The sequence below is a fragment of the Dromaius novaehollandiae genome, chromosome 1, assembly GCF_036370855.1.
Source record: "Dromaius novaehollandiae isolate bDroNov1 chromosome 1, bDroNov1.hap1, whole genome shotgun sequence".
In the NCBI taxonomy this organism is placed as follows: domain Eukaryota; kingdom Metazoa; phylum Chordata; class Aves; order Casuariiformes; family Dromaiidae; genus Dromaius; species Dromaius novaehollandiae.
Genome location: NC_088098.1, coordinates 123,633,961 through 123,778,139, shown reverse-complemented (window position 1 = coordinate 123,778,139; position 144,179 = coordinate 123,633,961). Strand labels below are relative to the sequence as shown.

General features: G+C 39.7%; 2 protein-coding genes across 7 annotated transcripts; both read right to left on the bottom strand.

The window, feature by feature from the left end:
* Positions 1-38,445: 38,445 nt before the first annotated feature.
* On the bottom strand, positions 38,446-99,589 carry EFHC2 (EF-hand domain containing 2). 5 transcript variants are annotated; one of them, XM_026098019.2, is made up of 15 exons: positions 99,358-99,589; positions 89,719-89,907; positions 86,653-86,803; positions 79,048-79,271; positions 76,609-76,860; positions 74,903-75,013; positions 74,441-74,579; positions 66,048-66,213; positions 64,944-65,086; positions 59,491-59,687; positions 55,210-55,343; positions 49,870-50,067; positions 49,203-49,295; positions 42,458-42,563; positions 38,446-39,964 (listed from the first exon to the last, which is right to left on the bottom strand). In XM_026098019.2, the coding sequence occupies exons 1-15, from the start codon at positions 99,397-99,399 to the stop codon at positions 39,869-39,871; spliced, it is 2,241 nt and encodes a 746-aa protein (XP_025953804.2). In that variant the 5' UTR covers positions 99,400-99,589; the 3' UTR covers positions 38,446-39,868. The 5 variants fall into 5 exon arrangements, with proteins under 5 accessions (XP_025953804.2, XP_064353401.1, XP_025953805.2 ...); XM_064497326.1 differs by lacking the exon at positions 38,446-39,964 and adding an exon at positions 40,948-41,119; XM_064497331.1 differs by lacking the exon at positions 42,458-42,563.
* A 30,662-nt stretch (positions 99,590-130,251) lies between these two features.
* Positions 130,252-143,919, bottom strand: FUNDC1 (FUN14 domain containing 1). 2 transcript variants are annotated; one of them, XM_026097992.2, is made up of 5 exons: positions 143,636-143,908; positions 141,608-141,764; positions 139,632-139,707; positions 132,797-132,925; positions 130,252-130,896 (listed from the first exon to the last, which is right to left on the bottom strand). In XM_026097992.2, exons 1-5 carry the CDS (start codon positions 143,664-143,666, stop codon positions 130,819-130,821), a joined length of 471 nt encoding a protein of 156 aa, XP_025953777.1. In that variant the 5' UTR covers positions 143,667-143,908; the 3' UTR covers positions 130,252-130,818. The 2 variants fall into 2 exon arrangements, with proteins under 2 accessions (XP_025953777.1, XP_064353384.1); XM_064497314.1 differs by lacking the exon at positions 130,252-130,896 and adding an exon at positions 131,924-132,035 and having other exon boundaries at positions 143,636-143,919.
* Positions 143,920-144,179: the final 260 nt, after the last annotated feature.

Below are 144,179 nucleotides of genomic sequence, written 5' to 3'. Positions count from 1 at the left end.
AAGTTATACAAAGCATCGTATTTTACCAATAACACATCCTTCTGGGCTTGTGCATCTCTCCAGATTTCTTTAAAGGGATTCCAGTCCTTCATGGAGGAGGGGAGAGAAGTCATATCCTCATTTAACTGAAAGACACTCCCTCCCAACTTTTTTTCATAGGGAAGAAATAGAATATGATACCAGGATTTCTCAGCATGGAAAAGAAGCGCATGATAGTGCTTTTAATGCCTGCTGCTTTTCCATGCCCTCCTCTGTGTTGTTTCCTGAGGCTGTACACATTCTCCAGCCAGGAAAAGATTTTGAGTAACCCTCTAAAAGTCCTTTTCCACTGTGTGCAGGGAGTGGGTCCTATGGGACAAAACCAAGAAACAAAAAGCACTGTGGGCCTCCTCGTCTAAGGAATACTGTCTAGCTTGAGCACATGTATTCATGGATGACACAGCTCAAAAGAAAAAGCAGACAAGCATCTCAGCTATTCTAATTAACACAAATGCTGACTCTCCTAAAGTCGTTATCTTCATTGACTGAGGTGCAATGTAAAACTCCCGGGAGGGTGGTGGGGATTGTTTCTGCACAGCTCCTTTGACTGTCCTGGCAACACCACTGTATTCATATGCTTGGTTACAAAACACTGTGGTTGCTCCAGGCTTAGTGGGTTTGCTTTGTTGTTGCATTACAACTATTGGACTCCACAGTATAACATACAAAGGAAACATACAGGGGCCCAATCTTCAGCAGGGCAACACTGAGGATTTCACCCTGGGAAGTGTGTTAATATGTCAGGAAGAAATATGAAGCTGACAGATATATACACACTGGCTTTTCGACAGTCATACACTTCACAGACTAAAAAAAAAGAAAAAGAAATGGTACAAAGGTCACCATATATTTTACCACAGGTCTTTACAGATAGGAAAACTTAGGATGTGCTATGCAGTAAAATATTGATATGCAAAATAACACATACTGTGCGTTTTCAATAGTTTTCTGCAATACCTCCAGATTGGATGGTAAAAGTCTGTTGTATAGCATATTTCAGAGAAGAGTCCATTCAGTGATGGAAGATTCCCTAGCATTAAAAATGCTAGTTGATTGCATTATTCAAGAACTTGTTATCTTGGGGTCTACAAACTTGTTCGTGCCATGTAGGTGTAGCAGATACCGCAATTTACGTAGCTTCATTGGGAGATTAAGTTAAAACTTTAGAGCAAAACCTTTCTGTTTCTTGAATACTCCAAAGAGAGAGTGGAGCCCATTATCTTCTTTCTTAATTCAGTAGAATATTATTCTAAAAGGATGAAAGACTTCTTCTGTAAGACTGAGAGTTCATGATTATTTCATAACAATTGCAGGCCAATAGTGAATCACACATATACAAATTAGAAACAGGTAACATATCATGGTTTCTGGCTTGAAAGAGGCTGTCATTTTTGGCCATAGTGTTCTCCTGAAAAATGCTGACATAAATTGATTAAAATAAGTGCTAATTTATGTCCAAAATTGCCTAAGTGGACTGGTCAGAAAAATAAGACCTTAAAAAACCCTGAGAAAGTAAAAAAAAAATAAAGTTTAATTCTCACATTTTTAAGATGAAATGCTCTGCTTTTGTGACTGAACAGAAGGTTTCAGCATTCACTTAAATATTTGAAATACTTGATTTCAGGCATAAAAAGCCATTTTTTTCAGTTTAAAATTATTTCACTCTTCTTTTTATCTAAAACACTTTGAAAATTCTCATTTTCAGGCAACTTGAAACAAATGGTGTTTTGATTCTTTCAGTGCTGCTAATGAACTCCAAAAAAAAAAAAGAACCCTTATTAGCCAAGCTCTATTTGCAGGTCCCATGTTCCATTTTAATCCTTCAAAGCCTCTCTATGTGTTTGACAATTATGGGTATTTCAGGCAGAGCATATGTGTATGTTTATCTGTAAAATAAAATCTGGCACAAAGCTTTCACATGATGACAAAGGCTTTTTGGTTTGTGAGACTGAAAACCTGCTTTGGTTCATTTTGCTTCTTCAGTATCTGTCTGATTGAAACGTGGTTAAGGCCAACTTAAAGATGGCTTAAGAAGGATATTTTATTTTAACTCAGCATTATAGATGCTTTAGCAAATGATCTATAAGATCAACATTTAAAGACACCTTTTCAGTTTCTGTCTAAAATGCAAAACAATATCAAATTTCATCCTTGTTCTTGAAGTCTTACTGATGTTACAGATTTTTTATTTGCCATTTCTTTTACCTGCCTTAAGGGTGTTGGAAGGTTTGCGTCTTTAATTGTTACTTTTGTTTATAGCTTTATGCAGTCATTGAATTATGGAGGAGCTAACAGAAACCAAAACCCAGACTGCCAGTTGCCATAATGGGAGACACTGTTAGTTAATACTGGGAGACCTGTTCAACAGAGGAGAAATCTTGGCCCAGAGAAGAGCAAACCATCTCACTCAGCATCTCTTCCCTGACCAGCAGCCCTGTGGTCACCCTCTGGCTTTTATCACATCACCACTTTCCTAGTGACTACAGATGACTGTAGCATCTTCCAGAAAAGTAAAACCCATGGAGATTTTGTTCCTCTTCACCCACCAGAGTGGCACAAGCATTGAGTCCATGCTGAGGTTAGGGGCCCCAAGCAGTTTGTTGGCACAGGTTGAAGACAGGCCAGGGCTTTAGTCTCCCTCCTGGTACACCCACAAGCTTTGGCAGGAGGTACATAAGGATCAGCTAAAACTTGTCTTTGCAGCTATGGCCAAGGGCAACAGCAGCAGGTGTGTGGCCAGTACAGCCACGTGCACTGGTACTGCAACACTGCAGCTCCGCTCTGCAGCCCTCCCTCAGTCGCCTGTGTCTGAGCTGGTACGCCAAAGAGGAAAAAAAGAAAAAACCCGACTTTGCCATAAGGTGCTGTAAAGCTTGCCGCACTGAAAGATGCCCCTTACAAACCAATGCAGGGCCTATGTTAAAGGTAGAGGCCAGGAGGAGGGATTTTTGCGAAAGGGGAAGGATAAAAGAGAAATTGAATATGATTACATGACCACTCAGGGCCATGTACTGTGTGTGCCGTATTTCGCATGCAGTAAGAGAAGGACACAAAAATGGAAGGCTAAGGATATGCAGCTTTAACTGCTGGTGACCGGCTACGTCTACAAGGAGCCTGTCTGTATGGGGTGTCTATCCCATCCGGACAGCTATCCCAGGAGCGCAGATTCATTCATTCATGCATCTGTTTCACTAGCAGAAAAAGAGAGCACTGAAAAACATGGTATCTTCTAAATGGTGATCCTCACATGGGAACTGCTGCACGTGTGTGTGAGATATTCCCAAACACACCTCATGTTCACTGAAATAACCAGCTAAAGTGAAGAAGCAGTTTAAAACATGATGGCTGAACAAGAAAACCATATATATCTTTCTTCCTCTATCTTTCTACAAATCTTTTCACAGAAATGATTTACTATAATACACTTCAAACTCCTACTGTATGTATACATGTTGTGGACAAACATTTTGCTTTCTCTTTTCTTTTATTTCTCCAATTTGAGCTTGAGTTTTATAGAGCTTTAATTCCCGTAGCTGTGTTCCAAATACTTCTGCCAGGCAACATAAACTGCCATATGACAGCGTAGGCTCCCAAGCAATAGATCGTTGTCTAAAAGTGGCTCTGAGTGGCTCTGTTTTTCAGATTCAGAATGTGTGTGAATAGTGAAGTCAGTGGAAAATGTATCAGATGCAAAATTTGTTTAATTTGTGCTAAAAAGTAGGATAGTTTAATCCTGGTCTTATGGAAGTCTGTCAGAAAGCTTACTGTCTTCTTAAAGGCCAAGCTTCCACTCACTGAGGTTTTCCTTATGAGCAGATATGTGACTTCACTCAAACAGAAATCTTCTGCCCTTACTAATTCCCCTCATACAAGAAGTTCTCTGAACATCCTCAAAGAGCTTGTCTCATATATGAAATTTCTTTACTATTTCTTTTGATGAGGCTGAAACTCAAATATATTCCATTTTACTGCCTCAGGATTGTACCGGCTGCTCAGGGACAGCAGGAGGAAAAGCCGTATTGTCACTCAGCTAAGCAAGCATGACTTTGAACTGACATGTGAAGCACATAGTCCTACATTATCACATAGCCAAATGAACGCATAAGATGGAAAAGTTGTTCTTGATTAAAAACAAATATCGAACATGGCAAGAAAATGAGTAAGAACAAACAGATTGTGTGATATGTCTGAAGGCTTCCCACAATATAAAAGCATACGTGGGAGGCATGAAGCCTAAAATTAAACTGCTAAGAGTGCAAGCTAAGGTTTTTAAAAGAGGCACCTGACACAATCAGAGGGGGAAAGTCTGAGTAATTGGCTCATTTAGAGAGGCTTTTGCTATTTTCCCATGATCTGCACCTTCTTTGCTCTGCTGTGTTCATCCGAACAGGAAAATACCATTCGAGGGCAGGACCAGACAAGCTGACTTACAGGGCCCTCCAGCCCCGCTTGTCTGAAAGAGTCCCCGTGCTGAGCTGAATCAGAGAAACAGCTGCGGGTGGCCCCAGCTAAGTCACAGCCGATCCAGTGCACTCCCAGGCCCACACAGACTGGAGCCGGTACGAACGCCAAAGTAAAATAAACCTATTAGCAGCCTCTCTTTGCTATGCTTCTCCAGCCAGAGCCCTGCACCAGAAGACAGGGCATAGGAATGGAAGAAATATGCTGTTTTCAAAACAGGCAACAGATTCTTTTCACCAGTCAATCACAGAGTAATTGTAACAAGCAATATCATGGGACCTTCCTCTCCAGCCATGTGCTACTGGTTAGCACCTCTGTTGTAGTCATTGCTGACTATAATCTTGATGCTATCACAAGTAGAAAGGAGGAGTGGAACATATCTAAGCAACATGAATCTTGTATTGATTTCATTTATTCCACCAAATGGTTGTTGTTTGAAGTTGCCACTTGTTTACTTAGTGATGCTGCATGCTTGGCATCTGTAATGAGCACACACTTCCAATTTAAACACAATTTTTTGTCATTTTTTGTCCACTGCAAGGTCCAGCTAGCATCCTTGGGGTTCTCATTGTCCTTCAGCACTTGCAGGCAACTCATTTGGTGTCATCTCAGCAGATTTGCCCACTGCCCATCCTCCACTAAGCTGAGGCTGGCCAAACTTTCCATTCCCAGCTCTGCCATATCCCCAAGCCCACATTCCCTCACATGTCCCTGGGGGCTCAGCGCTCACAAACAGATGTAAGAGAGCTTATAGTTACTGAGAATCCAGCATCTCCCAAGGCTTTACGACAAACCCCTTTACTGCCAGTGAAGCCACTCAAACCACATGTTTTCCAGTAACCACATAATCAAACAATCATTCAGCCAGACCAAACTCAATAGCTGTTTGTTACTTTAGCTTCTGAGCTGGTCAGCTCTACTGGTTTCTCTCTGATTTGCCTGCTTTATATATCCAGTCAACACCATCTCTTCTTTTCTTCACTGTGGAAGTAATAAACCAGATCCAGTCAAGGTGTGTTTATGTGTGACTGGGAAATCCTGAAGCTTCAGGCTTTCACCTTAGCCTTTCCCCTTTCCACCTCATTTCATGGCCAGGCCCCTGCAAAGGGAGCCCCACACAGCAGAGTGGGGGCTTTTACACTCCCTTTGGGTATGTGCAAGGATTTAGGCTGCAAACACTCCTCTGCCCCCACTTGCTGCTAAGAAGAGCTCCTGTGACTGCAGAAAAAACTCCTGCTGAAGCCAAGCAGGACCTGTGCATAAGTCTTTTTTGCAAAACAAAGGTTTAAATAAGTCCACTGAGTGAAAATCAGTAGGGAGACCACTCCTGAGGGGCAGTACTGCTCCCAGGATACGAACAAGACTTGCCAGCCTTCTGTCACTGAACTCTTTGCCAGTTGTATAACTTTTATGCTTTTTTTTGAGAGAGAGAGAGAGTCTGTCTATTTATTCATGCAGTGCACTTAGCCCATGCCTTGCTGCTGTTTTAATAGCCCCAGGGACCAAGCTCTGCCTTTGCCCCGGTGTTAAGCAGCACTTGGCATAGCCACTGGAAATGCACACAGCGCCTTGGCCCACGCTCCACTGTAAGATTTTACAGTTCAGCTCTGATAAGCAAATAAAATAAATGGATTTGTTATTTGAAGCTATTGGCCAACCCATGTCAGGCATGAAATTAATAAATGATTGGGAAGGGGAGCTTTTCCAGTTCTTTCTCTATGGAGGAGCTGTCTTCATCCAACTCTGCACTGCTCTAAGATGAAGTAATTTTGGTACTCTGTGTTTAACTATTTGATATAACAAACTCAAGTTCCCCAGCGATCTGAAGGTAAAGCTGTTTTCAGCTCTTTGCTGTTGTGATGGCTTTGTTTTCGCTGTAATCCTTGCTGTGGGCGCAAACAAGATGCATGCGCTGCTCCTTTAAGAGACAAGTTCTGTAAATGAGAATCCCTCCAGGTACGAAGTGGTCTGGAGCAGTGAGAAATTATCAGCGCAGCGATGCTGTAGAAGGGCAGGAGGTGAAATTCAGCCTTTGACAGTAACATTTCCATGCCATGCCTGCACACCTGTACATGGAGGAATACAATTATTGTAGGCAAGAGCTAAAAAGCCTAATGGAAAGGGACTAGGTTTTGTATTGTTGCTCACAGGTTTTCAGTTGGGTGCACTATAAACAGGGCTTGAAACACCATCTGCACCCATATTCCCTCCCAGGGGTTACATGAGCGTCAAACCTGAGGGTTCACTTGAAGGTTAGTAGCACAGCCAGGAGATAATCTTCTTCTCAAGAGTGCCCAGAGAACAAAGTAGTGTAGACACAGTTTTACCTACTAAGAAGTGAACCCCTTATGACATTTTGTTCATCCCTTTATATATGTAATATATATCTTTAATATTTATAATAATAATATATAACTGCATATGTGTTAGCATATATAAATATTATACTTATATTTATGTTTAATATATTGTATATAAATTTGATATATATTTATTATGTATTTATATTATAGCTATAATATTTATAAATATGTATGTATACATTTTATGTATGTGTGTGTATATGTACAAAATTTTTTTATATATACATATTTTATAAGGCAGGGCAAATCTTGCCTTCAAAAGCACCAGGTAGTCATGAAACAGATAAGAGTTGGCAGGTGTTTCTGACTGAACTGAAAGTTAGGGAAAAAAAACACTAGCCCAAAGCTGTAAAGTTGTAAAATGGCTATGCGAGGCATCAGCTGGAGCCTGTGGCCTTTTACAAGGGCTTCCTTTTAGGTTTCTGATTTGTGAGCACAATAAGATGTTAGGGACATGCATACAGGTCATCATGGAGGCAAAAGTTATTTCACCCACCTATCCTAACCATATTCTGTTTATAGAGAGTGGCTGCAGCAAGGACACTAAGGCAAGGAACTTCTCACAATTAAAATTTTTCTAGAAACAAGGAACCTTAATCATGTTCTAAAAGCCAGATGGGGGAGGTTTTTAGCATCTATTTTGCTCATAAAATCTTCCTGTAGAAGTGAGTGTACCTCACCTGAAAATGTTCTATGCTACATCATATAGGTAGATCATAGACATAGTTACCAGAAATCTGATTCTTCAAGTTGCCCTTATTTAGGCTGAGAGCAGAAGCATGCTAAATGTCTAAGTGTGCAACCAAAACATCTTAAATAACTATTATTCACTGTGAGCTGCTCCAGGCCAAGAGATTAAGAAATATTTTTCAAAAGTTATCCAGAAAGTATTTCTGATTAATGCATGCATTTGAAAGAATAGTGGTCTCTCAAAAACATATTAAAAACAAAAATAGAGATAAAATTCATTGCATCTTTTTTTTTTTTTTTTTTTTTTTTTTTTGTGACAAATATTAGCCCAGCTTTGCAAGTAGCAGTCTAACCAGAAAGGATTGTATGGTCTGCTTCCTTAAATTGTCTTAGCTAATACCTGTTGGCTTCCCAGTTGTATAGAGGACTTTTCATTCAAGCTTCCAATGATCCTTTTCCATCAAAAAAATGGGCTTGAGTTGTACCAGTTGGTTTTATGATGACTAATTTTCATCTACCTCACTCTTTTTGATCACAGTGGTCAGCTAAAATTTGGGGTCCATCAGATTCTGCCAAATTAAGAAGAGAATAAAGTGAGTTGATTTGTTGACGGCATCCTGTTTATCAAATTAAAAATAAAAAAATTGCAAAGAATTGTTTTCTTCAAGACAATAATAATCACAATCAGGAAGGAAGTTCCTTGTGGGTACCCCTCATATCCTTTCTGGCCAGCAGTTACTCCCAAAGCTCTTCTCAGAGCTTTGCTATCAGTGCTCACATCCCTGTGTCTGGTACATCCTTTACATCCTGACCATCCCCTTCTGTGGGGTCTCCTGATGGTCTCACAGACTTCTGTTCTCCTAAAAAAGTCTTTCTATCCTCAAAGTTCAGATTTGTGAGCTGCTGAGCCTCCACTGGGTGTCATGATTGGTTATACACTAAGGAAGTCATACCATACAAAATGTGTGTTGCGCTTCAGCCAAAAAGTTGGTAGGATTGGCTTTTGGACATCTACAAAGTTACTTGTCTAAGGTATCAGCAGAAACAGTGATGTAGTTAGATGTCACCTCAGGTAAGTGGAATTTACCCAGTTTTATTTTACCCATATAAACATGCACCAAACTGTATGTGTGTATCTACACAAATGCACACCCACAAAAATGAATACACTGAACCCTACGTATACGTATTTATAGGAACACACACAGCATAATTTCATACAGACACACCCATAGGTACCAAGCAGTTGAGTTTATCACTTTTTTATTTAATATTTTACCACCAGACAAAAGTTCATCGATGTTAAAAACCTACTAAACCCAGAAGGGAAGAAACTGATGGCCGTGTTGGACAGATTAAGATGCCTACAGTTGGTGAGGAAGCTGAAGGTTTGTGGAGTTGCTGCTGCTACTCAGTTTGCTTGGCAGAGCAGGGAGGAGATTGTACATAAAAGTGCCCCATCACGGGAATATTAGAAAAAACTGAAAGAGTTCCTTCTTCCAACAGGACAAGACAACCTCTTACTGATATGTTTTTAACTGCAGCTATCCTCTAGGGCAGGTTCTTCCTTAATTCCCCAGTCTGATGAGGTCTGTCGTTATGAGATAGCTACAGGATTTTTATGACCATTTAATATAGTCCAGGATGGTAAATGCCCATATTCCTCACTTTCCCACCACTTCATTTCTCTGTCCTAAGGAATCAGAGCATGGACAAATCCCATTGACGTAAATGCTGTGGGGTAGAAAGAATGTTTGCCACCAGGCCATGCTCTGGAATGACAAGTATGCAAGAATTAGCATCTATAACTCTCCATAAACATTGGGGTTAATCTCAAGGGTTTACAAGACTCTTTAAATGTGTTTTAATAGGACAATATGCTTTACACAGGACCCATCCAACACTTCACATATCAGCAAAGTTTACAAGAAGGTAAACTGAGCTGAGGTGATAGTTCATATTTTCAGCCAGGGCTCTAATGAGAATGCCAAAGTCAAAGTAATAAATGGATTTGCAAGTATAATACCTTCCCAAATGGCTGAGGAACATTCCAGTCAGGCAGGATATTCAGAAGGGAAGAGCTGCCAGGATTGTATTGTTCTCTCTCAAACTCTAAAATCTGAAGAAATGGATTGAATTACCGCACAGTCAGTGCAAAATGATGGGCCAGTTTAGGCATGTATTCTGCCAGCCTCACTCAGCTCAGATAAGACTTCACTGCTTGGGCAGTGTCGTTGAAGGAACTAGTGCTGCCCACCATGTTTGATGCTGCTGAGAAGGAGTAAATGTGGCTAATCAAAATTTAAGACTATACTGGGCCAAAGCAGCTTAGTGGTGGTTATGCAGTCCTTCATTCATCAGATAATGTGATGTTATTTTCTAGCATTCTTTGTCAGTGGGAGACTGTGGGAAAAGCAACACCAAGCCCCAAGCCCCAGCCCCGGCCCCAGCCCTGAGTCTGATCTCGATGGAGCAAATCAGGAGTAATTCTATGGAGTTACTGGAGCTCCAGCGCTGTGACACTGGTGTCCTCCCAGTGCCTCCTTCAGCTATGCTCTTGTCAAATGTGTCTGACATGGTAACCCTGGTCCCCATTTGACAAGAGCTTAATAATGATAAAAATTATCCATAAACTTTTAAAGGAGTTGAAATCGCGCCCTGGCAATCAACAGGACCATGGTGGCATATCACAGATACACTGAATGGATACACTTGCTCTACTGATACTGGAGACAAAAACTCAGACTGGCATGCATTTCACCTGGCCTTTGTCAGATGTCCCTATCTAAGCCAGTCAGCTCAATTCCCTGAACAGCCAAGAAAGAAAAACAGGCACTGACAGGGCACAGCCAATCTGGCCTATTTGAACACCTGCTTTAGAAGAGAAGATTGAGGCCTCATGCAAACCTGCTCTTCTCCAGTGATGACAAAAGCAGTGTGAATGCCTTGCCAATCTGTGGGCGTGCACCTTGTAGTAACGTAAACCCAGATGTGATGAATTCTGCCCTAGGTTTATGTTCCTCTGGGTGACCACTTACTCCAGGTAGTTTCCATACCTGCCATCAGGGTAAGCCATGAGCCTCAAGTGCAACTCGATTTTATGACAGAGAAAGATTTTCAGAATTGTTGGCCTCAGCCTCATCATCATCATCCAATAGACACATGCAACAAGCCTAACACTCCTTGTAGTTAAGATGATCAGTTTATTTCAAGTTAACTTATTCTTTCTGTGCTTTTTCACCCAAAACCAAATATCAACAAGGAAACAAACATGGGAAGTTCAAGAAGTATTTCTGTTAAATCAATATGAAAGCCAGACAGCCTATCCTGACAAGCCTAATGAATGAGACATTCAAAGAAGAATGGCCTCGTGTTTCACTTCTTTACCCTCATCCTAATTATCACTGAACATCTGCAGAACCTAGATCCTTTTTCCATGCCTCTGTAAAGACCTGAGGGGGCTTTATGGAGAGAGCCAGCTGATATCTTAGTTTCATTTGTTCTCTGTGTTTATCACTTGGCAGAACCCCATCAGGGTACAGTAGATTGGCAGTAAAAGAATGATTGCTTCATTATGATAATTCAATCTGCACTGAGACAGGCTGTCTCCTGTGCTACGTGACAAACAACTAGAAACTTTGTTCCATAAGCAAAATTACCACTGACTATTTAAAATGCCAAGAGGATCTATCATTAGATTGTGGTTCGGCTGGCTCTGCTCTGCAGGGAGGGGGCTGCAGTGGGCTGCAGAGCCTCCATCTCAGGAGGGAACTGGCCTTCCTGGGGCATGGTGGAGCAAAGGGATGGCAAACAAGAGAAGATCTGATCATTCATTTAGCACAAACTCAGAAGGTTCAGGAAAAACATGTTTATAGACCAAGAGAAGAAGTTTTGTAGTTGCTTCTGCAGTGAATTGAGAACAATTTTTCCTCCTTTAGAAACATAAACCTGACCTGGTCAGTATCACTGAAATCTGACAGGAAGATTATTAATCTTTATTGAGTGCTTCAGAAGGATCAGCTGAACAAAAGCTAAGGAGGAACTGTACTGTTTGTGAGAAGTGTTTTGGCCTGCTTGCAAATTATTAGCAACTCAGAATGAATGATCTCACTTGACTATGGAATAGTGTCCTCAGAAATGGTGTCTGAGATGGATACCACCAACATCAACTCTAGAGCCAACAGAGAGGAGTGAAATTAGTTCACTGGACTATGATGCATAGGGACTAAAAACTGCATTATCATGGGTGCTACAGTCTGCGTAGTGCAAGTGAGAGACCTCCCACTGCATGTACCAGAACATGTGTGAAATATCCAGATATACAGAAAACATTTCATAACTTTAAAAAAAAACGTGGTGTGTAACATAAGGGAAATATCTAATGGATTTTGTCTTTACAGATTACCAGCTGATTAGACAGTAAAAATTGGTGGCTGTGTAGATGCGAGCCATCATGGCTGGATAATGTTTGTCAGGGAACATCATCATCATCATATAGCCCCAGTCAGGAACAGACATTTTGAAAGGACTAATTTCAGAATGCTGAAAATATCACAAGCAAGAATTTAAACACAGAAACATGAATAATTGACTACTGCTTAACTGCAGCAGGTCAGTGACTACTAGGATTAATGAATCCTAGTTTCTAAGGGATATGTTTAACCATCAAGTGACTCTGGGTGTCTGACAAGGCATCGGCCTTGATCAAAGCTTTGCTGCCTGCTGGGTACTCATACAGGCTTTCTCTGGGGTGGGTCTTTTGATATTTAATAAGATGTGAACCTGTACTGAAGACTTTTGTCCAGTGAAATCACTAACAGAAGAGTAAATTGATGGTAATGAATAAGAATTAAAGGCTGAAAATTGTCACAGTACAATAAGAAAAGGATACAAGTAGAAAGCTATGGTCAGAAGGAGTTTTAAAAGTGTGGTAGGTACAAACGAGATCATCACAAAGGTACTACATTGCTAATAAATGGACATGCTAAGACCGCCAATAATAATTCCAAAGAAGTAAGAACTTTAAGTAAATATTCCCAACCTATATTTGGGGAAAAGCCAAGTAATGTATTGTATCTTATGGGGGGGAAAAAAAACCCTTCTTTTCCAACAATAATTTCTAAAGTTAGAAATTTTTAATTGGCAATTCCTGGATAATTTGCATCCAAGAGGCAAAGATGTTCACTGAACCCCTGCTGCTGATTTTGAATATGTCTTGGAACGCTAGAAAAGTTAGAGATGTGAAGAAAAGATAATGTTTTGCCAGCATTTAAAGAGAGTAACTAGGATGACATAAATAAATATAGGCCTGCCAGCCTGACATCAATCTGGACAAAAATATAAAATGATTACTTGGGGACTCGATTAAGAATTAAAGGAAAAAAACATAATTAAATTCAAATTACCAGGACCTTATTAAAAATGGATCATATCTAAATAATTTTATAATGTTGGAGCATTTACAAGTTTAACTGGTAAAGGTAATAGTGCTGATGTAAATAATACTGTTGATCTAAAGCCTGTGACTTTGAGTCATGCCAAGTCTGTTTAAAAAAAAGAAAAACAAAATTATTCAGACTTGAAATGGACCATTTGAAATGCGTTTTAAAGTACTAACTAGCAGGTCCTCAAATAAAAATGTCTTTGGGTAATCAGTCAATCTCATGAGCTGGGTTCTTGGCCCTTCACTCTTTTTAACATTTATTCTCTGGCCTACTGATGGAGTTGGTAGATAGCACAAACATTGGGGGAGTGGTGAGCAACAAAGATGTAACAGCTAATCTGAGAGCTGGAGCTAGAGTGCTCCATAACATTGACATAGCACAAGTAAAAGACAGGAAAGGAGGCCAGAATGAACAAACAAGGAGATAGTAATTTTGAAGAGACCTCCAAGTCCTGGTGGACAGTCAGCTGAACATGAGCTCCCCATACAACTCTGACTAAAGAGGCTAACACAGCCTTTGACTGCAAGCCAGAGTCCATTTAGGAGGAAGGTAGCTTCTGTGGTTTACACTGGCATGATGGCTGCTACACTTGTTTTGGTGTTCAGGAAAAGGATACTGAAAAAAAAAATGGAGAGGATTCAGAGAACAACCACTAACTTGATTACAGAGTAGGAAAGCATGCCTTTTTGTGAGAGACTCAAGGGGCTCAATTTATATGCCATGTCCAAAAGAAGACTAGAGGATGATTTGATCACAATATGGTTACACTCCCAAAGAGAGACCAGAGCTTTCACAAAGATGGGCTCCTCCATCTGTTGGACAAATGTGGAACAGATCCAATTAGATGTTGAAGTTAGATTCATTCTGACAAGAATAAGACACCATTTTTCAGAGGGGAGGATAATTAACTGCCAGAATTACTCACCAGTAGGTTCCTTGTTATTAATCAGTTTCAAATAAAGGTTGGAGGTTTTCCAAAAATAGTGCTGTAAAACTTTGAAAGCAGGAAGTTTCAAGCAGAGAGAAACCCAGGTAGGTTCCACAGGCTGTGTTATGATGAAGGTCTGTCTAGAAGACTCTCTGTTTCACTCTAATCTTAAATATCTGAGAAATATATTGTCAGTGATGGCATTTAATTTCAATCATTCTTTTCTCCAGCAGACCATCTCACTCTTGAGAAAACCAGAAAGACCTCTCTTTACACAACAGAGCACTCAAACATTCCCAGAGTTACTGTTTGCTTGTACCAGCTGGATGCTCTTACAGACATACAATAAAAGACCTCTTGGCTAGTCCAGTCACCACTTTTAGTCACTGTCAAGCTTTTCTGCAGTTGTTCTTTCAGCTCTCTTGAGCATATAGCAATTTCCCAGTCCTACCAGGAATTATAGATCTTGGAAATAAGTGAACATATAATAGCTATGAAGCCAGAGGTTCCAAACCATTTATCCCATTTCTGCACACTCCTCAGCTCCCTTTGTGGCATGGTAGAATTTCCTGCCCACTGATTTTATTTTGAAGCTGAATGTATCTCTTCCTGCTCATCAACTAAAAAGCTGATCGGACTGATAATATTTCTGTGTGCAGCTCTTCTATATTTGGTGGGAAAGTTTTCATTTGCTGGACTTGCTCTTTTGGTTCACATGGTCTTGCAGACAATCATTTTGACCAAGTCCAAAAACTTAAATCCAAGCTTAAGCAAAATCACAATGGTTTTCCTTTTTTCCCATTAAAAATTTGTGAAACTACCAAGTTTTCCATGGCTTCTGCCCAAAACCACAACCCGCTGCAAATTTGTTCAAAAGTAATTCCAAATTTATCCCCGATTAATAGCACTTTCAATTAGCATGGCCAAGTTTTGAGGTTTCACAGATTAAAAATTGTGAGGTTTCAAGTCTCTTTGTGAACATTTTGTTCTGCTCAAATCACAATCCCACAACAAATTATTATTGCCAAGCTAAAGCTATAAAAATCTACCTTTACATTTTGAAAATGCTGCGCTTTGGTGGAGTTCAGATCTGCAGTTTAATTTTGTCCTGTTGTATAAAGATGGGAGGAACCGGGTTCCAGATCCAGAAGGGTTTCCAAATTATAGCCCTGCCCAGATTGGGATATTTGGACCCATAAGCTTTTGTTTGGATCCCTCACTATTTTTTGCTTAAAATGAAGGGTGTGCACAGATCATTTGCAAATACTTCAAGTTAACCTGTTTTCAGATGTTGTCTCCCTTTAGCTGAGAATCATTGCCCCTTGGCTGAAGTGTAATACCTACCCACAGTTCTCTGACAGTGCAAAGGGAAACAGCTTTGCTGGCCCGTCTTCACGGGGAGGACACAGATGAGGAGGATGAACACCTACAGACATGCTAACTCAATTGTTTATGATCACATTAGCAACCCTTACATTATTGTGAGACTGGTTTCTTCCCCTGGCTTCTGCGTTCTTTTCGGTAGGTACAACATCTGGAGACAGACACATGAGCTGATGATGACTGAAACCACACTCCCTTGAACAGGGTGGCTCAGGCGCTTTCTGGAACAAAGTATTCCCTGGGACTGAAAAAAAGATTTATAGTTTTTAATCTCCTCATAAGGTATGACTGTTAAGTATGTTATAATATATATGACAGGAATTAATACAGAATTTATTTAGTGTTTTTTGTTATTTCATCTGTCAGAAGATTGTCATTTCAATTATTTATGAAGAAAGTGATGTTTTTCAAGGTAAATGCATTACTTTTGTTATCTGCTTTCAATTAGCTGGGAATTCACTGTGTTCAGCCAAATGTCCATTCATCAACAAATTCCAGATTCCTGGCAGTCTGAACAAATTCCCAATTTTCTTCTTTTATGGGTAAAATAAGTGAAGATATTCATGCATCATACTAAACTATGGCTGGGTTTAGACTAGCCTGAAGGGAAGGGAAAACAACTATGGAAGGTCTTGAAATACATTAATAGCTGTTTTGATAGAAACAGAGCAAAAATGTTTCACTGCTTTTTTTTCTCAGGTGCTTCCAGTTATGTTAACTGGATGCTCTCCGTCACTGGTAATTTACTGAACTGAGGTGTCCATCCTCCAAAATGCATGCAACAGGTTGATGAGGCAGTCTTTAGCTGCAGGGCACTGTATTCTGCACAGAAATGTGAGAATAAAATCCAGGTAAAATACAACCAGCCCCACATTGTCACATCATGTCCAACCTATCCACTTAGTAAATTGCCTTTTCAGCACAAGGCTGTGCAGAGTAGCTCCTGTGGTGCTACGAGCTGCCCCACAGCCATGTACGAGCCATGGCTCACCAAGGGAGCAATGGGCATGGATGAGTGTGGTGGCCAGCTGTGTGCTGTAGCAGAACAGGGGGCTGCCTCAGAAGTACTCCTCCTTTTCCTTCCCCAAAGCTGGGCTACCTTGTGCAGGGTCAGCACCATGCTGACTTAGCAGTGTGGCTTTTAACAGCCCAGTGGGTTTCTCAGCTCAGCATCACGCCATGACATGCAGTTTCATCTGCTGCAGCCAGCAAGGACTGTTGCCTTTCCAGCCAGGTGAGCACCTAGCTGGAAGGAGAAAACCCCACCCTCCAGCATGGGAGATGGGATACTTTGTATCTTTGCCAACAGGCTGGCCAATCTGGTAAGGACAGCTTTAAACTGGGAATGATAGGGAGAAGGAGAGAATGACCAATGATCCAGTGAGGAAGTGGTAGACAGGCTTGGCAACCAAAGGGTCTAGGGTGATGTGAATGGAAGGGACCTCTTAATCAAAAAAATGGGGCTGAAGTGGAATCATCCCAACTGTATGCATATAAAAAAGGAAATGCCTATCAGACCATTACAGGGAAAGCTCCCATGCCCCCTCTAGGAAGGCAGCACACTGGGTTGCCTGTCTGAAGTGTCTCTACACTAATGCACTCAGCGTGGGGAACAGACAAGAGGAATCAGAAGTCTCTGTGCAGTTACAGGGTTACAATCTCACTGGGATCATGGAGATGTGGTGGGATAGCTCAGACGACTAGATGGATGGTACATGCTCTTTAGGAAGGGCAGGCTGGGACAGCAAGGATGGAGAGGTGCCCTTTATGTGAGAGAGCATCTGGAACACATTGAGTTCTGCCTGGGGACAGGTCAGGGGCCAGCTGAGAGCTTGTGGGTCAGGATTAGCTACAGATTGCCTAACCAGGAAGAAGTAGTAGATGAGGCCCTCTTTAGACAACTTCACATTTCTCATGGGGAACATTAACCACCCTGATATCTTCAGGGACAATACAGCAGGGACAAGCAATCCAGGAGGTTTCTGGAGTGCATTAATGACAGCTTCCTGATGCAGGTAATTCAGGAGCCGAAAAGTGGAGGCGCTCTGCTGAACCTCATACTTACAAAGAAGGAAGAGTTGGTCCTGGATGTGAAAGTCAGGGGCAGCCTTGGCTGCAGCAACCACAAGATGGTGGAGTTCAGGATCCTGTGAGGAAGGAGCAAGACAAAAAGCAGGATCACAATCCTGGACTTCAGGAAAGCAGACTTCAGCCTGTTCAGGAACTGCATGGAAGCATCTCATGCGATATGGCACTGGAGGGAAGAGGGCTCCAAGAGAGCTGGTTGATATTTAAGGATCACTTCCTCCAAGCTCAAGAATGGTCCATTCCAAAAATCAGGAAAATCAAGCAAAGGCAGCAGGCAGCCTGAATAGATGAACAAGGAGCTCTGGACTAAACTGAAACACAAAAATGGAAGTGTACACAGGGTGGGAGCAGGCACAGGAGACCCAGGAGGAATACAGAAACACTGTCTGAGCATGCAGGGATGGGGTTAGGAGAGCTAAAGCCCACCTAGAGCTGAAACTGGCAAGGGACATGAAAAGGAAACAAGAAAGGCTTCTATAAATACATAAGCAGCAAAAGGAAGACAAGGGAAAATGTGTCCACTGCTAAAGGGGGCCAGGGCCCTAGTGACAAAGGACACAGAAAAGCCTGAGGAATGCCTTCCTCACCTCAGTCTTTACTGGTAAGACTGGCCCTCAGGAATCCCAGGAATCCCAGGTCCCTGAGATGAGAGAGGGAGTCTGGAGAAAGGAAGATGTAACCTGCATAGAGGAGGGTCAGGTTAGGGAGCACTTAAACAAGCTGGACATATATAAGTTCATGGGATGTGATGGGATTCACCCACGAGTGTTGACAAAGCTGTCCCATATTATTGAGAGGCGACTCTTGATTACCTTTGAAAGGTTGTGGTGCTTGGGTGAGGTTCCAGAGGACTAGAACAAAGCAAATGTCACTCCTATCTTCAAGAAGGGCAGGAAGGAGTATCCAGGGAACTACAGTCTAGTAGAAGCCTCTAATAGTCAGCCTCGCCTTGATTGCTGGGAAGGTGATGGAGCAACTAATTCTGGATACTATTTCCAGACACATGAAGGACAGGAAGGTGGTCAGGAGTAGTCAGCATGGATTTACTAAGGAGAAATCATGTTTAACCAATCTGATAGCCTTCTATGATGAGGTGACTGGCTCAGTGGAGAAGGGGAGAGCTGCGGATGTTGGTTACCTTGACTTTAGCAAAGCTTTTGACACTGTCTCCCATAACATGCCCACAGACAAGCTGATGAAGTGCAGGCTAGATAAATGAACAGTGAGAAACTGGTTGAACTGTCTCAGAGGGTTGTGATCAGTGGCACAAAGTTCAGCTGGAAGCCAGTAACTAAGTGTTGTCCCACAGGGGTTGATACTGGGGCTAGTACTGTTTAATATCTTCATTAATGACCTATATGATGAGATAAAATGCACCCTCAGCAAGCTTGCAGATGACACAAAACTGGGAGGAGTGGTTGATATACTGGATGATTGTGCTGCTATTCAGAGGGATCTCAACAGGCTGGAGAAATGGGCAGAGAGGAACCTCATGAAGCTCAGTGAAGGGAAGTGCAGAGTCCTGCACCTGAGGAGGAATAACCCCATGCACCAGTACAGGCTGGTGGCCCAGCAGCTGGAGAGCTGCTTTGCAGAGAAGGACCTGGGAGTTATTGATGCTCTCCAGGAGCTCAACTTTTTCCTTCCAAAATAATGCAGGTTTTCACTCTCTCAGTCTCTCAGGTCACTTTAACCATTCATTTTATCTCCTTCTGCTAATGAAACTTCTCTGGTTTCCTCAGCTGGCCTCAGTTATTGTCAAAGTTCTTTTGTTCAGATTATCTCCTTTGCCAATCTGCTTTTGTGCTGCCCTTTTGTTTCTCAGCTTAACCTTAGCTGAGTCTGATTACATTTGCCTGGTCACCTCTTCCTTCCTCTTTTTCACTCGTACTGGCTACTTTCTGCTCCTTCTATTTTTCTCTTTCTACTGAACTGTTGTCAGTAATGCTTTCCTTTTGCCGAGGAGCAGGACTGTTTAGCCTTTCTTGACATATTCAGATGTTCACACTTCTCTCTGTGTCTCTCTGTTCATACTCTGAAATTGAGGTCTCTCATGCACCATATATTTCAGCATGTGAGTAAAGAAATGGAGTCATCACTCTGCATCTCACTCCCCAGGTTGTGCAGGAAGCTAATAATCCTCACATGGTCTGACACTGACCAAACCAGAGGCAGCAAAGGCAAGAAGATAAGATTTTTCCCTTCTACCACTCGTGTGCATCTCAGTCAGACATTGCTCCCAGCAGTGATTAGGCTGAGGTTTTGGGGTAAAACCTATATTGCCTTCGCTCCTCAGTGACACAGAGCCCTGACACAGAGCCCGTTGTTCAGCAGCTTTGTCAGTGGTGCATTCTGTGGGAAGGGCCCCTCCAACAGGTGAAACCACCGCAATCTTGCCAACATCTGTCTAATGTCGTATAGCACAGACAATTGTGAACTCATGTGTTTATTTTACTAGTAGAATACACCTGCAACTTAAATATTGTATGATAAGCAGATGTTCACTTCTATAAATTGAACTATGCACAGAGATTTATAGACCCCAGAGATTCAGATCTAGTGGGTGAGAGCCAAGGTCACAATTGGACCTTCAGATTCAATAAATCTTGACATTATTGGAGCATTGGGGGAGGGGAGGAAGGCATCATTATAGACATATAACAATTTTAAAAGTATGCCAGTGATGATCTGTGAAGCAGATGTAAGTCAAGCTGATTTTCATATGTCAAACTGACCCTGCCAGACAGGAGAAGAAATAACTCAGGGTGTTATTTGGAGTCACATGTGGAATATAGGAGTGGAAATGATGATAATAAGCCCCTCTTCATATGAGGAGGGAAAAAAAAGGAAAGAAAAAAAGCTCCATTAAAGAGAATTAATGTTTTGTTCTCACGATATAATAAGGATGCTGTTTATGTTGCTTAGTGTGGAATTTATTCCAGTTAAGGTATTTTAAATGGTATAGCTTTGCAGTGTTTTTCTTTCATACAGTGTACTACTACTGGTTTAGCAATAGAGAAACCAGCATCCTGTGTGAGTAGAGTAGATACCAGCTGCACCCCACCAGGGGATACCCAGCTACAAGGCTGAGTCCAGCTTTACTGGGCAGAGTATGGGGTCTGGCAAAGAGGTGAGATTATTGAAAGTAATTCAGTCTCTAATGCCCCTTCAGCCCCCAGTCTCCTTGCCGGAACCTTAAACACAGAGAAGGAAGGTGAGGAAACATGGCCATCCTGTGCCAAATCACCATAGGAAAGAGATGCTGGAAGTCCACGAGGCAAGAGGTGGGGAGAGTAAGACAAAGGGAGTAAGGTTTTAAATGGGCTCAGAAACGTCCTGCCGCAGCTTTCTTTAAACAACTTCATATGGGCCACCGAGTAGCTGTTGCCTTGTGAGAGCTGCAATAGTATATTGTGGATATGAGTAGAAGGGGATAAAATCTGAAACACAGGAACAGCCTGGCTGTGTCAGGTCAGAGCTCAGCCCACACTGTGAAGCCCTCCAGAGAAGCAATGTAAGTTAGTCTCCTCCAAACCATACTTAGTGGTCCCTAAGCTAGCTGATTTAAAATAAACGTCTATCCATCTACACGACATCACCACCAGGGCAGGTAGCTATGCCCTAAGATGCTGCCAGCGTGAGGTGGATATATGTAACAGGCTGCTCCTGTGCTGGCTTGTCCCTGGGGGCAGCTGGTCCTAATATACACTTGCGGTTTTGCAATTGCCCCTATTGTTTTAAACAAACAGCCCAAACGGCCCATTGAGCAATTCACAGTTACAACAAAAACCCACGCAAAGGTTATGATGGTTTCCAAAAAGCAGTTAGAAATTACACTGGTATATCTGACTCTGTGTTTAGAGTAATTCATAGCTGTTTATAAGAATCATCTAACTAGCAATTTTTAGGGACTTCCAAAACACGTTGTTCAGCCGAACAGCAAAACAGAAAAAACACTACCAGTAAGGAAATCCCCTGTTACTGAATAATAACTACTGGTAAAATACCCATCACAGTAAAACAGATAGAAACAGATGAAAATGAACATAAAAATGTTGTAATGACTTTTTTCTCACTGAGGTAAATATCCATGTGAACATCCCCCCCCCCCCCCCCCCCCCCCAGACTCATACATCTGAAAGCAGAGCTCTCTGAAGCAGAAGCAGCAAGGAGGATGCAGGATTTGATGGCTTCTACAGCAACCAAAATGGAAATTTTGGTGCTGAAGTGGAGTTATTCCTAGTTGTCAGATACAACGTATGCAAACAGCAGTACTCGCAAATAAGACTGTGGGATACACCTTGGTTGACACCTATAATACAGATAAATAATCATATCATTCCAAAAGCATGGCAGGCTAAAGCACTGGTTCAATATTTTTGAAGTGCTTGCACAAGGTTTTTCCAAATGTCCAGGCACAGTGACCTGCATTCGTGGCTCAGCCTTTCCAGAGGGAAACCAAGTGGGAAAAGCTGGAAGTGCTCCCAAAAGTCAGGTAGGGGGAGTTGGGGCCCAGACCACTATTCTCTCTGCTCTTATTCTAGCCCCAATTCACCTCTGGAGAAAGGTCTCATTTTACTTCTCATATTGATGTATGCAGGATACAGGCATATTTTGCTTTGGAGAATGCAGTGAAGTTCACAATACATACATGCTTGGAAAAGGCTGTTGCAACAATCAAATTTATAATAAACCTTCAGCGAACTGTTCTTTCATGACAGACTGTGTGTTTTCTGTGTGGTCTGCCACTTTTCCCACCTCCCAGGTTACCCCAGAGATACACAGGGAACAATTTTGTCCCTCTGGGGCCACCGGGCAGCCACAGCCTGGGAATCCCCCACAATCATTCCAGTCACCAGATTCCCTCACTTGGAGATTTTCCACCATGACCACAAGCTCCAGGGTCATTCAAGAAAGGTTTCTCCATTGCTCCGTGCTCCAGTGAAAATCCTACACAACCAGGACAACCAGAAAGTGTTTACTTTATCTGGCCTTTCTTCCAGCATCTTTAAACACTGTGTCCAAAACACTTCTGATTTCCATACCAAATAAGCACATTGTGCTTCTTTACTGGTAAGGCACAGATAGTGAATTTCTCTACTCTGAAAGTCTCAAAAGACAGCTCTGATGTCAGCAACATCTTTTAAGGGACCCCCCCACTCATCCTCCTTAACGAAAAATTCATTTAGGGTAAATCAATATTCTGCTTTGTTGCCATCTTATATCAGACAGAGCTACAGGTGAATGAGTTTAGTGGTTCCTATTTATTCCTAGCCAACTACTAATCCCATTTCTCATTGCTGAAAAAAAGGCGTTAAAAATCAGAGTAATCTCTTGCTCAAAGGAAGACATTCCAAACAGCTCTTTCCTTCAAAGGCTTTAGCCTTTGCTTTCCCCTTACCATCTCCCTAGGTAGCCCTCAGGGACACACTGTTATGTGGAATGCCAACTGCTCACTATTCATCATGGCCTATTCTCCAAGGGCTCATTGACTTTGAATCATTTATCACTTGATGTTTTGTGTGTTGCTGCAGAAATAAATCAAAAGCAGGAGGACCAGATGCTCCCGCATCCCATCATTCTGTGTTAATTTATTAAAGAGGGAGTTTCTCAGCACAGCCAGGGGGGTGCAAGAATCTCCTCAGCAAGGAGCAGTGAGGATGGGGGTTTAGGTCCACTGAGCCAAGTGCAAAGAACATTGAGTGAGAGACTTAAATGTGGAAATACTCGAGCTCGGAAACCCTCGCAGGGTTAGCAGGCGGTCAGCTTTCCAAGTAGAGCTAGTGGTAGGAGCCCTCCAAGAAAAACATATTTAGTCCTTAAGTGTATAGCTTTTGTTCTGGGCCCACAGTATTTTTTTGTTTCTTGGACTAGGTCTCGCACCCGGATACAGCAAGTAAATATCAAGTTATAAATCACTGATTTGATGCTTGCTTTTCTTTCTTCAAGGCTGTATAATATAATGAAGAAGATTAAGAAAATGCAAAGCTATTTTACACTGAAGATGCACAGAGTGCAAAAGGCCCTGGGCCTCTTCCAATGATTCTTCAAGGATGATAGGCCTCCTGCTAACATGAAGATATATTTTTCCGAGGCATCACACAAATCCTTTCATGGATTGAAGGGTTTCTCTTGCTCTTGTTTTCTTTAGTGCTTTTGCAAAATAATTAATTTTACCTATAATGACCCTTCATTCAAGCTTTCTCCACGTATACATTATGGTAGTTTCATCAAATGTGCCTCTGGCAGAACAGGAAACTCAGATTTCCAATGTCCCTTTGAGAGTCTTGAATGCATGTCAACAGCTTTTTGGGTCTTTTCACCCTTGGTCATTTCTCATTTCCCCTTTAGAGCCCTAGAGCCAGTGCTGGTAACACATAATTTTGCCTCTACTGTTAACACTGGAGCACCTGGTCACCCCTACCTGGAGGAGGGCAGGGATCTGGGAAACCACACATGACTTTCTTTAAAGCTTGTCTCCTTCAAGGTTGCACATGCAGCCTCATTTCCTGCATTTCCTAACTCATCAGTGCCTGAAGTCACACTACTGGTGCTCTTATAAAAACAGTTGTTACTTATTCACAAGGAGAAGAGCCAAAACTAGAGTACATGGTTCCTCCTAGCTCCCAAAACATGGTTCAGGATAATGTCTCTTCTCTAGGATCATGCTCACTGTATAGGAAATGTGTAAGAGGAAAGAAGCATTTCCAATACTGCTGACACTCTCCAGAAGAAGCAGTCAGCAATATTAGCAGCATCTCTCTGCTAATCTCTGAGCATGTACGAATAAGACTTTAGAGTAATCATGTAACATAACTAACAATGCAAGGAAACATGCTTTCTTGACACCAGTTTCTTTGCCTCTGCACCTTCAGAGGGACTTAGCAACTTTTAAAGGAATGAGTCAGGAGGCGGGTTTTAAGCCTCCATTTCTCTCTCTTCAGAAGTTTCCATTTGCATAGAAATTTTCCCAAATTTATAAGCTAGCGAAAGATTTCCTATGTATGTGCAGAATTCTAGTCCAAACAGCTATTGCCAATGTTATAAGAAAGCATAAGCAACAGCTTATAATGAGAAGTGTTAGGCAATCCTGTCTTTACTGAAGGCAAAATTCCCCACTGAGCCTGCCACCAAGATTAATTCCAGATTTTCCTAGGTTTGTGACATGCACAGGACCTACGTGAGTAGCTCCTAAGTACTATTAAGTCTATCAAATCTCTCAGCTGTAATATCAAGAGCACTATTTTGAGGAGATTTTCCCTAAAATCTTCATGAGAAAACATTGTGAAATCTTGATTAACCTGCACAACTTTTATTTATTGTCCTGGTAGAACACAGTTTCTGCTAAATCAGAGCCATTCTCTCCTAAAGATAAGCAACTGTTAGCAAAACTACTGTAAATTGTGAGATTGCTGGTTAAGGTTGAAGCAAAACAGAATTTGCAACCTAACCCTGTTCTCTCTCACTTACAGCCTTCTTCAGATGTCTTCTTTGGAATTGAAAACATTTGTCTCAACCTAAATATGAACTTTTAGGGGGGAAGTCTGAATAAAACCCCTACAGCTGTTTTTGAATTATCCAGGAGGAAAAAAATGTGCATTTCCCAGCATAAACATTATCTTGTTTTTGGTTTTGGTTTTTTTTAGTACAAGAGGAACATTCAGTTTATTTAGAGTTATTTTATTTTATTTTATTTTATTTTATTTTATTAGGATGTCAGCATAGCACATCTGTAGTTCTCAGTGAGACAGACAAACATAAAAACCGCTCCACTAGGTCAGACCAAAGGTTCACGTAACCCTGTATCCTGCCTCTGACAGTGGCCAGTAGCAAATGCTTAGAACAAAGAACAAAAGAAATGGGGCGAGTGCCAAGAGGCCTTTCCCTGGTTTACCCCCTTGGTTCCCAGCACTCAGTAGTTCAAGGACTTCCTGAGCGGGGAGCTGCATTGGACCACTGTGTTTGATGGTGACCTCTTCGAATTCATGCAATCCCCATTGAATCCACTGATTCTTGTGGCCTTCAGAGCTTCCTGCAGCAAAGAGCTCCTCAATGGAGCCGTGCTTTGTGTGAAGTAATACTTCCTTGCCCTTGTCTTAAACCTGATAATGTCATTGGGAGGCTCTTAGCTCTTTATTATGAGAAACACTGAAAAGTCTTTCCCTGGTCCTCAGTCAGTGATGGTGTTTATACCTTTTTTTCACAAACTATTTTGTCATTCCTCTTGTACAAGGTTTGTCACAGCCCTTGTCATTCTTCTTCCTTCTCTCTGTACCTCTGTCTCTCTTGTATCCATTGTAGGAGAGGTGGATTGTTGGATCTGTGATTTGTAGGATGACTTCCTTCCCCTGTAGTATCTAGTATTTGATTTGGCCTTTTTGTTTTGGCCATTGCTGAGCAGCAGACCATTATTTTCAGAGAATTTTCCATATCATTCCAAATCTCTTTCTAAAAGGCAATAGTTTGCTGAGAGCCAATTGTTATGTAAGCTCTGGTAATATTGTTACCTCCCCTGTGTTTCATTACTTTGCACTTATCAGCACTGATTTTCTCCTGCCATTTTATCTCTCAGTCACTCAGTAGCGTGGGATCCTCCTGCAACTATTTGCTGTTGGCTGTTCTGAATAATTCTGCAGCATCTGCAAACTTGGATTACCTAACCATTTATCCCCCCTTGCAGATCTTTGATGAATATATAGGATTATACCACTTACGTCTACACTGTTTTCTAGATTAAAGCAGCTCTGTGAAAGGACTTCAGCCCTTTCCCTCTGCAGCTTGGTTTTCCAATGAGACTGGTGTGAAGTAGCATTTCTGGAAAGCCAGGTACACTTTCTCAATGATGCCATGCTTAGCTGCATAAGTAAATGAGTATATTTACTTCTCCGAAGGCCCCTGATAGATTTGTGAAGCATGACTTTCCACTACAGAAGCAACATTTCTTTCCTCCCATTATACCACACATATGGGATTCATCCATGTCTATCAATTCTTATCTTTGATATAATTTTTAATAGTTTACCTGGTACAGAAGGCAGACATATTAGTTTGTAGTTCTCACATTTATTCTGTAATTATTTATAAATATAGTCAATATATGTTGAATAAATGCTCTCTGTGAGATTTAATTAATAATGAAAATGCCAACAACATTCATTGTGGACAATTTCAATTGTTCTTGCTAGTTTTCCTGTTAAAAGCATAACTTCTTCCATAAACTGGGCCAAAGTATGCCCACAGTTAAAATACCTGAAATGTGCTTTTCCAATTTTTTCATATTCCCTAAATAAAATGCTGATTTATTTTTTGCATTGCAAAATGCATTGGCAGTTTTTTTCCCATGAACTCAAGTATTCTATTCATAGTTTTGCTCCTACAGTCTATTGTGGGTCAAACATAATAGAATGTATCAACTGAATTTTCAGAGGTTGTTGGACAGATTGGCATCTGCAATTATGCAGCAATCTGAGGCCACAATTAATTGGAGCCTTCCTACACTGGCAAATGCACTAGCATTATTTGACCTATATAATTCCAGTCATATTGGTACAGCTCTCCTTGTTCAGAGTCATCTTCTGGAATAACTGCGCATATTTTTTGTTGTTTTAGCATATTTTCATTCAGCATGATTACCTCCTGTTTTACAAAGTAGAAATATGTGTATCAAACCCTTTTAAAATGTAGTCAAATGTATGATATAGGGTGACTGTGCAAGTTTATATTTGAGTTATCTTATACATCTGAGTATGCGTACGTGCATGTGTATGCATAACACTGCATGCACATCCATGTAGATAGTAGACAAAGAAGGTAAATACATAAACAAAGATATGTATACAGGAATTGTCTTTTATTTCAAAAAATACTAAATAAAAAGCAAATAAGTATAAATTACATACAGCAGTGAAGGGATTACATCCAGTATTTTATGAGGAACATAATTATAAGCATGAAAGTAATATCTGTGAAATTAATACAGCCTTTCAGGTGCTTTAAAAATAGGCTCATGCTCAAACATTTTGCCTACCCAGGGCTTTAATGAGTATCATCATGGTAAGGATGGTAAACAGCATGGTAAACACATGCAGATTAATGGAAGGAGTATGGGTGTTTTCACCTCTCTGCCTCAAAATTAGCAGCAGTGCTACACTGCATTCCCACATCATGCTACATCAGGGCTGTGCAGCCTTGCACAGAGTCAGAGGGCTGTATTTGCCTCTGGGTAATGTTGAACTTGGGCCTTGCCTTTCAAGACTACTCATCTTCACTTAGCAGTTCTCTCAGCTGCAATATATCACTCACAAGCCAAAACCCTTAACCCACAGGGAGGTATCCCAAGTGGCATTTGCTAATTTATAAATGAGAATGACATCTACATGCGCCACATTTCGGTGAAGAAAAACAAACCTTATGGACTCTTTTAAGGCTGTGATAAATCAGAATGTGCATGGTATAAATATTTGTCTTGCACCCTTATTACAAGTATTTCCTTTTCACCAGTTAATTTAATTAAGAGGTGTCCCTTTGGATTAAAACTTTGTAAAATGGATATATTTTTTCCCAAGACATAGTTCATTTTGAACGAAGAGGCGAAAACTCATGCCTCCTGAACTTATTAATAAAGATCTGAATTAAAATACATTCCTTGCTTCCTTGAACACTTACATATGTTAGGGGATAGTTGGGAGGGGAGGCAACAGGGATTATTTTTGTTTTTGTGAGAAGGACCTGATCCCAGAAATACTGTCAAACACATACAATGAGGAGTTAGTCACAATGATTTCTTTGGCAAGGGAAAAAGAAGCAGAAACAAAAACAGTACTAACCCAACTTTCTGTCAAAGGTGGTGGGGGGGGGGGGAACAAGAGAGCCAGTGAGGGATCATTCTTCTCTCCTGACGCCCCCGATCCCATCTCACTCCAAAAAAACCTCCCTACACTTGGCAACTCATGACTTTGAAGGAGACTGAGGACACAGGAGGGAGAAGCAGTTGAGCCTGCCTGCAGCGGCTCGCAGCCCCACGGCAGTTGCCTCCCTGCGCAGCCCTGGAGGTTGCGGGGGCCCAAGGCCCTCAGAGGGTCTGCCAGGGACCTATAGCCCCGGGCTGTGGGGGGTCACTCCCAACCCCCTCTCTGTGTGACAAAAAACGCCACCCGCTGCAGGACGTCAGGCCCCACAGTAAAAGCAATAAGCCTTTAAACCAACAGAAGATGAAATCTCCCCCCTCCCCATTTTTGCACACAACATCTGAGCTAGGGCAGCCATTCCTTGAAGAAGTCACAAGAGCCATATATGTAAAAAAAAAAGGGGGGGGGGAAGGTGAAGCCCACTGGAGAAGGGGCTCAGGCGGCCAGGATTTTAGTCTTAGATCTGCTATGCTAATCTTGGATGCGTCACTTCACTTTACTTCTCTGGACCCCTTCCCAACTTTTTTCTGATCTACTTTGAGGGCAGTGGCTTTAGGTCATAAACTGGCTCCTGCTGTGTGTCTGTACAATGAGACAATGAGGCTTCACTCAAAACCTTGCTGATGTACAGGCATTACAGAGAGATGATGACAAAACTGCAATTGTCCTTCCAAAATATCTGCTTTGCTCTGCTCTCAGAGTAATTCTTCAAATTGTCCATTAGAAAATTAGGCCTCAGTTCAGTCAATAAAGAGGAGTGAGTGACTTTGTGCCTGATTATAACCCTCTCTTCAGGAGAGGGTTTGGGCATACACGTTTGGGAGGCACACCTATTTTGAGATGCCTCTTCTTCCACAAGTGTTTATAACTTTCATCATTGCTTCTGTTGCAAGCTGATAAGGGATGAGTTTAGTGATCTTCAAGGTCAAATGATAATAAAAAACTTGTCATTTCAGTTCCTCGTTAGATGAGAATTTTCTGATCAGTTTTGAATACTGTGTCTCACATTTTCTTTCTTTACAGAGCCTATTAATACGCTGCTATCAGACTTGTTGACAAAACAAGGGGCGTCACTGCAGGCAGAAAAGCTTACTCAAATGTAAATGAAACGTCTAGCAAGACATCTGAAGCATGTAAGATTGAACACATATCATCCCTGCAGGTATAATTGAGGGTATTTCTTAACACATTATTCAAATTCATATGATGCTGGTTAATATTCACAGCTCCAGCACCTGCAGAAACCTCTCTGCTGGCCTCAAAACCTTTCATAAGATTCAACCCAGAGTGTTTGGTCAATGCCAGATCTTACATCAGTGACTGGCATCTCTTCAGGGCTCATATGTCCCACTTTTAAAAAAACAATTATGACCATGCTGTGAGTTGAATGACAAAACTCAAAGGAAGTTGAACTTGAAGATGTTTCCATGGCAACTATATGCAACAGTGTTCCCTTCAGTCCAACATTACAGCACCACATTTTTAATCCAGAAAAATACCAGTCAAAATCTTCACCACTTAAATGGCAACTGCTGTATGGCTATGGAGACATAGCCTTCCCTGGAGCATATAGGTACCTAACCGATAATGTTAGCTTTCACCTTATGTGGAAGAGCCCAATTCTGTGGGCACTCTGGACAAAAAAACAATATAGACCATGAACAGAGGTTCAAGCAGCATATCAGCCTCAGGAGCTGGCCCTGGGAAAAAAAAAGAAGGAGGAAAAAAAAAAGCTTGATTTCAAGTATTGTTAAAAGAAAAGAAATGTTGATCTCCCTTTCTCTCCTCTCCCTCCCCTTTGTTTTGGTGCTTGAAAAGCTGAAAAAATATTGTCCTTTTTTCCTGATCCTTCTCCCTGAAGCACTAATATCATTCTTACATGTGCTGTTTAATTAATTCGTTCAGCCATTTGATATACATTGGCTTTCTTGAATCAAAAGCCCTAAGTTCCCAGTGGATACAGGAAAGTTTACTCACCATCTTTGTGTGGCAGGTCTTTCCCAGTCCTTCAGGCTTGTCCTCCCTAAAATGGCCTCACTCTCAGAAATGATGCATCCTGATGCAGCCCATCCCAGAGCATATACAGTGAGTGATGCTAAGAGGGTGAGGGAAGAGGCTACAGTCCCATTACTATCCTCATAAACCCAACTATCTTTTATTTGCATTACCTCCATTTTTTAACTGATGTAGTCCAGGCTCCAGAACAAGGCCAACTTCTTTTGCTGAATCCTGCATTACTATCCACCAGAACGACAATAACCATCTCCATCAAAGATGCAGTGCAGTATGTTTTAAACATCTCTATTTCACCTAGTTAGACGGCTGCACTTTTATGTTTTAAAATATCTCACTACTGCAACACTATCACAGTTAAAAAAAAGAAGAAGAAAGAAAGAAAAAGAAAAAAGCTGTTCTGGTTTGGATATTTAGGCATGCAGAAGAAAGGATGCCATGACATCTTAGTGTAAATCTGTTTGTTCTGATGTCTTACCTGATTCATTAGCTGTTCCACTAAGATAAAAGCAACAGCATACCACATCACTCAAGAATAACTTCTATTAACCTCCGTGTTGTGAACTCCCTGTTGTATAAACTTAGGTACCACCTTTTGAATCTGAAAATATTCCGAAACTGCTCCTCAGAGATGGCCGACTGATTACTTTCCTTAGTGATGCATATTCAATGTAACTAATGTGGATAATATTAGCAATATTAAATCCAAGAAATTATTTCTCACCATGTGATTTATGGTTTACCTCCTGCAATATGAGAGGCTTTTGGCACAGTGAGGCAGAGATACCTCAAATGCCACCAATGGGACATTTTTATAAGAAGAATGTGAGAGGAGGGAAGTATTCATCAGCAGCTACATATTAGTTGTGCAGCTCTTCCTCCTTTTGTTGGGTGTTAATATTCACACCATTCATTCTTTCTATAGCTCTCCACATACTGTCAATAAGTAAATCTCAGGCAGAGGGCTTTCCACAGCAGGGCTAAACCATCTCAAAATATCTGAAAGCCTTAGCTGATAAAGCAGGAGGAAGACTACATAATTGCCCTGATCCATGAGGAAGGGAATATTGCTTCTCACAAAGGGAAAGCTGTAGTTCTGTGCAATTGAGCTGGGCAATCCAGGAAGGAAAAGAACCATCAAAAAGTTCTAACCTCTCCTCACCGAGGAGCCCTTCCTGCAATTGCTGGACCTGCTCTGGGAAGACAGCTCCCCCACTGCCACCCAAGCTGCACTCAGCACACAAGATTCACTCTCACCCACAGACTTCAAATGAAGAGTTTCTAACCTGAGAGAAAGGTCTGATTGCACTCTCTCCAAATCAACAGGAATCTCTCAAGAGGCTTTGGAGCATTTCCTAACTGTATATAATTGAGTTCAAAACCTGAGAAGTCCAGTTTTCTTCTCTATAATTCTAGTAACAACCCACCTGCATACTTAGATTAAGGTGTACTTCAAGATAATGAATAGTCATCAATTCTCTTCTTATCAGAGGTTTGTATGAAGGTTTCTCTGTTACTTCATCAATCCCCTCTGTTTACACATCCAGGACTGTACAGATAAAAGAGGTCAAGCAGACAATATTACATGACTTTTTCCTTGATGCAGAATCTCAAATTCTGTCCTGCTCATTAACATATTTACGTGGCAATTAGGCATGTTATCTCATAACCAGGAATTATTGCTTTTCACATCCCTGTGCAGTCTTTCTAGAATTACTTGTAAAACCTTCCTCACCACAAACTGGAGCTGGCACTGGAACCACAATCCATCTTTTCCATTGCAGGCAGTTTCCAGCCAGCCTCTTTTCTTGCTAGGACACAGGGCACAGCTCCTCCTGCCTCCCCATCCCACCATGAGCTCAGAACCAGAGCCAGTAATGCTGCAGCCACAGAATAGGAAGTGCAACTCCCCTATAAACCTGCACAACTGCATTTTGAGCTGCTAGGATCTGATCTAGTCTTAGGATCTAGCTGCTGCAGCTGAGGCATGGAGTCTACCCTGAGGAGCTGATTTTGTGTGCAAAGTTAGGGAAGCAGCAAAACAATTTCCCTTTCCCATAAAGTAAAACCAAACCCTGTTCTCACAGAAACCAACAGTAAAACTGTCTTGACCTCAGCAGTGCTGTTTTAGGTCCTTCATGATTCTTTGCCTCTTACAAGGAATTTTGCTTCATTAAGATGCTGAGTCTTTCTAAGTAGAATATTTTATTTGCTTCAGGTATTGGGTTGTCTTAATAATGCGCTTGCCTACAGCAATCATATGGGGCACCTCTGAACCTGCTGAGAGGCCACAAAACACTACTGAGTGTTAAGTGTGGGGAGAGCTGAAATGCACAGGCATGTCCTGGAAGGAGTGCCTCCCTGTTTGATACAATTGTTATTGAAACTTGAAACTTCAGAATAAACCAGGAAGGCCAGTCAAATGCAAACAGCAGGAAGCCCAACAGAGATTGTATTTGCTCACTACTCATCACACTTCCGCAGAACAAAATGTCTGAGATTCTGCCTTTTGTGAAAATGAGCTTTCCTGAGGTCCTAAAGGCCAAACTCCCTCGTAGGCGTAAAGGTCATGAATACAACAGTGAAGAGGTCAAAGACATGAATCTCAACAGCCACTTGAGATGCTTACTCTGGAAACAAACTCTCACAGAAAAGTGGCAAAACAGAAGACATGATGCAACAATGAAACATTTAATCTTTAGTAGAGTGAGTTACTGGGAAAGGGAAGGAGAGGGCAGTTGCTCTATAGCGTACTTACAGTTTTTCATACCAGTTTGAACATGGCCAGCTGGAGAGGACAAAATCTTTATGCATTTTGACTAATTCAAACAACATGATCGTAAGAACAGAAGAAGAAATGGCCTTTGGAAGAAGAATAAGTGAAAAGAAAAATAAGTGAGGTGATTCATTGTGCAACAGATGGGTGCCCTACCACACTGCAATATAAAGTTCAATGCATTTGCTATCTCAGACAAAGGAAAAGGTTGATTTTTGTTGCAAATAGCTTAATTAATCACTTCCTTCAGCTCCAAACGGAAAGAGACTTGAGCTACAAAAGTTCTGCTTGTATTAACCTCCAGGCATACAGACGCTCTTCATTTAGCTGTCAAACTGGAAAAAAATGCCAGCAGCAAAGGGCTTCAAGAATTGTGAAGTCCAGGCGCTTTGATGATGTTTTTCCTTTAAATAATAATAATAATAATCATAGCAAAGTACACTGAATCCTAACTCTAGAGAAGATTTTTGTTCCCATTTCTCTAGAAGGGAGAGGCGGGGTGAGGATACCATTAGCACTTTTACATGCTATCCTTTCATGTAAATTATTTCAAATGAGAGCTTTTTCCCTTGCCTGCAGACAAAAGCAGAATGCATCACTGTTGCCAGACCACCTGGGACATGGGGAGGATAGGAAATTTCCAGATGGGTTTTAAGACAATTCATTTATATTTATATAGCCAGAATAAATGTTTTTCCTGAGATAGCATTTCCCTTTGCTCTATCTAGACCACCAAGAAAAGAGGGAGGCACAGAAATTCTGTTGCATTAATAGTCTTGGTGTTTACGGTTTTGGTTTTTATTAACTTGTGGGAGCTGTTTATTGAGTCATAAACTCTACTAATGGGGATATTATCTCTAAATTATATAAGTACTACAGTATTTGGGTTAGTTAAAAGAAAGGTTTAAAACAGTTACATACTTACGGTTTATCTCAATTACCAACATGATCCCATAATGGGAATTTAATTGCTAATTGCTAGCTTATATTGCAAAAGAACTACAATAACAACACACAATATATAGCCTGTGTAAACATGTCCGAACAATTCTACATTACTTCCTTTCACTGCTACCTTCTCATATGGTGGGTTTTTATTATGATGCTTGAATTCCTAAATGCCTCAAATTAGGAACCCCTCTTTGTCAGAAAGCATTTCAACCAGTGCTTCATTTCACTGATTTTAGCAAGCCTTTTGCACACACTTGAATAGCTTTGCATAAAAGGGACAGACTTATGCATACACTTAAATACTTTGCTAAATTAGATTTCTGAAGAGCACTAACAGGGAAAAGACTGGTTCCATTTAAGTCAACATGAGTTTTCCCACTTACATAACCGGAGCCAAATTTGACTCAGAGCCACTGGCCAGAGCCTGAGTCAAGCTCACTGGAGACAGCAAGGTCAGTCTGCTAAGCATTGGCCCTAAGTCTCTACTAAGAAACCATTTTGGCCTAAGCTCCAGAATACCCCAGGAGAAAGACTGCATGCACATTCAACAATTTAGCATGGATACAAGCTCCCCTCTGTGAGGTCTGGCCAGGTCAGTCACACCAAAACCCAAAGCACCCACAGGTGTCTGAGGCTCAGCCCTTCCTGCCCATAGCATGGCCACTGCAGTGCAGCAGCTCCTGCAGCAAAGGTGGGAAGCAGCCAAGCACTCACGGTGCTGCATCTCAGTGCTGATATACCCCAAGGATGGGATTCATCTTGCCCAATGGCAATGCAGACATCTACACATAGCTTGTTTAAAAACACTTCACAGACAGTGCAGAGAAAGTAGTGGATATCCACGGATATTTTTAAAAAGCTGGCCTAAAAGTGCCTGCGACCCTCCCATCGGCAAGCAAGGGGTCTGCAGAATGAGTGCCGGTGCAGACATCTGCACTGGAGACACTGGAAGACAAGGGAGGCAAGTCTCACCCGTAAACCTCACGCTCATTTAGAGAAGGCTGCATCTCACCCTGCCAAAGGAACTCTGTAAAATGTCCTCCTCTTGTCTTTTAAGACAATGACATTCTTTTGACAGATTTGCCTTTGAAAGAAGGAGCTTTCTGAAGTACTGTTAAGTGATACAATAAATTTATGCTGTTACCAGTCCTCCTACCATGTTGCTTGCCAGCGATCAGCATCAGGTTTCGGAGATGTTCGTGAATCAGCTCCTTTACTTTTCTTTGTTCGTAGTTCTTAATGTGAAACTAGTCTGATGAAAGAGGAGAGCAAAGAGGACAGATGGCTAGGCTGAAGGGCAGATGAGGATAGCTAGTTTATTTATGTATAATACATACCAGAAAAAACTTCCAAATGATTCAGAAATGCCCAGCTGTGCAGAGGAAGAGTTTATATAATCTATAATCTTAATATTTTTACCTGTGTTAGCTTACTTCCTCTTCATGGTTATGCTCCCTCACTGGTTTTAAACTTAACTTTGGGAACTGGTAGGGGCATGGACTTTCCCCTGCACCCTCCACCTCTCTGTTTGAACATTGCCTTAAACAAGAGTGCTGAATCTGACTGGGTCTTAGTCACCAATCTAAACAAACGAGAAGAAATTAATCCAGAGCAAATAGTAATTTAAAAAAAATCTTTCAAGATGGTTGTCTCTCAAATGTTATCTACATTACTCTCTAAAACCTAAAAATATTTTTTAAATCTGATTGAGCTCAGATTGTGGTATTTTTTTCCTCCTGATATTGTAACTTCTTCACAAACATGATAAAATAGCATCATTTTGTCTTCTCCCTCTCCTTCCCCCCAAGTTATTCTCATTGTGCTTGTCCTAACTGTACTCTTGGTCTGGTCAGAAAAGGAGGGCTAAGCTACCTCAAAAGAGAAAAAAATGTGCTATAAGTGAGTAGATATGTAATGGATGAGTTACTGAGAGTGCAGCACATTATTACTTAAAGAACTAATGTTACCCTCCATGTCAGTGAATAATCTATACAAGATTTAAATCACTGGAAATTTTTTCTAATGACTATAATCCCTTGTCTTGAATCAGGGGAACACGTAGAAGCATCTGGCAAGCAATAGGCTAGTGAATTATTGTAAGCGATATATGTACTACTGTTCTCCAAATGCTGTTAGGTGACTGAAAACTCCTATCTTCGTAACTGTGGCATGAGGATCCCTGCAGTTTATCAACGGAAAACTTGCTTTTTGGAAAGCAGAACTGTCTCCTGGGCTAAGAGGACAAGATAAGAGAGCAGACATGGGATTCAAATGGGCCCAGACTTTTTCTGTGAAGAGCTTTCCTGCCATGTAGTAGGATCAACTCCTATCAACACAGATAAAAATGCAGAAGGACTTCAACATCTTTTCATTTATGTAGATGAAAAAGAGCTAATCTGACATTGGCTCTGTCTGAAGAATACAGTAAGTACCGGTATGATGGGCAGGACACAGAAAAATATTTGCCTGGTAAGGAACTTTATTTTCATCCACAGTAAATTAGGTTGTCTATGGCTGTTTGTGGTCACCATGTCTGCGGGAGGCCCATCTGCTGGTGACCAGAGCAGGCACTCTTAGTTGCCCATGAGCGGAAGCTGATGCAGGTTGTGAGCTAAACAGTGCACTATCTGCACGCAAGGACAGGTCACCTTTGCTGCTTGTGGCCTGTCATTTGCTTGCAGCAGCAGCTATTCCAGAGAACATTAAGCCTTTTATTCTCAAATCCCAAGTTGAGAAAATAAAAATTAACATTGAACATACAACAGACCCCAGCAGAGAGATGGGGAGCCAGTACCGTAACGTGAATCTCTTCGCTTTAGCCATGGAGAGCACAGATACTTATGGAAAGAAGATATCTTTGGCTCTCCTACAGAGATCGAGAGCTGAGATTAATGGCAACTGTGAAGGCTGCCTTCTCCTTTATGCAATGCATGCTTTAAAGCTGTGGCCTCCTGCCATCTTGAAACATAATCTTGTGGTATTGTCTTCATTCAGGCCCCTCCTCAGCAATGTGAAAAGAGAGAAGAAGCTGGTGGCAGGATTAGAGGAGGGGTTGAAATATTCTGGGCAGCATATGCTTTAAGTCACATTATACAAAGAGTATTATGGGACTGCTGATTGGCTCAAGCTTTTCCTTTTGGAAGCATTGCTGCTTGTAAAAAAGAAAGGCTGGTGAAAATTGCTTATAACTCATCACGCCACAATGTATGACATACGAGCACTGTGACAAGCACTGAAAATATGTTTCAGACCCTGTCTGCCCTATTCCTAGGAGATCCTTTTGCGTTCATCGGAGTTATGTGAGATACATGGAAAAAGAGGAGAAAGAGAATTAGGAAGAAAAATTGAGAGGGTATTAATAAAAATATATGGATTGTCATTAGGAAGTATTCAAGCATCAGAAATCTGATAATTCCATATAATTCTTTTAAAAAGGAAAACAAAACAAAATGAAACAAGCCTCATTCCATCAGCTCAAATCAGCTCAAAGACACTAGATACAGTCCTCACTATTACAGGCATCACATCCTATAATTAATCTCATCAGATGAGCCATCTCAATCTTAAAACTAACTGGATACTTCGCTCTTGGAAGGCTGTTAGAGAACCTCATTGTTTTAGGATTTAGAAACTTTTTTTAATGCCAAGTTTAAATATTCATGACAATTTATATCCATTTGTTCTCCGGCCACCAATGTCCTTAACTGAAATAGATCTTTTCCTCACCTGGCATATACATCCATAATACATTTACATTGAGCACTCAGCCTTCATTTCATTGTGCTAAATAAGCTAAGTTCCTCCAATCTCTTTTCATATCTCCATTCTCTTGGTCACCTTTGCAGTTCTTCTCAGCATTGGTTTTAGTCTGAAATCACCTTTCTTGACCATGGCTGACCAGACCAGTACATAGTGTTCCACATGAAATGATGTGCCCTATTATATTCCATATACTGTTTTTCCTATTGAAAAGAGGCTCATCTTTGTTTTGTGCACATAAAGGAAAAAAGTAAAGTGAATTTCTTGTCTCTTCAAGCTACTTGGGAAGTTCTAAAAGTTCACAATCGATCTTCCTTGGAACCTCTAAGATGTACAAAATTTTCATTAATGAAACACATCCTTCTGAAATCTGAGAATATTAAACATTTACAAGGGCAACTGCATCCACTTAAAGTGTTGAGCTCAGTCTTGGTGGCATGTTTAAAAAAATCTTCAGCTTTCATCAAACTGATTTCAAACACCAGTTGTTTTTTTATTTGGCTCTCAATACTATCCCCATGGTCAGATTTTCTTGTCATAAAAGAAACTGTTTTCCTCCTTTGGATTAAAAAGCAGTATATGGTCTTGTCTACAATCTGGAGTGCTTCAACAAGTTTTCACAGCTTTCTTTTTGACCCTCTGGACAGATCATCACCCATTTTATTGCAAATATCTTCCTAAGTAGCAGCAACACACATGATTATGCCTTGCCTCAAGTCCTCTTTTGCTGACGGAAAAAGGTAAAAAGATGACTAAAGCTTTATATGTTGCCATATAGAGTGAAAGGAACTTGTTCTCAGGAGCTGGGGGCCTAGACAGATGACATAAAATCAGAAACTTAATTTACACTATCATACAGTGCAGTTTCTAAAATTAAATAATAAATCTAAAATTGATCTCCAACTTTTAGAAAAATACAGATTTGCTGAATTAATTTTCTGAACTTCTCTGAACTTGAGTATTTAAATACATTAAATTCTCATCCTTCTAAATCAGACACTTAATCGCTGAACTATAATTTCAGATTACAGAAAGTCCAAGGTTCTCATTCTAATGAATCTGTCAGTTCCCCAGCACCAGCCAGAGGCACAGACCTTTCTCACAAATCCTCCTCTTTACCTATGGAGTCATCGTGGATGAGTCAGGTCCCTGCTTCACCTCAGCTCTTCCCTTCTTTAAAATAGGATACTTGCCTCGATCACAAGGGCATGCAGTAAATTCAGATCTAACCATGGCTTTGAGCTGGCACAAGCTTAAGAAGATATAAAGATGCTAACAGAAACTCCGCTTTGGCATCACAATCTTGATCAAAGAGAAAGGTATCAATTAGTTTTCATAGGGCAAGCACAGTGTTACAGTAAGAAAGCTGCTCACTGAAACTGTACTGAAATACCATTTTTCCATACATGTCTCATCCAAGTAAATTTGGGTGGCGACTAATCTGGTTCATATTTAAAGCAAAAAGCAAGAACTGATAGGTTCCATACCATGCCTGGAACATTTACTTCTGTATTGGTAGGCTATAATTATCTATGATAACAAACAACTTTATACTGTGCTAAAATCCTGCTGTTGTTTCCTCTGTAAAATAACAAGCTTGGATATAAACAATGCTTAAGCATCAGCATAGGGATATGGCAGAAATACAGATATAAGCTAAAAAGCAAGAGAGAAAATTGGAACAGAATTACCTTACTGTGCTAATACAGTCTGACTTGAAATTGTAAGAGGTCATCCAACAACCTCTTTTGTCTGTGGAACAAAGCAGTGTCAGTCATGTTTTGCCGTGTTTGACTTAAAGATTTCTTAGTACTTGTACATTCTTCATGTGACCAAACACAAAGACTGGAGGGTAGAGTTTTAATTATGCTTGTATGAGTATGAAACAGTATTATGAAGGTGTTACAAAAACACATGAAGTATACATATATGCTGGAATAAGAAATTAAATGCAATAAAACCTACATCTTTGATTTTTTGTTTTATAAAGAATGTTTTCAGTATCTGCCCAAGCAAGCTTTGGAGCTGAAACTCTAATCCAAAAGTAGTGACTTGCATAGATCAGATTATTCTTCCTTGCCAAACAGATCCTCCAGCAGAGTTAAGTATTTGACCCTTTTCACAGGAAGAGATGGTAGCTGTCCACTCCAGTCATCTTCATACTGAAATTAGTAACCCAGAGGATAGCTTAGAACATAATGTTGAAAACAGCATTAATTAAAAGCTACACAATATATGATTGAATGAGCTGCCTTATTTCCGCATAGAAATCTTCTGTGAAATAGTGGGCCTTTATAAAGCATATCCTCTTAAAAGATTACCACATGCACATTTTTATCAATCTGGCAGAATATTTTATTAAAAAGTACTCTCTATCACTAGCAGTTTTGCAGAAATTTTCAAATTAAAGAATGTATTGTTTTTCTTAAGGCACATGTACTTGGAAGTCTTGGAAGTCTTGCAAGTTATCTATGTCTCAACTTTAAAAATCATTCAAAATAATGAGACAGAAAGAAAGAAGAAAAAAGTCTGTTAAACAAGCACAACTCTGCTGCTGAAATCTGTCAAATACAGATATTGCACCCCAAAATTATTACTAGCAATTCATGGCAGGTCATGAACAGAATGGCAATTGGATTCTAAAGTTGAAAGATTCAGCAGTATTTAAATTCCTTCCTTTCTCTGAACTTTTTCATTTCTTGTTGATGTCTTCATTAAAATATTCTTGTGTGGCACCTAAGATCTAGTCTAGGTTTTGCAGCTAACTAAAAAAACTACAAAGTGAATAAAACTGAATAAACAATACCGCCACTAATTTGGGCACAGTTTATTAAAAATCATCACTCTATGTCAGTATAACAGATATAGCAAGACTTTGGAGCCAATGAAGAACTGATTATCCCAGCTTGCAGATGAATGAGTATATTTCCTACTAATACTCTTTCCTCCTTGACTTCAGCTGTAACCTTCCTCACATAAATCTCATGTGCTGTCTTCACCTGGGGCTCTCAGCCATCAATCACTTTCTTAAAGTCCATCCATAAGCAAAGATAATGTCTCCTTCCTACCCAAGCACAACCTCATTCCTTATGCTGAACATTATTCCTTGTTCCTTATGTCAGAACATACATTGCACCAAGAATGTCAGCCCTGACCTCCTGCTTCTTTCATAAGCACTTTTTCCTCCATGCCTTCAACCTGTGAATGCTGCCCCTTTGTTCCATTGCCACTTGCACCCCTACCTTCACCTGGTGGGAGCCTCCTTCCCTCCCCTGCCAGAAATCAGGTCATGCTCGATAGCTAGACAAGCCATGCAGCTGAGGAGGAAAGAAAGCCAAATACATTAAATAGCAAATGAATCTGTGTGTCTGCTTCTTTCACTCTAACTTTTTGTTATGGAGCTCTTCTTTTTGTTATGGAGCTTCAGGGCAAAAATCCTCAGGGCACAGGCTCTGACTTTCTTCCTTTGTGCTGTTCCAAAGCCCATGTGGCCCCTTATCCTGACAGAATCTCCTGAGAGCAGGAGGCTATAGCTTAAGGACAGAATTCATCTGTAAAAATAAAGAACACCCACTGACCAAAACTTAACTGATACTTTGAAACACAAGACTACTGTATAAGACACATGGAAGGGCTTTGATTTTATTTCTACAAGAAAGAAAAATCTTTTCCATTACAAAGTGAAAAAGAAACCACTATGTAAAGCAGAGCAAACCAGCAAGATAGGGCCTTTACTAGACACCACAGACAGTTTGAGATGTTACAGAAGAAACAGCTCAGAAGTCAAGTAGGAGAGAGTAGTCAGGTTAATACCACAGTACTTGCAGAATGCTGGTTGAAATATGCTACTGCTGAACTTGAATGTAAGGGAATGCTATACTTCCGAACTGTCTGAATACAGTGAAAGATATTCTGTACAACCATAGCAACACATTGGCTAGGCCAAAACAGCAAAAGTACAAGTTGGCTGAAGAGCTTTGAATTTATCTGTTATGAGATTTTTAAAAATCAGCGTAATTGCCCTACACACAATCTGTTTTAAAATGTTCCACTCAGCACAAGATGGCAAGATTAGATTAATATATGCAATTTGTTGGAAAAGCATTTTTATTTACCCTAAGTAGCAAGCTGATGGAGACGTGCAAAGTTGATCTCTCAAAGCTGCTCCTGCTGTACACCTACCAAGGCTGTGGTATATTACATACAAGTTTCCACAGAGTTATAAAAAATATATAGCCTATTTTCTGTATTATCAGTGGAGTTTAAAGAATTTCCTGGCTATCCTAGCAACTGAACAGGTGATTTGTGTGACAACAATATTTGTGGGAGGAGCGGTATTCACGCCCGTTGTTCACAGAAAAATACACCTGTTTCCCCCTCTCTTCTTTTTTTCTTCTAGAAAAATGTTGCAGAGATGTGACACTTACGAGGCACAGGTGAGTTACAGGCCCCCCCCGGTGTCATGTCTCTGCTTGATTCTAAACCTCCCAGAAAAAATTAATTACTTAAAGAAAACAGGCACAAACATGCAAAGACCAAAAACTGTTGTAACCTCTGTTGGATAAATCACTCATGTTACTACATTTGGCCAGATTACATCAATATCCCAGGGGCCTGGTTATACTGTTCCTTTTATTGAAAAACATTGGTTTTACCTTGAGAGGAACTTTTATTGTCTGGAAAGCAGGGATTTGATTCTCTCTCCAGTTCAGCCCATACACAAACTTCTTGTACTCCACTTGCTCATGACTATCTTCAAATCTAAGTAGAATAGCCATATGATGACACAAATTTAAATGGAATTTTTAACACAGTTGTATCATGTTCTCTTACATCATACTAACATATCACTTTTTGGATAATAATTTTTACTCCTGTAGAACCAAACACTGGCAAGAGTACAAAGGGAAACACTGCAAAACTGACAAGACTTCTATATTGTACACTACATTTTCATATAAATACTTACTGCTCATTATTGTAACTCTTACTAAAATTACATTTCTTTAAGAAGTTTAGATTTCAACTAATTTCATTTTACTTTTCTACCACAGCCCAACCTTTTCTAACACTGGAATCTCACAATTGGTGACAACATTATAGAGTTGGGATGCTCAGTGTAGAACTCCTTTGTGTAGAAAGAAACTGGTGGAAAGATTCGAGAGAGCTACGCCTTAACACAGTTAACCTGGTTTATTTGGTTTCTACGCCTATTTCTTAAAAATAAGCAATCCTTCAAAAATGCTGTTTGCACAAACCTTGGGATCAATTTTCAGCTGACAAGTATACAGTTCTCTAAACTATCATTTAACAGCCAGATTTAAAAATCACAACCCTTGTCATTTGGTAGTTGTTTTATAGTATTGTTCTGTATTTCCATGGACTAATTATATATGTTTGGGTCAGTTATGAAAGTCCTCTGGAGTCTCTGTGCTTCCCTGGTGTCTATAGAGGGATATATATAACTGTTTAGACTCAATACCTATTTTTCTGGTGGAAGAAGTCAGGTGAAACCATTCTATCCTATATTCTGATGAGACAAATACTATTTCACATGTAAGAGGAAGTCACACTGTCGCTACACACTGTCGTCTTCAGGAAGCAAGTCTTTTAGAAAATTATTTTATGTTGTTCTAAAAGAAATAACATTGCATAGAACATGTACCTCAAAACCCATACGGTCACTGGGGAGGGTTCTGGTAAAAATTAAGCATAAAGGTACTTTAAGGGAGAATTTATAACACAAACTGGTAAAACAATACTGGAGAAAAAAATAAATAAATCTAATGACAAAATAAACTGCAATAAACTGCAACTCATCCTCTCCTTCCCCCCACACCTTTCATTTAACAGTCAGCAGGAGAGCTAATAATAAAATATACTGAGAGCAATAAACAGAGATGCTAGCAATAAACATAAAAGTTAAGTACAGTGAGTTATGCTGAAGAGGAGAACAAAGTCAGAACAAGAATGCTACTGTTACTAGTATTAAGTGGGAGTCTGAAACACTGCCATGAGAAACCTTGCTATTATAGCTTGCTTCTCTTTAATACCTCACATGCAATTTAACATTTTCATAAGAGCTGGGCTTTTGTGGAATACATCCAATACACACAAAAATTACCATTCCCACTTCTAAGTGGATTTTATTCATTTGTTTTTTTTGCAGAAGGCAAGGGCAGAGAGAAAGGAGTTTTGCATTAGAAGTAACAAGACAATGAGAAAGATGATACTTCTTGGAAGAAAGCTGTGGCACACAGATTTAGAATTTCAGAACTGTCGTGACAAATTTTTTAATACTATACACATAATAGAATTCAAATCTTTAGAGAAATGCTGGAGTATGACATTTTGTTTATATTTATGCTTTCATTAAATAGAATGTTTTAAACTGTTATGTTCATAGAATATAATTTATCTTTTGCTAGTTTTGAAAGGTCAAAAGAAAGTCCACTGCTGAGATGCACAGCTGTGAGTAGGATTTTTTAATAAGAAATAAGTGAAGGTAGGTAATTACTTAAACCTTCATGTTGAAGCAATGAAGACAAAGAAAGCACTGATACTGCTTTCAGCAAACATTAACATGAAGCAAAGTCCTTTGCTGTGACAGCACTAGCAAACTGAGACAACAACATAAACATGAAGTAGTATCATTAACTATAACCAAAGCTTTCAACATGGGCACCAGAAATGTGACTCCTACCTCTCATATTTAAATACCTACAGAAAGTATCGTAAAATATTATTGTACAACAATCCAGAAAAATTTACTATTCCTTAGATCTCTTTATTGCTGCCACTTGTACCAACCTACTAAATGCACATACTTCTAATTTGGCCCAGAGCACCGGAAAAAATGAGGAGATGTTATCAATTTCTGCTTTAGTAGGACAGAGATATCATACATTTCAATGGCTGGAGTTAATATGACTGAAAATGACAGTGCTGTTCACTAAAGGAAATTAGATTTGTCTTATCAAGAAGACACCGACAAAGATCTCTTGAAATTATTTCTCTCTTCAGTTTTGCCCTATGACTTCACCAATGCACGTGATATCAGACTATGAAAAAAAATCACTCCCCCATCCCTATCACAGTTTGCAGAGCCTTCTTTTCTCTTTGACATTACAGAAATTCTTCTTCTAAAAATAAACCACATAATATAACCACAATGAAATACTCCAGACATGAAAAATCTGCTTAAGTCACCTTATGACTGTTCCTGAGGATGCTTTGCTGAGTAAATCCTCCTTTTAAATATTTTTTCATTCCGTTCAAGAAATCTGCAACCCGAACATTTATGTCAAATGTTAATGTACATGTACAGATTTTGAAGTCCTTGGTTCTGATGAAAATTTATTAAAAAGTTAATCTGATAATGGTAGAGGAGAGACATTAAGCTGCTTTAACTTCAGAGAATATCTTAGGATGCTTCAGCCTGTTTGATAGCCCCTGTATAACAAAGGTATATGTCTAAGTGTTCACAAACTGGTCATACGAAAAGATTTAAGCACAGACCAGTGTATGCAGCTGATCAGTATCAGTTAAGTAATGGTTGCTGTCTTGTCTCTGTGTCTCTCTTGTCTCTCATGACCATTTCCAATCTTCCTGTCTGCTACCAGGACACTTCTAGCAGGAGAAAAGTGTTAGTTGCTTGAAAGAAACAGCTCAACCCTAAAAAGCATGGAATTACAGGAAGGCAATATGGTAAAAATCATTAAGGAACATCCAGCCACAAACAGGGGAAAAGCTGAGCAGATGGAAGTGTCCTGGTGTGACCTAGTAGTGACATGAGAAATGGGAAGAACGTGTAGCAGGCCCGTTGCTAGAGGGCACTGCTACCTGAGACGCACAGGATCAGCTTTTCAGTGCTTCTCCCCCACAGACTGGCCCCACAGCTTCAAAACTACAAGTCCTCCTTCAGAGCTCAATAGACTCAGCTCAGCACAGTGGAGATGAGAGGAACTAGTCAGGCATTTCTTATAGCAATTAAAAGACATATTTCAAAAAATAGGGATGTATACTTAACAACTAAACTAATGCACAAGCATTAACTTGTAACACTTGTATACTTGTGATCCAGTCTTTCTCCTTTCCTCCATTTTTTTCTTTCCGTATCTGCCAGCTGCTTGTATACCCTCTGGGGAACGGACTGCATCTTTTTAAGTCCTTGTTAGCATATACTTAGCTTTGCAGTAAATAAAAATAACAGCAAAAGAAAATGCTAAAATTCATTACTTAAGCACTTCAGTAACATTTGTTTATTAAACAAACTATAATTGTTCATTATGTCTGCATAAATTTAAACAAATGCTTATAATAACTATTGCAGTTTTCTGGCAGAAACAAATGTGTACCATCTGCATTGCCTGATACATTATGATGAAAAAACTGCATTGCACTGTAATTAAAAAACTCTAAGCGAGACAAGGCTGATGGAGATAGGAAATATCTTTTAATAGGCCAGCTCAGGTAAGTTGAAAAAATGGACACATTTTTTGGCACCTAAATCCTACTACTGCACCATCCCATAACAATTAAAAATATGTTTACTCTAGGCAGACAATCTGAAAGGGTCTTATGAAACCTTTCATTCTTTGTGCTAATTCCCCCCCTGCACTCTGTGGAAACTGAATGCTCACCGAGGAGGGTAAATGAGGAAAATCTTGGGTCATCTGGAGGTGACCACAAAATCAGACAGTAACTCCTAGTTCCATCCCATACTTTTTATAGGGGACTGATTATTGTGCTGTAATTTACAAATGTAAATAATAAATACTTTAAGGGTATTACCTTTTAAAATGGAAAAATAGAACCATTAAGTCCTACAGAAAGTCTTTGCCACCTAATCTTAGATAGTAAAGCTGAATAAACCTATAATTGCAGTCTTCAGTCAGTATTATCTGATCACATTGTCTAATACCATTTTATAGCTGAATAGGGTCCAGCTAGTGCATTAGCTATAGACACTGATTTTGTGGGAACTGATCCAACAACTTTTATTGCACCATTTTCCTCCTTCATAAATTCAGATTCATACACTAGAAACACCACCACTGTTTGCTTCAGAAACATCAATGGACACAAAATCACATGCTTCTTCCTCTAAAAATAAGGAAAGAATATTGTTGACAAGGAAGAATTTTGCACACACTGAACTCCCAAGGAGTGAGACTGTTCTTCATTAACAGTACCTGCCTGTTTCATGATTCTTCAGTCTCGAGGAGAATGAGAGAAAGCACGAGGGATGAAAGAGAAAAGTGCTAAATCTCATTCACCCAACTCTACTCTTTGGTTTCTAAATTAATGGAAACTAACTCCTATCAAACATACTTCAAGAAATCTTTCCCCGTCTGTGCACCCTCAGGAAAGAATGGCCTTACCAGGCAGTGCCAACTGCACACATTATTAAGGACACAACATTTTTCCCTATTATCTGCAGTACAGCAACTCATCACACACACTGCAATCTTTTAAAGCAGTTGATATTGCAACATAGAACTGGCATGATACATAATACTTCATCCTGTGGAGTACTTCTTCCACTGAACACTATGGCCCAGCTTCATCCCATTTAACTTTCTCATACCAAATGTGGAACACACGTTGCCCACAACCCCTTTAGAATCAAAGGAAAAAGAATGGTAATTTAGAAATCTAGCTCTTAGAACAGGCTGAGGAGACAATCCTCTCGCCTTCTCCATTGCCTATAGAAGGAACCTAGAGCAACTACATCGTAGTTCAGCTGTCATGGGTACTGCCCTAAAGCTGAGTGATATGTTGTGAATCCAGGCCTAAGTCCCTGCCTTGCCTTCTAAGCTTATCTCTGATTTTTATTATAGTGTACTGGGCTTTTTCTTTTTAACTAGCTACACTAAGACTTTTTAAGAGAGAAGAGATTCATCTCACAAAAGCTTTCCCTCATATAAATTCACAAACAATAAACATGTCTCTGGGGCCTATGATGTGTCAGGACTGTCTGTTTTTCGTCAGCACTGAGTTAATACATGAAGGAAAACCTCCAGACTTTCATCTGGTTGCATCTATTCAATTTCAGTCTTTATGAAGTAGAAACTATGAGAACTCTTGTTTAGTACTGTATGTCAATTGTCCTCCAGCACTTTTCGTGTTGCACAGCTCAGTGGGAGTTCTGAAAAATGAGTTTTAGACTAATGCTAAAATTCAGACATGCTTCTGATCACTAATGCTTATAACCCAACTGTCAGAAGTGATGTATGGCCAATGAATTGCCTAAGTCATCTGGCTACTGCAGGGAACTAAGTATTCTGAATGGTTTGGATCTGAGGGGAACAGGGCTTTGTAGAAAACAGACCCTTAGGCTTCTTAGAGCAGTCTTTTTGACACTGACTGAAGTAAGACGTCTTGCTTGCAGTATGTAAATGCTTTATGAAAAGCATTCCATATTTCTGCTTGACAAGAGTCTTTTCATTACTTGATAAATCCGGAAGCTTAGTTTGAAATTCCTCCTGAAATCAAGAAGCGTGTCCACCTGAAAGCATCTAAATGTGACAGATGATAAGACATGCTCCTGCATTTTACATAATCTGAAGGCACCAGCAATACATTTAATGATTTCCCATACAGGAAAGAAGAGACCAATGAGCATGTATTTAAGCCTATTACCAGGACACCAGGCCATGAAAGCAAAACTCACCATGATAGGAGCGTTCAAAACACTACAGGTTACTTGGAACTGTAGCCTTTGATACGAATGCATTGAATACCAATTCTTTTCACTTTTTCTCCCTCTAACACAGCTAGTCAAGCGTTTTGTCTCAAATATGTTAAATGTACTACAGAAAAATACTGAAATCATGCAAATACTGGAACTTACAAACTCCCTTTCCCTTTTAAAAAATTCAATAAAATATATGTTTCAGGTGAGATTAATAGGGCACACTCTCATTTCCTACTAATACTGCCTACTTGATTAAAGGACATTTTCATTGTATTCATCTTCTGTTTCTTAAAACTTGCATAATGTGCTTCCACAGGATTATTATTTTTACTTTACATATACAGGTACAACTAATGCAAAAATGTGAATCTCATTGATAAGGATAAATATCAGTAGCTAATTCCCATAAGAATTATTCCATAGAATTCAGGCAAAATCCAGATGATCTCTTAAGCCAGACAAAACTAAGTAACACTCCTAAGAAGGATGCACCTTAGTTAATTATAAATATTCTATAAATAAGAAAATCTGTACATGTATAGGGACAAAATCAGAATCATTTAATCATTAAAATTATATAAATGACAAATTCATAAGAAATATGTCCACAGTACATATTCAACAGCCTCCTCTCAGTAAGCATATGTTACATTATATTGATGCACTCATGCATGCAGGTCATACTATCACCTTTCACTTACATGGTCAGTAAAGCTTGCAGAAGATCATCCGCCAGTGGCAACCTGAAGGACTTGCAAATAGTCCTGCACATCTCATGGGGCAGCACTCCACGTCTAAACAAACATAAACAGAGGGGGAGAAGTCTACTTTATGTATTTTCCAGGTTTATTTCAAGTACGTGTTGCTGCAAATAAGAAAACATATCAAGAATATTGGGCTCGAGGTAACAAAAACATGTTTTATGAAATTTCAGTATTATAAAACATGAAGTTCTTATGGTAGTCACTCTCTCTCTCACTCAGAGATTCTGATTGATCATCTGAGATTCTTAATCTGTTCCATCAGAGAACAAAAAGGACAAATGATTCATATAAAGGATCAACTACAATTTTTTTTTTGTAAATCACTATTTTTCCTCTTTGATTTAAAATACTGTGATTTGCCTTCGATTTGCCTATGTCACAGGACGTTCAGTATAGCAGCTATAATGGAAAGTCCACAAACAAAATGAAAATGAGACAAAAGGCTATCCTTTTCTTGTCCACTTTCAAGTGCAGAGGGAGGCTAACATCAGAAATAATATTTTTTGACTGCAATATATCATTTGGTCAACAACAACCAGGAAGTAGGTAGTTTTCAAAGCAGACCTTTCCAAATCACAGCCTAAGTTTAATACAGGAAACTTACTTTTCACGGTCATTGTATACAAGCACAGCAGACAGTTGTCCAAAATTCTCAAAACTCTTTTTCTTTAGTTGTTCTTGAGCCACTGCAAGGAGGAAGTGGACATCCATTTCAGAGTCATCTCTCATGCTGTAATAGCGCCCAAGAGTCATAATTTCATGTTCTGACAGTGCTCCATCAGTGATATTCACTATCAAATTTCTGTTGACAAAAACAACAGCAATCTACGTTAGTGCTAAGTACAAGAGTTAAAAGCAGTTAACAGTCACTAAATATCTGTGGAAGCAACTAGAGCATAAGACGCTGTTTTTAAATGAATTCACTTAAATTTGAAATCCAGATCTGTTCAAAGAGGTGTTCTGGAAACTCATACTCTAAACTTTTGGAGGATGTTCATGTTTCCTCTGTAGTTGGTTTTACAGACAAAAATAAGTAATAGTCATGTTTGAAGCTCATTACCTGCAATTGTCTTACCAGCATCAAACATTAGCAGAGATTTATCTTGTCATTGCATATATCCAGTAAGACAGCCAATTATATAAGATATTATCCTGATTTGTTCCTAATTATATTTTGCATTCTGCAGTATATGATTAGTTATCCGTAAACATGAACCATGTACAATAACTGTTGCATAAAATACAGACAGAATTTCCTAAGGCAGAGGGGAAGTGGGCAGAAGATACCAACAAAGAACAGAATATTAATCAAGTGTCAAGCCACACTCCACAGAGCACTGTGAAAGCTCACCCTGTTGGGCAACTTTCAGGGGAAAATTGGGAGAGAGGAAACAGGAACTGGCCACAGAGAAAGGCAGAAAATTACATCTGACTTGTAATCACAAGCCCTCCTAGCAAGAAAGGAGGATAGGAGGCAGTAACAAGATCAGCTGATGCTTGAACACTGTCAGCGGACAACCTAATCTCATGCAGGGAACAGCCTGAGTACAAGCTCTCCTGAGACTGCCTGTGCTGCTCGGAGGATCAGCCCAACCCAAGGAAGAGGAAATGTTCCTGAGATTTATGTGAAGGGCCAGTGCTGACATTGAATGACTGCTCCTCTTGATATCAAGGACTTGTTGCTGGTAACAGCACTGGAGTGATTTGGGGGTAAGGTACCTGAGGGCATTTGTAGAGATATCAGCAAATGGATATACACACTGTGCAGTTTAAGAAACAGGACTAGTAATTATAATTCAGAACAATCTCTCTCTGTTTTGTAGAGGGGGAGAGGGAAGGAAGAGGACTGATTTTAAAGACAATATAATCTTTACAATAGGGAATGTGTCACTTTTGATGATTAGAGATGATTAGAGAGTTATCCTAGATGTTAAGACAACACGAGGAAAGAAAAGCACCATCAGTACGGCATGCAAGGAAATCTAGGAGGTGTCCAGTTCTCCTGGCAAAAATGACTTGAACTATAATTTACCCCAACTGTTACAAGGCCTCTTGTCAAATCTGTATTTATGTAATTATACCACGGCATTATGCTTCCAAATGTCTCTCTCTGGTGAATTCACATTTAACAGGATTTTTTTAACAGCAAGCATCAACATAGGCCTATGTGTCTTAGTCAAAATTAGGTTAACTCTCTCTGATACTTCTGGATAAACTGCACTAAAAATAAACTTCAACATAATCGCTGACACAATTAGAACTGTACCTTGTGGCACCCTGGAGGATAGTGCATCACTGTGATGATATAACAGTCTTTGAAAACAAATGCAATAGATTATTAGTGATGCACAAATATCTGACACAAGACTCAAACTGCTGGCTGGAGAATACTTAAAATCTTGAATGCTTCTGATAATGGATGCGAACTGAAAGCACAGAAACTTAGTACTCCTCCAAAACACAAAATTTTACCAACAAAAATATTTTTTCACTAGCTTCTTCTCAGAGGCTTGTGTGGTTCTGCTCAGACAAAGATATCTATTTGTAGCCCAGAGTATGATTGCACTCACGCAGCTATTCAACAAAGGATGCTAAACACTATATAGAGTCTACTTGGATTCAGCTGCTGCCATTTTCATATTAAAGAAGTTAGAAAGATCCTTTATTTCCAGCAAATAAATATAAGGAGAAGGTAAGTTGTTGACAGCAACAGAATAACTCTTATTTTGGGATTAGGCAAACTCAATGACCAAAACTTGGCCCATCTATTAACATTATTATTACTCTTATCACTATTATTATTTCAATTACTGAATATTATTATTTACATTGTAGTAGCATTCAGAGACCTAGTCAAAAATGGAGCCTCTGTGATGGATATTACTACAAATATAAAGTAGAAGACAATACTGCCTGATAAGACTGGCTTTCTAAATGCTCAGGCCTGCAAAGCTGAAAGCATGTAGATAGCTTTACCCATGTGAATACTTTCATGGACTGGATTTCCACACATGGCACGGAATTCTTGCAGAGTCAGGATTTTAAAATCTTACATCCTCTCAAGCCAGTCAGTGGCAATCAAGTTATCAAAACCCCAGATAAAATCATTGTCTTATTTGGGAATTAAGGATTTTTCTTGTGATTGCTAGAGACTGATGAGAAAGACCTAGAATTCATATACAGAATTACATCTAAATTCCTTCTGACAAAAAGAAGCAAGCTGCAACAATTTTCCCCACAGCTTATCTTTTGTTTTACTTTTTTATTTTAGAAGAATAAGACAGATTGCAATCTGAATTTGGTAGAGAAGAAAAGAAATAATAATTAATTGCTTAAGAGAGCTATTTCACAAGATCAATTAAAGATAGGCATCTTTGCTAAACCTACGTGGTTCTTTGTCTCTAGCAGCAAATGGCCTTGCCAGTAACTTATGAGAAAAAACATTCAGGGTAGGACCATCTGACATGCAGGCATCTATCTTTTACTTATTTTATCTTACTCTCTTTTTAACAAAGCTTTCAAAAGTTAATTATTGTTGAGAGGATAAAATCAGTATATGCCATGTGTTTATTTCCTGGATGATTGGCTGTAAATCTGGGTTCTCAGGATGGTCCAAGTAAATTGTATAATTACAATTACGCTTCTCTACATCATATTTATGGGTGTATCTGTAAAAACATAGCTCGTGTAAAATTATATAAGTAGAAAGGAAAAAATCTGAACAACAAAATTCAGATCATGGTACAGCTTTAGCTGAATTTAAGATAAGAAAAAAGCATTATTTTGCTGGTTGAAGCTGCCACATAGATATTTGCATGTACTAAAAATAATCATTTATAGTTTGTTATAATCATGAAATGCCACAACAGATTCAAAATAAACAGTAATGTATATAAGAAAATACAAAACCAAAAGAAAAATAGATCTGTGACTTTTCATAGAGGCAAGTAGTGTTCTCTTGCCTTTGTCATGAAAAAAAGGTTTCTATTGTTTAAAAATAAGGTATATGGATAAAAAACAAAAAGAAGCTTTAGATTATTAGATATAATATGAATGAACAGAATAAAATATATATTATCACTAGGAAGTGCAAAAGTGAAGTGTTCCTTAAAGGCTAATTTTTCCTCTGGCAGCACGGATGCTTCCTGTCACACCCCTTTAGGTCCCACTGCAGGAGGCATGTAGACCATTAGCAGGTGCTCAGACTTGTCAGTGTGAACAGTGGGACCAAAAACACATTATTATGTGGCTTCTCCTGTTTTCTCCCTGGCTCAGAGAGGGTTACTGCATCCTGTTTGCTGAAAGAGTAGCAAAGAAGAGCCTCAGTAGCACATAATAACACATACCTTATTCCATGCCTCTGAATATCTCTATGCTAAGCTGAGTTGCTAGGCTGCTCACAGCTGCAGAGAGTAAAAATAAAAATCTTTTCCTACAGTTTAAAAGCACAATCATCCCTTCTCAAATGTACTCCACCAATTTGATGATATAAATGTTCTGAAACTTTTTTTTGCACAATCTGTTTTAAAACCATGACTAAGTTATTTGATTTTAAATATTTATTTTATATACAAATAAAACCCCTTTCCCAAGTACTATAAATTGTCTCTAGATATACTTTGTCTTTCAATTGTCTCCCCTTTTTACTCTAGTAATAAGACTTTCCTTCTTAATACAGATAGCAATTCAAAATCTTGCTTCTGTTCGGTAAAGCACCTGACACCAATCTAGGAACATTTTCAACAAAAATTGCAAACAACTCTGGCCTATGTTGGTTTGAATCCTCCCTCTCCAATCACTTATTTTTCATTTCTGAATAGAGGCTGCTTTTCCTTTCTTATTACTTTTACTCTGAATTGCTGGAAGACCTTCTGCTGATCTGTATGTCCCCTGAGATATTTCATCAGTAATTTCTGCATTAGTTAACATTTCTTTAGGGATGACATTCCACACAATATACATCTACCTATATACTTTAGTTATTATGACAGCTCCTAAATATATAGTATATTACCACTACAAAAAAACAAAATGCTTCTATGTAAAAACTCCTCCTCTGTTCCACATCATTAACTTTACCAGTACCCAACACAGCTCATATGCTCCGTCCTTTCAGCTGTGGGTTAAACTGAAGTCAGCTTGCTCTTGAATTTCATCTCCTCTTTTATCTATCTATATGTTTGTCCATTGTCATATCTGGATCATTGCTAGAATCCAGATTTCTTCTCACTCTATCTCTGCTGAAACTACTATCCAGGCGTTAACTACTATTGCTCTCATTAGTGCTTTCCAATCTTTTTTAAAGATGGTTAATACTGTATCCTGTAATTTCAATGCTCCTTGCTTCTGGGTAAACCATCTTCTTTATCAGTGATTCAACCCTCAAATAAACAACTATTCTCAGGAGGCAACTCAAACATTTCCTCTTGAATTTCAAAACTCCTAATTAAACTCTGTCAGGATGAGTTTTCCTTTACCCTTTAGTGTATGCATTACTGCTTAATTGCCTTTCCTCACACTACCCTACTCTAGTGCCATAAAAAGTAGACAGATTTGAACACTGGAACAGATTGCCCAGAGATGTTGTGGAGTCTCCATCCTTGGAGATATTCAAAACCCAACTGGACATGGTCCTGGGCAACCTGCTTGAGTTGACCCCGCTTGAGCAGGGGTGCTGGACCACATGATCTCCAGAAGTGCCTTCCAGCCCCAACTATTCTGTGATTCTGTGATTTCAGTTGTGCTATTCAGCTTACTTGAAACCATCTCATCTCTCTTTCTCCTGGCCATGGATTCACTTTTTCATGTAATGTCCCCAAGCAAATGCAAAACAAATGCATGCACTTGTCAGTTAACACATGCAGAAGGTGAAACAGTCATGCCCTATGCATTTTTGGAGAATGTGCCTCCACTAAATATTAAAGAACAAAACCCACCATCTTACCTGAAAGGGTCATACTCAGTCACCTTGGTATGGTCAGGATCAGTGACTGCAAACATCTGCTTGATTTCTCGGGAACGAGGTTCTGCTATATCTTTCAGCTTCTTGAGGATGACACTGATATCAGCCATGGAGAACTTCACAGGAAAGCAAGAAATACAGATTAGACAGAAAGGCAATATTCAATTCATGTACCAGCAAGAGCTGTGGAGATGCAGGGCCATGCTGAACTGCTAAGTATTACTAGCTTCTTCATTGTCTCATTTCAAATGCAAAAATCCGCACTAAATTTGGAGGGAAGCCTGCTACCAATAAAAATTTCTTCCTAACTGAGAATATAAAAAACTAAACAAAAATCATCAGATCATGCACTCTCAGAAAGCTTATTCCAGATACATAAAAAGACATCCACTTTTGTTTCAAGCATTGTACTGTTAAAGCAGAAATGGAAACATTTCAGACACATCTAATAAACTGGTCCTAGTTTTATGCTGCTGCATCTCCCCTAACTCTCTATTAATAAATTTCACCAAGTTAAAACTAATCTTTTCACTCTTTGCTCCAATGAATGGTTCCAAAAGAAATGCTCATTCATATTAGTCTTGGTTTACTTACTCAGAATCAGCAGATTGGTATTTGTTAGAAACCAGATTTTCCTGCCATGTAAGAAGAATGCGTATTTCTTCCTAACTAGGCCATTAAAATAAAATTGAATGTAGACAAACAGAACTGTAGCACTGAAGCTTCTACTTTATATTCAGATTCTTGTGTTAGGGCTGTTCCAATGATTTATTTGCTATACTCCTTTTTAATATAAAACATCTATGTATTTAGTCATTAAATGGGGGTTGAGTCCAGCTTTGGATGTCAGATATGGTCTAACATTGTGTCATGCTCTACCGAGCTTGTGAAGTACAATGAACTGTCTGAAAATGGTTTTCTCCCATTTCTCCCATTTCTCCCAGTAAGTGATGCTGTTTGAATTAGCAATTATTTGAAATTAGGTATGACTGGTATTAAGGACCTAATCATAATAAAGATTAAGCCTCACTCCTAGTTATGCTAAAATCTGTCTATACCATTGCATCAGTTCAAAATGATCTTGAAAAAGGTGTTTAATGCCTCTATAACACTGCCAGAACAGTATCAACATCCTCAGATTCACAGGAGACAGTTGCTGCCCATGCCAAAACTGTTTCAGGTACAATGCTGGCATGCAATGATATGCAAAGCAGTGGTGTGGAGCAGCTTGACCAGCAACCAAAAAGTCATATAGACGGCAACTTTTTCAGTTCTCTTCCAAAGCTGTTACTCTCTGGGCTGTAAGCATACATCTTTTTGCTGAAAAAAAGTAAGGAACAGAGACTGAGAAAAGACTGGGCAGAAAGAAGCAACCAGCAGAGCATTTAAAGACGGACAAAGTGCTCTGTCTCTTCAAAAACCTGCCTTCTCTACAGTTTCAAAGCAGAAACTTTTACATCTTTTTCTAACCTGCTTATTCCAAAAGTCTGCATAGACATGTGTCTGAGCAGCACAAAGATAACTACCTACCCACTTTCACTCCTTCCCATGTAATGGCTGTCACTCTAGTAGTCACAATCTGGTTTTGTTTGTCTTGCTTATGCTTAGTCAGTGGTTATTATGTTGATTTCAATGGAAGCAAAATCAACTTCTATGACTGTACAACAGAAGACTACAAAGTTTGAACGATTGAGACTGTTTCAGAGATGATGAATTCATTTTCAAGGAGGCACAGTGATGCTTCTTTTGAAAGAATCCTCCTCAGACCTGGATAGTACTGGTAAAATTGTGCAGGACCCAAATGTTCTGTTTTGCAAGCAATTTTACACTTTCTAAATTTATCCTTTTTTCTCAAATTGGAAAAGAAACTAAGAACGCTGAAATGTTTTCAAAATTAGATATGTCATGTTATTTTCATATCAGGTCACAATTAAAATGAAAAGACTCATTGATTTCCCCCCTCCCCTTGATTTCCCCCCTCCCCTTAATTTAAATACAATAAAATAAAAACAAATTTGAAATGGAAAATTAAAACTTCCAAATATTTCATATGGTAAGTGTCAAAGAAATGTTTCAAGGATAGCAAAACCAATTCCCACCTCAACACATTTATCTAATCAAATTTTTGTCTAACTCAACATATGCCTAGAGAAGTGTGGGCAAAATGGCATTTTCCAGAAGAAAAACATTCCATCTGAATTTATTTCACCCGTTTTCAGAGGAGGTACTGCTGAAAGGAAAACTTGTCTACTCAATAGGAAAGGTAAAAGAATTGTTTTCTAATTTAAGAAATAAGTGTTAAATCGTCATCTTAGAATTACTTCTTCTTCTTCAAACCACCTTCCTCTTTTCATCTCTGCTTTTCTCTAACTTTTCCTGGAGTTCTTGTGATTTGAGCATGGAATCCCCGATGAACTGAGGAAAGCATGGTATGTCCTTACTTCTGGAACTCTATTCAAAGGATGTGAATGAATCGTCTATCATTAGGAGAATAAATCTGCTTTCTTTTCCATCAGCTGTTTTGAAATCTTAACTGTGTGAAGCACATCTCAAAATTCACTTCAAAGAACTATTTTTCAGTGCTGCTTCTTCACATTCTGCAGATCTTATTTTGATAATATACAATCACTCACTCTGAGAAAATGAGATCTCATCAATTTCCTTCGAGATTAATCAATGCAAACAGCAGTTCCAAAGAACACTTACAATTTAACTGTGCATTCTCCATTTTGGACAATACCTTCTATCTTGATCGTACTATGAGTACTAAGCGTTCAGCAGTAAAGAAATACAGCTTTGTATTTTATTGCTTAAAACATTAAGTTGTCACAGTTTTTTACATCAACAAGTATTTTGTAGCCCTTCCTCATTATTCCAGAGAAGGCAGGTGATGCTAGCCCCCACTATTTTACAAAGAAACAACACAGGACTGCTATTTTCTTTTGAGTGTGCACAGCACGTGTGGTCCAAAGGCAGTACAGACTCAGGCTGCATCCACTTCTATCTCAGCAGCACAATGGGATCAAGATTGACACTCTCAGTCCCCAAAGCTACTCTAGGCCTACTGGCATCCTGGAGGATTTGGTGAGGTGGCAGACAGGGAACAAGCAAAACCTGAACTCAGACCTTCTCCTTTCTCTACCCACAAAAGGTCTGCACAAAAAAAGCAGAGAAGAGTATCTTGTAGGTTGTTAAACCCTGTGGTTCTTCATCTCTGTATCCCTTCTTTTTCTGACTTCTGTGACAACTGCCGTAGGACAATGCATTTCTTCCTATTGAATACTTACATGTTTTTAGCTAACAAAGGCTATTTTACTAGCCATTTGTCTATTGACTGGTAACATAAAGTATATATCACCAAAGATACCCCAATTCTCTGTTAAATATTGCTCTCCCCTCCGAAGGCAAAAGCAAAAGACAGTGAAACACAGTACAAAGAGTAAACCTGAATTCCTGGCTGTGAAATGAATTTCCAATATCACAAATTATATGTTTTGACAGATAAATTATGTATGAACACACATAAACCGAGTCAAAAATGAAATAGCCTCATTAATAAGCAAGACTCTAAACTGGATATTCCCATATCTTGAGAACTGCACACAGTTCTGGTCTCTGCATCTCACAATTGCCTTGCAAAGACAGAGGCAAAGACTCTAATCTGGAAGGGATTAGGCTGAGGGGGGAGCATGACTGAAGTTTACAAAATCACAAAGGTGGTGCATAAACTGAATAGGGATCTTCACCAAATCCCACAACACTAGGACTGTCATTGAAACTAGTAGGAGGTGGGTTTGAAACAGATAAAAGATACTTATTTCATCAGATACTTCTTTACATAGTAGGCAGTGAACTTTTCAACTTGCTGCCAAAGAAAGCTGTGGAAGCAGACAGTATAGGTTCAAAGAGGGATTAGACCAGTTCAGGGACAATAGGTCCATAAACATTCTCTAGAGGAACAGGCAAGGATATACCTTCTAACAACCCCTAATACAAGAAGTGTGGAGGGAGTAGGAGGGAATGCACTATAAAAAGTCACCAGGCTTGCATGCTCTCCCTAGCTAGTATCTCCTAAATCCATTGCTAAAGACACAGCACTGGGCTCAATGGACCATTCATCTGATGCAGCATGGCATTTCCTGTGTTTTCAACATCAACTGGACTTTGGGGTGAAGAAACTAGTTATAATTGATTCTGAAAAAATATGATATAGATAAGATACAGCTCTGGAAGATAACAAAAAATTGCAAGAGACAGCTTCACCTCATTTGCATGCTTCTCCATATAGTTGAAAGCATACTCATCAGCATCCACCAAAAGAAAGTTGTGACCATGGAAACAAACTCTGGCTCCAACAAACAGATTCTGAGCCTTGAAGTATTCAGATGGCTGACTCTTAAAGAGCTCCTGCCCAGGCTTCTTAATGCGACCTCTTTCCAAGAACTTCCCACCAAGTATCCCTATGGGAATAGAATTGTAAATAATTAATTGTGGCTTTGCTTGGAAGAAAACAACTCACAAAATAAATCAATAAATAACCCCAAACCAGCTGGTTTGTATTTAAATATTAGTTTTCATCCTGAAGTTTCTTGTCTCTTAATATCCCTACTCTTCTCAACGCTACAAGAATTGTCTTTGCTAGTGTCCACAGCAACAGTTACATTGTGCAGATTCTGTGAAGTCTCATTTGAAAGCTCACCAAACACCTTCCTTTTTTGTCTTTTCTTTAAAATGTGACAGAAATCTGCCTCTCCAAATGGTTCCCACAACCCTGTCACCAGCTTTGGGACTGACGCTTGAGAAATGTAAGATGCAGGCAATTATCCTCCAACTGTTGAAGTAAAAAACAAAAACAAACCAAAAAAAACCCCCCAAAACCCAACGCCCCCTCCAATTTAGGATAATACAGTCCTACTATGAACCTGATTTCTGGTGCACCATAATTCTAACTGTAATTCTAACTTGTTTTTAAGGGCTTTTCAATATGAAAAATCAAGAGTGGCATGACATTAGCTTCCACATACTGTTTTGGCAATGCAAACTAATTGTCATCTGTTATTTCCTTTGTGAGTTTGATATGTCAGATTATTTCTTTTTATGTTATAATGATTTTATTCATGTCACTGGAAACAGCACACACTGCTCAAGGGCATATAAGATACTAAAAGGAACATTTTTCTTTCTATTAATAACTTATGGTGCACCACAGGATTGCATCACATTTACCAAGTTTTCCATAAAACAGTCTGTCAAGTGTTTTGTTTCATCAGGATATGTGCCCTACACCAACTCTGAAGTGCCTGGTGTTCGTTTCCTGTTTATATTTCAGCTTCCAAGCCAAAAGCCAAAATGCATACTTTAGTAATGTTTAATGATGTCTTACATATTAGTTAGTGATACGTCCCATAAATGGCTGATGAGCAGTGTAATAAAATGCCATTTATGGTCAAAATTATAAACGAATGTGAAATCTAAACTACTTATTAAACCAGAGTTTGGATCAGATGTCTTACTTAATTGCCTCACTAGCATCATAAAAGCAAAAGACAAAAAAATACAGTAAGGTAATGGTCAGGTCTAGATTAAATTCAAAAATGATTCAAATCACTAACGTAACTCTAATCTTAACACATTCCTTTTCACCTAGGTATTAAAGCAAATACAAAATTTTAGGTTATATAATCCTGGCAACTCTTTGTAATATTTAAACAAAACTGGTCTCTGTAAGACTGGCATTTCACTTTTGTCTCTGTATTTTCCTGCCCTTGTGCAATTTGATTGGAAACTTACCTTAATACCTTTGATAATTATTTTTAAATGTTTTCAGTTAGTACATTTCAAGTGTATTAACCAAACGTATCTCATTAGGTTAGAGAATTTACACTGAAATCTGATGAGAAATTTTGATGGAAATCTACAAGAGTCAGGCTCAAAGCACAAAATAAATACCCCAATCAAAGACCCGCTTCCATTAAGATCAGATCAGTCTTTGCACGTGTTTGTACAGCTGTTAGCTTGGTCTTACACAGAGCAAAAAAAGGGGTTAGGATCTCCTTCATGGGGAGCCAAAGTTCTTATGTGTTGACCCCCCATCTCAACAAGTGCTTCAAGATGTCCAACCCTGTGCACTTCAAATCCAGTTCTGCAGTGTTACTAAAAGCATAAAGAACTTCCCTGCAACCTTCAGGTTACTGTACCGAGAAAAGAACAACTTTAAAACTTTAAGTTTTAGGACTGGGACTTGAAACATTTTTACTTGCCAATTTGTATAAATTCATGAAAATAAAACAGGAAAAAATAGCCCTTTGAACCTGTGCACAAGATCGATATTGTTATTCTGGGAACCAGTTACTGTTTTAACTCATCCCCTCTCCAAGATCTGTTCAAAGTTACTTTTCTCCTGCCCCATCCTTTTCACACCACTTTCCTCCTCACACAAGGTTCTTCTCACTCCCATTCTGCGTGTCTTACCTATTTTTTCTAACCTCTCACATCTGACCTCTGCAAAGCCTTCTCATTCTTCACCCCAAAGAAACTCGGTCTCTTTTCCTTCAGACATGATTAAAAAGGAGAGAGGGCAGAAGGAGAGAAGAGAAAGGGAGGAGAAAGAAAAGAAGGAAATGAGAATAAAGAAACTTCTGCAATCCCAGGCCTCTTTCCAACTTCTGCTCTACCCCCCTCATTTCTACTTCTCATCCAGCCTCTTCAAGGCTGTTCTCACTGAGCTCCCCAATGGCCAGTTCTTAGCCACATCCAATGATCTCTTCACTCTTCTTCCACTTCACCTTTATATCATCTCTGAAAGCGTCAGCTAAACCAACAACTTTAACATCCCTGGAAACTTAAAGAGCCATTTATTGATACTTACCTTTTGTATATACTTTAAAACATTTATTACTGTTGGTGTGCAAACTTGCCCAGTTTATTGTTTCAGATTTTGGTGACTAGAAATACTTAATGGGATCCCAACTGCAATCCTACCATATATTCTCATTTCAAAATAAAAGGAAGCCAGGGAGTAATCTCTGGCCTCACATCCATGCTATTGAGGGCGTGACTGACTGACCACATCTGCACGGCACAGTGCTTGGCCCTGGGTCTGCTATGGGTGCTATGTGATAGTCCTGAGGTCTTAGGACACAGCTATTATTTTTGCATGTTCAAACTGCCTGATGGTATGTGAAGGCTGTGCTGTGGTCCCACAGAGAGGTGTTTTATAGCATGAAACTGAGGGTATGTATTGCAACCCCTGGGTCTGCAAATGATGTCTGAATGTGCAAAACCTGCTGGGATAGTGTTAGATGACTGATAAGGGCAAAGCAAGCCAAACCTAGTTAAGCATCCTCCAGAAGGGGCCCTGAACTCTCTGGAGCTTTGTCTAATTGGAATGATCCAAAGGAAAACCAGGAGTGAACTAACAGTTAGGCAATACAGATGACACGGGTCCAAGATTCAAACTGTTTCCTGGACATCTTTAATTTAGCAGTGTAGATGTACCCTTAGCATCCTTCATGTGTCCAGAAGCAAAGAAAGCCAGTCAAACATTGAGTCATTCACTAATGCAGAATTCAGCTGTTCTTGAGGCTCACAGCAGCATTTTATAATAAAACCACACATATGCATATTTATCTTTATCTATATACACATACACCATATATCCATGTATCTGCACCTATATATATGTACAAACACACACATACACCATATACATCAAAACAACATACACCTTTGCGTAAGCAACTATTCTTTGAATGCTTGTCGATATATGAGCGTACAGCTGTTGGTCATTCAAAAGAAGCTGCACAAATTACTAACCACTGGATAGCAAGAAACTAATTAAATAATGGTGACAGGACACTGCTGCCCTAAACAGTGTTAAATCTTTATGTTGCAGTGGAGCAGGGCTAATGGAGAATGCTCATGGAAGCCAAGGCAGATGCTCTACACATTTTCAAAACATTTCTCAGAGAACTGCTTGTATTCAAGTTAAGGGTGGGGTCCATATTTATGCATTCATAATATACTTTGATACAAACACAGATGCCATTAGGAATTCTTTGCATTGAAAAAGTTCAAGCCTTCCTATAAATCTATTGCACTCGAAATGACTTAGCAGCATCACTGGCACAGAAAGAGTTCTTTAAGAATACATAAGGTGTAGACATTCATCACACCTTCAGTTTTTATGAATGTGATGTTCATCACAGGTCTGACATGGACTAATATCAGAAAACATTTTCATTAAAAACTTAGAATATGGTTGCAAGAATACCCTGTCCTTAACTCGAAGCTGAGTGTGACTCAGAAAGTCAACTGCTGCCACCAGCTGAAGGTATTCAGAGTCTGAACCAGGGAAGAATGAGCAGTCCTCCCTAAGATAGTCATTGTTCCAGACAGTGCGCTGGGAGTACCAAATAGATCAATACTGAGCGCTGTGAGCTGGTCACCATCATACCTGAATTACCATACTAAGGCTCTTTGTACCAAAAAGCTGGTATAGGGCAATTCAAGCAGTATCAAAGGAACTAGTCAGGAAGTTCTACAAGAGCACGACAACATAACTGAGGAAAACTTCTGTTACTCTTTTTCTCCTGTCTTTGAGAGACTGTGATTTTCTAATTTTTTCTCCTTAGGATTTTATCAGAGACTGACAGCAGATTTTGTAAGAGTCTCTCCTTCACAAAAGTTGAGTGGTGCCAGAGCAGTTCTGGATGTGAACCGCTCTGAAGCTTTTGCCACAGATGTTTTGTGGTCTTCAGAGAAATACACTAATCTCTCCAATAGGAACATGTTTAACCAAGGCTCCCCTATCTCTTGAGTTACTTGAGTTAAATGGCTTTCTGCTATTCTTCCCAGTGCTGTATCCTTCCATCCATGCACATGACACTGTGAGGAAATAAAAGATGCTTGGAAATCACAGAACCCTTCATATCCTCAGTTGGAGGCAGCCTACAACAGACAACACTCACTGAAAGAATTTAACCACGACAGCATTCGGGGACCATGCTCCAGCAATAGGATAAATGTGATGAACAACTGAGGAGCAATAAAGTATTTGCCACTAAAACACTGGCAATCTGGCTCCTGAAATTCAGATCAGTGTTATACACACATGCACACACACGCATAGACACACATAAACATGTACAGACACTAGCACAGAACAATCTCCACTCTTTACAAGCCCAACAGTACATTATTAATGATATTGTATATTAAAAAAAAATCACAGCTCTTTTGCTTTCATGAGATGCTTCTATACAAGGGTTGTTATATAGGTACCATAACACCATAAGACAATCTTGCAAAACAAAGGACTTACTCTTTCATTCTTAATGTCTTAAATTGCCTGTCCCTATTTAACACCCATTACAATTCCTGTACTTAACCTACAAAAAAAGCAATTGTTAAAAGGTCAAATTTGCAAATTAAAGAGTAATAAAAATTCTAATATATTAAACTTCCACTTCCCAAAGGATGTTGTGAAGTGCTATCATAGAATAAAAAGCTTTATGGTGAGTGATGAAGATTATGAATTATTATGACAAGCAACCATGCAAGCTAACACAGTAGACCTGCTGATGTCACTCCCATCGCACTTAAAAGGCCACATCCCTGCTTCTATTAGTGCTGAGTCTGGCCACAATGTTTACTGTAATTTGTAAGCAAATGAGCAGGACAACTGGGACTGACTGCAAAATATTGCTACCTCTTACCTGTGTTTCGCTGTATAGGTTCAAAAACTGAAATGGTGTCATCACTCAGAAAATAGGAAATAATGAATTTCCGCTCCTTGTCAATAGGGCTATCAGTAATAAGTTTTGCAAGAAAGCGCAGTATGTTACTTTCCAGACCGTTTCTAGAAAAGCAAAAGAAGAGCTAAGGAATTAAAAACAGTGTGAGGAAAGTTTCCATTACTTAGAGATACATTCTCCTGAGTTTTGTAAAATACATTAATTATGTTATTCCTGGACTAAGAAGGGAAATGGGATAAGGTTCCTACTTTGTCAAAAATTATTCTGAGCTTAAATTAACAGAACCAACCAGGCTCAGCCAGATAGAAAGGAACTATTTTCAGGGGAAAATTACTTCTCTGCTACAGGTCTGGAATGAATTTGTATTCAAATTCAGTTACAAATCAAACTCTCAAGTTTAATTCCAGAAAATTTGTAAAGGAAAAACATATTTAGATGTGTGCATTTTCAAATCAAATTCTGAATAACAATATATATATAATAGGATCACCTCCATGAAATCAGGTCCATCAGACGATCTCGCTAGCTGGATATTTGCCAAGTGATTGTGTTTAAAATGATTTACAGTACCACTATATACACTAGCAATACATTGCCAAGTCTTTTTCTAATACCTTTCTTCTTTTATGGAGATTCTACATCTGACAAGGCATGTCATAATGGAAATTAAAGGGTTAATGTTTTAATATTGCTACAGTAAACTCTGCATGAAAATCAGCAGACAAAAAAGTAAATGCCAGAAAGTCAACAAATCAGTGATGGACAGTTGGAGTATTCAGAATTACTGTTGGACTAAGACTTCCATCCAGCTTCCACTGAAGACGGCAGAAGGGAAGGAGCCAGAGCAATGGGGAGTCAAAATATTTGCGTTCTGAGAAGATAAATTTTGCCAAGATCAGAGAAAAGTGGAATATCACGTCACTAAACCAGTCCTTATATACCTGTCCCTTGTAAGTCCAGCAAGAGTCACACCTTGCTGAAAAATTACATCCCTACTTAACACCCATCTCCTTCACCAAAAGGAATAATAATACAAAAGGCTGGAATTATTTTTCACTGAAATACCTGTCTTTCTCCATGAATTTCTTGAAATCTTTTTGGGGAGGCTTGGGAAGCAGACCCAGGCAAGAGCATAGAGAATCCTCTTCAGAACCAAATCCAGTATATGGTGGAAACTTCTTTTCTATCTTTGGAGGCGGTGGAGCCTTACATGGAATGGGGGTGAAATCCACTATAACAAAGACAGCAAGACTTATTTATTGTTGTTCCAATTATGTCATTCCACTAAGGATCTCCCTTTCCAATATGAATACTTATTGGCTTATTTTGGTAACATAGCATGACTGATCAAAGTCAAACTAGGCCCCCTCCTGCAGCTACAGGGTAGAAAAAAGGCTCCAAAGCAGCCAACACCAAAATTATTGTCACTTCAAGGGTTTGGAAATTTCAACTATAAACTTAAAATGTTCAACAAAAACCATTAAACAAGACACACAGGCAAAAAAGACAAATACAGTTTCAAAATAGGAAAAAACTATAAATTAACCATTCTAAAATAATGTTTCAGTTTTATCCTTTGAGATAACATCATTATGTAAATACCCGGCTTGTGAGTTTCCTGTCCTTTAATTTTTGCCAGAGGAAAGCAAATACATAAATAAATAAAACTGCATTCATTATATAAATCATACACAGAAGAATTCTAAAAGTTTATGTAAATCTTGATAAGGTGCTAATCGCTTCAATCCAAATCCCAACTATATCCAGAGTTTTGGAAGATTTCTTTTTACGCTTTTTCCTGCCCTCAAATCTTTCCTCACAGTGCTGAATGGTTTTGACATATCCCAGATATAGAGCAGGAGTTCTCCTGTCTCAGCAGGAACATGATCAGCCAGGTCCCTGTGCTCATTTCCAATATGTGTTGCTCCCAAAAGTCCCACTGCCCCAAGGTCCTTCTTTATTCCTCTGTTGGTGAAAAACTTGCTGGCCCCTTGTGGCTTCCCTGAACTGCTGTTTCACAGCAACACAACTTCCAACTGCCAGTGAGGCTCACAAAAAACTTCACCAGAGAGATACAATCTTCTGGTTAAATAAGGTCCATGAAAAATGGAAAAGGTGAGAGGAGAAAAGTGATCTATATAATGGGAAAAATGGATAGGTAGAACTGAAGCAAGTTAAGTGATAAATCACAAGATCACAGGATAATTCAGTTTGCATGGGACCTAGGGAGGTCTCTAGTCCAACCTCCAACTCAGTGCAGGGTCAGGTCTAGCTCAGACCAGGCTGCTCAGGGCTGTGTCCAGCCTGACCTTGAAAACCGTCAGGGATGGAGCCTGCGTGGCCTCATTGGCCAACCTGCTACAGCGCCGCACTGACCTCACAGGGAAAAGGTTTTCCCCATATTCAGCCTGAACCTCTCCTGTTCACATTTATGCTCATTGTCCCTCACCCTCCCACCAGGCAGCCCTGCGCAGAGCTAGCCCCCCTTGTCTCAGTGCCTTCTCCATTGAGGCAGCCCCACCGCTGTCCTCCCCAGGCCAAGTGGCCCCATGCTCCAGCCTCTCCTCACAGGGCCACTGCTCTGGCCCTGCTGTTTCAGGGTCTCCCCTGAACTCACTCCGTGAGTGTCTTTCCCATCCTGGAGGCCTAAAACTGGATGTGGCACCCAAGCAAGGTCTAATGAGGGCCGAGCAGAGGGGGACAGTCACCTCCCTAGTTCTCCTGACTGTGTCCCTGGTCTGGTAAGCAAAAGACACATGAGGCAAATTGGACAAAAGGATGGATCACACACCACAGCGCAGGAGACAAGGAGAGGCAAAGCAGGCAGTGTATAAAACTGGACCCCACAGAATAATGGTCTTTTCTTTCAAAAACTTAACTTTTCTACCCAGAAGAGAGAGATATGAATAACCACTAACCTACACTGTAGCTTGGGTTTCAGTACAAATAGAAGAGAATGATAGAATTGGTGTCACTTCAAACTTTTTCTGAATTGGTTTGTTATTGAAATGTTTTAAACACAGGGATATCGATCGCAGCAACCTACTCACTTAAAATCTGACTTGCCTAACAGCAATATGAGGTTGAAAAATTTAGAAAGAATTCAGATGTCAGAGTTTCTTTTTAACTTAAAAACATAACGCAATTTTCTTCAGCATTTACTTCTTATGAGAATATTGTTTTATTAGAAAAGTTAATACCTCCACTTGAATCAGTCAAGAGGGGTTTCTGCAAAATCACACCAATATTTTTTTCCAAAAAAACTGCACGTACCCTTTCTATAATTCAGAAGAAGCACCAAACCCAAGCCCACATCCAAAAGATAGTCCACTGGGAAATTTTCAAGGTAATCTTCACAGAGTCACAGAATAAGCTGATAAGTAAACATGCACCAAAATATTACTTTCTAAATACTGTCTGCAACAAAATTACCTCCCAAGACATTTTCTGTGTGCTGTGCTATAACTTATATGCGTAATTCCTGTTACAATAAACACTGCATACATAAATCCACATCTATTGAGACAGAAAAAAAGAAAACAGGTATGCACAGGTATTGATGATGTATGGTGTATGCTGAGCTACTACATGACTACTCCTGTATTTGCCAATAGAGAAAGAAATGTTCTTTTCCTAATACAGTTCTTCTCCAGCAATGAGGAAAATACATACAAATCAGCAAACATAAAAGACGAAATCTTGACTAACAGCCTTCTTGCACTCCAACAGTGCCACCTAGTGCATATATGGTAGATTAGACAAAAATAACTGCAGTTTCACTTCATTCTCTTGATTATCAGGCGTTAACAGGTATTTTTAAGACAGTAGTAAAACCTGTGATCAAGAGGCCATACACTCAGCCTCTGAACTTCAAAACAGTGTAATAAGTTATGATGCAAACCAAATGCATGGCTTTCAATTGTTATAGAATGTAGTTGTCCACTTTTTCACTTCTTATATCTCATAACACAGAGTCAGCATAGGAAGTAACAGCATATGCTTTCCCAAGTGATCTATAACTTAGGTTCTTGTAATTAACGTCTTAATGTTATCTATTAATCTTATCATTAATTTTTAATGACATTATTAATCTGCACTAGTATTTTCTCTCTCAAAGTCCAGAGGTTTGTAACAACGCCTTTTAGCAGAAAAAAAACTTTTCTCTTTGCACATTTGTAAATACTATGCCTCCTGACAAAACAGTTTGGAAGGGAGGACATTCAGTTGCAATGCTAAACTCGAAAGACAACCTAACACATTTACATGCATGTCACGCTATATGCACATTAACACTTATGCATAAGGCATTCATTAAGAAATGCTGAAGTGTTTCCCTTTATATATACTTTAGCACATATGGATGAAAACTAACCTTAAAAACTGAAAGGAACCTATAATTTAAGATGATGATTGTGTTAATTCTGGACAGTAAGCTAAATACCTCACAACCCAAGAGTGAGGTAAATTAAGCCCAATGAGCAGTTCAGTGCTTTTGTTCCCATCCTTTCCCCAAAATAAAATGATCTTGCTTCTTCCAGATTCACTAAAGAGCACAATGCAAACATCCAGTCTTGTGCAACCTAGAGTTTCCATGATTTTAAAGGATTATATATTCAGATTCTTTCCTATAAATAAGGAAGCTCTGGAAGAATTTGATACAGAAAAATACAGCGTACTAAACTAGTTAAAAACTTATTTCTTCAAGTTTTGAGCAGCCATCCCAGTGCATTAGACTAATGACCATGCCTGAGTTCAAAACTCTTCATTTTTGCTTTGCCATGTGCTCTTAGGGTAGTATCAAACAGACAACTTGCACTTACATGTAAAACACACCCCTGTCAAGGATAGCACTCTTTCTTAAGCAAATTACCTCTGTGCATTCTGGAAAAGGAAGCAATGCTCTCTTTTTATGCTGTCTCATTTTCAATGTGAATTTACAGTGGGGAGATGGTAAATTGAAAGTCCTGGATTACAAAATTCCACTTCCATAAAGGACAGTACAGATATTTTCCCCAGGTGCAGTTTTCCCCCTATTACTGCATCGATTGGTGCCCAGCAGGAGACTAGCTGATACTGTGAAATTTATTTCACCTAATATGCCAAACATTTATTACATTCCAGTAACTTTCTCTCATGACAGCAAAGCCCAAGTGAGATTTGAACAAGCACTAGGAAAAGCAAGAAACAAAACTCAACTACAGTCCCAGCCACTTCTCCTTCAGTATACAAACAATTTGAATATGATACAGCCTCCTCAGTATTGAAAACTAAATTTCTCAAAAACAATTTGTTGCCACAGAGGCAGCATTAAACTAGTTTCAATGAGGTTTTGTCTGCTTCCAGTTTGAATATCCATTTTAAGATTACAAAGAGATACTCTCTCTGTACAGTGTATCAATGATAATAGCTACTTCCTGTCCTATCTTACCTTTTGCCCTCAAAGAACTGTAGTAAAACACTCGTGTCAAAGAAAAACACTTTTTTTTGGTTTTTTTTTTTAGTATTTCAAGGAAGAGGCAAGTGACACATATCCTGGGTTACAGCAATAATCATGTCGAGTATCAGTGTATATTAAGCAGGCAGGAAATTCAATCTTCAGAGGCACAGGATGGACACCACTGAGCACTGAAGCTAATAACAGGAAAGAGGAATCCCACTAGCCTTGGGCAACATAGGATGTAGATTTAGCTTGCAGGCATGACATTCTTAACATGTCATTCCCTATACATAAGGGGAGATGAATAAGAAACAGCTAAGAAATGGATATAAAACCAACATGGCCTCATGTTCAACTTTATTTTTAGTGACAGTCAGTTTCACCATTTTGATAAAAGGTAAAATAAGAAGGCAATACCATTATCTTCACAACTTTCACAAGCAGTACTAAAGGAAATCTAGTCCTGACAAAATTGTAGCTAAAACATGGCAATGTTTATTTTGATTCATAGAAAAAAAATCTCCTTTTACGCAGTCCCACTTCATGCTTCTTCTGGTTACCTAAGGAAAAAAGGCCTCTGTAGATGCACGTAGCCCTTCCCGTACATATTCAGAACCCTCTACTCAGTTTCAGCCACATTTAACAGCGGGCTTAGAGGCCAGAAAGATTCTGATTTCCAATGAGTTTAGTAAAAATTGGCAGCAGGCGTTAATGCCCCCACTGAGGGAAAAGCAAGAAGTCAGCTGTTCTCCAGCAGCAGCTCAGCAGCTGCCTGGCCAAAAGCACACATGTATTGGCCAGCCAATGGCCCCGCACACCGCTCTGCCCAGGCAGCAGGTCAGAGAGGGAGCCTGAGAAATGAGGGGGTGGGAAGGCGAGGAGAACTGAGACATGGGAGGGATCGCGGGGTGCTGTGGAGAGGCGTAACAGACAGAACAGACAAGCTTGGGAGGTACTGGGACACCGAACAAAAGTCAGTAGGAAAGCATATTTTGCTGGTTTTGTTCCTTTTGGAACAATCTGTTATTTAAGAAAGGACACTGAATACTCAACTCTGTGCTGAGACACTGTATTGAGTTAAAAGAATGAGTATCAGCCTCCCCCATCACATGTCAATATATTCCACGTTTCATCTGGGTGTCCACAATGCCTCCATGGCTATAGAACATTTTGCTCCTTCTCTGCAGCTGCATTAGCAAAACTAGACAGATAATATCACACATTAAGGCATTTTCTCTTGCATTCACAGCACTGCTACACAACAGTAATGTCATTAGCTTCCTATCGAAGGACATTAACTATTGTTAACCCATGGAAAAACTCTCCTTTGCTTTTCACAAACAATATAAAGAGCAAACAGGCAGAAGTAACATTGGAAATCTATCAAATATCATAATCATGCACTTCAAGGGAAATCTAAAATGCCCTTAGTTCTCCTAAAGGGCAAATTCCATCAGCAAGCAACTTATGCTGAAACTGCAGGGTCAAATAAATGTTGGCTTCTTTAATAGCTTTGGCAGAAGAGTGTATAGTGAAGAGGAGTAATGTGAAAACAATAACAAACAGGAGGATTGATGCCGTGAGGTGCTTAGCACTCTGCCTTGATATAAGAATTCATTTATCCACATGCTTACCCTTACTGAAGTAAACGGTCTCCCTGGACTCAAACTGCAATTAAACACGTTTCAGTTTTTAATTGGATCAGGGCAGAATGCCGGGCACTTTGTGTGACTGAGCCCACTCAGAGTACCTTGTGCATTCACCCTGCCTATGATTCCCTCAGATCAAACCTAGCCACTGTTTTCTTTGAACAATGCAAACAAAATTAGTAACTCACTAACAATAAAAGGCGAACTCTTTCTCCCTCAAAGCCTGAACTGCTTCTAAACCAAAAACTATCCTGACTCTACTCATAGCCCCTCCTAACTAAAAGGTCATACCTACTGTTTTTTTATCCTGGTGGGGAAAACAGGCAAAAATTTCACAGCAAATTCGAAACACCTTCTAACTCTAAGAATATGTATATTCTCTGTGAACAAGACAGGCTGCATCAAGATGGGTGCTTTTTGTTAGCCAGTCTCTGCCACCCTATATTCTTAAAGTTATATGCAAAGCACTAGCCAGTTCTGTGGAGATCTCGGACAGAGCGCATTTTTGTATGACATGTTGAGGTAGATAAACCAGAGAAAGCCCTGAAAAAGACTAGAAAAATGATCACATACATAAAAGAATGGACTATGGAGAAATACTGAAAGAACTGGGTTTTGCCTAGCACAAAAAGGCCTAAAACGGAGGGAGGGTGGTAAGAAGGGGTACTGGAATAGTGTTCAAATATGTACAATGTTACTGTACAAGGATATTGATCAGTTGCTCTCCAAATCTAACAAAGGGTAAGACAAAGAAATTACTCTCTCAGTTCATACAGAACAGCTTCAGGGTTACTATGAAGAAGCATTTCCTAACTATAAGGTTAGGACAAGATACCTCAGGAGGCAGAGGAATCTGTTCTGTTGGAGGATGTTGATAAAAGGCCATACAAGCATCACTCAGAGACAGCAATGTATACACTATCCCATCTCAGAACAAAGGGAATGGACTAAAGCACCTCCTATAGTCCCAATTTTCTGTATCTCTACACAACAGCAAGCAATTCTGACTTCTCCTAACTTGCTAAGCACCTAACCTTAACAACCAGACACATAACCAGTAATTACTGAGCCAGCATTATAAAAGGGGAAGAGCCTTTGCATTTGTGTATCACTTGGTTGCATTGCTTGGTTGATAAAGAATGGTCAGCTGTGTTTCATTTATCACTCTACTCTGAGTAAGAAATCCCCATTCACTGTTCCAGGATATTTCACTCAGACAAAGGATATTGCTGCCAAACAGAGGCAGCAGTCTTGGCTGAAAAAAATTTGAGGGAAGAACCCCCTGTTCTGCATCTCTGGAGTTAGACTCACTACTATCATAGATAATACTATGGTTTTGAATATGGCTTCCTCATGCACTGGCTAATACAAGAAAAGATTTATTTTGGTACAGACATGCCAAGCTATTATAAAAAAGTCCTACTGAGACATGTTTTGCCAATTAAGAAATTCAGTGTTTGTAATGGCAGCACTACATTACTTAATTCCCCCAATGCAGCAAACAGGCTTTGATCCAAACACTGCATTCCATCTGATCACAAGTCAAGCTGAAAGAAATAATCTACCCAGGTATTTTGTTTCACAATGTTAGAGAAAGGCCATAGCAGGATTCTTCCCATCACTTTGAACAGTCAGACACTTAACTGTATTTACGGAATGAATAAACTGACAGAAATTAACTGAGCTGCATTTGCAGGAAGAGATCTATAACAGAGCCGTTAGCAAGTCTGACCGAGGTAATTTAGAGACACATAAACGAAAGCTCCTATTGTTATACATTTCCAAAACGTTTTTCCATTATGGACACAGTTGCTAAATGTGTCCAGAATTCAATGCTGAAACCTCACAGGATAAATACTCTAATGGCCCAGAATACACAAAACTACTTAAAAAGCAGTAATGTGATAGACTACCATTGTTGTGTCAGAAAATCGTATTATGTAAGGATTCTGACATCCGTGTAAGATGGAACATAGCATAATGGGGAATAGTTTGAGCCCATTTTACTTACCCATTCACTACATACTCTTTATTATTCTTTGACTGCAAACATGGATATTGGAATGGGAGGGGGAAGGAGGGGAGAAGAAATGCCAGTCTCTCCATATAACTATTCTGTCATTCAACTTTTGAAATTGAGGCAGTGAGCGACAGAACATGCACATTATATATTGGTTTGATGGAGCAACACAGAAGAAAATCCTTTTGGATCACCTGCAAAATTACTGCTTTGCTGTTAACAGCCTACAACAGATTATTATTGCTAAAGGCTTTAATGAACACGTTTTATCAGTAATAAAATTTGAAGACAGTTCTGTCAAAATTACAAGTATAAGAAGGCTCATAAGGAAATGGTAATTATTACTACTTACTGATTCCATACTTTGTCCTGTAATACTCTTTAGTAAATTCATCACAATCACAAAGTACTATCTTCCTTCCCCAAACATTAATTACTGCCCCTATTGTCAGGTCACAGTCTTTGTAAAATTCTTGGTGTACTGCTCCTGTCTAATAAAAGAGAGAGCATTTACAAAGCAGCCTCATAAATCTCATAATCACACACAACCTTTCTTAAAATCTGTGCCATTTAGTGTGTGTATTTTAAAATAAAACCATCATATTCCACCCACAAGTATTTTTCACCCCATGTTAAGCTACCTCACTTTCACAAACATGGCAGGTTAAATTTCAGTAGGGCTGATCTGAACCGTTCTCCGGTGGCCACACAATTTTATAAATAACTCTCTTTGTTGTAGAAGATAACAAGTATAGAAATTACAAAAACAACTATAAGGACATTGAACAGCTGGAGGTATTCAATAATATCTGACCTTACGATTGTCCAGAATGTAACGGCCTTTGTTTCCTACTAACTCTCCAAACACATTGAGAACAGTGCGATTGGTGATTGTGCCTGGCTGATACAGCCCAGTGGGAGCATACTGCAAGAAAAGAGACCAGCTATTAAGAAATACAATTAACAACGAAGAAAGAGATTTCAGTTACCTTACAGACTTTTTTTACAGCAGTTTTTTACAGACTGATTTTTATTACAGTGTTTTCTTGGAAGACTTTTTAGCAAACTCTAAGGTATATTTATGCTACTGAACCTAAAAGCCAGTATGCATGTCAAAAGATGCATTCAGAATCTTACTGTGTATGCAAGAATAAAGTCCCCTTTTTCTTCGAAGCAAATATTAGCACACCAAAGTAGTACATCTCTGTTAACATCTGCTCTAAAGACTACTATTTTGATTGGTAATAATTATATAAATGTGTAAAAGAACTACTCAGGATTGGAGCCCTACTGTGCTGTGTCCAGTACAAATACAGGAGATTCAGTTCAGCATGGTTGTACTGGGAGAATAATTTTTATTTCTATTGTAAGTTTCAAAATTACAGTAGTAATTTACTGCAGTAATATCAACAACTCAATATACAAAAACATTGTAATTTTTAAAATGGTGAACTGGTGATGCAGGATAACTGAAGCAGGTTTTACCCACCACCTTCTCTAACACCTCAACTTGTGGCTGGTCTCTTCTGATGCTCCTTCTATAATTTCCACTGAATACAGAGGAAGAAGCAAGCCCTTAGAATTGCAACATGCACTGCACAGATAGAAGGGGTCTGTCAGTATAACATCATTCCTAAATCAGCATCTTGGAAAGCAGGATAAGCATAAGGTGAAAACAGTGTATATTTTGCTGTTAGGTATTAACTGTGAAGTTTCGTGTACATCTATAGCATCACAAATAAATTACTAGTATTAGAAGGAAAGGAGGGAAAAAGAATCCCCAGAGTTTTACTCCAGCTGTGGATTGATGTTATTTCTATCTCTTGTAGTGACAGATACTGAAGTGATAGTGTTGGATACTGAAGTGTACCCAACTTATTAATTTTATAGTCATAATAGGTTACAGAGGACTCAAATTCCTCGAAGATTTCTCTGAGGAGAGCCATCTCTAATAATCATGTGATTAATACCCAACAAAACCCATTAATGGATTCCCATTGATTTTAACTAGCTTTGCATGAGATCCCAAATCTAAGAATTTGAATTTAAGAAATTACTGTAGATTTGTTTCCAATAAATAATGTTACTGTACTTCGAATTTTCCAGACGATCCAAGAAGAAGTCATATGGACCAAATCTCAATTCATATTCTCAGTCATATGGACCACCTCAATTTTATATTAATTTACATCCTAATATCAATGAACTCTTGTGAACTTTCATTACCACATAGAGCTTTAGTTAATACATTAATATGGGAGAAAGGAAATTATTTATCTTTCTACCCAAATTCTTTCTCCTTTTAGTTTAAGCATGATATGCCCATCCTTAATTTCCTCTGTCACTTACAGTTATTATATAAATACATATGCAAAAACTAAATCATGTAATTATGATTAATGCTTGGATAATACTTTCTAAATACCATTACGATCCTTATACAGGATTTTCAAAAAAAGGCATTTAATCTTTCTTAACCAGCAAAAGAATTCAAAATAAGCTGAAATCTGCATTCTTCACCTTTGGTAGCTTATTTCTTTTAAGAAAAAGTGGAACTGCATCCCAGCCTGAGTTTACTGGTACCATTTCTTTTATTTCTATAGTATCATCAGACAAATAATAGTGCAGGACAAGTTCTCGTGGGTCATGAAACATAGATTCTGGGTCATCCCACACACAGAAAAAACGTAAAACATGTCCATCGAACTCCAGAAACTGTCTCAAAGTGTCTAAGCGTTCATAGGGACGCAACGGTTTCATATTATCCACGATCTGCAGATAAAGAAGAAATTAAGAAAAAAAAAATTATAATGACTGGCTCTTAAAGAGAAGATACCAAACTGCATGGTATAATCAAATATTAGAACATACTTTTAGGAGTTTCAAATAATGTCACACAATTACAATACATCAAACTCTATATTCATGCCATTACCAAAGAACTACCCATGGGGTTGCTATGCTGTCAGAAAATATTTGAAAATAATTTTGGATTGTTTTTGATCCTTGTTTTTCTCGCAGTAAGGTTCTTCAGATGAGGAAATCATTAAAATATCTACAGTACGGCTCACATTTTCAAAAAATTGCCCATGGTGTTCAGATGACTACAAATAATATTACCCTTCCTGATTTCCCTGAAAATCATTTATATAAATACTGTGGAAAAAAGAGTTAATTTCTTTTCTTTTTCTTTGGCGTTTTCTTTCTTTTAGCTTTAAAACACAGCTATTTAACTTTTGATTAACCTCACACAGTTGGCAGGTACTGGGTATGTATATTCTCCTCTGAATATACACCCATAGATCTGAAAAGGAATAGCAGATCTCCAATTAAAGATGTGATGTCTGACAGGATGCTGTCCTCAATCATAGCAGCTGCAAAATCAGTAGCACTGAATTAAATCTGATCCCAGGATGATGATCCATTCCCAGGACTGCATTTACATACTGTTAGTTCTAATCACGCACATAAATATTGTCCTAGACTGGTTGTTTTTTCCTAAGTCAAAATCCATCATGTCTGAAGTGGATTAAAGAGGTCAGATGGTTCTTTTAACCTGTAACATTATATACTGAAGGAGAATGGTGATAGACATCAATGAAGCAATGGAAGATGAGCTGTCTGAACAGGAAGAACTGTTGACTGATATATCCTCTGGCCTTGAAAATCTGAGGAACAAAGACCCATTCTTTCAGAACATCAAAACTGAAAATGGGGAGAGCAGAACAGCGTTTTGCCCTGTTGATCTGCAACACTATTTCAGGCCTCACCATGTCCACGTGCTAAAACCCCAGTATTTATCATCACAGTACTAGCTAGCTTCCTTACTTAGCCTTAAAGATGCAATGAGCAAATAGAGCTACAGTGCTAGATAACATCACCATCTATGGGATATCATCTCCAACAATACAGAAATTTGAATCTAAGGATCTTGCTACATTTTTCATTGGTCTCATTTTCCATCTCCTCATATTCCTTCTTTTCCTTGTATCATCATCTTCTGGTCATCTGCATAATTAAGAGTCTGGTGCAAACATTTAATTTTGCTCCAAGCAGTCCAGAAGAATCCACACTTAATAAATTAAAATCTACCCTCCACAAATTAGTCACAGGAACATGAGAGCAAGAAGCAGCCAGAATTTGCTATATAACTGTTCTGTAATTTCCCAACAGCTGACTGAGAACATTAAGACACAGGTTTCATTCAACTTTAGTCTTCAGATGCTCTTATTTGTCAGACCTCTTTTTTCCCCTCTCCACTCTCTTCTGACACACATGCACAGTATTTTAATGTTTTGCTCATTGTTTTCAAAATATTTTTGAAAAAATCATGCCTAAGCAGGTTATACAATACTGTATATAATTTTCATTGGTCTACCAAATAATGTTTACAAATGAAAGTGATTTATCCACAGACATCAAATAATACAGAAAAATCCATGACAGCACCACATCTAGTCAATTCTGATGGTTAAAGTCTGAGGAAATAGGCAAAGAGAGCAACACTGATTCTAATAAATTTGATTCATTGTATATACAACTGAAAATAACTCATCTTATGTAGTTGGTAAACATAACATTGTTTAGCTACTATACACAGAACTTGAGAACAATTTTAATGCTGTGATACTATTCTTTTTTTTACAAACAAATAAGCTTTATCAGTTTTATCAAACTAACACACATACACAAGACATTTTTATCAACTATTTTTGTTCTGCTTCAAAAGGTGAGTGAACACATCAGCAGGAAAACAGTTGCGCTTGGGACTTTGCTATGTTTGTTCAATGGGCTATATTATATAAAAAGCAAATTTTCTCTTGTAATTCATTACACTGAAATAGTTAGCTGTACATACTTTCTGTTTGCTATTAAAGAAATATATCATATAATATATATTACTTCATGCAATGGAGCATTTATTAAAATCAATTTTTCATTATTATTGCCTCATTTGACCTTTTGCCGCTCTTTGGTGTATGGGTCATCTGGACGACACACTGGAGGATTTAATCTAACTCCCATCTTCCTCAGGAAATTTTTTGTGAACTGGTCACAGTCTATAATTCTGTATCTTCGGGCATAAAGGATTACTTCTATGTTGATGTTGAAATGATCTACAGTATAGAACTGATCTTCATTAGGAGGTGGAAGTGGAATCCGATGACGTCGAACAATAGTTCCTGTGTAAGAATTATAATGAACCCAGAGAGTGAATATCCTTTGCACTGACGATCACAGCCTTACCAGTTTCCTATGCTGAGGGCAAGGGGAAAGGAACTATTAGGTAATGAAATCCTTTAACGATACTTTACACTGATCATCTTCTAGAACCTCCCAAATCATTGCCAAATACAAAGTTCAAGTACTTCAGTTAAGTTGGTGCAGAAAATTACCACCTTATGAAACAAACAGGAAACCACCTCAACAAATTCCCATTTATTGGTCTAAACATAACACGCGAGTATTTTTTCCAACAAGAACAGCAAAGATACTGTTCTCATTAAGAGAAATCTCTTCCACCTTTACTGAAAAGCAACAGCAGTCTAAGTATCATTTATTTTTCTGAAAAGAAAACAAAAAGCTGTGCAAAAACCTGGCAGAAACTCTATAGCAATGACAGTCTAAATTATAAATTCCTTAGAGGTTGTGGGAGGAGCCCACAAGATTTGTCTACAAGGTGAGAAGAACCACACATAACCCAGGTTAAAGAAAAAACTTGCCCTACCAAGGTAAAAAAGCCTGATCTACCAAGGATGGAGGCAGGGGTGTTCAACTGAGCTTCCTGAAGGAGTAAACTGAAAGTAGAGACATCTGAGATGAGTAAGGCTGATTGCACTCAAGCAGAAAATGGTATAATATTAATCCATCCCAAAATATGGAACCAAGAACTCATAACCCAAACTAAAACTAAAAAAATACAATGAACACTATCCAAAAGAAAAAGAGAACAGATAAAAACAAGCCGAGACTTTATCTTTAACCTATTTAAAGTTAGTACACACTTAAGTTTTCTTCCTTATAGTCCTTAAATGAAAGAACTGTTATTCTGGGAGCAATGTTTTTGTTTATATTCACCACATTAAAAGAGAAGGAATCTGCTATTGGTCTATCAGCTGAAAACGCATACATATGTTGCTGAATCGGTTATGCTTTAAAAGTATTCACTACTACAAGTATTCTAGAAACAACCCGTAAGCTACAGCCTCACAGCATATACAAATGTGTAACACACACATTAAAGGAAAAGTTATGCAGCTGTGTGTATGATAAGCTAAGATTTACTCTAAGTTAGAGTTCATGAAGAACAGCAGACTGGCAAAGCTGGGACTAAATGCTTATTTTTAAAACTATGAGAGGACAAATAGGACAACATGAAAGTTGCCACATCAGTGCATGAGTATAACTCCGTGAAAACAACCTGCAGAGAATAAAAAGATGGTCCAGTCTTCAATCTCAGCCTCTTTGCTGAGCTTACTAACTCAGATGCCGCTGTAACAACAGCTTCATAATGAAAGTACCCTGTCTGGCTAAGGCCAGACAAAGACCACCAACCCATACTATTATAATAATTCTTTGCCACTAGAGGTGCCTAACAACTTTAAAATTACAGTAATTATAAAAGGTATGACTTTAAAACAACTATAGCAAACATACAAAAATTCCAAAATTAAAAATAGTTCCAACACCAAACTACTACTATAATAATAGTTTATATAGAAACAACTATCTAAAAGACCTATCTCATTATCTCTCATTATGGAACTGGGTCCCACTCAGTCCCTCTTGATGATTCTCCAGCATTGCTATTTTTGTTGGGGCGAGGTAAGGAATGAAGAGGAGCAGAGGAGGAGGGAGGAAGAAAGATATTCCTGTATATTTTTGCTTGGCGTTTGGATGGCCATATTTCTGAGTTAGTCCATGGAAATTCTTTATTGTTCGCTCTACTCCCCTAGGGACTAATCTGTATGAAATACATTCCATTACCACATTATCAGAGTTGTTTGTTAAAATCTAACTCCAGTAATGAAAACATGCCCTTAATTTTTCAGGGGAATAAACCAACAAAGCATATTTACTTTAAATTTCTCCTTAAAACTAGGCCTGTTCAGCTCCCTGATGTTTCACAGGTACCACATCTAACATTTTGGTCACTGCCCATAAAACAAACTTGAACTTCTATCTGTCAAATATACTCATACACATTTAGGATGCATCCTCACAGAAATATTAGGTATAAAACATGGTAATTAGCACATTTTAACATGATGCAAAACTGTATAGCACTACCACGAACAAGAAGACATCATTTTCAAAATGTGTTAACTGGTTTTGGCTAAGCACTGGGTCACTCCTGCAAAAATGAACAGATAAGGTGCTGTACTGGAACAGTCCTCCACATAAACAGAAATCCTGTTGAATGATCACATTAGTTAAGATATAATAGCTGACAACAGTCTTCTAATATGAGGTGTTTTCTGAGGGTATATTAACCTCGGAATTTGTGAATAACGCCTTCAGCTAGTTTTTGATATCATTTCTCAAAGTAGAATACACAACTCCATTTTGTTCTGAGGGAAATAAGAATTTCTTTCCTAATGGACATCATCTTGTACAGATAATATCAAGCCCAGCAGTTCTTTGCTTTTATTAGGTATGTGCCTGACCTACACATGCAGAAGATACATTTTATATTGTTGAATTTGAAATTTAATAAAACTTGATCAGCCGAGGTTAGGTTTCAGCTTTTTTTTTAATTGCCCTTCCTTCTGGAAAATAATTAAATTTCTACTTCTAGAAATTTGCCAGAAGTTGTCATATGGAGACCTGTCAGTGTACAACAATCAGGTTGCTCAGGATGGATGGCTATTCTGATGCTTCTTTTTTGATTACGCGTATGTCAACGTATTGAGCATGGTATCCTGCTGCATTACCAATAATTATTTTAAATATATATTTAAATATACGCATCTGGTGAGGCTAAAGATCTCCTTTACCATGACCTTATAAAGGGATTTGGAGTACTGCTGCCCTCTGACAGTGGTGCTGGCATCAGTAACTTCCCACACCACCCTTCTCCCAGATCTTCTGGGAGAAGATAACTTCTCTTCTCTCAGAGCTGCTGATTTTGGGGCAAGTCCAGTGGCAGCTTAAGGAGTCTTTTATAGTAGTGAAGGACTCTTGACTATGAGGCAGCTCATGAAGCAGAGCAGCAAATGATTTAGTCCCTGCAGCTACATTGCTCTGCAGAAGAAATAAAGTGGTATCAGGAATTTCCTCAGCACAACTTACCTATTCCCTCTGCACTGCAGAGAAAAGGTGAGGAATGGGTAACACCTGGATTTGGTTCACTCCTTGTCTACTTGCACAGAAAGGAGGAGAAGCAACCATTACTATTCCTGCAATGCAAAGAGTTCACCCAAAGAAACAAGGAGACTTCTCACATTCACTTGTTCGCCCGTGTGAGTATGTAGCAAGGTCATGATTTGGCCATCATTAAATATGGCAAAATCCCAATTATCTCAAGGTCTCAGGGGAGGTCTTAAACTCTTAGACAATCAGTTATATTGGAGGAGCTGACTGCAAGTTCACTTTCCTGACTGTACTTTTCTCTTCAGCCAGCCGGCCTTGGGAACCCAGCCAGCAGGCAGCTCCCCTCTCTTTTTCAGCTGGCTGACCTTGGGGAAACCAGCCAGCTGCTCCACTGTGCTCTGGATTGCAAGGCCTGGACTGAACTGCAAGATACAGTTAACCCCATGGGACATAAACGACCTTCTGATAAGACAAAATCAGCGAGCCGCAGTCCTGTTAACTGGGAACTAGAATTACAGAACACTTGCACCACCATATCTAGCCTGGCTCTCTTTGGGGAGAGCTTCTTTTTATATGGGGAGAGTAATTAGCATTCTGGCTCTGGAAGAACATAGGTGGAGTATGTTATGTGGTTGACTTTACTGTCCTTCTCTTCACTCTGTACTCCCTTATCTTTAATTAGTTCTTGTGCACTTTGTAATGGTATTTTTAGCTTTGATTCAGGCTTCTCAGAAGTTCAGGTTGGCCTCCGCATTCCTTTGTGTTTTGCACTGAATTTCTGTTTAGATAGATTTCTTCTAATACTTCCAATATTTTCCAAAGTTCAAGCTATAGTAATGCAGTTTTCAAAATTAAATGTAGTTTAAATTTCAGCTATTTAGTAGCAACCTTATCTGTCCAAGTTCATGTCCAAGTATAGCAGCCAATTCCATAAAGCATTTGTTTTTCAAGTCACTGAAACACATTTCCCACAGATCATTTATTTTGTCACTCTGAGATTTTGATTACTGGTAAAAGCACATTTTCTGGCTTTTTTTTTTTCTTTTGAGGCCAATTTGTTTTAGTTTTGTAAACTCATAACTGAAGTTACAACGGCTTCTTCGCCAGCTGTTCTTCACCAAGTCTTCCTGCAGTCTGAAAGCCTCTGCAAGATTTTTTCTGCAAAGCCACAAGTACCACCCACAGTGGAGAGTACAGGCGGAAACTGCTACATTTCCCTGATCCTACCATGCCCACAGACACCCATCCAGGCCATCAAGCTCTCATCTGTGGGGAATGGCACGAGCACTGGTAATCCAGTGACCCCAAGGGATTAGGCAGTCAAGCTCAGACCACAGCCTCTGAGCTACCCTACCACTGCTGTACCTACTCTTCAGGACGACTCCTGAGAACACCCATTTCAGCTCTCTCTCTTACATCTTTTCCATCTGGGCAGCAGGAACATCCAAAAAAAGGGTCCCCAGCACCTTTTACCGTCAACAGAGCAGTTCCAAAGCTTGGCCAGTTAGCTCTTTTTCCATCACTGTTTTTTGCTGCTCCTCCTTTACGCAACCCCTTTCCTGCCACTGCCAACTCTCCAACTGTCTGTGCAGACTGGACCTGTCCTCCTCCTGACACTCCCACACTTTTTCATCATTCACATCCCCACATCTGTGCTTTTTTGTTCAGTGCACTTTGCTCTTTTTTCACAAACCCAAGGTCTCCTACAAATGAACTCTCCTCCACAAAAGCCTTGTATTTTAATTAACTGAAATATTCTATTTCAGCAGAGATGCAGAAGATAGCATCATGGCTAAGATCCTGAACTTTTATTTAAAAAGCCTGAGTTCAATTCCTCTTTCTGTTACAAGCTTTCTTGTATGATCATGGGCAAGACTTCTCTTCCTTTGTGTCTAAGCTTCCCAGCTTTACAATGCAGGCAGTTACACTTCTGCAGTTCTCAGGCTTACAATATTCCCAGTCAATACAGAGACTCTGAATAATATAAGCGATATAGTGTTATATAATTGTACTATTACATAATATTATAAAATTACAATATAAAACAGCCCAATTTTTACTCTAAAATGGAGTAAAACTGGCAGTTGATGGTTTTGGATTTCTTTTTAAGACACACTGCTTTTAAATATCTGTTGCTTGAATATATGTACTACCTTTAGGATAACAACTTCATGGCTGTCCTTTTTACTTTCAGTTATGCAGAGTAAAGTGCATGTGAGTAAAGAATTCTCTGATAGGTGTCTCCACCACATTTTTCCCTCTAAGTCATGTTAATCTCCAGGATAAAAAGAATATTTATATGGATACTTACGATAAAGTATATGCTCTAGATCCTCTCATTAACTGTGGTGCCTAAATGCATCCCAAATGGTTTCTGAGCCTTTCAATCTACAGTATTGCTTCCTTCATAAAAACAATCAATATATAGAACTTCTTTACCAGCCCAGGTACGAGCAACAAATAAATTAAGTGCACTTTTGAGATCCTGGAACATTCCTTTTTAATCCATCAGTTTAATGCTTTATGGATACTCATTGATCCCACATAAGTACTTGGACAAAGCTCTACAGGCCTTCAAAATATCCTTTCATGGGACACTGGAAGAATTCTTGTTTTTCTGTAAGTGTATCCAGTTAATTTTAGATCCAGTACCAAGATGATTCCAACAGCCATTAACCCAAGATTCAACCAAGAAAATAAGGGGAAATTGGAGCCTTCCTGTCACCATGGGAACATTACTAGACTGCCAGGAATGTCAGACTTGAAGATGCAGTCTGCACAACCCCTACTGCAATGACAGTGAAAATGACTAGTTCCTATAGCTAGATTCAAAGGAATCAGCTTTGAATTTGCTTTATCCTGCTATAATGAAACCATCTTCCACCTTCCCTCTCAAGGATGTCACCTCTATCTCTGGTGTTAACCATACTTCCTTTCTGCTGAAGGTCATTCGTTCTCAGCCACTTAAGCCAGAAACAGCCGCTTTCACTCCTGTGACACACAAGTCAAGGAACACCCACATCTGATGATGTCTCCAGCCTCACATAGATGAGGGCAGGAAGGATTACTGCCTTGTAAGTTCCCAGGTGAAGAGCTCCAGCATGCATTTCTTCAGGTCTTGAAATAGCATTTTCCCATGTAAGAGGAAGAGTTTCCCTTGAATTCAAAATCAGCTCTGTTGCAGAATCGTCAGCAAGACTTCTGGCAAGGAGAATTGCTCAGTGCAGGGAAAACAAGGCACTAAGAACCAGTTTAAGAAGAAAAGATTCCTGGAAAATTTATCCTGTGTATAACAGTAATGATGCAGATAATCCCTTCAGATGCTACCCCTACTCTATAGAGAAACTGGTAGTATCTGCTCATCTTGGGGTTTTTTTTTTTCCTTTTTTGAAAATTACTGTGCTAAAATACACCAGGATATACACAAAATCTCTGAGGATTGGGAGGTGCAGTCATCCCAAGATACTCATCCCAAGACATCATGCTTATCTGGATTATATCCTTTGAAATGTTTTTTTTTGTTTGTGTTTTAACTCTGGCAGTGACCCATAAACACCAAGAAGCAGCAGCTGTACTCCTCTTTTGCAGCAGGATGTTGACTGCCAGATCACATTTTGTTAATGTAAACCAAGTCCATTAATATCCCAGTAAATCAGCTCCCTAAACCCTCCTCCAAATGTCCTCAGGCTGGCCCAAGTGCAGCAGCATGATCCTGAGGCAATCAGCCTCTTAGCTTAGGGGTGTCAAGGAAAAATTACTGAGCCAAGGACACTCTAATCATAAAGGAACCAACAGCCAGAGACACCAAAGGTGCTCTACTACAATAAAAGCAGAGAAACTTGCAGAAGGTAATGAACAACTACAGAGTTTTAGCTAGAGATTTTACAAGCAGTGCCAAGACAGGAGGAACTAGGCTTCAGAATGGAGATCCAGAACACACAATTGCTTTTGCAAATGTGAGAAGACATTGACAAAAGACCCACTATCGTATGATTTCAAACGGCTATACTCCAGAAAAGGAAGGGGGAAGTAGGGGCAGGATTCTGCCTTACGAAAGTTGGGTCTTCAGAAACTAAGACAATAAAAAAGTTCACGTTATCTAGAACAAGAAAAATCAATTACAGTTGTTCACTTACAGGCCATTTTCACTGAAAGAAGTCATATTAGATATCCTTTAGAATGGACCGAGACTACACTGAGGAAAGGTATACAGGGCAAAAAACAAAATAGAGTGCTATTAAAAATAGATACCTTGAATTATGCCACTATTTTTCACTTGGGGTTCGACCACTTGGATTGTATCATCTTCAAGGTAGAAGTATATTTTACAATGTCTTATTCTATATAGCTCTTGATTTTTGTCAGGCACTTCCTCCTCAAAATAGGCATCAAAAGACAATACCTATTAAGAACAATAAATAAATGTAAAGAAGCAAAATCTTCAATCAATGCTTTTGCAGAACACGTCAATAAAATAAACTTGTATAGATTATAAGCTAACTAAATGTATGGATTTCACGAGGTAGATTTATTTCTCTGAAATGTAAGAATGGAAATCCACATTAAATCACATAAATTTAAAATTCTTTGGTTGGCATTTTTATTACCACAACATCTAAGCAGAGATGGAACACTAAAGTAAAGAAATAAATCAAATATAAAAATATCAGCAGGCTGCTTGGAAAATCTTCTAAAAAAAGCACTTTTGATAGCACAATGAGCTACCTAGGTTCTGAAGCAAATTTTAGACTTCTATTCAATGAATTGTTGGAAAATAAAGTGCATTCTGACAGTAAAGGCTTTACTGTTGAGGTAAGTGGAGAGGACAGTTCTTTTTAAGTAGATCCTGCAAGGTGTCTAATGAACGGTACTGAAGACTATCAGAGAGAAATGACATTCTTTCAGGACTCATTTTTGAGATGTGCAAGATGGTCATTTCAAAACTTACCTGGTTTTGCAATTCAGCGATGAGGGGAAACTTCAGAGAATATACCAACTTGCCTTCATGGTCTCTTGCAATAGCAGTAATCCCAGAAAAAAAACCTTCATAGGTGAGGTGCTCAGACCTTTATGTCTAGACACCCCAGCTAAAGCTTTGCAAAGCACTATGTGAGTTTTGCACTTCTTGCTATCATTTATGGTCTTTAATCACCAAGACCAACTTAAAGGAGTGTGTAAGAAATATCTATTTAGTAGTGCATTATCAACCAGGATGCTTGAGCTGTTAAACATGTGTGAGAAGGCATTAGTAAAGTTTTCCCTCTCAGCACATTTGGTGCAGATCAGTGCTAATTCATATTTCTTTTTCATAATAGTTATATTTAATAAACTCAATAACCTTTAATCTTGATTCATTAGATAAAATGAAGCACTGGAAAAAAAGAAAACTTAGCTATTTCCTGTGTTTCAGTGAGCATCTGGCACCCACTTGAAAATCTCTGAAATCTGGTGAGTTATCCGAGTTCCCAAGACGACATGGAACAGACCTGTTAATAGCCTGCATTTCTTTAGCATGCATCTCTGAGAATAACAACATAATTCCACAAATACTAATGAAAGAGATCTTAAAACATACTAATAGACAAATACAATTCTTTTTTCTACATTTAGGGGACAGAGCTAGTGGTTTGCTCAATAGCACCCAAGAACAGATGCCCTGAGTCCCAGTCAGACTCCTCAACAGGCTGTGCTCCCTTCTCTCAGGTAGGAAAAATACAAGATGAGGAAACCTTTGTTTCCAGGAACTATTTCAAAGCCTAATGTCCAACCAATTTTCAGCCTGCATCAAACACAACATGAGAAACACACTTCTGGCATCAACTCTCCGCATCCTAACCTGCATACTAGGCACTTAACTAAGGAGGCTAAATCAGCTGGGTAGTACCCCGTAACAGTCTACAATTAATACAAAGACACAGGCCCTCGAGAGGCCAGGCCAGAAGCCATAAACTCCTGTTCTGTATTTCCCTGTAGAAGAATTCACCGAGTAGAGAAGGAGCCGAGAGAGGCCAGCTGGCTAGTCTCACCAGCCAAGTTAAGTGCCTGATGTTCAGTGGCAGGAATCCCCACCATCTCTTACCTAACTCCTTTATTTCATAAACTTGAGCCCAAATCCTGCAACACTTACGTATGTCCCCAAGAAACCAATGCATGCCTCCTCACAGACAGAAAAGTGCAAATAAAGCATGCATAGGACTGGCTGAGGCCTTAACACTTGGGCACATTAGACCAATTCATACCTAAGTGCTAACAAAGTGAAAACTGTGAGCAATATTAGGGACTTCAGAGGCTAGGCTAATCAAAGTCATGCGTATCTGTTCAAGCGTTACATTTTCTTGTAGTAGTTGTGGTCTGCCAAAGAAACGAATGCATATTCATACTGCAATTACCACTGTGACTTTTACTTTAAAGCAAAAATTATGAGATTAGCCATCCTTCCCAATATTTAAATACCATAATCATTTTGTCATGCAACATTTCTGTGATCTGCAGAACAATTTCTTTTTCTGGATCATTTTCCTTCTCTGATTGTAGACTTTTTGCTTTAGAAATAAAACATCACTAAGCAGAATTTAATGTAAATTTAAACATCAGAAGTAATGACAGTGTGCTACAAAATTCAAATCACCATAGATTACAGTTATTTGATAACTCTCTAACTTCAAAGGGGTTGTTATATCCTTACAAAATAAAAAGACAATAATTTTAAACTCTTGTGTCTACAAAGGACACAATCTACCTATATCCTTACACATGAATGGATCACACAAAAGTCAACAGGACTTTCTGCAAGCAAACATGTCTGGATAAGTAAATTCTGAGCCTATGGCCCTCCACTGTGGTTAATGGTCCCTGTGTGCTCATGCAGATTCTCTCTTGGACTGGGGCCTACCTTACATTCCTGTAACTACATTTGCTGTTTGCTTATTAAAAAGAAGGGGAGGAGGGAGCACAAAGGAGCCCATTAATTCTTCCTAGGTTGCCAGTTAATTCCTTTTTTGCCATCTTTTTCACTAAAAAGAAGTATATCAACCACCCTCCTTTTATTATATCCTGTTGGAGATGTACCTCAGTGCAGTAGTATTTTTAAATGTTGTTGTAAGGCATGACATATGTTTATATTAATTGTCCAACATACCAATATTACAGAAAAATAAACATTACCACCCCTTTTGTTTATCTAGGAACTTTTTTTGCATGCACAAAATAATCTTTTCAGGTATTTGACTAACTGAAGTTCATCCTTATACCTTCTTTGTCATACTGTATCTAATCATAGAAAACATCCTTTGGTAACAGATACAGATTTCTGCATACCTGCTTGTCGAATGCTACCCAAGCAGGAGCATCACTTCCTATCTCCCTGGGAAACACACTGTATTTAGGTTTCGCCTTCTGTCCAGGTAACGGTTCACCTCCTATTCCAGGTTTATCTTCTCCAACCAGCATAGCAACATTATTGCAGTAACCCCAGAGCTGAGACTTGTGGAACTTCTCTTTCCCTAACTGTCAAAAGTTTAGAAGAAAAGAAAGAAAAAAACAACTGGGTCATTTTTGTTTGTTTGTTTTTTAATCCATAAAAGCTAACCATCTGGCAAGGAGGACTAATCATGTAAAAGCTTCTCTAGAACTATTTTTAATACAGGTTCTAAAAACCTGTAACAACTTGAACACTGCAACTGAAGTGACATCTTTCTGTGGTTAATTTGCAGGCCCATCTTATTGATGAAAATGGAAAAACATTCCAGCAGTTTGCCCAGGCTGAGAAACAGGATAATCCTGGCCTTTTCCCCCTACCTCATTCTCTGAAATTGAGGCATGTGGTAGAAGGAAGTGAGTCACCCATGAAAACTGTTCCTAAAGGTAGAGAGGAACAGCCTTTTCTGTAGCACTCCTGAAGACAAATGGGAATGGTTCAAGAGTACCGAGAGAACAGCCCTCTCTCATTACTTATGTCAGAGATCTTATTTACATTTGCATCCCAGAGTACAAAATAAATAGCTCTGCACTAGTGAATACATCTGAATTTTGGGAGGCTGGACCCAAATCAGAAGACAGAATATTCATTTCATCTGGGCTCATTTCAAAACAAGGTCCCTGCAGTGATTTCTTTATATTATTATTATTTTTCAGGCAATTAGGGATGGAATGCTTAGAAAAGATGCACAACCAACTGCAAAGAAACCCATCTTGCCTACTCACATTTCTTGGCTAGGGCTGGAGCCAGTCTTGAAACGATGCAGAAAAGCTTCTGGACTCACCTGAATTTGAGTCCTGCCTGTGGGAACGTCCCCTCTAATAAGCTGGCTGCTTTGCTGGCCTGCTCTCTTCTACTGAAGCAGCCAACGTGAGCTGCACTCAGGCAGCAATCCCCTAACAGCCCATCACACCGTTCTCACACGAGAGGAAAGGGAAACAGGAAAGGTCAACAGAAAGTTCCACTAACAATAGTGACTCCTTAGCTCCTCTCACTCTGCTATTCCTCCCTCCCTCACTCTCTCAATCCCCGAAACACTTCAGCTGCAAAAGTGGAGAAGAGGCACTGGGCAGTTGCACCCTGGTGCACCTTGTAATAGGAGATGGAGACTACGGCAGTCGTGCCCTCCCTCAGCATGGGATGGGTGAACAAAAAGAAGAGATGAGGCTGGAGCAGGGGAAAACTGCTGTTACAGGTGGTGAGCACAGAGAAGGCCCTGGGCAGATGTAAAGGCTGGACAGCAAGACTTGCTGGAGGTGGAACAGCAGCACTCAAACAGATGTGCTGGTAAAGTAGCAGAGTGCCAAAATCACCTCTCCTGCTAAATTTGGAAGACTGGGCAACATTAATTATCACACACACTTAAATAAAATAGCACCCCTCAAAAAGCGTAGACTAGTCTAAGTTACCATCATGAATCAAAAATTGACCAAGAGAAAAAACAAAGAGCAGGAACAAACAATCATTTTTCATCACGGCAACGTTCAAGTACTCCGAGATAACATAATACACTCAGTTCTGTTTAGCACAGCAGTGTTCTGGAAGACAGTGCAAGCAGTAAATAAGCAAAATCTGAAAGTAACTGAGTACTCATTTCATCCTGCCAACATGAAAAAGTATGAGGAATTTCAAAGGCAGCTAACCAGCCTCATGGCTCGTAACATTCAATGCTCATATACACAAACCAATGCACACCGAAGGTTAAAACCTGAACTTTTCATCCTGCCAACATGAAAAAGTATGAGGAATTTCAAAGGCAGCTAACCAACCTCATGGCTCGTAACATTCAATGCTCATATACACAAACCAATGCACACCGAAGGTTAAAACCTGAACTGTTCACCTGCCTTGCAGTGGTCTAAATCCAGTGACTCAGGAAGGGGAGCTGCCACTGACATGAGCAGCTCAGACAAGATCTTAATTTAATATGTATTTAAAATGCTAGCTTGGCTATGGAAAGAAAAGGACAGTGGTATGCAAAATAATACAAAATGTATTATTTTTACAACTGATTATTTTTAAAGTCATAATAATAAATGGCCATACTTTGCTTAGGATAACAAAAGCAGGACTAGCCAACCAGATATTGCAAAATGAGAGAAGGTTCACATACCGCAGGTGGGAATGACTGAGAGTATGGAAGCACTTCCCCAAAGAAGGTATTTAAAAGGCAAGTAGTATTTTGAAAAGAGGTGAGTAAAAGGGCACATGGCAAGTATCAATGTAAAGAATGATACAAAGGGGAAAAGAAGTACTCCTGAACCATATAATTTTTATCATTTAAGAACAAGGACTACTGAATAAAATTGAAAAGCGATAAAAGGAAATACTTGTTCATGTGATGAGTAGCTAGCCTCTGGGCACCCCTGCCACACTGCATTGCTCAAGCGAAGAATCTAATGAGATTAAAAGAAGAGCTGCATATTTGCAGGAATAACGTCCAAAATAAAATATTTACTATCCGCACATTTTTTGACCTGTGATATAAAATGTCATGCCTCAGTGCACACTCCAAGCACTGACATTTAAGCATTAGGGGGAGATCGTTACGTGATCATCCCGCTCTCCCCCAATGAACTCGACATAGGCCCTCTCCAGGTAAAGGACACTGGAAGTTATGGGCACTGTCTGGGGTCTGGCACCTCCTTTGTGGAAAATTTGCCATCAGGAAGGTTTTCTCCCTCTCTTTCAGACTCTACTGAACTGCCCATTCTTGTTCTACTTTTCTTTTCATTAATTTTGTTCCTCAGTAGGCTGCCAAAGAGATCTGGGGAGCAGTAAGAATGGGAGGGAGCTTTCTGCATTTATCCATTCAGATGTAGAATAAACATAGTCAAGCTGAGTTTTAAAAGGGAAATTTTTAGGCAGAAATGTCTGATTTATGCTGAAGGATCTATAGAACAGACCCACATTTTGGCACAGCAAGTATTTAATTATTTTCCCCACTATTACAAAAGCATGAGTTAGGGAGAAAGGCACAGTTATCAAAGCACAGCAAGCGAGAGTAGCAGTTTTCCCGGGCAAAGGAAAGTTTTTCATGTCCTCAAAGCTTTTCCTAGAAGAATTTTCTGTTGACCTATTTCTAGTTTGGGGTTAGTTATTATGTGTTAAAGTGTTTGTCAAAGTAATCCAGGTTTGCTCCTGCTGCAAATTTTCCAGAATTTAGTGGTGAAATCACAACGTAGTTCACAATTTGATATGAAAAATACATGGCCCAACAGCTGTAATTCTACTAAGAATCCTTCATTGAATTCTGGTAACTTTTTAGGGTTCTACAGAAAGATCATTTTAGATTATTAATCACAGAGTTACTTATCAGCACCTTCTCTATGCAAATTACTAAATCTACATTCAAAATAATCTTTTCTAAAAATCTGAACAGGATATTTCTTTAAAAAAGCAAAAGAAAGTTTAAGAAAAAAGAGTAACTATAATTGAAGATCACAAAAGAGAAAAATGGCATTTGGGAAACTTTAGCTAATGAACTCAGACTGCATCCAGCCTAAAATAGTGACAGAACATCACATTACATCCACAGCAACATTAAATGAGTTCTAAAGGAAATCTGTGACAGCACAGCAAAAGAGCTTTTACTACGTCTGCTGTGCTAATGCAGCTAAACTAAGCAGGCAGTAGGTCCGCTGAACAAAGCTGGCCATTTTCTGTGTGGTGAGCCTGAAATAAATATTGAGGATACATTCAATAGTGACTAATGCAAAGGTCACAATTCTCTGACTGCAGCTATTGGCTTTGCAAACTCAGCTACCGCAGTCCTTGGGGGAACACTCTGCCTCGTGCTCTCTGCATCTTACTCTTTAATGCTCTGGTACAGAGTCACAGCAAACCCATCAGGGAGCTGCACATTTCAGCTCAGCCAAACACAACTGGACGTTTCTGACCATATATACTGGAGTGAAGAGGGAGCCCTGTGACACACACTGTCTCAGGGGCCATGTGTTGCTAACCAGGTCCCACAGGGAGTTATGGCAGAAGCCACTGGTAGCAGTTTGGTACTCCTTCCCATATCCATTTTAATTCTCACCTTGAGAACAGCAGCTGCTCTGCGGAGGTCCTGCCCAAACCCTGTATCAAGATGAACTGCAACATTTCTGAACTACTCTAGTCTGCCAGTACAGTGTCCTGGTTGCTTCAGCTAAACACTGGAAATAAATGCAAACACTGCACACTGCACCAGTGAAATTCATCTGACCTCCCCTTCCTTGTGGAAAGCACCGATCACCCATCAGCAGACAGACAGACGAGCCAAGTAGCAGAAGTTCCCATGATACTTACAAGCTGCACCTTTCACAAAGTTAGCACTTAGGTTCTTAGTGAAAAGTCTTATGTAAACTACTGATTTTCAAGTCATGTATCATCCCCAGCTTCCTGCAGAGATTTCAGTATGTTTAGAGGTAAGTGGTATTTTACAAAGATGATCACCTTAAGGCATTGTTCCCAGTAAGTGCGGTGCCACTGTAACACATCTCAGAAGAACGTGCATGAACATTAATGACACACACAGCCTGCAGCAGAGTTATTAGCTTGTTCTTCCTGCCTGGGCTAGTACCGCCTGAGACAAGGCAACAGAAGGACACAAGTGAAAGAGTCCAAAATGCAACACTGATGGAAAGCTAGGGGAAGGTTTTGGGTTGGGAGCTATGAAGGGACAGAGATCAGGGGGAGCAGGGCTGAGGGGCAGCAGATGGTGGAAGGGGTTCAGGAAAGAATGCAAGGGTGAGGAGGAGGGGAAGGCACAGTGGGCAGCTTATTTATAAGAGGTTGGAAAGCACTCTGTCAAGAAAACTAATGTCCCATTTTGGCACTAGTAATTACAGAGCAGCAGAAAATACTTAAGCCAGGAAACACACAGACAGCCACAGTAGCACAGTTGAGGGCAATTCCAAGCTGCTGCAATAAACCAACAGGGAAGATGGGGAATTTGCGCTGTATCACTAAAGTTTGCAACAGAAACTGATATTCTCAAGTATGTATTTTCCCCCTGAGATCTGTAAACTCACTGTCTGATTCTCTGATAAATACCACACAGAATTGCTGGAAAGAATTCTCTCTCCCACAGGGATTTCAAACCTCAGACACATGAACACACTGGTCAGCTAGAACCTAGCAAATCTGACCCGTATGAATATACGGTCATCTCCATTAGCTGCTGATATAACGCAAGAACATTAGCTGCTGATATAACGCAAGAACATTAACCTGATATCAGAGGGGAGAGCTGCCTTTTACAACAGGAGGTAGATCTGTAGCACTAACAAAGGAAGTAACAATGCTATTGTATTGCAACCAGAGCCATATCTAACTCAGCACAGACTCCAAACGCACAAACTCTTTTTTTTGCAGCAATATAGCAAATCTATTACATGCTACATTTCCCCCAGAGAGAGGATTAAACCCAGTTATCACAATACATAATTTTCTGTCCTGACAAATAGCGATGTGCATATAGCTTGTATGGACAAAGCTAAAAATCTTGCTACTGCACAATTTCAACATCAGCTAGGCTCTGCTACAGTCCTGAGGTCTCCCTTCGGCTCTTAAATGTTGACTTCAGTAGCAGGAACAGAAGAAAAGCAATGCAGGATTGTTCTTCCCCTCTTTTCAAGCGTCCACAATGGGTTACCACATTTTCACATATGTAATCCACAATTTATCATTTGTTTATGAACATAAAGAAATGAATAAACTCTTTAATTCAACAGGGTAAATCATGTGCCAGTACCACACCCTGCCACTGCCAGGCAGTCATTTCTCCAAAGCTGGAAGGGCACAGAACTAGCCTCATAGAGGGGCATCAGATCACTCCCAACACAATCCCTGGGCTCCACAGCCTTGGATAAGGGAAAGGCCTTACTTCTACCCACTAACGAGCCCTCTGAAGAGAGAGCCTGAGCTAGCAAGCAGGAGATGGGCTAATATGCACTCACTACTATGCCAGGTTGCTCTATTGTTAGATCTTCTGATTGCCCACATGTGAGCGCACAGTGGACTAGTCAGCAATGCATGTTATCTATGGACTTATTTTCAAACAACAGGAATTTTAAAGAAGGTGAAGGAAGGTTATTTGATGGATGGACTTCTGTGTTTCCAAACTATGGTAATTTTGATTTAAGAGAGATCTGAAAGAAAGAGGGGAGTTCCTTTCACTCTCTTTGCAGGCAGTAAATATTTTATGCTTCAAATGCCTTCTGGTGGCAATCATTCTTCTCCCCCCCAATCAAACCAAACATCAAACATGGCAATGCTTCTGCTGTGCCTGTCACTTTCATCCCTGCTCTTCCTTTAGTGCAAAGGAAACATTATGTTGTTACCGTAGGAACCACTCCAGCTATTGTAAACGTGTCTGTCACCTTGGTATATTACCCTCGTTTCTAATTAATTGTGATGCCCAAGTAGTTATATTTTGTCAGAATTAAACAGAACAGCAGTAGTAATACTGCTTTCGGGGAAGCTGCTGAATTGCAAAGAGGCATCAGTAGGTAACAGTCAAAGGGTAACTAACGGACAGTCCTTTTTGCCTTACACGGCACCAGCACCAGGGGCAGCTGTGAGCTGCCGGTCCTTGCAGTCCATTGTTTTCACCCGATACAGAAAGAAGCGGTCAGCTCTGATGAAGCTTTTCTGCTCGTAGGCTAAAGGGAGAGAAAACATTCTTGGTAGAGCTATCTAGAAATAATAATCATAATACCAGAGCAGTAATACAGGGGCCTGTGACTCCTAGACACAAAGCCCTAAGCGCTGCAAAAGGATTTTCAATCCTCATTTGCCAGAGCCAATCCCTATTGCCATCAAGTTAGACTTCTTGTTCCTAACCACCTTAAAGCTCAGTTTCCAGAAATGGCACAGTCTCCTTATTAAGCACCTCCAAGTTAAACAAAATGGATACGGCCACCTCTTCCTCTGCCTTCCTTCTTCACAGGCCCGTCTTCTTTGTGAGCCTATGTAAGAGACAGGTGGAAGCATTAGGGGAAGAGAAAAGAGGATTGTAGCAGTAGTATGAGCAGTGATAAGAGCTAGGGTGGAATTAATACTCATAATTATAAACCAAGGACTGATGGAAACAGCACTCGCCTGTCCCCTGCCCTTCCTTCTTCAGGGGATCCTTTGCTACTACTACTCCTGTGTGATATGAGGCACTGATGGCAATGCTCTGGTTACTATCAGATGTAAATACTTTTTTCCTGTTCAATATATCTATAGTAGACAAACTTTTTTTTCTTTAAATATGCACTTCTTGGACCCTTATTTGTGGAACAATATGAAAAAAAATCTAATAACCAACAACTGAGCAAATATTAGAAAAGCTTTTCAAGAGAGTCCAGTGATCAGCATTAACCCTACTGCAGCAAGGACTGTACAAAAAGAGCAATTTGGACCCCTAACAACAGGATAACCATGGTTTTACAATACTGTCTTGTAACAATTGTGCCTTGGTTTTCATGCCTTTAGTTCTCATAACATATATGAGACTGTATGTAATTCAGCTTGGGGTGTCCATCACTATATATAGGTAATTTTTCTCAAGCATTTGAAGCCAAGCACTATGCCATACCTCCAGAAATAGAGACATCATGGAGACAAAGCCACCTCATTGCTGCTATGGAGCTCTAGAAACAACTGAATCACACTCCATAAACTCCCTATCAGTTAAGGTCAAATGAAGTCTGGAGAGCAATAAAGTCCCGGATAACACAGCTGACCTATTCTTCTTCCATCCAGCGCACAGCAATGGTACACATCTATTTCAGTGTTGCTCATGAGCCCACTTGGCCACTACCTGAAGCAATTACAATACAAAACTGAATTCAGCAAGAGAGACAGCAGTGAAGTGACTTAACAAAGGCTGCCAAGTGAGAAACCTATATGCTTTTACAGCATCCCCTAGTCTTCTCCAGGAAAAAAATAAAAGAAAAGAAAAGAACTGAGAACAGGACAGACTAGCAACTAGATTCAGTACCTCAGATAAGAGAAGAACATTTATAAAATGGGTAGGAAAATAGGGGCACAGGACTGAAATTTTCCTATACACATTTTCTAACCACATGTGGATTTAACAGCAAAAAGACAAGAGGAGGGCTGCCATCACCAGCAGCCTTTTCTTCTAAATTCACAACATCCAACCCGCTGTTGGTAGGGAACAAGTTGCTTGAAAGATCCTCACTGCTTGTCAGCTGGGCTTCTGCTGCAAGAGGACCTACATTTGGGTGCATCCATGCAATGCTGACACACCAAATGTGGCTGAGGAGTCCACCTGTTTCCACACAATTGCATGTTCCCTGTACCACTACTGTGCAGCAATGACCTGGGCAGCTATGGCTGCCTCCAGCTGGTAGAGAGAACTGCCAGAGGTTTTACACTGGACTGCACTTAATGTGGACTGATGTGGACTGCTCATAACGTGGGCTCCCAGCTATGCTAACAGCATGGGAACAGCTCGTATTAAAGGGGTACTGATGCTCATGGTATCACTGGCATTAACACAGGCATCTTGACAAAAACTCTCTCCACCTCCTCATCTCACCTGAACTAGGTTACTGCCTCCTATAACCCTGCTCTTCGAGTGGAACCACCTCAGCAGCCAGGCTGCAGAACTGAGGGCTGTGATGCTCACGACTTGTTCAAAGTGTGAGAACAACAGATCCCCGCCTGGATATTTTTATTTTAAGATTATCAAGAAAGCTTACTATGTTTCATCTGTCTCTCACAGGCATCAACCACAGTGCCATGCCCAAATTCTTCCTTATCTTCTGCACTATTTAATGATACAGATGCTATTCAGCAAATTTTTAGCTATTTTTGCTGAATAAATCTGACAGAGTGATGGCAACCTTATCTTTTTTTTTTTACGCTATTGCAGCTCATGATAAAAATACCAGCTTATTATACATTCACAGACTACATGAGTACTTAATAGTACCGGCAGCTCTGAAAAACCACATTACCACCTCTTATCTTTTTTGTTCTTTGCAAAAACTTTTCAGTTTATTCGCACACACGTCTCTCCCCGCTTCGCTTTGTTAGAGATGCAACGAGAGCTCCAACCATCCAACAGCAGCTGCCGGGCTCCCCAGCGCTTGCCTATTTGCAAAGTGTTCCCACTTTTAAACTAAGAAAAAAGGTTTCGAGATTTTTATGTATTTTATCCTGCTTTTCATCTCCTGGATGCCTGGAAGTGAGGCTTTTTTTTTAAAAAAAAGCCTGTTTTTTTTTAAAAAAAGCCTTTAAAAAGCACAGCTTTTTAAACGTGTGTTCCCCCAGGCCCTGCGGGTCATTGCACGGCACCGCTGGACGCCCAGAGCACCGGGGAACGGGGGCGGGACCGCCGGGGCGGGACAACCGCGCCGGGCTGGGCCGCACCGGGCAACCGCCCGCTCCCCGCCGCGGGGCGATGCCCGGCGCCCTCCCCGAGGCGGGGGGGAAGTTGGGGGACCGTGAGGCCGCCGGAGGCCGCCGTGACTCACGTTCCGGTCGAAGGAAGCCCCGGGCAGGAGCGGCAGCGCCATCGCGCCCACCGGCAGCCCCACACCGCTGCCACGGCCGCGCGCTGTTGGGGGGCTCCGTTGCCCGGAGACCGGTCGCTGACGTCACCGAGGGGCGGGGCCGAGGATCGCTCACCCCCCTCTCCCCCCGCCTGCCCCGCCACCGGGACGCCGTGCCGCCGCGCCGCCGCGCCCCAGGCCGGGGGGAGTGGCCAGCTCTGGCCACGCCACGCCCCGCAGCGTTGCACCGCTCCGCGGCCGTTACATGTGCCCGGCGCGCGGGGCTGCTCCGAGGCGGCCGTTGGGCCCCTGGGATGGGCGGGGCGCCTCCCCCTGAGGAGCCGGTTCTGGCCGGCTGGGGATCGGTTGGGCGTTCGCCCCTCAGGTGTGGGCAGAGTAGCTCTGACTGCTCCTTCATTTGTAGAAGTCGTTGCCGACTTCCTCGCAAATCTCCCCAAATTTACCTCAGACCCAAAGCTGTGTGTACTCTGCACGGGTATGCGGCCCCTCCCACTCCCTTTCCTTGGGCAATAATCTCTCACAGAAAAACGTTCTCCATCTGAAATAATTGTGCAGCCGGGGTCACAGGGAAGGGCAGATCCCACCACGTTTGCCATTTTCTGCATGAACTATTTTTTTTTTTTTTTTTGTGGCCTTTTTATACAGTGCATTTGACTTTGGGGCCCTGGCGGGTTTGGAGGAGGGGAAATGGTTTTACGTCTTTTTGTTTGTTTCTGCATTTTAGTCTGCTGAGATTGTGAAACTAGGTCAGTGGGTTTTCACTTTCTGGTTTCCCAGTGCTATGTTACGCACCTGCATTTGCATTTCTAGTAAGGAAAGGTAAACATTTAAAATACATTTTAATTGAAAATGAAAGGAACTATCATTTTAATCACATTCACTTCATATAGTGGGTGGTATTACACCCAAATTTAAATTTCAAGCAGAAAATATACTGAGAGTTTCTCACAGATAGCTTGGAGGGGAGGGTTGTTTCCTCCTTTGATAGAACTAACATTTTTCTTGTTAATATGGGAAGATGTATTCCAGATCCAAAGCATATTCCAGATCTCCAAATCTCCAGATCTAGATCTCTAAAGCATATTCCAGAGGCCAACAACCATGTTACATTATGTTCTTCCATTTTACCTAAAGCTGTTCATGTATATATTTTTCTGCTAGTACCGGTTTTAACAGAAATATGAGTTTATGGACAAAATTGTTAGCTGAAACCCAAATATTTCAATTCTGGTGTGCCATCATGCTGTCTCAGAGGAGCCATACTTCAGTTGCTTAATGTCCTTATTCTCATAGATGGAGTGGATCTCCCCTGCCATATTTCATACTCTATGATGCATCAGACCATGAAATTCCCATAACATATCATCTCTCTGATGAAAGCCGTCTCTCCCTGAAAGAGAGGCTTGTGGAACAGCAGGGCAATGTACGCAGTCTAAATGAGCCTAGGAGGCACTCCTGCTAAAGCTTCCATGGAACACTTGCGCAGCATTCACTAATAGAACTGTTATTTAGTCAGAATATTGTGATATCAAAAATTGCAATTTCAGATAAAATATTTCATTTCTAGTTTTTGCCATAAGTTAAAAAAAAAACAAGAGGGAGAAAGAAGGAGGGGAGGAAGGAAGGAAGAAAAGAAGGAGCAAGAAAAAATTCAGAAAGGCTCATTGCATGGCATGAAGCACTTTCCTGTACTTCAGCAGTGGACCACTTCTGCATTTCTTAATGTTCTTTGTATGTTCGTGTGATCCTCCAATATCCTTTTCAATATGTCTTTCTGTATCTAATATTATACAGGAGACAGTTGGCATAGTCATAAAACGTACCTTTCGGCTTGACAGCATTCATTAGAAGGAGAAAATCTTCATAAAATGGATTCAAAACATTTTAGAATGTATATGCACCAATATGTCTTTTGGGAATTTTTGAACTAGCATAGCTACTTCTTTATGCAGAATCCCCATAACCCCTGTAAGCCCTGGCACAGCTTCTTATTTGGGAAAATAACCGTCGTCAAAACACAGTAGTGAAGAATTAGTGCATCTTTTCACCTCATTTTTTCTCTTGAACTGGTATCTCCTGTTTAGTTTTTGTTGCTCATTACAAAACAAGGCAGTTGAAATGCCTGAGTCCTCCTCTGGTATCAATTATAACCTGTTGCAATAAGATTTCAGAAATACTGCCAGAGGCTACATATATGAAAGATGTGCGAGAGAAACAGACAGCAGCAGTTATTTAGGAGGAATGCTGAAGTGCGTGACATCAGTAGAAAATATGATGCATTTTCAGCAGGAAATCCCATGAATCCTCCCTGAGTCGTGGGTCAAATTTTTATGCATAGGATTACCTTCTGCTTCATCCCATAAAGAAGCCACAGGGAGCTGTGGAGAAGGGAAACATCCGCCTAGTACACCACAGCATGGTTGCAATGTGATGTTTTCTACCAGATTTTAGTTGTGTTTTGCCTTCAGAAGCGGGGAAAAAAAGTATATCCTACTTAGACCAGTCATTTCTTCTTACATTACCTTCTCTTTGGGGTTTCTCTCACATGGTTATCTTTTTTGTTCCTTGCTGTATTCACTCAAGAATATAGACCAAGTGAAAACAAATTAATTTTAATGTCTTTTCTGGGAAAAATAAAAGTCCTACAGGAAAACCATTTTTGATAAGAGCATTTTATTAAATGAAGATTGTTAATGACAACAAAGGCAAGCAGTAGGCAGCAGTAAAGTAGCTGTATATTTTGACAGTACTCTTAAGGATAATAGTTACGGTGGTGAATATATGTAAGACAACATTAGCTGTACAGTTCAAAGAAGGAAGAAAGCAGGAAGGAATCTAAAGCTGGGGAAAACATGGAAAGTATTATTTTGGTGACAGATTCTAATCTCTTTTTGTCGGTATTGAGTTTTACTAGCAAACTCCAAATCAGTAAAGGAATTCAAATTGTAATCTTCTGAGCAGACTAAAACTTTCCAGAAAAGGCCTCATTTTTCTCTTTCTGTATAGGTTTGACCAACTGTCATTGGCTCCAGACTTCCAGACTCTTAGTCCTATTTGACTTGAGTGGAAGACCAGCTCCAACAAATACATTTCATCTCTCTCTCTCTCTTCTGTGAAATCTTAAGGGAACTGAAACTTCTGTTCCAGTCATGTATTGATTGGGGTATGCTCAGCACTTGGTTTTCCAGCTAGGATGACATAATACTTCAGAACCTGACTCTTAATTTGTACTTCCTCTCTTCAGAGCAGACAGTGATCTGCGCTTGCAACAGGAAGCGGATGAACATCGTTCAAGGGTGTGAGGGAGAAAGAGTTGCCTTTGCTGAAGCTATGTCAGTTAGCATACACCAAGAAAGTTTGACTGAAATCCGCATTATTTAATGTCACTTCACTGTAAAGATATGTCTGTGCTTCAGTCACAGGTATTATTTCATCCTCTTTCTGGGACTGGTTTTACAGGCCAAGCTAAGGCTGGGCTGCCCAAAATAGATTGTTTCCAGACTGCCTAGTTTAAAGCGAATTATGGCCATGGATTATCATGCAAGCACACACCAAGACTTAAACATAACTGAAATTAACATACACAGTAGGTATACACATAACAGTAGGTAACAATACCTTCTTCCTTAGGTCTGCCTTACTTAAAAAAATAGCAAACACTGAAACAGTCATCACAGAAATCACACAGAAGATAGGAATAGAAGAATTAAGCATGCACATGCACACACACACACACACACACACACACACAGAATTGCAGCCCTAACTGTGGATAGTTAATTTAAGGGGAAAAAGGGTAGTTCCTGAAGTGGCTATTCACTGTAGTGTAATATGGGTCTACTCATACCATCATTCTTCAAATACAGCACCGTCACAATCAATGAAGGAGCCTTAGAAATATTGATTCCTTATGTTTTCCCATGTCTTTTATTACCTCATTCATTTTGTTTTCACCGATCAATGAACATGTAGCATTTGAAAATACTTCTTCAGTGGGCACAAAACAATACTCTGACCATAATTTTGGGCTGAAGCTGTGGAGTGCTCCAAACAACCCACACATCACACTCAGGAAAACTCCACTATCCATGGGGCATTTGTGTGGTCTGTGCTGGCCATGTACCGCAAAGTCACTTAGTTTATTATTGCTGCAGTTGCCCACTGCCCCAAGAAAGCAAGGTATCAAGCCTGAATTTCCACAATATATGGCCCATAACCTCTTTCTCTGGCCACACTGCAGAGAATAGGAGAACAGAGAGGCAATTAGTCCCATCTTGGTCTCACTGGAAGGTCTCCTTAGCTAGAATGACCTGTCCATGGCTAATACTCCCGTTCAGCATGTCCTGAAGGCATGTTGGCATGTGAATCATCTTGTTCAGATCTCCTGCAGTGCCTTTTGGGAGCACAAGGTTTAGGACAGGGAAGAAGGGCAGGAACTGTAGTACTCCCATTGGTGCTACCTGCTGTAGGTTGCATGCTAAAGGCCATGTGGTATGCTGCTTTTCTTCCCCATCTGTCCCCATCCCTTTAAGTCATCTCATAAATGCATCAGTCTCTGAAAACCTGATGGAAAAAGTTCACTATCTCACAGAGTAAGCTTGTTTGACATGCTTCGCTTTGCCAGGCCTGCTTAAAGCATTTCAGTAGACTGGAAGTTTCTAGTTATCTGATATCCAGCCCTTTTACATATATACGGTGTGAGCTTTACTAGGACGCTTAGTATTGACCTAACTTCCCTGTCATTGAAGTCGGGGGGAATCTGAGGGGCTGCTTTCATAAGTCCCCCACATGCTTCTGAACGCATGAGAAAAAGAAATGTTTTCAGCCTGGTAGATAACTTGGAATTGCCCCCGCTACATATATTCAGCGAGATCTGCAGTCTACAGTAGCTGTTCAGTTCCTCTTCATCCTCATAACGTGGGCTGATTTGAGATGCAGCCATGCTAGTAAAATGAACCTGACAGTAAAGTCTCTAATTAAATGCAGAAGTGGAATGCAGATTTTTGCAATTAAGCTATAGACACGTGTTTAATACAGCATGCAGTAATTGCTGGGAAGAGTAGGAAAACCCCACATTATGTAACAGACTTAACAAACCTACAGGAGAAAAGTATTAATACAGCTCCCAGCAACAATATAGCCATTCGTCAAAATGCAATTGAGGCCTCCAAGTTATGTTGTCAAGTGCATGAAGAACAAAGCATGTGTTCTTCAATGTAGATAACATCTGTTTTAGACTGAAGAAAAATCACTTGGAAATATGAAGTCGCCTTGACAGGGAGAGAACTGTGACTGTAACACTAGCAATCTAAACTGGCAGCCATACCCCCGACAGCCCTGCAGGAGTCGGGGAAATGCCTCTATAGCCACAAGTGCAGCATCCAGAAACCTAATGACAATATCAGACATTGCAGTGCGGTGGGCCACAGTCATAGCAGCAATAAAGTAAGGAGTATATCTATTTCGCTCCTGATCATACTTGTTTTTCCCTACTTTAATTACTGACCTGTATCCTCTTCTGTTCATGGGATGAACCCATTCACATTGCAGGCATTTTCTGACTTCCCTTTTTTTGCTTTCACACTCTCTTCCTGACAAAACTGATGGGTTTGGCTCAGCAGAAGTATCAATAGACTTTTTTTTGTCCTTTCTACCAGTGGTTTAATTTATCTTAGCCTGAGTATTTGTATTTATTGTAAAAACTATCACAGCTAGACAATGAGACACCAGAAAATACTTTAAAGCCCCAGTGCTGGCTCTGCCTAGCAAGACTTGCCATTCTGCTTCCCTCTGCCTAGGAGAATTCTGTTGGCATTTGTCCAAGTCTTGCAAGTTGCCTTGAGGATGTACCATCAGTTGAGGCCACATGACCAATCAATTCCTCCCTCCCCTCCCATTCTCCATTCTCCAACTTAATCTTTTCAGCTGATGGATAAAACCAAAAAAACAATTTTTAAAATTCCCATGACAATAAATAGGTAGATAGATTACAGTCAATTACGAGAAACTACTATTGATCAAGGCTGTTTCAGAAGTATACATGCATTCTGCAATCAAGCTTACAATATAGTTTGCCCTAGATTCAGCATCTATTTCAATTAAATAGAGAGGGGAGAAAATGCCACTCATTTTTAAATGAAAAGCTTTCAAGCTATCCTTGCAGGTTGCTTTGAGGATCTAGTACAGATCAAAGCTGCTTTGAGAAATCATCTATTCTGCTTCAACTATGATAACACATTGTCCATACAAAAAATAAGGCAATATAAGATATCAAAGCAGAAAGTATATTTTCAGTTTTGAAGCAGTGGTCTCAAAACAGATGTAGTCTGCCAGAATAAAAACTTCTTCTTGTACAAGATCTAAAAGAGTGCAAGAGTGACAGTGATCCCCTCAGTCACAGAGTCCAATACATTGGCCATTGCAGGCACCATACGAGAAATTGCTTCATAAACTAATCAATCTCTGTGTTAATGTTAGTGAGGTTTCTGTACTGATCAAAAGCCTTGATCAATACTTGCTTCTCAAAACTGACTGAAATCAATCAATGAGGAATAAGTTAGGAATTAAGATTTATGCCAAACTTAATTCCTTTACTGATTAGGGGCTTTATTCTAACTTCCAGGCTAAATATATTCATGGATAATTTATTCTTTTCATCCTTGTGTTGACATTGTCCGTTAACTAATGTGCCTCTTTTTTGCCATTTGATGCCTACTCCTTAGGCACATAATCACATTTCCTTTGTAAGTTTAGCAAACCAGACTTTTTGGCACTCCATTTGTATGATAGCTCATCTTTCTTCTGAACAGCCTGCTATGCTTTTGTCTATGCCCATTCCAGTCTGAGTGCATCTTTCCTGAATACAGGAATTACACAGTAATCTAAAGAAAGTCTCACCAGGGTGCTCTACAGTTTCATTTACTCTTTTCTCTGCTATCTCTGCTGTATCTTCTCAATATTTATTTCTCCTGTCGTTCTGTTTTCTTGGTTTTTCACTTCCTCCTACCACTTCTCATTTCCACTTTTACTGCTTTTGGTTCTGCTTCTTTTCTTCACTGCTGCTTTTCTCTTAGAAGGCCAAAAAACAGTGAGGAAGGTGTCAGATCCCCCTTTCCAAACTTGAGGATTGAACACGCTAAAGAATAACTGGTCTGTAGGTAATAGGATTTATTCGGCTGTAAGCTTGAACGGAGCTGTCTGATTCAGCCTATCAAGTCTTCAAGCACAATTTCTTACTGCACAGCTCCATTGCTGCTGTTCCTCTCTCTAAATGTGAAGGACTTCTGTATGTGGTGTGTGTGGAGTATGGGAAAGACCTAAGTTAGGTGATGGGAGAAGCAGACTTTCTATCATAAGTGATTTCATGCCCTTAAGATGTAATTTTCCAAGGGAGTCAGTCCAGATAATATATGACTAACTTGTCTTCCATCTGTTGAGAACAGGGCTTCTGTCCTGGTGGGGTTTGTTTGTTTGTTTGTTTGTTTATTTTTAAGGTTAGCTATGTTAACACAGAAAGAAATTTCTTTCTTTAACTTGAAGTTTGGTTACTTCTCATTAAATTCAGTTCTTTTTATGAAGCAGATACCTATTCTTACTTGCTATGGCTCTACCGTAAAGTTGAGGCAAAGTTAAGATCTTGTCTATGAAAAGGGTAAAGGAAGTTTAAGAGAAAGATGAAACCCTTCTATCATTCTAGGGCACAGAGATCAGCTGGTAGCACATTCCACACCACAATAAGACCACATTTATTTTTGCGTGCTAAATGCTGTGGCAAGGATATTTAACTAATTATAAATAAAATGATGTTGGATCCTTAAGGGAATGGCAAGTGGAACAAAAACTAATGTGGAAGTTGAGACTTTAATAACCTTGACAGTGTCCCTTTAAATTACATTCGTTAAATACAACGAAGCTGAAGTGTTCTGTGGTTATGCATATATTTGTAACAAATGGTTGCACAAATATTTGGCTCATAATGATGAACTAAATGGTATGACATTTGCCTGGGAAAATTAATCACTCTAACATGTGTTGTACAAAATATGAGATAATCATGTAATATATGTGTATACTGTAGAATGTTTCTGAGTGACTAAGTTATTACCAAAGGAAATTTATGAGAAATAAATGAGGAATACTCATAGATGCTGTAAATGTCATGTTATGCTCAAGGGCCTTTTGCGACTGAGTAATTTTAATGTGGATGACGAGGATGGGATCATGCAGGGAAAAGTCAAGTTAGAATGAATTAATTTTTATATTTACATGTAATTTTATTGATATTTAATGTAGCTATGATGTTCGTTTCGAATGTAGGATTTCTTCATAATGAAGGCTAAACTTAGTGATGCAGCGTGGTCTCAGTACCAAATTTTAAACTGCCTAAAATCAAGAAGAGCTATCTATTAAAGAAACAGGGAATACAGCAGTCCTGATAGTCAAATTATAGCTGCTGGGTTGGGCAAAATGTTAGTGCGTAATTTATATAGCTTGATTTTTTGGAGGGATGAGGCAACCTACCTTAAACACCTTGCCTGTGAAGAGGTGCTGCTCTGTGTGATTCTCACTTCTCATATGCAGAGAAGGTTCAGTGACTATCATAGCTTTGTCCTCCCCTGCCATTAAGATGTGCTGGAGAGTCTACATGAGACTACATATGTAAGGGAGAAATGGGAAGCAGTGAACTGGAGAAATGTGAGCTGGCAAGGAAAAAACAGATATACACATTTCTTCTCAGAATGCAGAAGGAGATAGACCTGATCTCTAATTAGTAGCAGAAAATAAAACAGTAAAAATATAAGTCTGTTACACTCATCTTCTTTCCTCTAACTAAGAAACTCAGTTAGAGGAGGCTTTTTTGTGAGCAAGTTGCAGAATCATTTAAAAAACAGGGTTGGTTGGTTGTGAGGGTCTTTAACTATCCAGATGCACATGAGGAAAGTGATAAACTAGGGCACAGCCTGCTCAGCGAATGCGTCACTAACATTTTGTCATGCAGAAGGTACAGAAAGCAGCTTCCAAGGTGGCATTTCTAGACTCAGTTCCAACCAATAGAGAGGAACAGCCAGAGCGTGTGAAGGTGGAGGACAATGTGGGTAAGAGAACTGTAGCATTCATAAGCCTCAGGAAATGAAGGACAGAGAATATAAACCTGAAGACAAAGGACTTTAAAGACAGCAGGCTTCAATGAATGCACAGGGTATTGGCAAGTGGATTCTCCTGGGAATCAAATCTATGGAAGAAAAGCTCCAGCAAGAGTTGGTGGTTCATTAAAAAAAAAAAAAAAAAAAAAAAGACACTGGGAGCAGAATCACAAAATTATCTCAGTGTGTAGAAAGGATAGGATATGCAGTAAGAGATATCTGTGAAGTCACAGGCTCTTCAATGATCTTGAGTGCAAGAAGGGAGTGTACCGAACACAGAAACTAGGTCATATATCTAAAAATGAATGTTAAAAAAAAACCCTTAGCATGAGCATGCAGAGACAAAAATCAGAAAATCTAAGGCACAAAACAGAATACTTCTCATATTCTTTGCTTGTACTAATAAGGCATTTTAAGGACATTAATATCAAAATTGGAAACAAAGGGAAGAGTTTCTCCATGGGTAGAAAAATTGACAAATGATGCTGAGAAGCTCAGAGAACCTAGTGCCTTTTTTGAGGAAGATTAGAAGAGGACAGACATAGTGCCTCAGTTAAAAATAGGAGCAGGGAGTTGTGGAGCCAGGGAATTAGAAATAATTATCATCCCCTTAATTCTTGAGAAAAGACTAAAACAAATAATCAGACAATTTATAATTCTCTTAAATTTAAAAACGGGGTGCAGCTTGACGTGATTTGTTTTTACTGAAAGCACCGTATTTCCTTATGTGGCAAGGAAATAGTCATTATAGGTATAAAAGAAACGGTGTGGGCCATGCATAGGGCAACTGTGTGTGCTTCTGAGCTGGCTGGCAGAAAAAGATGTGGCCAGGGAAAAGACCCCAAAGCCCTTCTAGATAAGAGGAAGCCAACTTTCCCAGTGGTGGCAGTGCTTCTCTCTGCTTCCACACCCTGGATGCTTGGGGTAATGCTTGGAGGGAGCACCAACATAGGGAAAGATAGTGCATGCAAGAAAGCCCAAGGTTCAAAGATCTCCCCAGAGCTGTAGTTCTTTATCTGTATTTTATTAGAGCTTTTGACAATTTCTCATATGATGCTTTCAATAGTAGGCCAGCATACTGCAGCCTGGACCAATCTTTTACTCTCCACAGTGATGGTCAGGCTTTAGCTGCAGCACTGTGTCCAGCGCTTGGCACACTTTTTCAAGATGCCTGTGGCCTGGCAGCAGGGAGAACAGGTGATGGAGATGAGCCAGATCATTGTGAGGCCCAGAAAACATGGGAGTCATCAGAGTGGGAAGGGGAAGAAAGGCTTCAGCACCTAGAAATAATCCTGAGGCATTCAGAAGTTACAGGAATAATGTCCTCAGCTGTCCTCCTCTGGTCAGATACCCTCACTTGTCTCAGCTGGAGGCTGCTGCTAAACCGTATGTGTCCTTGTCGAAGCCCCAAACCAGTTCTCCTGAAGAGGACTCTCTCCCTCTGCTCTGGCTGCAAGGCCCCATCAAAAACACTGGTGAAGGAAGGCAGCAGGGACTGGGCTTGCTCAGAAAAGGTAACATAAGGTACGGTAATTGTCTTCAGATATAGACAACTATGTTGCAAAGAGTAAGAAAATCATTTATTTTCCCTGGCCCTAATGCATTTACACTGGAAAAATGCTCTAGAAGTGAGGATAGTGAGGGACAGGAGTGTAACACCCCTGCAGACCAGAGCATCTCCATCTTCCAGTACTTGTAAGAACAGGCTAGATAAATTCCTGCTAGAGATGGTTTAGGCTAGGTATTGATCCACCCTTGGGTCAGTGGGATGGTGTAAATGAGTTTGTGTAGTCTCTTTCAGCCCTGTTTCTCACCCTGGATGTTACATGTTTTTCTGCAGTAATGGCTGGGCAGGAACCCCTGTGGACATGTAATGGAATTGGGGGGCTTTCACTGCTGAAGATCTGACTCTCAGTTAGCTCTGAGGTGCATGTTCAGGCTTGTCCCTGCAGTATGTTTTTCTTGTGCATGGCCAGCAACTGTATACTTACCCTGAAACTGCATAGGAGATCACAAGACTGATCCAGCTACTGGGATACTTTGTCTCCAGGGATAGCTGTGCCAGGTGCCTCAGGGAGAAATGCAAAACTTTATGAGTGGGTAACCAGTGAGTAAACTGCTCATTGGTGAAAGAAGTGCAAATATGAAAATCCAGCTTTTTCATTAAGAAATTAAGTCAGGATCTGAAACACAACTATCCAAGCCCTTATGCTATTTGTATTTTAACTCTTACTCTCATAACCATTGGTATTATCATCCGTTAAGGAGTGCATGACACTTTTTTAACCTTCCAAGGCTCTTGAATCAATGAAGCTTCACCCCCACATTGTGTGGGACAGCATTCCTCTCTCTCATCACTTGTTTCTTAGTGTCATTTGTGAGTTTTGTTCTCATATTATGAAAAAGTCAGAAGAAATGCCAAATCTACCTCCTTTTGACTTCCTTAGCTCATATACCTCTGATGGTTTCCTGAGTAAATCAAACAGCTTCCTTAATCTTAATTTGCTTTTTCACAACTTCAGCAATTTTCATTAACTGTGTCTTACATTCTTCTATTTCTTGATAGAGAAAGGACTAACATTAGCTTCTAGGACTAGCTAGACTGTTCTGATCAAGAATGCAGTCTTTGGGTAAGTGTACTACTACCACCTGGGCACAGAGAAAATGCAGTATTATTTCTGATCCATGAAATGTCAGCTGGTCCTAGCTTGCTGGGCAGACAATGTAGAAGTGACTTGGAAGAAGATTCTCTCCTGAACTTTATTTTTGTTTCTATTTAGTATGAAGAAGAAGGTAGAGAGGCAATATTTCAAAAACCCATACATGTGGGACATATTTAGATGAGTTGTGAAACTGCCTTCTTCTTTAGTAAAGTAGAAAATTATTAGTTGTGTTCTGTCTGCTTCATCCTTGTAATAGATTTGGAAATGTAAAAATTTATGGTGCTTGGTAGCCATCATAGCTAAGCTATTATGATCAACCCAGATACTGGACTATTTTGAGTAATTTACAAGAACATAATCTGTAGAGATTAGTAAATTAAAATACATGCTCTGTGTGAAGAAAAATATTTTATAAGTGTGTGGTTTCTTAGAAAGGGTTTATTTTTCTTTGATAGTCTGCAGCTCAAGGAAAATGAGGTGTGAAAACATAGTCAATTTTAGAGATGAATGTTATGTATTCCTAAACAGCATTGAGACCATTCATTGCTACTGCGAAGTAAATTACTAATATCCCTAATCAAAGACACTTTTGCCAATAATCAGTTCTGTTATTTTTGCAGAAAACAGTTCCATTATATACTCAGTAGAGCAACTCCACTGATGTGAGGGAATTTGCCCCGCAGATGACCTGCAAAACATGCCCTGCAATGACACATAATATACAAGGAGAAGCAGGTTGTTTATTTTACTGAAGGTGAAAATCACAGTGTTGAAGTTACAAAGATCCAAATTTGGTGTGCTTTACCTTTTTCTGCTTTCATGTCTTGTTCCAATGCCTATAAATTTTTAAGAAGATTTTCCCCATAATGCTGACATTTGAATATTATTTGTTCTAAGATAAAATGCAAAGTATTGCTACTCACCTAGAACCTGCAAGCAACCTTGAAACAGCAAACCATTGTGACGCAACACCAAGCACCCTTGAAAGTGACCTAGGCCTGAGAATAACTTTTCTCTGGTGGAGAGATAGCAGAGATGGCTCTTTCTGAGTGCTCCTTCATCGGGGTTTCCCCTTGCACAACACCAGCAAGTAAACAGGCACATTGTTTATGTTGCCTTGCAGCCACAGGCAGGGGGGCTGTGAAGCAGAGCTCCAGTCAGTGTGATCCCACCTGTGGGAGCTCCATTACCAGTGGCAGCTGTTGAAGGAACTATAGGATCACAGAATAATTCAGGTTGGAAGGGACCCAGGGAGGACCTGGAAGGGACCTGAAGGTCCAGTCTCCTGCTCAGAGCAGGATCAGCTCTGAGATCAACCCAGGTTGCTCAGGGCTCTCTCCACCTGGGTCTCAAAAACCTCCAAGAATGGAGCCTACATGACCTTTTTGGGCAAACGGCTCCAGCGTTCATCTGTCTTCATATGGAAAAAGTTTCTCCTTATATCCAGCCTGAATATCTCTTGTTTCAACTTATGCCCACTGCTTCTCGTCCTCCCACCATGCACCCCTGTGAAGAGCTTGGCTCCCTCTTCTCGATAACATCCCCATAAGTATGGACAGGCAGCTGTTAGGTACATCCAAAGCCTTCTCTGGATGCCTTCTTCAGCTGCCTGGAGCTGGACAGACAGATGTCAGGAAGCAGCAATCTGTACACTATGACCATTGCTATTTGACATTTTATTCAAATAGAGTCAGACTACAGTGAGACTCCCATCCCAAGGATATAAATAAGTTCATGATTAACTAAGCTGTCTTTTTTCTAGATGCCATGCCATATCGAAATAAAGTAACAACCAGTTGGATATATGCACAGATGGGACCTTTTATTTGCTAGCAAGTTTATTTGTGCAGAGCCCCAGACATTCCCAGAGCCAGTATGTTTACTGATGCTTGCCAGTCTTTTCTCAGCTGTGGTGGGCATGGGGTGGGGCAGTGGACAGAGCAGGAGACTTTCTCTCTTAGCCCACAGATCTCTGGAGCCAACAGAGAGGTCCTTTGCTCTGCACATACTTTTGTCCCTTAAATATCCCTCCTACCAGGCTTCTCACAAAATTCTGTTTTCAAGGTAATGCAATCTCAGAATTTCCGTGTACTGAGAGTTTCCTAATATGAAACAAGTAATGCAGCTGAGGCAAAAGTGGTCAGCGCTGGTCTGTGCTACCCAGGTAGAGTGATGGATTGACATCTACACACCAAAGATCTCAATTGCAATCCCCCTTCACATCCAGTCTTCCCCCACTAGCATTCCTTACTCATAGCACAGAGCTCATAACCTGCAAAAGGAGAGAATGATTTCTCTGTAGGCTTTATAATCAGGGAGGTAAACACACCCGCTTTCTTGTTCCCTGGGTAGAAATCAAGAGGCCTACATTGTCTTGCATCTGTAAACATCTGGGAAAGACTGACCCTTAAACTATGTCCATACTGCTTTTTTTCTGGATTCCTCATCTGGCAGTTTGACAGATTTCATGAATTTTGCTTTGGGACAGAATCAGATTCCTTGAAATGATTAGCAGTTCTGTTAAGTGTTAAACATGCAGCTGTATTAGATAAGTAAAATTAATTTATCTGTAAATAAGAGCCAAAACTCAGTATAATCAGATTAATACGATTAACTGTAGTAACATCCTTTGAAACAGAATGATGCAATATCAGCTGCATTTGCAGTTTATGCTGATCTGGGAAGAAAAAATATGTACCTGAGAAGATTGTCATCAGAGTATTACTGAGAGTTTTTTTCTGTTGCATAATTTTTTAAGAACCAGGCTTATTTGCTCGTCAATCGAAAATTAAACCAGTGAGACTCAATTAATGCATGGCACTGTTCCCTTTGAGTATAAACATGACTCACAATCAGTGCATAAAGAAGACAAGCTCTTGCTTAGTTTAGCTACGTGACCTGCTTAGTTCTCAAAGGGACCCATCAAACTGAAATTAGACAGTTAAAAAAAAATCATTCTAAATAAATTCAGGAACTAACATCCAAGGATCCCTCTGCTAATTTATATAGCTTTACAATCATATTTTTTGTTTTTTGTCAAGTTTCTTAGGTGAGAATGTGAAGACGAGGGATTTCTTTTAATATAACGTTAATCACAGCTTCACAGTCTGTACATCAAGTGACAAGTCACGCACAGCATGATGTCAGTCCACTACAAACAAACAGGCTGTGTTCTGTTCTGTGCTACCGCTGACCACAGTTTTCTGTGTTTTCAGTACTAGGTCAGCTATGGTCAGGATTGATATAGTGACACTGGTACTTTAAAGCAAGATTTTTGCAGGGCCAAGCTGCCAGCAAGATCTGGGAACAGAAAGTGTCTGTCTTTCAGATGATATCATATCAAAGCAAGGTACTGGGAAAGGGAAGTGGCATCCACATGAAACCATTTGGAGCGTGGTCATCCATGGGGCCATGATTCCTGAAAACTGCTACCACCTGAGAGACTCCTCAGGGTGCAGCATTTACATTATTTGTTGCAATTATTTGCAGGAGGCTTGAGTAACAGTGATAATACTCAGGAAAAAAAAGATCCCTTTTAAATAAACATTTCAGCCACAGCAGTTTTGCACTTTGGAACAAGACAGGGAGTTTGTTGCTTGTTCTGACAGGGGATGTGCAGCAGCGAGGGTGAGACTCCCAGTCATAGAGACAAGCTGGATCTCTCAGGGCTGTGATTCGCTTGTCTAAACATAGGCACCTAGTCCCATGTGAAACACCCTACAGTATCCAGCTCATGCACATAAGGAGGCAAAGATGACACAAGACACGACATCCTATATGGATGGCTCGAATATCCTGGGGCATCTCAAAAGCATTGGACTCCTATGTTCAGGCACCTGAGTCCTGTCCACTCTGTTGCCCCATCAGAGAATTAGGTGGTACCCAGATCTACGGTATCCTGGACAAATAATTGCATGCATGCAGTGGCCTATATGACATTTTACAAAAGAGGTCTGCCAGGTGGAAATTTAATATTCTTAAGAGGGCAGAATTCCTAAAACAGCACTAGGCTACCTGAAAACCCTCTTGTTGCATTAAATTAGCACATTCTAGGGTCATAGGAATTCACAGGTGGAAGGGACACCCTTACAGCCCCATGCAATCAGGCAGGGCTGAGCACTTCTGAACTGTCAGTGCTAGATATTTGCTTCATCTTCTCTTTGAAAAGTTGAAAAAAAACATCCTGGTGAACCTCTTCCAGTGCTACACGACTCCTGTCTTTAGGAAGTTTTCTCTATTGCCTCAGCTAAATCTTCTTTACTTCAATTTAAGCTGATTTCTTCTTGCCCTTCCTGTGGTGGGCATGATGAGCAGTTGATCATAATCCTCTTTATAACAACCTTGTACATACTGGAAGACTAGGAGACAGATTTTCTGAGAACTTGGTTTTGGCCTTAGAATAACTCTTCCAAATTATTTCCTTTTTGTTCCAGTTGGCCACAAAATAAACAGTTTTCATAAAAGAAAGAGACAGGAAAGATCATTTGATAACCATCTCCATCCCTCTGCAAACGTGGGTTTTAATCCTCTGAGAGGTGACCTGTCAGACATTAAACTGATACTCTATTTGTCAGTGCCATGTGTAATCTGTAAATCCTTCTAGTGAGATAAAGGTCTGCAATTTTGTTCTAACAAAAATGTTTGGAGAATTTAACTGACTGGTGCCTCTGATCTGTTATTGAACTTGCAGTGGCCTAGATGACTAGTTGCTGAGCCAAGGAAAGCTATATTAGGTAATCTGGATATTAATGCAATAGACTTCCCACTTCTTACAAAGCTAGAGATTAAGAAAGGCAATGCAGACAATCAACAAAATCAAAACAGACTGATCTGAGAAATTGCTACAGAGCCAGCATTTTCTCAGCCATACAGGCAGAACCAATGTTGCCACTTGAGTTATGTGTGTTTGGCTCCTTGCACCTGCGTATGTGCAAACTCAGGCTGCACATATGCAGGTATGAGAGTGTCTGTCCTTCTCTCTTCAAAAAGAAAACTCTTGCACAAAACATAATTTACCTTTTTTGAAAACTGAAACCTGTTTGTCATAGAACAGGAACCCTGTCTTAAATCCAGAGCAAGTTCTCAATATTACCATTCATCTTTGAGAAGTGCTGACAGCCTTTTAAAAGCAACACAAGAACTGTGGATTTTTAATGCTACCGTTCTAATAGTCTAAATTAGAATGGTAGCATTAAAAATCCACAGTTCTCATGGATTTAGATTATTGAGCCAGGGAGATCAAGTCCGTCACTGCTTGTTATCTTGAAGAGGATCAGTTTGAGAAAGAAGTAAGGAGCAAACAAGAGCGTATGTCTCTCGGCTGGGACAGCTGAGCAAGCTGTCTATCTTTTCTTACCTTCTCTGGAAAAAGAATTGACCAGCTCTCACAGCATGACTGATGAGCTCTAGCTACAGCTCCATAGCTGCGACTGGTGGCATTTTCAGCAAAAAATGAAGGGTGGTTGGCAGCAGCTCCTCCAGTGCCCAGAGCCAACTGCCTCATGGCAGTGCTCTAAAGAGCTCAGGGAACAGGCTGAGCAGGCCTGAGAGAAAGTCAGTACCAAAATTAAAACCAACACAGGTTGCACAGCAAGGACATCATTTTTAGCCTTTTGTAGAAATACTTGTGCTCAAGTTTCTCTCTGAAAACACCAGTTTTGCATGTCTTGCAGCTCCTCATAATAGTGAGGAGGGGCAAAAGTGACAGGTGATAGTGGTAGGCACTAACTTGTAACCCAAGTCAATAGGAATTGAGAGCAATGCACATCCATTACATGACCTGAGGAATAAAACATGTTTTTGTAGACTTAGTTGTCATTCCCAGAATAGTCTGCTGTAACACGGATAGCACAGAGATTATGGGCTTCTGTACCCCGCTGTGTTTGTAACCTGCCCCCGGGAGCTTAGCTGCCTGCATATCGAGGATCCAAGGCCCAGCTCCGATATGGCACAGCTGCATAACCTTGAGTCAGGCTGCTGAGAAAGAGCCATGAGAAAGTCTGCATAGAGATAAGAAAGATAAAATTACAGTCAGAGGAAAGACTGCTGAGATGGGCTTGCTAGCAGCTCAAGGATTCAAAAGGGAAAACACCAGCAGGGAAAGGTACTGAATTCTAAATTAAGAAAAAGAAAGACCAAGAGGCTGGTTGGGGGCTGGTCAGAAATTATGGGATCTCTGGATTGAGTCATCGGTGTTATCTCTGTTGTTGGGGCTGGTGGCAGACACAGCTCAGCAACACCGAGGCACCATTCCCCAGAGCTGCAGATGCCAACCCTTCCCAGCCTGACTGCCGCCTGCCTGGCTGGCACAGGCTTGTCAGATGCCTAGTGAGGGGCAGCAGGAATGCAGATGCTTAACCTAAGTAGCTTGTTAAATCCTAGCTATCTTTTGCATGTGATAGGCAATGAATAATTGCTTTATACTTTTAGACTGCATAGATCATTCTTGCAGACTGTTTGTACCCGGCCCAAACAAACTGACCCAAAAGAGGGGTTGCAATACTACCATCCCACATGCAATATTCCAAGGTGTATAACAGGCTCAAAGGTGACCGAGGAAGTCACCCTAAGAGCAGGGCAATCACAATAGTCAGCACTGGGAAAAGGCTGACAGTAACTGTGGCTGCACAGGTATACCTGGCTTTTTGAAATGCCAGCTGTCCCTTGAACTAAAGGTGTATGACCCTGCTTTGAGTAGAGGACTGAATTAAACAACCTCCAGAGATCCCTTCCAGCCTCAGCTATCCTGTCCTGTATACATAAGAATGATGCTGTAACAACACCAGGGTGTATGGCTACAGCAATGTCTGCACAGGACAGCATGGAAAAGTGTCTATTAGCTCTGACACCATGAAGTGAAGCAAGGACATACCTAGGTCATGCTTGCTGGACAGGTTGTACAAACCTTAGAGACCTGATGTTTGCTTAGACACACACATGCATGCACACACACGACCACTCACTGGGTCAGTACCAGGTTTTCTGGCCCTCAGCTCCCTAATTCCAGATGGGCTCAGGTGTGCCTTTACTGTTGCTGAATCCTGAAATTCGGCCAAAGGCGAGATTGTGCATCCGCATCTGCATAGCGCCTCCCACGCAGAGGAGAGGCCACGACCGAGAATGAGCCGATGCTGTGGAGGACTGAGGGGAAGGGCAGCTCTGGGGAGAGTTGGAGGTGGGTTGGCCCCAAGGGCCCAGCACTGCCCCAGTGATGGAGGCTGGCCAGCTGAGTGCCTGGGTCTCCACGTGTCCTGACAAGGTTGGCCTCGGCAGCTCTTTCTATCTGTTTCCCCCTGCAGCCCATCCAGCAGCCGCCTCGCTGGTGCAGCTGTGGGAGGAGACCCCATGATGTCGCTCAGCCGTGGGCACATGCCTGGACCACACAAGAACCATGCATGGCTGATGAGAGTCAGACTGGCCACTGCTGCACTGGTTACTGTGTGCTTTTTAGGATTTGGGCCTGTACAAGTCCTGGAGGAGGAACCCCTCATGGTAAGTGCCATGTAAAGTGTATGGGCATGGTGGTCACTGTAGATGGGGAGGTCCTAAGGGGCGGATTTGTGCTCCTGAAAGCTCACCTCATTTTCCCAGTGGTGTCAGTTGTCCTAATGCTGTCTTGCCCTCCCCCAACTCTTGCCTCACTCGTGTTTTCAGACCAGCTCAGCTACAGCAGTGCTGCTGGTGCTGGGTACTGCAGAAACACGGCAAGCTCTCCACTTGGCTAGCATCTTCTGGCAGATGATTCCTCCTCCCAGCTGGAGTTGGACTGATTTATTCAACCATGCTGTGCAGAGGAAACTGGCTGCTTCCCTTAAGAGCTTCAGATTTTTCTGGCCTTTCTCCTTTCAGCTTTTGGAGAAGGTAAACAAAACACTGTCCACAGCTTGTGAGTTTCTTCCCACCTGGTGTTGGGCCTTAAGCCCCTTTCCATTGTTGGACATGTAGATCTACTGTAAAGTTCTTGGAGATCAGTTGTCAGGGCCCCGGGCGCAGCCCCTGGCCCTGGGGTGCTGCCTGACCTCGATGCAGGTGCTTTGGGAGAAGCAGCTATGGGCAGCATCATCTGGGAGCTGCAGTGCCCTGACATTCACATCTGAAAAATGCTGCATAAAACTGTGCATATTTGTAATTGCTGTTGTTATAAATGACATTTAGCTGTCAATTTGAGGCACTTGAGAAATGCTCCTCCTATAGTATCTAGGAAAGAAAGAGCTTTCTTTGGTTAAAATGCAGTTCTTGGAGTGCTGAAACAAGACAAATCAAAAAACAGAAGTAAGCTTGGAAATGTGGCATAACAAATTGCATTTGTGCATATTTTGTCAAAATACGCACTGTCTTCATGAGAAACAGTTGACCAAGATGTGTTTCGCACCCACAGAGCCAGACCTTTTTCCTTGACTAGCTGACAGGCACAGTAACATGCTGGGTAGCAAAGTGCAAAACTGTCAGTCATTTTCATTTCAAAATGGGAAAAACTTCCAAACTACCTCACAGGAGACAGCACTGCCATTTCATCCAGGTGTCTACTGGCAGCTTAGCCTCCTCTCCAAAACATACAGTCTACTATTTTTAACAGCTTAGCTTTCTAAGGTAACAAGGCTCCTGTGATCATGCTCTGAGTCTGTCTGTCTGTCAGACTTCCTCTAAGAACTTGTGATCCAAATGAACGATGTTTCACAGAATGGGTCAGAGTTGAGAAGTTCATAGAAGCTGCATGAAAATAAGCTGGTTAGAGGACAGAGATTAATGCCCCACTTAGGGAAGGAAATGAGCATGATAGTGAAGGCAAGGATAAATGCAGGTAAATGGAGTATACTCCACTGGGCAACATAGTATTTAACCAGCCTGCAATACCAAATGGAGAAGTTTGCTCATTATTTTTATTTATCACTTTATCTGTGAGATCAACCCGTATTAGACACCAGACAACCCACAAAGGACTTCAATGTTTTGAGTACCTTAATAGTGGGGAAAACTTCAGCCAAAGCTCAGAGAGAAACAGAAAATCCGCTCAGGTGAGTGGTTCTCTCCTTTGGAGAGTCTCTGATGCCTGAGCGGTGTTTTCGGGTTGCAGTCAAGCAGCAGTGAGACACAAGCTCACAAGCAACCAGGCTTTGTTCATCCTGGCACCTAGAGCTCTGCCAGGCCACTGCTGTGGGTTGGAGGAAAGGTGACAGGGACCACTCAGGGCCAGTGCAGAGCCTGCTCATGGGGATGGGCAGCAGCTTGTGCTCCAGCTCTGCCCAGGACTCGAATGCCCTCCCTTATTTTTGTGAGCATCACCTTCTCCAGGAAGCTTTTTTCAAGCAGCTAGATGACCGCAGTGTGAAAGCCCTTTGCTACCCTGGGCACAGAGGGGAAGGGAGAAAGGAACATCTGGAAAACTGAGGCAGCACAAAGATGAGTCACAGAGGCAGTTTGCACATTTTTATTTGAGTAGCTCAGGCCCCTGAGGACACATCTTGGGGTGAAGAGTTGACAAGTTGACAAAAGCAGAAATGGAAAGCAGCATATTATAGAATAAGCAGGTTAGTGACTACTAAGCCATCTTGTGTAAAAGGGCTTGGATACCCCCTCCCCACATGTAGCTGTAAGCAATAAAAGAGCAGCTACTCTTTGGATAGTTCTTAAATTGTCTAATGCCAAAGTTGCGTTGCTTTAAATTACATCAGTTTTGGTAAGGAGTAGTGTGGACATAGGTATGCAGTGTAACTTAGTCAAGCTTATCCATTTGTAGTGTAGTTTTTCTGTATGATAAGGGAAATACCACATGCTGGTATAATTTTCCTTTGTATTAGTATAACCGTAATCACATGGGGATCTATTTCAGTTAAACTATTTCATTAAAAAGTCATATTCCTGTCTAAAATAGATTGACCAATGAAAAGGTGTATAGAATAGACCTGGAAAGTTGTGCAGAGGTATAACATTCAGAGAATTTGTATTTTTATCCATTGTTATTAAACCTGCGGATGATACTGTACGTAGGTCACTTTAGGTTTACAGAGCTTTGTGAAAGGTTAACAGTTACTTCCTCTACTAAATATATTAACATAGGATAAAAAACATTTGAAACTGTAGAAACATCAACATCAACTGTAGAAACAACATACCTTTTGGAAAGGTAAATCGTGAGTGTAACATTGCCAAGACCTGTTCTCATATTGACAAGAAAGGATTTACATTGATAAATCCTATTAACAAAGGTTATTTGCATAAATCTTTTGTGCAATAAACTACAAATCATTTATATTATATACATTTTTACCTGTGGCATGTATGCTAAAATAATATTTTTACAAATATAGTCATGTTGTCCCTTATAAATGTATATAGTCATGACTCACCACTGTTTACAGTTTCTCCTGTAGAAGTGAAGTCAAGCTTACAGAGCTATAAATACTTGGATTCCAGTGTTCCTTCTCATTTATCAGTGTAAACTTCATTAACTACTCACCAGTTCTCAATACTTGCATGTCTAGTAAGTTATCACGACTGTTCCACAAAAGCTTTCCGGTATCTTCTACTTCCTTTAGAATTCTAGGATGTGATTTATCATTGCAGTCTGGGGGCTCTGTCAGCTTTTAATAGTACTAATTGCCTTATTATCCACTTCAATGCAAGAGTAAAACCTTTTGACATTTTACTTCCTTCCCTGAGGAAAACAAATCCCAGTTCCTGGGATATTACCTTCTGCTGCCTCTGTGATTACTGGGGCAAAGAATTCCTTTAGGCCTTTTGCCTTATCAACCTCATCTGTCACTAACTTTCCATTGCTGTCTCTCAGTGCCTCTAATCACTTTGTATCTTTTGTTATTTTGTGTCTCTTTTTTTTTCTTTTCCTTTTTTATTTGTGGTGTCGATGTTTATCAAATATTCTATTTCTTATTTTCTATCAAAATATTTTTTCACATCAGGCTCTGCAATACTTACCTTGCTTCAGTTTATTATTTTTAAATTAGTTAAGGAGTTTCTATTTAAAAAATTAAAAACTATATGATGCATTTTTTGGCTGTTTCATATTTGAGAATTTACTGCAACATCTCCAAGCAAATCATACAAGTACACAAATTCCTGTATGTTACCTACCAAAGGAGCTTAATTTTCTGAGAGCAAATCTAGTATCACAAAAATATTTGGCAGATGTCTAACCTTTTCAATGCTGATATAATCAACCTACTTTTAAAATGAGAAGCTGGAATTAATTGCCGTACTATATACCATTAGTATCTATTTTTCCTGTTCAGTGTGAATAGTAAAAAGAGACCAGCCACAGAAGACCCTTTATTATGTATGGTCAGAAGTACAGGCACACAAAGGTAACCCCAGAAAAAAGACTGAGAGGCTGAGTGGGAAAGCCCTTAAATTTCACAGACCCATAGAAGTGCTGCTTGGAAGAGACCTCTGGAGGTCACAGAGTCCAGCCTTCTGATTGAAAGCGAGATGGTGACCGGCACTAGATCAAGTCAGCCATGCCTCTGCACTGCCAAATATCATAAACCCCAAGGACAGACACTCCCCACCCTCTCCGGTTGACCTGTCCCAGGGCTGAACTGCCCTCCTGATGGAGAGGTATTTCCTATTGTCAGTATGAACCCCTCAAGCCACAGCTTCTGGCTCTTGGCCCTTGTTTTACCATCTGCCACTCCTGAGGAGAGTTTGGCTCCATCATCTTTGTAACTCCCCTTCAAGTAGCTGTAGGCGGCCGTTCGATTACCCCTTAGCCGCCTCTTCCCCAGCCTCAACAACCTCAGTCCTCCTTGTAGGTCTTAGGCTTTAGGCCCATGATCAACTTGATTGTTTTTCTCTCAACCCTTTCCAATTTCTCCACGTGCCTGTTGCACTGGGGGGCCCAAAGAGGGATACAGTACTTCAGGTGTGGTCTCACCAGTGCTGAGTACAGACAGGGGGATCATGATTTCCCATGTGTGTAGATCATGCTCCTGGTAACGTATCTCAGTATGTGATTTGCTTTTTTTGCACTGAGAATGCACGGTTCATTCAAATTCAGTTTGGGATCTTCCATATCCTCCATGCCATTTCGAGCATGGCTGCTATTCGGCCAGTCGCTGTACGTGGGTTTAATGTGCCCAAAGTAGAGAACTTTGTACTTCTTGTTTCTTCACGAGGTTTCTGTTGGCGCAATCCTCAACTTCCCAAGTTTGTCTTTGAATTTAAGCTCTATGGTTCAGCATGCCAAACATCTCTCCTAATTTAGTATCATCCACAGTTTTGTTAGGGGGTTGTATTCTGGCCCATCTAGCAGGTTGCTGATGAAAATACTGAACAATACTGCTGCAGTGCCAATCCCTGAGGTGTCCGCTTGTTACCACTGCCAACTGTACCGCAAGACGTTGATCACTGCCCTTTGAGCCTGGCAGTTTGGGCAGTTTTCAGCCTACGTAAGAGCCCAGTCTGCCAGCCCACACTTCCTCCCCGCACTAAGGAGTTTTCTGTGGGGCAGGATGATGTCAAAAGTTTTACTGAATCCAAGGCATCAGCCTTTCTTCTCTTCTCCATATAGCCAGTCATTTCATCAGAGAAAGCAAACAGGTTGGTTGAGCATGATTTACCCTTGGTAAATGACCTTCTCATCCTTCATGTGTTTGGAATTTCAAACATATTTCATGGAATTCACCTCACCTAATCTTAAATAACTACAGATGAGCAAGTCACTGGCCTCCCATTATAAACAATCGGTAAAAATGGGCACTTGTAGGGTCACATTCAGCTAACCCATTGTAGATGTCAATTTTAGAGTAAGATAAATTTGGCATAGAAATGCCCATTTCCTTTCACCGATACAAGCAAAGCATAAGGTAACTAGCTTGACATCCACACGCAGACACCTGAATTCTGCTTCTGTGCCTTTCCTTTAATTCTTCTATATTATGCAGTTTTCTGATTCTCTACAAACTACTTACAGAACTCAAAGCCTAGCTAGAGATTCCTGCAACAGCATTAAAAGAGAAAAAAATGTGTAGCCATGGTCTCATCACTTTCAATGTTTGTTCTACCTCTGCTTTCATTCATAAAACTAGTTAGGCAGTTAAGCATAGGCGTAACTTTACTTGTATAAGCAGCCTCAAAAAAAGGCTCCTGCTGGAGCCAACATGTAGTTTATCTGGCACAAGGAGCTTATAAGTTTGTAAGCTAAGTATCATATTTGATGTTACGGAAATAGAAAAAAAAATGTTTTAGAAAGGCAATTTCTGAATATTGTTAACCTTAAAAATCATACACAGTTATAAAAGCATTAAGAATATACAATCCCTTATTCCTATTTATTCCTCTTTATTTTCCCAAATGGATTCTGAAACAGTATTTGGCAACACTTGATTTTCATACTTTCATATATCTGTAGGTTTTTCTTATTTTACAAATTTTTTCAAATGTATTTTGGCTTAGATTTCTGTTTGAGCAACATCTAACTATCAAGGCATTTGGAATTGGCTTGCTGCAGAGGATTCAAAATCTGAAAATAAAGATCTGTATACTTGGCTGCAATAAGAGTTTGTTGTCCCGTAAATACATGAGAAAATAGCATAACCCTTATTTCACAATTTATACTTCAAGGAAGTAAGATGTTTAATTAAAAATCACACTAGACACATTGGTTCCAAATTCTCTAGGTCCCATGAGTGTATATTGGTGAGCTTATGTAGATAGCCTCTTGTTGCAATGAAAGTTCAAAGCATCTACGCTAAATGGGAATTGTATGGTTCAATACTCATTAATTTCCTTTGTGGATGTTAACATTTTCTATTAAGTATTTTTAAAATGTACAGTGTACACATACAGAAATGTCTTTTACAGCTTAAGGCTCTGTGAGCAATTGATTTTGGGGGAGTTCAACAGTTAAGCCAGCAAGCCTCGTATCAGGGATTAGATGTTCTCGGGTAAGCATCCTACCAAACAGGCAGCAAAATATCCTGGGTGTAACCCAGTTCTTTTCCGTTAGAGTAGTTCCACTTCGAGTAGCATATTTAGTGATACGGTGATAATTTAAGGTAAACTCTGAGGAGATGAGACTGAAGTTTCTCTCCTCACTTCCATGAAACGTTGAGGTGCATACACAAGACAGAACACGCCACCAGGACAGACTAAGAGTATCTCATGCTGAAACACATAATGATTTGGTAGGTAAGAAACTGGTTTAGGAAGTGGAAGAAGTTTTTCAGGAAGACGAATTTACTGAATAGGATCTCCAGTTTCCTTGAACTCTCTAACCCAGCGACAGTAACTGGTAGGTAGTCCAACAGCTGGATTGGCTTGTGGGATGGTTTCATTCCTCAACTTCATCCCATTTTCAAGTACTGCATTTCCTCTTTCCTCTTCTTCACACGTTAGCAGTACTGTATACTGTGAAGCTTTTTTCTAGATAATTGTGGAGAAAAAAGAAAGAAAAGCAACATTCAAATGGTGAGGTAGGAACATGCAGTGCATTGAGAAACTGGGGACACAGAAGTCAGGGAACAAGATAAGAGGGTGACAGAGGCAGAGGACCTCTGCATTGTGAACTTATGAACTGATCACATCTGTTATGCTGTATTGATTTACCCAAGTTATAAAATGGATATTTATCCAGCTTGGATCTAGCAGGATTTCTTTGTATAAGCATGGCACCATTTGTGCTAGGATTAGCTATGCTGTTTCCAGTCTAGCATGAGCATGAAAGCCCCTATCATGTCCCTGCACCACATTCCTCCGTACTCCGAGCTCCATACAGCCTCTTGGCTTGCCTGTGGTGCCAAACCTGATCATGTTGCATGGTGACAGACCTAATATACCTTCACAGAATCAGCACTGGACACTTTGTGCAGACCCACCCCACAAATAAAAATCACTAGCTTCAGAATTTACAGATCTTGATGCATATCAGCTCTCTCAATAGCCAAGAACCCAGAGCTTGCTTCCGAACCTGCCCCAAAATGCCATCTGCCAACTTTGCACATGTCCCAGCCTTCTCATCGAGTACTGGGACATCACCACATTGTATTGGACATGCTTCCCCATCAGACAAGGGAAAAACATCTCTCAAGTACAGAGAAATTGATCATACGTGTTCTAATGTTTCAACTATAATAGGGAAGATGGGAGGAAAGAAATGTCCTACTTTGGTAGATTTATGATTCTAATCCTTCTTCCCCCTGCCCCAAGCACAAACAGTCTCAGGGTGATAGAGACCTGATCATTTTGATGATTAGCGCTGCTGTCCAAAACATTGCCTAGCTCCAATTGTGCTGTATTTGGCAAGAAACAGTCTTTTCCACATATAGACCACGCATGGACAGCTGCATGCTGCAAAAATAAGACTGAAAAAGTTCTGATTTTAAAGTTATTCTTTCAGATTTCCTGCTAACAATTTTAGATGTACAGAAAGGTTAGCAGGAGGTGCTAACCTAGATGCTTCTTCACACTACTGTATGTTAAATATATAATGAAACACACACACACACACCAATTTTAAATTACAATATTGCCTTGTGCATCTAATTTTGTATGCACCTTCCCTTCTAAGGCTTAGTAAATGTGTGGAACTCCAGGCTCATTGCACATACAGCTGTATTGTAGGTTCAAGTGCATCTTTAACTGTAGCACTTTCATTTTCAGTCTGGCTGCTAAAATAAAAACAGCCTCCTCAGATTTAGCCAAATTCCGGCCTCTCAAAATTCAGTAATAAAACCACACTGATTTTGATCGACCACTCACCTCACTTTAAATTAAAACCTATTGCCTGATGCAGCTTTAACTAAAAAGAAATAATTTCAAAAAATGGATTATTCCATTAAGAATATACAAAATGAATAAATGATTTATTAGCACTCTCCCAAAACTCATTATTCAGTAAACTTTCAACAGAGGTTTACTATTTTACACAAGGATATATGGCTAGTTTTGTGAATCATTTAGCTTAGTATTCAGTTTTTAGAAGTGACTGATAACAACTGTTTTGAGGGAAAAAAAAAAGACAAGAAAAGACACAAGCTTGTGCAAGGCAAATATAGGATAATTTGACCATTACAATGATTTTATCATGAACCTCACCAGGCAATATTAGGTATGGCCTGAAATATATGAAGTTGTGTTTCTTGCATCTTTGAATATACCTGAGCACTCCTGAAATTTCTCCCCACCTTTCCTTGAATAGAGCCTGTTCCTTCCTATCAATAACACATAATGTAAATGAATTTCCACAGTCCAATCATACATTTTGTGAAAATGTATTACTCTGTGCTTGGTTCATGTGTTCCACCTTTCAGTTTTCTAAATTTGAATTTCTTCAATAAAAAGCATAGAAATGCTGGTTCAGCCTTTCATTAGTTTACCTATTTCTAACGATGATTAATGCTGCTTTCCAATATGTTGCCTAGCTCCAATTGTGCCAAATTTGGTGGGAAATAGTATCTTTTCCACATATAGACCATGCACAGTCTTTCTTTCTTAATTGTCTGCTTTCCAGAATGGATGTTCTCATCTTTCTCAAAGTGATCTTCTAAGGGATTTTTCACCAATCTTTGTTGTCATCCTTTTCTCAATCTTCTCAGCCCACACTACTTTTTTTCAGAGAGAATAATACTAACTTTGAAACCATTCCAGAGAAGAATGTGTCACTAGAAACATAGTATTTCTGTTATGCTCCATTCTGTTCTTGGTAATACCATCATCTTTTGCATTCTTTTGACCATAAATTTATAGCACATTCAGTTGCATATAGTAATACCAAGTCCCTATTGTGAGCTGGCAGATAACAACATCTCAGGTTTTTCCAAGAAAAGCTTCATTTATTTGTCTGAGAATTTTATATTTATCAGTATTTGCTACTCCACCATCTCCTCATCCTGTCAGTTCTATTTGTAGCTCTTGATAGTATCCTCTATACTTAACCTAAAGAACAGTGTCATCAAAGAACGTAGCAAATTTTGCTGTCAGCAATCATTTTCTCAAACCTTTAATGCATTACGTAAAGCCAATCCTAATACAAACCATCAATGCTCACCTTTTCCATTATACTGTTTCTCCTTACCATTACTTTTTGTGTCTCAGCCATTTTTAGATCTACTATAACATTATGCTTCTTATCCTAATGGCTTTAATATATATATTTAGGCCAATCAGTTCATTATTCACTGTCTTACTGAGAATCTTGAATAACAGTAATAGAATAGCAGAGTAGCTTTCCTCTGTAGAAACTGGGCTTGTAGAATATTATAAAACAGGCTTGTTTTGTTTTAGTTCTATGAAGCATATTCCTAGGTCGTATCAGCAGCTTTTTTAGAAAACACATGACAATATGCTTCCTTGAAATCCTTCCACAGAGAGGGCCCTTCTTAAAATGTATGCAGGTTCATGGTAGTAAATCGTTCATTTCATTCTGACAGCCCTCCTGAATGCCTGAGTTCATTCCAGTCAGGGCAGGTAACTTACTGCTTTAAACTCTCAGTTGTCTTCAGTAACTCCGACTAAAATCCATTAGCTTCATCTTCATCAGCAGAAAAGAACATGGTGGTCATCTTCTCAATATCCTTTGCCCTGAATACTAAGGCAAAGGAACTTTTTAGCACTTTAACATTTTCATCCTTCTTTTCTTCAATCCCAGATGACCACGGATTTCCCACTTCCAATAAACTACAACAATTGTGTTTACATAGCTTTAGATATTTACTTTTCAAAAACCATGTTTCAGATGATAACATGTTATTGGCAGTCATTTATGCTCCTTGTTATTTTTATTTTTTTAAGTTTAGATATCCAAAATCTTAAGCAGATTTTGTCTTAACTAAACCCTTAAACCTTGCAGGTATGCATGACGTGTTTCACGACTTATTCAACTTGGCCAGAAGCATGCATATGAATTTAACCTACAATACAGGCCTCTGAAGTCAACAGATGCATGGATCTAAATATATACCAGGCCACTCTGCCAAATGCCTTTCATGTAGAGTCCATCTGATGGACATCCATCAGATGTCCTGTACATCAAATGTTCATGTCCAAATAGCACTAGTGATTCATTAGCACCAGATGTACAAGTGAACACGTACCCAAGAGAACCTGCATGAGAAAGACTCAATTCCACATTAACTCACTGGTGCAGTAAGTCACTCACTGGTACAGTAAGTCACTCACTGGTACAGTAAGTCACTCACTGGTACAGTAAGAAGCAGAGAAATCAGGAGAAAGCAAACCACATTTTCTTGGGTGGGAGGATTCTATTTCTAAAAGGTTCACAAGTTTGAAAGGGAGAGAAATGCATGGAACATTTTTTAGATTCCCAGCTTCTTTTGAGTAATCTAGTAACAAATTACTAAAATGACCTGAAAAGCCTACTTCAAATTTTCCAGCCTATCCAGAGTTATGCCTCCCATCCCCTTTAGAATCTGTTTCCTGCTTTGATCTGTGAAAAGACAGAGGCAGCAAACAGAGCAGATTAAGACCCATTTGCTTTCCCACGTTTCAGAGGAAATAGGCATTCTTCCAATAAGCTAACTGAAGCCAATCTATATCCTAGTGCTTCATAGCTGACACCCTGGACATAAGTCAAATTAAGTGACAATTGTAAAAAAAAAAAAAAAACAAAGAAAAAAACAAAAAAAACCCTGTCTACTTTGAGAAGAAGTAGAGCAGCAGTAGAGGTAAATACCAAAGTGAGTATCATTTCCAGCTAAAATGGACAAAAGCAGCCTTCAGTTCATTCAGGCTACGTTGTACTGACATGCTACGAAGCACGACAAAGTACTACCACTTGCAACGTACTCAAACAAAAACCTCAACGCTCCATTTTACCATCTGCTGAAGTCTGAAACATCCTCCATGAATTACTAGGTGTAAAACGATTAGGCATCAAATCATTGTGAAGTCTGCATTTGCAATATCTGTTTACTACAGCTGTATCAATGAATTTAAGCATGACTACACATTTGGGAAAAATAACATACATACATTTACTTAGCATAAAAATATCACAAATATCTTGGCAAATACCTCTATCCCATGCCTATATGTTAAAAAATGAGACTCTTATTCTCTAATGTATACAAAGGCTAGACTCAAAGTTGATTTTTGCCTTTAATAAGCTCATGATTCTTCGTTATTTAATACTCTGTAAAAAGGTATTACAGATTTATAGATTATTGCAGTGACTTCTAAGGAACATGGTCAGCCAGGAGGCTGAAATTACAATATCATATACATTAGGGAGTCATTGATACTATATACTGCAGCATGAAGAAAATACTTTTAAAATAAACAATATTTAATTGAAAAAACAGAAATGGAGCTTTCCTTCTTATAATATGGTTACTTATCTATATTTCAAGAATGACATTTTAAAAATGCTAGATCTTGAATGGTCATAGATAAAGAGAGTCATGATGAAGATGAAACAGTTCTGCCCAGAAATGCTATAAGGAGCACATTGCACAGTTTTTCAGCAAATCCTGGTTTTGCCAAGCTTCAAAAGGCAAAAGCCTAAAATGTAAAAGCTTTCAAACTGTCTAGCTAGTCCATTCGTCTTGCTCTGCAGGGCCCAGTGACCCACACTGCTTTAAGACAGTGCGTCACTGCAACTGTTCTTTGCTGACGTCAAAGCCATCAGGAAGAGACAATTCAGGTCCTTAAGATGCAAGGCCTAACAGAAAGCCTCCAACAAATCCACTGGACACCACGATGTTCTGCTTGATAAATTCTGTTGACTGAGAAGAAAAATAATTTGTAAAAAAATTGAGTTTACTGCATCTGACTGTAACATTTACTAACGTAAACATACTTTTATCACAGCTGTCTGGAAACAGGAATACCAAAACTATGGGGGGAAAAAGCAATGTGTTTAAAAACATGTAAAATAAGGAGTCTGAGGCAACTGCTGGAGCCAGTGGAGAACAAATTGACTCTCAGCCATCTTTAACAATACAGTTAACATAGGAATTGTCATAGCAATTCCATGTCAATACTATTCTTTTTGATTAAAAAAAAATATATACATACACTACAAACTCCTTTGGCAAAAAAAAAACCAAACTAGAAATGAAATCATTACCATCATTTCAGTTTTAACCACATGAAAAAAAAATGCAAAAAGGACTAGTTTTTGGAAGACTAAGGCATTGGAAAAAAATACACTTCAGTTCTTTATAAGCCAGCTTCCTAATAACTTAGCCTAACAAAAAATGCTTCTGTACGACAACTTTTGTATATATTTCATAAAGTAATAACACAGGATATAACATGTTACATCAGACACATGCATCTCTACCACAATGTGGCAGACATTTTGTAAATCCTTTACTTCAAACACTTTAGATTACATACTAGTACATATTAGAAAAAAAACAGTATGGTAACTTGAAAAACAAAATCCATCTTGTCCCACCCATTTCTGCAGGGAAATAGAACAGAAGTGGGTAAGCTATTTGGGGTACCAAAGAAGTTAGAAAACCATCTCTCCCAAGTCTCTGCTTCAAATTCATTTTAAAATATGCTAGTATTTTGAAATATAACTTAAGATAATTCTCAGCAATCTAACTGTAACTCCATACAAGTTAAACCAGAGGTACTGAACCATAAATTTCAGAACATTAGTTTAGTCTGCAGCACATTTCAATTAAGGCTTCAGAGTAACAGAGAAAAAAAACTTAGACTGACTATATGACATGTGAAAAGTATGTAAAAACAGGCCAAACATCTGGCCATCCTTACATTTTTTTAATGATGAAAAGAATGTCTTCAAATGACAGAATGAAATGGCCTCAGTGACACTTGGATCAGTATCACAGACTTGCCCTTTTCAACCTAGTATGTAACTGACAGATTCTGAAGACAGACATTCTTCTAACTGTATAAAAATGAGATAAAAGATATAAATATACAATTCTAGTTACAAAGGGATTATAGCTTCTTTCAAAAAGAGAGGTCAATCTTTCCTAGTCAAGTAGTTTTGTGATCAGCAGACTAAGAAGATCTGCTTTTTATCTTTGTAGCAACTATGTTTTAACCACAAAAGTCTTAACTTTTTACCCCATCATGAGTTTACTGGCTTTCTCACTAGTCACAGGTCTGTAAAAACTAACTGGCAAAGCCAACTGTAGTCTCTAAGCCATATACTGACTGTACAGGTCAGTTGTAAAAGTGCAGGAACTTTGAAATTTGCCTGTTATCTGGTAGAAGTGAACAAAATACAAAGTTAAATGAACAAAAGGGAGTACAAACTGATAAACAGTCAATATTACGGAAATTTCCATGCAGCTTTAAAGCCACGAAGTATCATGGTAAATGCACCCCACTTTAGATCCTCTTTCTGAAAGGAAGAGCAGTGAAGGGCAGGAGTATAATCAACCAGAGGCACAATAAGAAAAAAATGCCACAGATGGAAGTTAAATTGGGAACTTAGGTACAGCAAATAGGCAGTGGGCTCTTCTTCAGAAAAATCTAGCTTTTTAGAAAATACACAATCAGCAGACTATTTCTGATGCTCTCCCATTGTAATCAGACTTACGGTTCCTAAGTTTTGCACTGCACGTTGCAGCTAATCACCACCTGCAGTGGAAGGTTAGAAAGCTAAGCTGTTAGAAAACAGTTTATCAGCTTAAGGCTTACCTCTTCAATTAGAGTATTGATTTCAGGGGCTGCCTTATTTGCACGCTTTTTAAGCTGTTTTTTTGCTTTGTTTACATCTTTTTCAACTCTCTTCCAGTCGACTTTTACATATCCACTATGACTAGCAATCTGGAAAAATAAAGAGTGTTTAACACAACTGTAGTTAACATTTTAAGAGTCAAAATACAATATCTTAGCACCTACTAAATTTCTTAATTTTTTTTTTTTTTGTATTAGAGATACATGAAAAGACAGAGTGCTCCAGTTACAACTACAACGGGCCCTAAGCTTCAAGCACTAAAGTCTTCCACAGTAACAGCAATTATAATTAGAACAAGCAATGGCTAAGTTCAGTAGACTTATTAATTTCATAACTTCTCCACTGTGTATTTTATAGAAGCTTTAAATAAAAATATTAATAAATATTTACTGTTACTTATAGAAAATGGAAAGAGAAAAGCACATTAATAGGACAACTATAAAAAAAAAATTGTTTCATTTTATCTTCTTTCAGGATCATGGAATTCTAAGTTGTGACAGGACATTCCAGGCTCATCAGAACCTTCCACAGAAATACTGAAAAACATTGTGTCTTTTATCATTTAAACTGTCCAACAAATGAAGTATTTGATACAACAGAATTCTCATATTTTCTACAAAACAAAGCTGGTAAATAAAAAAATAACATCACCTATTTAGAGCACAACTCCTGTAATATTAGTAAAATGGACGTGTTTTGGAGATTGTTCATACCCATTTAAACACAGACTCCCAAATGCTTCAACATCATCCATGAGACTTTTAGCATTTAATCCATCATCCCAACACTTTGCCTTATTTGTTGCCAGGATCAAATCTTAGTAAGACAAGTAAGATATTATGTTACTTGACCCATGTGGTCAGTCTCACCAAATGCCTTAAGACAACTCACAAAGGAAACACGTGCTTAAGTGTTTATAGGATCTGGGTTTACAAAAAATATTCAAGGTAATTTAGTGAAACTTCAGAGAATGGGTGAAAACAAACCATTAATGGAAAAGACTGCAGAAATTTAACAGAGAAACACAAAAATTGTGAGGATAACTGGTAATTTTAATTGCTAGCACAAATAAATACAGGTAATTACTTTACAGGTAAGTAATTTTTATACAAAAAATCAGTATGAAGAGTGAGCTTTCTCAGATCATTCTTAAGGTTTGGCAAATTCATGTAATTTATGTAAGAACATTCTATGTAAATGATACAAATTGTAAATAAAATTCACAGCTAATCAAGTTTTGTGGAACAGATCTTTATGTATACAATTTAATAGGTTTGGCATAAAAGGAAATGTTTCACATCACTTAACAGGCACTGAATGTGAATTTTCATATAGTTCTTTTTTATTAAAAAACTAAAATTAGACTAGCTAATTTATTTGGTATTAGTCACAATAATTAAGCAACATATTTCACCATAAATTAGAATGCCATGATCCTTAAAGAAACTAAAATGAAACAAGAGTCAGACAAGTTTTGTCTGAATTTGAAATGGAGTTCCTGAAAGACCAGATGTGTAAGAAGTTACATGTCAGTTTCTATCTTTGCACAAGATTTAAAAACAAAATTTGATGGAAAATAAAAACTGCATTGGATAAATGCAAAATCAACTTATTAAATATTATAAGCTCCTTTGCTTCCTACCTCAGGATGCAACAAATTCATTGACCTTTCCTGTCTAATGCAAACCCATTAGTCTATGCAGGCACTGGTGGTAGGTGGAGATAGCCAATTAAGGAGTTTCTGTGCAGTATGAAAACATGAAGCAAGTTTTAAAGCTGTACTGGTTATGCATCCAGTCACTGAATGACATACTAAGAGAAAAATGTTATATGCTGGAGTAATATTTATTTTATGAATTTAGCGAGACTAACATAACACACAAATTTCAAAAAGGCCTGAGTGTTGAATTGGCATCTTCTAACTCACAAGACTGAAATTTAAATATGGACATTTATACAAAGTTCAACACAATGTAAAAAATGCTAATATATTTGCTTGCTTGAAAATTGTAATAATAAAAAAATATAACCAAGTGAACTTGGAAAGAAACATTTCACTAAGACTACTCTAATTTAACTGGAAATGTTTCAGTTATCCATATAGCATAAGGATGAGGCAGAAGTTTTTAATTAAGCTCTGTTTAGCCCTCCAACAGTTACAACTTATAGTTGTAGCAAAACTCCAGTTTACACAACAAAAGTTACACTACATTTCTCCATGAACTGAGTAGCCAAAATCTTAAGTTCTGCTTTTGAGTTTTTGTATACGTGTATAAAATAACCAATAAAGGACAATGTTTTGAATATGAAATATATAATGGAGAAAAAAACCCTGTACTTCCCTGCAGTGATAGTCAGAACCAATGACACATCAACTTTGGCTGCAGTCCTACTAAATACACAACTTCGTATACAAGCACAGAAACAGTCCCACCAAAGTCAAATGTCAGTGAGACAAAACCTGCAATTTTTACACTCCAATAAAACATAAAAAAGCTCTTACCTTACCATTTAAGGTTGCTTACAACAGTAAATTCACATAAACAAAAATCTTTAAAATTCATTAATATTTTTAAGCCTAGCTCCTACAATAACAGAGATAAACTGGAATAATAATATTCCATTATCTTTTCCATACTTATATATTCTTGAAGAGTCATATAGGTCCCATTATATATCATATATCCCATTAATAAACTATTTTGGCTCAAGATCTCTATGAACTGTTGAAAATAATTTTTTTAAAAAAACCCTGCAATTAAAAAAATACATCAGTGCAGGATTACTAAAAATATTTGTATCTTTCCCTACAGTAATCAAAAAACCCAGAGAATCTAAAGGGAAGACCTCAGTCTGGGATTGATACTAGAAAGACATACAAATACATTGTTGTTATTAAACATCATTAAGAGAATGCAAAAAGTGTATACAGTAAGAAGGGACAAAAGAGTTTTAACTTGCTCAAAAGCAAAATTTCTCCCACACTAAAACAGCCCAAACAAGCACTGAAGCTACATGAGCACTCATTGTGTTCAGCTGCTTAAACATCATACAGAAGCAAGGTATACTTCTAGGTATCTTCCATTATTTAAATAAGCAGCGATCTCCACCTCACTAGACCAGTTGCCAAAACAAGATCTCACAAACCTCTAACTTCAATGTACAAAGAAGGGACTAAGAAATGATACTATTTGCTAATTTATTTATTTTTAAGAGTTAAACTCCAGAGGATCAATCCTCGGCCACTACATTTTGGCATAGCTCCACTGTAACCTATCAAACTACTCCAGTTTACAAAAGCAGAGAAGCAATGCCCCTCCATATCAAGGAAAAGCCTGCCAGAAGTGGGGCATTTCTTTAAAAGGCAAGCTTCCAACTATCATTTGTTTTGCCTATTCCACTGAATGTTCCCTCAAAGTCTGCACACATCTGTCAAGCGAGATACTCAACACAAAAATGAATACAACCCTCTTTTTTCTTATTAACCTCCCCACCAAAGCTTGTTGCTCTCACTCCACTTCACTGAGATGCCACACCATCATCATGACATGGGATCACAGTCACCAACAAACACCTGTACAACATATAGCCAAGCATATTTTAGTGTTTATTTTGCTTCTTGTATTGTTTGCAAAGATTTTTTTAAAGTTAGAAAATAATTTAATGAAGGGTTGAAGTGAATCTATCTACAGTACCTTAAATGGAATGAGGCAAAATATACTAGTGAAAGCACAAATAGCTGAACAAAAAAAATAATTTTATGATTAAATAATAGGTAACACAAAATGGAAAAAGCTGCAATTTGTCTGTTGACTGAGGAACAAAAAGCAGTGAAAGCATCAAGGACACATGAGTTTAAAAACACAGAGAGAACAGGCACTGATTAAGAACCATTGTTTTAAAGTAATTCATTATAGCAGAACCACACTGAGTTCATACCTCCCTACTCTTTAGAATCTCACTACACTGCATGCTATAAACTGAAAGCTATATAAGGATTTAGGTTAATATTTAGCTTGAGAAATGAATTATATTTTCTTTAGTATGTTGCATGGGTATTGGCCTTATACCAGCATGTTAGAAAAATTATGTCTCTTTCAATAAAAAAGGATACTTAATTAATCAAATTAAGCTATTGAAAACATTCAGCACGTAAGATGGGATAAGATAACAAAATCTTGATTTAGAAAAACAATGCAAATGCTTTAATGCAATTTTTATTCTCTTCGTACTGAGACTATTTTTACTTAATCTGTATTAAGACTGAAAATTTTCTAGATAATTTATGAGCATCTGAGAAATCTTTTTGTTCCTTGGACAACTTGACACTCCAAAATACATTGCTTCTAATTTCCTACTAGATTTCTTGAAACAAAGTCATTGCATGCTGAAGAAAAATATGCTTTTTATATTTCAGGTCTGCAAGCTTTTACTGAATGGGCTTTATCCAACAATCTTGCCTTCTGTAGTCCTATTTCTAGTTTCAGCAAGTAACTACAATACGAATATTGCAAACAGGAATACAAATGAAATCTGCAACTTCAGAGAAATTTACAGATAAAAAGGAGGTTCTAATCATGCTGAAATGGTCCTCTGCTTACTCAGGGGAAGCGTCAAACATGTATTCATAAGGAAATTAAAATCACAACGTGTGATCTTTAAATGAAAAAATTAAAGACTACAGAAATGTAATTGCACTGTACAATTTATGACTCAGCTTTAAAATGCAAAACATTTGAATTAAAATGAAAGACCAAGGCATTTACTTCATTCCCTTTCAACAGAATCTGATCTTACTCAATTACAGATACAGACAACTCAATCAAAATACGCAACTCATTTTTCCCTCTTAGATAATACTCCTTTTCAGATATATTATAAATGAGACCAACTAAGAAAACAGATACTCATAAATGCAAGGCAAATTATTTTATGTAAAGGGAAGTTCCCCAAAATTCACAGCTCAACAAACAAAGATCCTGCATGAATAATGTGTTTTAAGCAATTTCTATTCTCCACTGTCTATAGGTCTTAGCTTTAACTTTTCGGCTTCCTGTGGTCAACGACACTGCTGAAAGATCTTGCAGGCAGTATTCTGCCTACTGCCAGTAGATTGCAGGCCACTGTTCTGCACGCTCTGCGGTGATTTACTAGGTCATATTTAGATGAGAATTTTCATTAAAAGAATTTTTAAGGCCATTAGCATGCTATACAGGAAGACAGATTCTGATCTTTAAGTCTCCTAGATGAAAAGCATTTAAATACTAAAGTACGATGAGCAGTTACAAGACCACTGGCTAGATATATAAAGATTTAAATCTTCATGATCCAGAAATAAACATGTGCTTAAGAATTCCAGGGTACTCAGTCAAATTGATTCATTTGCTGGCATAGCGCATTTTGCCAAAATTTACATTCACATGATTCTAAACCATTTCAAATTCAATACCCTTGTAATATTATCCCTATGTTTAGATACACGCCCAATAATTAGTGATTTCCAAAAGATTTAAAGAGGCCATCAATGCACAAAAGGGTAGTGGAAAGAAAACTACTACTCCAAAGATTCATATCAAAATGATTCCTCTTTGACTCTTTACATTCGTGCTGCTTTGAGTAATTCAGAGTAAAATAGGCTTAATACCTGTTGAAAACAACTCAAACCAAACAGTTCCAAGAACATACATTCTCACAAATAGCTGCTGCAATTCAATTACTCTTTTTCTGGAGGTCTTAAGAATTTTTTGCAGAGAAGACAATCATGAAGGAAGTAAGAGTACCCACAACTGTGATATTGTGATTCATTACACAGCAGCACACAGAGGTACTATACAAACCATCCTGATTGATGGTTGGCTGTAACCATCAAGGGAACAAGTAAAAGTGGGACAGGTTTTTCAGAAACATCCAGGGCCATGTTGACAAGGATAAAAAAAAATTATCTTTAATGCCATCTCAAAAAAAAAGGTTTATTTTTTTGAATGAACCTAAGTAGGCACCACTACTTCCTCTAGAATGATTTGAGGAAAAATGACAAGCCCACAGATACTAAGACATAGAAAACGCCAGTAAAGGAATCACAAATTACTTGGCGACCTACAGAAAGATATGTAAAACTCTCCTGCCCTGAAGCCTCTTAACTTAATCTAGTTTGTGAGCTTTTTGGAAATGCACACTCCCCTAACCACAATATTTGATGAAAAATGTAAATGGTCACACTAGATGACACCATTGTAAAATTTTAGACTTGAAATTCAGTAGAACAGAGGAATGCAATGAAGGTATCAGAAGTCAGCACAGGTTCAGAGGCTCAATAGATATATAACTAGTAAAGACAGCACAGGGAGAAAGGGGAAGAGCATGGTTCCATAATGGGACCAAAGCAAGTCTTCCAGGCAACTGCCAAAGAAGCCTGCTTCTTAAGGCACTGATAAAATTCTCAAACTATTTCAGAAAAAAACCAGACTAAATTCCTTGATCTTTCTAACCATAGATTTACAGGCAGTTCCTCTATTCTGGCAATATCAAATCACATACAGTATCTCAGTGTCTGCACAAAGGTTTCTTTTGGCTTATTACAAACTACTTAATAGACTTGAGTAGATTTTGATTTACCACTGATTCTTGGAAGTGTCTCTTTTGCACACAATATTGCAGCTGAAATGGTAAGGTTTTGACTGATAAGACTATGAAGATAGGAAACCTTCCTACTTTAGTTTTACTGAGCAGCTGAGTTTTTCCTATTGTTTAAATAAGTAACATTTTCCAACTTATAAAGCGTGAAATTCTACATACTTGAAGCAGAAGAAAGCCACCACCTACTGCAGTTGCTGCAAGCTTTCCGACTTTCTGGAACAAAAATCCCGCACACCTTAGGAGAACAAAACAAACAAAAAACCCAGTCCAGTGAAGTTGTCTGCTGAACAATGCCACACACCAGAATTCCCAATGATAACTATTACTACTAAGTTTTTGGTTTAATAAAGCAAGTGTTTCATTTCACATTTAAAAATTTTTAATCGTTAATACAAACAACGTTTAATAACCTCTAATGCAAGATGATATGAATAATAGTTAGTAGTTCATGGCTGTCTGATGGCCCCTTTAAAGTAAGCTTGGGGGCTCCAGGCTCTGTCTGTACATAACAGCTATATGTTATTGTTATTAAATATACCAGCACCTTAATAAAGCACAATATAATAATATAAAAGTGCCAATGTAATTGTAACTATTCCCAAGTGGAAGGGGAATGTCTTATATCACCATTTATAGTAACTACACAACCCATAATTTAACCATTTCAGGCAAAAAAATTACATCCCTACCGAAAGAAGGGGGGAAAAAAAACCCTCTGTGTGTGGACATGGCCCTGGTCTATTTTTAACAGAAGGTGGCAATTATGAATTCAATTTCTTCTTAGTAGTCTCCCAACACTTCCACATCAAACAGAGGACAGCACAGATATCGATATCACAGAATAATCTGGGCAGGAAGGGACCTCGGGAGGTCATCTGGTCCAGTTTCCTGCCCAAAACAGAGCCAACTTCAAAGTCAGATCCAACCTCTAAGCTAAATCAGGTTGCTCGGGGTCCTACTCAGGCAAGTGTTGAGTATCTCCAAGGATGACAGTTCAGTAATTTCTCTGGGCACCTGTTTTGGTGTCTGACCTCACACACGCACACTGTGAATTTTTTTCTTCCTGTATATGAACAGTGATATAAATAAATAAGATACACACACACACAGATACAAAAATATACAGTTTCCAGATCTTTCAATAAGCCACTTTTAGGGATGGCAGACTCCCATTATTTATTCCCTAGAAGTTTCCAAGTTTATGTTTATGTAACCTTCTAAAAATCATCTAACTTTCTAAAAATAATTTTAAGGCTAAAAAAACAAGTAAAAAAAAAAAAAATCAGATTGTAAGCTAAATATGCTTACAAGTCCCCAAAGTTGTACTGAGTCTGTGCATGACAGTTTCGCTTTTAGTCTGTTTTACTTTCTAGTTCTTGCATAACACTATTTTAAATGGTGTACTACCATAATGTTTTCTGTTTTTCACTGAACTCAAAATTTTGAAATAGTGGAACAGACAAATTCCAGTCAAATACCTCAACTGGATGTAACTGACAGGACTGTGGCCATACTTTGCAATTTAAGTTCTCATTTTACTGTCTACCTATTACCATAAATTCTTTTAGGGTAACTCCATTGCGGATACATCAGGGTATCTCTCTTCAGCTAACAGGAGAGTACAATGTTAAGTTGTTCAAAATTGCTCCAGTTTAATTAAGAGAAATGAAGTGTCTCTATGAAATGGGTCTCTTAACTAAAGTGTATTCTGCCACATTTTTTTCTTAATTTCTTTAAAAATTATAGATTTTTATAAAATATATCCTAGCCATAGTATCATAACTAGGTCTTCAAATCTATACTAGTAAAGAAATATGCTTTTCCATACAAACAAAAATTATATACAGTAATTTTCCATTTATTCCTTGAATTTTTATTGTTCTGACATTTATCACAAAAACTGGTAGGAGTTCTCTTTGATAATAGGTGTGTTTTACCAACACTACAAAAGACTTTAGAATGATGAGCCAGAGTAATGAGTTAAGAAATTGTTCACGTACAAATAGTCTTGATCAGTAAAAAAGGAAATACTATTAGAGAAGAAAAAATACATTTATGTTTCAAATAGCCTTGGAAAGAGACCTTTCAAGAATAGTGAAACATCTGGCAAGCTATGAAAAGTGATGTTCTCTCACCAGCCAGTCACTCCACCCATTACAATCTGCGTAGCTACAGAATATTTTTCTGCAATTGGTCCCGAATTCCGGCCAAATACACGATTCCACCAATGGTGACGCCTGGCATATTCTGTTAAATCCAGTACTTCATAAGAATCATCATCACTTTCATGCTCTTAAAAAGAAAAAAAAAAGAAAAAAACTCAGTTATGCAGTAAACCAACAGCCTATGTAAAAAACAAGCAGATTAACAGAATCATATTTGGTATTGGCTGTCCAATACAATGGCTTAAACTGCATCATATAGGCTATCTATGGTCCAGCAGTTAACCAAACAAAGCATTTTAAATTTTATGCCATGAGGCATTATAATCTTAATGCTGAGAAAGAGAGGATTGCAGGGAAGGTCTAATCTACAAAATCCCTGAGTGGCATGGAAAAGATGAGTAGGAATGTCCTAAGTCTTCAAGTACAGCAATTAGAGGGTATCAGATGAAACTAGTAGGCAGCCACTTCAAAACAAAACAGTGCCTTTTTTCCCCCCCCCACCCAGAAAAATCCTGGTTAACCTGTGCAACTGCTTGTTGTAGGATGCTGTAGATACCAATAACTGATGTGGACTCCAAATAAAAGAAGGACAAATTAAAGGAAAAAATAAAATCTACCAAAAGCTATTAGACACAAAGGCAACAACTGTGGCTAGTGAGTTCCTGAGCTGAAAAATCATTAGAAAGATTCTAAGGAAGTATCATTACATGCTTACCCCGTAATCTTTCTTAGCTCATCCTGCAGCTGATGGCTGTCAGAGACAGGATGTTGGATTTTGATCTGACACAGTACAGTTGCTCTTGTGGTCTTAAGCAATGAGAAACCAGTCTAACTTAAGAGAAAGCACATGCATCTTTTCTACACAGACCAAAGTTTTAAAATATTATAAAGACTGGAGATATAAACATTTTATTATGAATTTTTAAAATTCCTAGAAGTACAGGTAAAAGGATAGAGGTTGCAAGACATACACACATAGGTATGAATACTGCCATTTTATTTCCACCTAAATCTTCTTTGGTATTAAAACCTAAGTTCCCCAAATAGCAATACCCATAATGCTATGAAGCTAGTTTCATCCTTTCTGTTCAGCTTTGAGGTATCAGATGCAAATAGCTCACCTTCTGTAATTGGAGAAGAACATAAAACTGTGATTATTTTGTAGACCTTTAGTCATGTTAATTCTGTCCCTAAACTATTATTATTTGACCCAAAATTCACGCAAGTGTAATACGTTGTGTGGCCAATAGTAACACTTGAGTATTTTCTGCTGATACATAATATCCCCTTCCTTGCATGACGCACTATTATGCTCACCCGTCATGCCAATATAATTGTACCTGTGCAAAAAAAGGGTTTCACTGGACATACTGTGCCTCTATATAATTACATACAAATATTTAGGCCTCTATATGTTAAAGACGTGGAGACGAGGGAGGCTAAGGAAACCGCTCCCAGTTTCCACAGCGAACCTAGAAAGTTCAGCCCCGCAGCCTTCCAGGCCCCGGGCTGAAGCCGGAGCCAGGCTCCCGCGAGTTCCTGCCTCCTCTCTGCTCCGAGGCTTCTCTCCACACCGCGTTTTTAAGCCGGCAGGAGCTGAGGCAACACCCACGGCCCTCGCCCGCGCATCGCCGCCACTGAAAGGCGATTTCAACGCCGGGCAGAGGCGGAGGGGGTGCTGCCCGCCGCGAGCGGCCCCTGCCCGGCCGCAGGGCGCCGGCGAGGCGAGGCCAGGCAGCGCGGGCCGGCCACGGCGACAGAGGCGGGGCCGCCGCCCCCCCCGCACCGGGCCGCGCGGAGGGGGAGGGGCAGCGCCCGGGCCGCCTCCCCCCGCTCCCTCCCGCCTTGGCAGCGGCGCGGGAGCGGGATGGGGACGAGGCTGTCCCTGTGCCCCAGGGAGGTGTGGGGCGGCCGCCGTGCCGCCTCCCCTTCCCCCTGCGGGGAAAGGACGGGGCGCTTCGCCTCGGACGCGCCCGAGCCCCCAGGGAGCTCACTAACCTGAGGCGGTGCGGGACCGCCGCGCCGCCATGTTTGCTGGTGTTGACAGCAGAGCCGGGCCTGAGGCCGCGCCGCTCCGCCCCCAGACGGCCGCTCTGCGCCGCCAACCGCCGCTTCGCTCTATGCTCTCCACCAGCCGCGGCGCCGCCCCCTCTGTGGCCGCCAAGTGACAAGGCGCATGCGCCCGCCATCCTTCCCCTCCCCCTCCGGGAGCGCGAGGAGAGGCTGGGGGCTCTACCCGAGCCGGCAGCGAGGCGGGTGAGGGGTGGGTGACGTCATGGGGCAGCAGCGTTCGTCCCCCTCCCGGAGCCCCGGAGGATTGTGGGCGTTGTAGTTCGGCGGGGGCGGCGGGAGAGGCGGGAGGCCTGGGGGAGGGCGGCCATTTGGGCAGGGGAGCCTGGTGGCGGTGGTGGGTCTCGGGGGGCACCCCTCACTGACAGGCGGGTGCTGTGGAGCTTGATTTTCCTGCTTCTTGATGTTGACGATGCACAGTTGCGTTGTACCCCTTTCTCTCCTTACCTGTTTTTTAGAAGTGGTGAGGTGG

Bases quoted from the DNA above. Each gene is read 5' to 3' on its own strand.
- EFHC2 (XM_026098019.2), bottom strand. From the start codon at position 99,399: ATGGCGCTGCCGCTCCTGCCCGGGGCTTCCTTCGACCGGAAC. The intron at 86,804-89,718 runs GTATGCAGAAAT...TGTTCTTAATAG, and splicing joins GGGTAGCATTCGACAAGCAG to GTATTGTCTTTTGATGCCTA. The intron at 49,296-49,869 runs GTAAGTTTCCTG...ATGTTTGTTTAG, and splicing joins GTATACAATGACCGTGAAAA to ACGTGGAGTGCTGCCCCATG.
- FUNDC1 (XM_026097992.2), bottom strand. From the start codon at position 143,666: ATGGCGGCGCGGCGGTCCCGCACCGCCTCAG. The intron at 132,926-139,631 runs GTATGTAGAATT...TTATTTTTCCAG, and splicing joins GTGGCTTTCTTCTGCTTCAA to ATTGCTAGTCATAGTGGATA. The intron at 130,897-132,796 runs GTAAGCCTTAAG...TTTTCTTCTCAG, and splicing joins TCAATACTCTAATTGAAGAG to TCAACAGAATTTATCAAGCA.